Source organism: Oncorhynchus clarkii, chromosome 12 (assembly GCF_045791955.1).
Source record: "Oncorhynchus clarkii lewisi isolate Uvic-CL-2024 chromosome 12, UVic_Ocla_1.0, whole genome shotgun sequence".
Classification (NCBI taxonomy): Eukaryota; Metazoa; Chordata; class Actinopteri; order Salmoniformes; family Salmonidae; genus Oncorhynchus; species Oncorhynchus clarkii.
Window position 1 is genome coordinate 32,269,260 of NC_092158.1, and position 114,179 is coordinate 32,383,438.

A 114,179-nucleotide genomic window follows, 5' to 3' on the forward strand; every position below is an offset into this window, starting at 1 on the left:
GAAAACAGAGGAATGCTTATTTTACATTTAAACAATAGTTAATGTAAGTATCCATCCTGTGATCTCATCTTAATTTAAATACTCAAACATGAGGGTGACCAAACCCAATTATCACTCTCTTTTGTGAAATGGGGCGATATTCAGTTTTGAAAGCAGGCTTGATGATAATTCCAGTTGAAGTTAAGAGTACACAATGCTTTGTTTCTTACAACACAAACATATCATTCTGAATCATGCATAGTGAACAACAGGAACAAATGTTGGCACATTGATGATCAAATGGAAATGTACTCTTGAGGTATTAAACGTACAATTCATTTTCTCCCTTTCCTCTCTTTGCATAGAAAAATACAAACAAATAAACACCATAACACGCACACATACAAAAACACTTCACATAAGACTCCGAAGTGTTATAATTCATCTCTCATCTTCTTGCCCTTAGGTCGCACCAGTCTGCCAAAGAAGAGGATGGAGTTGGTCTTGGTGTCCTTCACCAGGAAGATGAAGGGATGGTCAGCGTAGAACAGCTTGGGGTTCTTCAGCTTGTCTGTGCCGAAGATGCTTATGTCTATGGGGTTCCCATCGGTGTCCCACTCCATGGCAGAGGCATGGAATACATTGGACAGATACAGGTCCTTCTTCCCAGTGATGTTGGACAGGTCCGCCTTGGTCTTATCCACAGCCTCAGTCAGACCCAGCTCCCCAAGGTGTTTCTGAGAGAGAGAGAGAGAGAGAGAGAGAGAGAGAGAGAGAGAGAGAGAGAGAGAGAGAGAGAGAGAGAGAGAGAGATTTATTGTAAAGGAGTTTGAAGCACGAAGGAACTCTCAGCCACCTAAGAGTATCAGTGATGTGTACTGTATCCTAAAATGTTATTCAAACCTGGATCTCATAAACAGTTAACAAAATGATTGTTATTCAAACCTGGATCTCATAAACAGTTAACAAAATTATTGTTATTCAAATCTGGATCTCATAAACAAGTTAACAAAATTATTGTTATTCAAATCTGGATCTCATAAACAAGTTAACAAAATTATTGTTATTCAAATCTGGATCTCATAAACAGTTAACAAAATTATTGTTATTCAAACTTGTATCTCATAAACAGTTAACAAAATGATTGTTATTCAAACGTGTATCTTATAACAGTTAACAAAATTATTAATAAATGTTGTTTTAAACAATGACCTGTGTCATCTCTAGGTATTTCCAGTACCTGGATGTTGTGGCTGACTTCCATGCAGACTTTGGGAAGAGACACAGCAACAGCCATCTCCTTTAGCTTGCCCATCCAGTCTTCCAGCTGCTTGCGGGTCAGCAGCTTCTCCAGCCTCTCCAGGGGCTCCACGTGGTAGGGCATGAAGAACACCAGGCTGGACTTCTTATGGGCCAGGGGCATGCTCAGGATGAACAGCTTATTCACTGTGTCTTCGTGGAAGCCATAGATACCTGCAGGTACAGTCAGTATGGATACAGACTCAAGAGACATTTCTAGGGCATTTCTTTACATCTTCCTTCACTTTGAAATGAGAACACCCCAGTTCAGTTCAAAGGTACTTTATGATATTATAATGAGGGCTGACCTGTGCGGTGCATCATGGGTACACCAACAGTGTGAGTGTGAGACACCAGGAAGCCACGGTTGTCCACCATCTTATGGTGGAACTGTTCATCCCAATGGGCTGTTCAGATATAAAGTAAAATACAATTATACTGTAAATATGTGAATGAGTAAAAAAACTAAGCGAAAGAGAGAAGAGTGCATCTACAAAATTCTGGTCCATTGTAAGAGAGAACTCACGTTTAAAGAACATGGCATTGATGATCATGGCCCCATCGGTCTTCTCCACATCCTTGGTTACCTCGGGCAGCTTGCCATCGGTGGATTTGGCCGCCCAATCGTTGATGGACTTCACAGCGCTCTTCTTGTTCTTGAAGTTTATCTTTGTGTGTTCATATTTGTAGTGCTTCTTGCTGCTCTTGACAAAGGCATCTGCAAAGTTGACCGAGCTGGGGCTGTATAGGCGGTTGCTGATCTTCCAGGTGACGTTACGGGCCTTGGAGTCGCTGACCTCTTCCAGGAGCTCGGCCAGGCCAGCATGCAGCTGCTCGTCCTTCACTTTGTTAGCGCTCAGCACGGTCTTGACCTGGGAGGCAGTGGAGGCCTTGCCCCCGAGTGCCACCAGGCCCAGGGAAGAGGCCACCACCACCGGGGAGATGAGGATGTTCTCCAGGTCCTTTTCCTTGGCTATGTTCTGGTAAAGACTGAAGGCCAGGCTGGCGCTGTTGTCAGCCAGCAGGGTGGCGTGGTTGCTCAAGACCTTGTCTGTTGAGGCGGCGGTGGCAGCGGAGGCTGCAGTGGCCAATAGGGCCATGGCTACCAGGTTAGTCACCCACATGGTGTCAACCATATCAGTAGAGACTTGAGAGGGGACATGGAAAAGGTGTACGTGTTAGATGCATACAGTGGACTTTCTTATGGAGCATCATAGCGATTACAGAGCAACAGAGTCTCAAATCCCATGTGTTAGAGGCAAATTAAATTAAATTTGTCCTGTATTTTGAATGCAGAAAACCTCTTGCGGGACTTCTCTCCTTGCTCTTGCCAGTGATAGCATAAGTTAAGGAGATAATGCACTTCTCAAACACTTCGCTGAGCTTCAAGAGGAATACCACATTCTCTTTTATTCAACCTGGATGATGCAGAATGGACATGCTGTGTGGTATACTAAGCTTTCATTATGCAGTCTGTAATGTAATTATAGACCTGAATTCATTGGTAGAGAATCTGAGAGCAGGGTTGATCGTGCCATTGGAGAGTCTCCAAGTAGAGGCAAGACTCAAGAGCCACGTTGACACTGCAGCTGTAAAACGCCTAGAAGATGAAACAGTGGTCAACATTCTAAGTGGAATAATTCTACAGCAACTAATGAGGGCCATTAGCTACTGAATAAAGAATACAAGTTCTCTTAAGAAGAACAATGGACATTTAAATCAAGCTCTCGCTTCATTTGGGGGACCAAACACTTTTTATTTATCTCTCTCTGTTCTGTGTTGCCCTGCAGGAGGCTTTCGGTAGCAGACAAGTAGCAACATGATCAGGCTAAGCCATGAAGTCTAAACAAAAGGATGCTATGCATCCTCTGAGGCCTGGAATGAGTGACCTTAAGCAGGCGTGAGGCTTCACATTTTTCAGTATTAAACAGAAAGTTTGATCTCTAATGTAACAATGACGCCCTTAGAAGTTTTGTTGGAACTACAAATTATTTCAGTACATTCTAAATTTGCATTACCTATTATTTAGATTCTGCATGCATAATTACAAATCACAGCACACGCTAACGCCTCATGTCCACCAGATGCATCAAACTCTTCATTGTGAATGGAGCAGTCCACAACTGTGTGTGTACTGCATGTTTTCAATATTTTCAACTTGTGCTTTGCTTTACAAATGGAGGTAAACACACTGACTCCAACTAGCTAGGTTTTAGCTAGTTGAAAAGCGAAACACATGTGTGTCAAGTATGGAAAATGTGGGCCAGACATCCGGCAAAACAAAATGCATACGCATCTGGTGGACATCGGGCGTAATTCAATGCCCTTATAAGTCATAACAAAGAATGGCACGTACAAATACCGGCAATGACGGTCTCATCTAATTGGACAGAAACCAGTGTGAGAGAAAGTTTAGAGGAGGATGAATATGCCGGTTTATAGTTCCGTGCATCGTCATTAATATCTGTCTGAACATATGTTTATAAATTGCACAGCTCATTTCTTCTGATAATCGATCTGATACTTTCTCTACACTCTCTACCACCACACAGCATGTGTTCAATTTACCAAGTAAAGTGAGATGCCCCCTGGCAGAGGCAACTGAGACTCAGATCAGAGCACAAGAGTCTGTTGCTGGGTGGGACCGCTACTAATAAAATAGGCTTCCTCAGACATGGCACAATTCAAAGCAGCATTGCCACTGTTAATTGACCATCACTTTATTTGATCATCATAGCATTTTCACTGTCATGTGACCCATTCATTAAGTGTGAACAGTGAAGTTGGGAGGAAGAAGTATGTTTTAGCCTGACAACTTTGTCCTTTCAACGGGCCTGCACATGCTCAATCACATGAAGCTGTATTGTAATACAGAACTAAATTAGCAAAAATAATTTTATAAGCCCCAAAATGGAGGGACTTTCACATTCCTGGTCAGATGTTTTCCTGCAGTTAACACAAGTCCCCCCCCCTTTTTAACTTACCAGGCTCTTTTTGCAGTTTTCCTCTAATTTCTCTCTCAGCTTCCACACGATCCTTCAGCGGGTCTACAAACCATGGGGGAAATATTCTGGAAGTTGGGGAATGTTAATGACGTACAGGGATTTTCAATGCACAGTGAGCTGCACTGGGCACTCCCACAGTATCTGTTGAGCAGCTATGTGAGTGCGACTTTCCCCCTCCAGGTCCTAAAGCCTGTGACACACTGAACGCTCATTCACACTGCAGACAGACATCTGGCAGAGTTTCTATAAAGTTCATAGTTCTGTATTCTCAAATGTTGCTACTGTAATATACTGTACACAGTTTTAGACCATGCATCATAGAGCAACATTATTTTGTATTAATGGCCCTCCTGCCTAAAAAAACGGGGAAAATATGCATACTGTCTTAATTAAACAACAATTTCCACTTCCATTTTGGGATTTTCTAACAACTTCTAGATGTTGCACACCGCTTTGAGCCAGGGGTGAACAACAGACTGCTGGACTGAACACAGTGTGCAACATCTATAAATTGTCAGAAAATAGTGGTGGGAAATTGTGTTTTCTTAAGACAGTACACATATTTTCCTAGTGTTTGTGTGTGCCATTAAATCAAGTTAAGGAGGAAATTGAGGCCTTTGCAGCCTGAATGGATGATGCTTTATGTATGAGCTGGTCCCTGGTGGACACGAGTGTATAGCGGGCTGGGTACATTAATGTCAGACGCAGACGGCAAACAACATCAAATGAATAATAGTGCCATCTGTTTGGGTTACCTACTGCAAACAGAGTTGCAGGGAAGTTTTCTAACTAGGTCATTGAAAATCAAAAATTCCATGAGACCGAAGAATAATAATTGTTAAGGGGTAGAAAGTACTTTGGTATTATAATTGTTATGGTTCGTAAATTTTGCTTGCAAGTTGCGAAGATTTTACAGTTTTTCTTCCTCTTCCTCCCCCTTCTTAGTGCCACGTCTGTGGCTGTGTCTGTCTGATTTGAGCGACTGATAGCGTGGGATGCAGGATGGGGGATGTGTCCATTCAAGCCCCCCTACCTGGTCTGCCTAGCCATGCCAAATTGTTAAATTATCCCCTGGTGTCTAACTGACTCACTGAACAACATGTCATTATGGACATGCATGCAGTGTATCTGATTATTCCATCTATCCAGGCACTCTAAAACATGGAGTGTTTCTGCTGAACAGCAATAAAGTTTAGGAAATCACTCAACATGCCACAGTAGCCCAGTGTTTGGTGCCAAGGGATTTGTGACATCATGTTAGAAATTAGGTCACATTACATTGGCTATGCCTCAGCACTGCTAGAGTGAAAAGGCTATGCATAAGACACATGTTCTGTTGATGTTTAGATAAATGGACAATTTACATAGGGCCAACATTGGTCTGAGTACAAAAGAAGTATCCCCACTCACCCACACCACATCTCCACCCTCAACATGAAAAAGCATAGCACTTGGCTACATGCTTTTGTATTACATAGCTAAATTCCAAACTGGCTCTTTGTCTCAGAAGAATAGGTTGGCCTGATATACTGCCTGAGGGCAGCATTGGTTTAGTTTTGCGTGCATATAGGGCTAGGCAGCTTCAATGAACTCTGCTGCTAAGGCTGCAGCTCAGCTAGCCAAGAGATGGCATTTCGAACATCTATACAGTTCAGATATATTTTCATTAAACTCAAATTTACTGTCACTGATTAACGGCAGATACAGAAGTAGGATCTCAATTTGGTCACCCTGTTGTTGCAGGAAATGTCCTGCACAGCTGGAAATGCACATTTATAGTGTATTCAAGGCTTCTAAAGTTTTGCCCAAACTAAAAAATGAATCAACCCCTACAAAAATGCCCATTAATTATAATCCACACAATAATGATAATTTCCTGTTTCTGCAGGCTTATTTTCCTGTTGTGAGAAACTGGTCAAATTAAGATTCATCCTACATCTGTAGGAGAGACATAATGGTATAACTGATGGAACAGACCCTCTTAAGATATTGTAATGGCTTTAAACATCTTGTGCCTTTTCTGCATATTTCTACAAATGTTTACAGACCAATCCATGAATGGTTTAATTGTGGTAATGGTTTAATTGTGTACAGTATATAAAGGGCTATATAGTGCAGTCTCCAACTAAGATCTTATAGGCAATGCAAAACACAATGTTCTCTGTCATTAATAGATTACTGTATTGCACAGGAGGCTGCTGAGGGGAGAACGGCTCATAATAATGGTCAGAACGAAGCAAATGGAATGGCAAATACATGGAAACCATGTGTTTTATGTATTTGATGCCATTCCACTTATTTTGCTCCAGCTATTACCACGAGCCTGTTCTCCCCAATTAAGGTGCCACCAACCTCCTATGCTGTACTGTATTGTATACATTCACTGAGGACTTAATAGCTCACGTTGGTTAGTGCCTGCACAATACTGCATGTCAAGATGCATGTAACAATAGCAATGATGGCGGCATGGGAATCCCATCAACAAACAGTAGGAAAAAGGGGCAGTGGAACAGAACGTATATCCGTCTCCATGTTGTCCAGCTTCCTGTGATGACCTGCCTTGGTTCCACATCCAGAAATACCATGTAGCAGAGGGATGGAGGTGCTGATCATGGAGAGGGAAAAATAAGCATTCATGTGAAAAACTGCCAAAGCCATCTGGTTTCAGTTACCCTACAGTTCGTTCAGCACTTCAGCTTAACTTTTTACATTTATTTAAGTAATTTATGAGGGGTTTTGGAGAATGTTTTGTATATCATATAAGATAAAATAAAATGAATGACAACTTCCATATCTTAGGCCTATAGCTCATCCATATTTTGAAGCCGAGGAGCATCCTCAAGGTACCTTCTTATTCTTTGGAACTTTTTTCAGCAAACTTTGACTTTTCTCTCAAATACGAGCTCTCTGTAAGAGGAAGCATGGTCACAGTCGGTTTCTTCCTTTAGAAATAGAAATTGGCCTGATATTCTCATGATGTAAGACCTCAGTAATGTTGCCCTGCATGCTGATGCAACCTTCAGCTGTTTAACTCTCACCAACTACTGCCAAACCCACTCAAAGATGTGATTTACTGTATAAACTCTGGTACAGTAGTTTAGTGCCTGTCTGGAAAGAGTAGAAGTGTGCAGAGATATACTGTTACAGTTTATTCTGATCCCATTTATGCAGTGTTCTTCAATCATGTTCCTGAAGACCCACTGCCAGGTGAGCAGACCTTTGACCCAGCCCCATACTAATGAATCTGAGTCAGTTAATCAAGGGGTAAGTTGACATCAGGTGTGTTACTGCTGGGCTAGAGCAAAATCCTGCACACACTGTGGGTCTTTCGACCCATGATTGAAGACCACTGCACTAATGAGTAGAGTTTGTGTAGAAGATTTGTATCATGCAGAATCTTTTGTAATTTTTTGGTCATATTGCTGACATACATATTGACAATACTTTCAGGCGTTGTGCGTAGGAGTAGGGGCTAGTGTACATTTGGAACTGGACAAATGTTTTAGAGAGAGGCCCTCAAGTGAGCAAAGTGAGCTACAGATGGCAATAGCATTCTCTGGTGGATGAAAATCTGCTAATGTGCCATGATCATGACAGAGCAGGGATCAGGGACTTATAGAGAGAGGAGACGATTATGATTCACTACCAGGGACTACCAAATGCTAGGGAATGTTCAGCCATGAGCTCTGTTGCACAATTATTATATATATATATATATATATATATATATATATATATATATATATATATTTATCTCCACTTGATTATAGCATTTAGATATCTGTTTTTTTTTAATCAAATGACAGTCACACAATTTCAACTATTGGTTATAGACTTAGAAATGATCTATATATTTAAAAGTAACAGTAATTAACAGTTACAGTTTATAAACTCCTTATAAACCGCCTTATAAATTATTGCAGTCAATCTCCAGCAGAGTGCTCTCAGAGACAGACACAGATTCACAGAGTCTCTGGTCACCTACTGTACGGTATGCTAAAGTAAATTAACTTCACTTGTCAGTTGCACAAGATTAGAGGGAATTGACGCAATCATCTTCCAAGCCAGGAGTTAATCTGTGGCTGTTAGGCCTGAAATAGATATACTGTTGGAAGTCACTCCCTGTGCCTGGTGTTGGCTCAATGCCTCCGAGCTGTATCAGGGGTTGGTGCTTGATGGCACCTGTAGTAGGCCAGCCATCCTGATTACTGGAGGTACCATACACAAATAGTACAGCCGATTAAGGCATGGACATCAAATCCAGCATTGAAAATCACCAACTACCATGATTTGGAACTGGGCCGGATTAAAAAATCACGGGCCCCAGAGCTTTTCATTTTTTATATACATGTACGGTGCATTCAGAAAGTATTCAGACCCTTTGACTTTTTCCACATTTTGTAACGTCACAGCTTTATTCTAAACTGGATTAAATAGAAAAAATTCCTCAGCAATCTACACAAAATAACCCCATAATGACTAAGTGAAAACACATTTTTATACATTTTTGCAAATGTGTAAAACAAAAAAAACAGAAATACCTCAATTACGTAAGTATTCAGACTCTTTGCTATGAGACTCGAAATTGAGCTCAGGTGCATCCTGTTTCCATTGATCATCCTTCAATTGATTGCACATAATTTGGAAAGGCACACACCTGTCTATATGAGGTCCCAGAGTTGACAGTGCATGTCAGAGCAAAGACCAAGACATGAGGTCGAAGGAATTGTCCGTGGAGGGCTGAGACAGAATTGTGTCAAGGCACCAAGCTCGGGAAGGGTACCAAAAAATATCTGCAGCATTGAAGGTCCCCAAGAACACAGTGGCTTCCACCAATCTAAGGATCGGACCCGTTTTTTTCTATTTCTGCATAAAATGACATACCCAAATTTAACTGCCTGTAGCTCAGGACCTGAAGCAAGGACATGCATATTCTTGATACCATTTGAAAGGAAACACTTTGAATTTTGTGGTAATGTGAAATTAATGTAGGAGAATATAACACAAAATATCTGGTAAAAGATAATAAAACAAAATAACATGCGTTTTCTATTAAAAAAAATTGTTCCATGATATTTGAAATTGAAGAGAAAGGAATTTGTGTAATTGTAGATTCTGACCGCCAGGTGGTAGCAGGGTTGTGCAAAGTTTCAGACTGATCCAGAGAAGTATTACATTCCTACACTTTAGTCTGCCAGGAGTTTGCCCAAATGTGACGAATTGGTCAATTGATATATTTTCAAGTGCATAAGTATAGAGAACACACAAAAATGCTATGGTAATGAAAAATTTAAGTTTACACACATCCAGGAATGTCATACATGATGGATAATTAGCTTCCCTGCAGAAAAAACACTTATCTTCACATGTCTAGGGGTGGGTGTGGGGCCAGAGACAGCAGGGGTTCAAACTGTATAACCCAGTTCCTACATTTGAAAATAAAAATTGATTTATCAAACAAAATTATTCTTAATTTAATCTCTGGGACCCTCAGGATGACAAATCAGAGCAACATTACTGAACGTAAGTACATTATTTACCCTCAGAGGTGAATGTATCAAACAAGTTGACGTGATAAAAGTTTTTTGTTGTTGTGCACTCTCCTCAAACAATAGCGTAGTATCTTTTTACTGTAATAGCAACTGTAAATTGGACACATTAGCGCACTTTAGCAACAACTGTCCCGGTTTATGGACACCGATCCCATAGAGGTTAAATGGAAGAAGTTTGGAACCACCAAGACTCTTCATATAGCTGGCCACCCGGCCAAACTGAACAATCAGGGGAGAAGGGCCTTGGTCAGGGAGGTGACCAAGAACCCGATGGTCACTCTGACAGAGCTCCAGAGTTCCTCTGTGGAGATGGGAGAACCTTCCAGAAGGACCACCATCTCTGCAGCACTCTACTAATCAGGCCTTTATGGTAAAGGGGCCAGACTGAAGCCACTCCTCAGTAAAATGCAGATGACAGTCCGCTTGGAGTTTGCCAAAAGGCACCTAAAAGACTCTCAGACTGTGAGAAACAAGATTCTCTGGTCTGATGAAACCAAGATTGAACTGTTTGGCCTGAATTCCAAGCGTCTCGTCCGGAGGAAACCTGGAACCATCCCGAAGGTGAAGGGTGTGGAGATATTTTTCAGCAGCAGGGACTGGGAGACTAGTCAGGATCGAGGGAAAGATGAACAGAGCAAAGTACAGAGAGATGCTTGATGAAAACCTGCTCCAGAGCGCTCAGGACCTCAGACTGGGGAAAGGGTTCACCTTCCAACAGGACAATGACGCTAAGCACACAGCCAAGTCAACGCAGGAGTGGCTTCGGGACAAGTCTCTTAATGTCATTGAGTGGCCCAGCCAGAGCCTGGACTTGAACCTGATCGAACATCTCTGGAGAGACCTGAAAATAGTTGTGCAGCGACTAAAAATGGGAGAATCGCCCCAAATACAGGTTTGCCAAGCTTGTAGCGTCATACCCAAGAAGACTCGAGCCTGTAATCGCTGCCAAAGGTGCTTCAACAAAGTACTGAGTAGAGGTACTGAATACTTATGTAAATGTGATTTTTCAGTTTTGTATTTTTTAAACATTTGCTAAAATTGTAATAAAAAACTGTTTTTACTTTGTCATTATGGGGTATTGTGTGTAGATTGACGAGGGAAAAATCTATTTAATCAATTTTAGAACAGGGCTGTAAAATAACAACATTTGGAAAAAGTCAAGGGGTCTGAATATAGGCTACTGTAGGCTACTAAATAACATTTCCAATGGTGCACACGGGGGAGGGGGCACACGGGACGGTCGGCGGAGCTGAGGATGGAACCAGAGCCAGTCAGGGTGAAATTGGAGGTGAGCGAAGGAAGCAAAGCAGAGACAGTGAAGGAGTTGATGGGGAGATTGGAGGAGAGAGTAATGAGAGAGTTGCTGTGTTGGTGCATGAGGCACGACATCCGCCCGACGGAGCATGTCCTCGATTTGATTTCACCTGAGTCAGCTCTCCATACTCGTCCTGAGGTGCGTTGTAGCCGTCTGGTGAAGACTGTGCGAGCCCCACACACCAGGCCTCCTGTGCGCCTCCCCAGCCCTGCACGTCTTGTGCCAGCTTGGCGCAACAGATCTCCAGTACGCGTTCTTAGCCCGGTGCGCTTCATTCCAGCTCCCCGCATCTTCTGGGCTAGGGTGAGGATCCAGCCAGGACGGATGGTGCCAGCCCTGCTCTTGGGTCCAGTGCGTCTCCTCGGGCCAGGATATCCCATGCCGGCTCTAGGCACGGTTTCCCCAGTTCGCCAGGAGATCCCAGTGCGGCCTGTTCCAGCTCCCCGCACGTGCCGGGCTAGAGTGGGCATTAAGCCTGGAAGAGTGGTGTCAAGGCTACGCACCAGCTCTCCAGTGCTCGCCCACAGCCCGGTCTATCCTGTGCCTCCTCCACGGACCAGGCCTTCAGTAGGTCTCCCCAGCCTGGTGAGTCCTGTGCCTGTATCCTGTCCGGAGCTGCCAGAGTCGCCCTCCTGTTCGGAGCTGCCAGAGTCGACCCTCCTGTCCGGAGCTGCCAGAGTCGCCCTCCTGTCCGGAGCTGCCAGAGTCGCCCTCCTGTCCGGAGATGCCAGAGTCGCCCTCCTGTCCGGAGCTGCCAGAGTCTCCCTCCTGTCCGGGGCCCGCCGCGAGGGTCCCCGTTCCAGAGGCACCACCTAAGGGGGCCAAGCCAAAGGTCTCCGTCCCGCACCAGAGCCGCCACCGTAAAGAGGGCCCACACTGGACCCTCCCCTTGAGAGTCAGGTTTTGCGGCCCGAGTCCGCACCTTTGGGGGGGGGGGGGGGGGGGGGGGGGGGGGCATAGAGAGGCTTTTATTCTCTATTTTGGTTAGGCCAGGGTGTGACTAGGCATTCTATGTTCTTTTTTCTATGTTTTCTGTATTGTTAGGTTCTTTACAGAACAGTTTGTTTCCTCATTGTTATTTTTTGTTCCAGTTCTGATTTTAATAAAATATCATGAACACGTCTCACGCTGCGCCTTGGTCCAGTCATTCACAGGAAGAGGATCGTTACAAGATAATTATTTATTTCAGCTTTTATTTCCTTCATCACATTCCCAGTGGGTCAGACGTTTACATACACTCAATCAGTATTTGGTAGCATTGCCTTTAAATTGTTTAACTTGGGTCAAACGTTTCGGGTAGCCTACCACAAGTTTCTCACAATATGTTGGGTGAATTTTGGCCCACTCCTCCTGACAGAGCTGGTGTAACTGAGTCAGGTTTGTATGCCTCCTTGCTCGCACATGTTTTTCAGTTCTGCAGACAAATTTTCTATAGGATTGAGGTCAGGGCTTTGTGATGGCCACTCTAATACCTTGACTTTGTTGTCCTTTTTTGCTACAACTTTGGAAGTATGCTTGGGGTCATTGTCCATTTGGAAGACCCATTTGCGACCAAGCTTTAAAACTGATGTCTTCAGATGTTGTTTCAATATATCCACATCATTTTTCTTCCTCACGATGCCATGTATTTTGTGAAGTGCACCAGCCCCTCCTGCAGCAAAGCACCCCCACAACATGATGCTGCCACCCCCGTGCTCCATGGTTGGGATGGTGTTCTTCGGCTTGCAAGCCTCCACCTTTTTCCTCCAAACATAACGATGGTCATTATGGCCAAACAGTTCTAATTTTGTTTCATCAGACCAGAGGACATTTCTCCAAAAATGATGATATTTGTCCCCATGTGCAGTTGCAAACCGTAGTCTGGCTATTTTATGTCGGTTTTGGAGCAGTGGCTTCTTCCTTGCTGAGCGACCTATCAGGTCATGTCGATATAGGACTTGTTTTACTGTGGATATAGATACTTTTGTACCTGTTTCCTCCAGCATCTTCACAAGGTCCTTTGCTGTTGCTATGGGATTGATTTGTACTTTTCGCATCAAAGTACATTCCTCTCTAGGAGATAGAACTCATCTCCTTCCTGAGTGGTATGACGGCTGCGTGGTCCCATTGTGTTTATACTTGCGTATTATTGTTTGTACAGATGAACGTGGTACCTTCAGGCGTTTGAAAATTGTGCCCAAGGATGAACCAGGCTTGTGGAGGTCTACCATTTTTTCTTGGCTGATTTATTTTGATTTTCCCATGATGTCAAGCAAAGAGGCACTGAGTTTGAAGGTAGGTGTAACGCACTGGGCGTAGTGGGTGCGGAGTCAGACGCAGGAGGCAGAAGATACAGAGTAGCGCTTTATTACACACCGGGGAAAATGTACTCACCAAGAAACTGGGTACAATTGCCCAAAACCAGGACCGCAACAGTCCGGAGGGAAAATCCAAAACAACCAGCACTACCACACAAAATAACCAGTGGGGAACTAAACAAGCCCGCACAAAGAGCAGGCGGGCCCACCAGCAGCTTAAATAGCCCAACTAAACCTAAACAAGAAACAGGTGTTACTAATCAGACAAAAACAACAGAAAAGGGAAAAGGGATTGGTGGCAGCTAGTAGGCCGGTGATGATGACCACCGAGCACCACCCAAACAGGAAGAGGGGCCACCTTCGGTAAGAGTCGTGACAGTAGGCCTTGAAATACACCCACAGGTACACCTCCAATTGACTCAATTGATGTCAATTAGCCTATCAGAAGCTTCTAAAGCCATGGCATTTTTCTGGAATTTTCCAAGCTGTTTAAAGGCACAGTTAACTTAGTGTATGTAAACTTCTGATGCACTGGAATTGTGATGGAGTGAATTGTAAGTTAAATAATTTGTCTGTAAACAATTGTTGAAAAAATTACTTGTGCCATGCACGAAGTAGATGTCCTAACCGACTTGCCAAAACTATAGATTGTTAACAAGAAATTGGTGGAGTGGTTGAAAAACGAGTTTTAATGACTCCAACCTAAGTGTATGTAAACTTCTGACTTCAACTGTATATCATACATACACTGAGTGTTCAACGCACCTTCCGAATATTGAGTTGTACATTGTTTGCCCTCAGAACTGCCCCAATTCATCGGGCATGGACTCTAGAAGGTGCTGGAAACGTTTCACATTAATGCTGCTCCATGTTGAGTCCAATTCTTCCCACAGTTGTGTGAAGTGGACTATTCTTGATACACCCGGGAAACTGTTGAGTGTGAAAAGGCACTTCAATCCTTGGTCTTGCCCATTCACCCTCTGAATGGCACACATTCACAACCGATGTCTCAATTGTCTCAAGGTTTAATAATCCTTCTTTAGCCTGTCTCCTCCCCTTCATCTACACTGATTGAAGTGGATTTAACAGGTGACATCAATAAGGGATCCTAGTTTTCACCTGGAATCATCTGCTCAGTTTATTCCATGGAAATAGCATGTTTGTAATGTTTTTTACACTCACTGTTATATTTTTGATGTATTAGTTTAGCATTTTGTTTTATTTTTAGCTGCCTCTTGGGCCTCCCACGGGCCTGGATTAATCTGGCCTTGATTAGGAATATGATCCTTGTAGGGAACCTATGGAAAAAATAATTGAGTTATTTAGTCATTATTGGAATATGTCGTTTACAGTGTGCACTTTTATTTACCTATCCAACGTGTAGACCTGATTCAGTTGATCATACCTCCGATGCTCATTGTGTCACTAGTTTCTAACGCCCTCTACTTCGAACCAGGGCAAATGCAGAGGATACACTGTAGCTCCACCCACACCGTGTCGAATGGATTAAGGTTCTCTCCTGATCTGCGAAGTGTGTCGGCGGGTCACAGTCCTGTGAGTAATTTTCTTGGGATTTAAGGAAAAATAACTTCGGACATTGTCATTTGAAATATAATTCTCGCTGCGTTTAGTTTAATTCATGTGATGTTTTGTCATTAGATGGGTTGCCAATATAACCAGAAACCATACATGTGCGTATTATTTGAAGTTTGAATCTGCAATAACTTCAAAGAGGGGACAAGTATTGGTGTAGCCTAATCCCACAAGAACATAGCTGTGACAGACAGGAACCTGTTTTATACGTTTTGCTTTGGAGAAGATACACCGTCGTGGAGGGAAGGTGGGTGTTGACATTGTGCGCAGGTTAACGGATTACGTTTCATATAATCCGATCGCTGTCACATAGTCTATTGACCTGTGTGAAGTGCCTTGTTTCCCTGCTATCATTTCATGAGACGCAATGAGACCATGATGACCAGAAAGTTGTATTTATTTTGGCTAACTGGGTAGATAAAATATACATCCTGTATAATGTATATAAAACATGTTAATTGGCACAGGTAAAGTAGCTCACAGTGGCTGACCAGACCTGGACAATTTAAATATGATTTTTGTTCTCTATCACATCACCATCATCATACCTTACTGTATTATTTCTCACTGTAGCCTAAAATTCCTGGTCAACCCTTACATTAAGTTGCACTGATACCTAGTTAAATAGAAATTGAATTCACTTGCGTAATTACCAAATAACTACACAGTAACTGTACTAGTGACCAATGCAGAAAGTACTTGGCCACTTGCTTCAATTCTAGTTTAATTAGTTGTTTTATACACTGTGTCTGCAATTACAGTGTAGTACTAGCTGAGTAATTAGACAATACTATATAGTTACAGATTGCAGAAGGGCAACTTTATGCAAACTATTTCCCAACTCATATCTCATATATCTCATATATTGATCTATAACCAGAGTTAAATTCAAGGCCAAATGAAGAAATGGCTCATAGTTACATTTGGGTCCTCTGCCATATATGATTGGTCCAGCAAAGACATCTCTGGGCTGCTATTATCTGTTTGTCTAGCTTGGGACTGTCATAGAGATTATGATTTCTGAGAGAAGATCAACATTTGTGAATGCACACATTTAGCTTTGTGTTTTAATACAATGAATATTGAGGCCTGTTTTGACATTTTGACAGGTTATTATTTGTATTTATTGAACCTTTATTTAACTAGGAAAGTCAGTTAAGAACAAATTCTTATTTACAATGACGGCCTACCCCGGGCCAAACCCTAACCCGGACGACGCTAGGCCAGTTGTGTGCCGCCCTATGGGACTCCCAATCACGGCCGGTTGTGATACAGCCTGAGATGCAGTGCCTTAAACCGCTGCGCCACTCGGGAGCCCGTAGACTGACTGAAATATTTTCACCAGGTGTTGGCCAACCAGGTTGTGATATGGATCTCTTCCTATCTTTGTCCTGTACCAGATCCGTCAATAGTTTTAGAGAGAAGGTTGGGATGGGCTCTAGTAATCACAGCAACAAATCGCACCAGGGAAGTTGTAACATCTCAGTCATAAGCAACTCTAGGATCTCCATTTTAATTAATTGGGTTAATTAAGTTGACTTTTTTTTTTGCCCTTTTTGCTCTCTGGTCGAGAGACTATACTTTTAGAGAAAAGGGTTCCAACAGGGTTCTTTGGTTGTCCCCATATGAGAGGTTCCATGGAGAACCCTTTTGGTTCCAGGTTGAAACATTTTGGGTTCCATGTAAAACCCTCTGTGGAAAAGGTTCTACATGGAGGCCCAAAAGGTTCTACCTGGAACCAATATGGTTCTACCTGGAACAAAAAGGGTTCTACCTGGAACCAAAAATAGTTCTTCAAAGGGTTCTCCTATGGGGACAGCCAAATAACCCTTTAGGTTCTAGATAGCACCGTTTTTTCTAAGAGTGTCGAGCCAGTGCTTTTGTAACAACACTTTCCAGTCTGTATCTTACCCTGCCTTTCCCAACCTACGTCATCATGAGGTTATTATCTGTCAGGTCTGAATCATCATTAATTAAATAATGATTTGGCCTCAATGTGGCAGACTCTGCATGAATGATCAAATGAATGCCAAGAGGTTACACAGCGTTGCTACTAAGGGACATCTCAATCAGCTTTAAGCCACATCCACCCACTACCTGATAATGTCAGGTACATAACACAGTGCCAGCAAAGTCTATTTCTGGCACCAGCAACCTCAGCGATGATTGATTTCACATGTAGTATGAGTCATATCTGAACCTATGGTTTGAATGAGGGCAGTGTTAGTAAATGTTCAATGTCTTCCCACCCCTTTGATGAGTAGCTATGATGAGAACATTGCTCTAATGAAAACCCTATTGTGGGGAGGTGAATACACTGAATGAGAGATCCAGGAATGAATAACTCATGTAATATATTTTTCATGAGGGAATGAATGAATGATGAGGGAGCCTGGAGATAAGTAACACTGACCAATATAAAGAGCTAATTATATATATATCCATGTCAGAGACTCAGTGGATTATTCTATGAATAACCATGAGCTGATGATTCTAATGACAACGGTAACTTTGACATGTGCTCTCATCTGAGAAGCCAATTCTAGAACAATGCTATCGTCTGAGAGGATGGTTCTAGAACAGATTTGGCAAGGAAGTGAGACACAGGGAGAGAAACCTAGAGAAGTCTTCTCAGGTTGTTGTGGGTAGCCTCTCAAATAATCTAAACAGATTCACTCTCCTTGTCTCCTCTCCTTTACCTGCATGCTGGACAGAAGAAAACAAGTCCCTCTGCTGTAAGGATTTTACTTGGCTTGTCATACTTCTCATACTAGTGCAGATGGAGACGAGGAAGCCACTTTAGATGACTAAGATGCAGCCATGTTGGTAGGTAGCATCAAGGAAAGCAGAATAAAAAAGGAGACAAGGAGAGGAAGCCACTTTAGATTATTGAGATGTAGCAGTGTTGGTTGGTAGCTTCAAAGAAAGCAGACTCAAACAGGAGATGAGCAGAGGAAGCAACTTGAGATGATTGAGATGGAGTGTGGTAGATATTTTGACCAGGGAAGCCAGACTCAGAGGAAAGACATAATGACACCCCAACAGGAAGGAAGTCCTGTCTCTTCTGTTCAGTCCCTCTGGCTATGGACAGATAACCACAAACAGCTGAGAGGAGACTGTTGATGAAAGATGTCAGAAGACATTTAGGGGCCAGTCAGTTGGGTGGCTCTTCTGCATGGTTATTACAAGTTGCTAGGGGGACGCGTTAAAACAACGGGTGTTGAAGACACTCCGGTCAGCAAACAGACAACCAGACTGATTTCTCCATCTCTCACAGGTGGAACTAGACAGTGCCGTCTGATAGAGTGTGTTGACAGACATTTGCAGTGGATTATGGAATTGTTGTATCTTTTTCCATGGAAAAATTGAGAAACCAACATTGCACAGAATCCCCACACCTGCGACTGTTTCTCTAGTTTTTAACAATTTATACAATTTAGGACTAATTCCCAAAGGGGACTACACCCTACTCTAATATTTGATTTGCCAGTTGTTTTGTGATACACACCACCCTGTCTCTTGTCTTGTTTCAGGTTGTTTTGCTTTTCTCTGTTTGCCCCTGGGACACTTGTTCCTCAGCTACAGTACGGCGCCAGTTATGAAACTCCCTGCAGCGATCCTTTAAAGGCCTCTGAAGTCTTACTACCTGGGATATTTTCCTGCCCAGGGTAAAAGTTATTCCAAAAAGCTCTGTTATAGATATTTCTCCAGTTAACTGCATTAACCATTGGCATTATTGTATGTTAACCCCCAAGGAGTGCTTGAAGAATTCACCGACGAGTAGGTAAACCACACATTACCCTCCATATTATTGGCGAATGTGCAATCATTGGAAAACAAACTGGATGATCTACGATTAAGACTATCCTACCAACTGGACATTAAAAACTGTAATATCTTATGTTTCACCGAGACGTGGCTAAACGACGAATCGGAATCTCCGTGCATCGGCAGAACAAAGCAGCTACGTCTGGTAAGACGAGGGGCGGGGTTGTGTGTCTATTTGTCAATAACTGCTGGTGCGCGATGTCTATTATTAAAGAAGTCTCAAGGTATTGCTCGCCTGAGAGTTCTCATCTATAGTATTCGTAGCCGTCTATTTACCACCACAAATCGATGCTGGCACTAAGACTGCACTCAACAAGCTGTATAAGGCCATGCGCAAACAAGAAAATTCTCATCCAGAAGCGGCACTCCTAGTGGCTGGGGACTTTAATGGTGGCCTTTTTACCTAATTTCTACCAGCATGTCACATGTTCAACCAGAGGGGAAAAAAATTCTAGACCACCTTTACTCCACACACAGAGACGCATACAAAGCTCTCCATCGTTCTCCATTTGGAAAATCTGACATAATTCTATCCTCCTGATTCCTACTTACAAGCAAAAGCAGGATTTACCAGTGACTCTCTCAATATGGAAATGGTCAGATGACGTGGATGTTACGCTACAGGACTGTTTTGCTAGCACAGACTGGAATACGTTCCGGGATTCACCCAACGGCATTAAGGAGTATACCACCTCAGTCACCGGCTTCATCAATAAGTGCATCGACGACATTGTCCCCACAGTGACCGTATGTACATTTCCCAACCAGAAGCCATGCATTACAGGCAACATCCATACTGAGCTAATGGATAAAGCTGCCGTTTTCAATGAGCAAGACACTAATCCAGACGCTTATAAGAAATCCCGCTATGCCCTCAGAAAAACCATCAAACAGGCAAAATGTCAATATATTACTAAGACTGAATCCTACTACACCAGCTCTGACACTTGTCGGATGTGGCAGAGCTTGAAAAATATTACGAACTACAAAGGGAAACCCAGCCGCGAGCTTCCCAGTGACGCGAGCCTACCAGATGAGCTAAATGCTTTTTATGCTTGCTTCGAGGCAAGCAACACTGAAGCATGCATGAGAACACAAGCTGTTCCAGTCGACTGTGTGATCTCGCTATCCGTAGCCAATGTGAGCAAGACCTTTTAAACAGGTCAACATTCGCAAAGCTGCAGGGCCAGACGGATTACCAGGACGTGTACTCAAAGCATGTGTGGACCAACTGGCAAGTGTCTTCACTGACATTCAACCTCTCCCTGACCGAGTCTGTAATACCTACATGTTTCAAACAGATCACCATAGTCCCTGTGCTAAATAAAACAAAGGTAACCTGCCTAAATTATTACCGCCCGTAGCACTCACGTCGGTAGCCATGAAGTGCTTTGAAAGAATGGTCATGGCTCACATCAACACCATCATGCCGGAAATCCGAGACAAAGGAGGGGTGCGCGCTTAGTACAGGAGGGGTGTGTGCTTAGTCCCCTCCTGTACTCCCTGTTCACCCACGACTGTGTGGCCAAGCACGCCGCTCAACACCATCATTAAGTTTGCTGACGACAAAACAGTGGTAGACCTGATCACAGACAACGATGAGACAGACTATAGGTAGGAGGTCAGAGACATGGCAGTGTGGTGCCAGGACAACAACCTCTCCCTCAATGTGAGCAAGATGTAGGAGCTGATCGTGGACTATAGCAAAAGGAGGGCTGAACATCGATGGGGTTGAAGTGGAGCGGGTTAAGAGTTTCAAGTTCCTTAGTGTCCAGATCACCAACAAACTATCATGGTCCTAAAACATCAAGAGAGTTGTGAAGAGCGCACGACAACACCTTTTCCCCCTCAGGAGACTGAAAATATTTGTCATGGGTCCCCAGATCCTCAACATTTTGAAAGCTGTACCATCGAGAGCATCCTGACATCACCACTTGCATCACCACTTGGTATATGGCAACTGCTTGGCATCTGACCATTAGGCGCTACAGAGGATAGTGCGTACAGCCCAGTACATCACTGGGGCCAAGCATCCTGACATCCAGGATTTACCTCGACTAACCTGACTTGCTACCGGTACCCCCTGTATATTGGCCAAAGCATTTGATACGGTAGACCATTCCATTCTTGTGGGCCGACTAATGAGTATTGGTGTCTCTGAGGGGTCTTTGGCCTGGTTTGCTAACTACTTCTCTCAAAGAGTGCAGTGTTTAAAGTCAGAAAGTCTGCTGTCTCAGCCACTGCCTGCCACCAAGGGAGTACCCCAAGGCTCGATCCTAGGCCCCAAGCTCTTCTCAATTTACATCAACAACATAGCTCAGGCAGTAGAAAGCTCTCTCATCCATTTATTTAGAGATGATACAGTCTTATACTCAGCTGGCCCCTCCCTGGATGTTGTGTTAAATCCTCTACAACAAAGCTTTCTTGGTGTTCAACAAGCTTTCTCCACCCTTAACCTTGTTCTGAACACCTCCAAAACATAGGCCATGTGGTTTGGTAAGAAGATTGTCCCTCTTCCCACAGGTGTTATTACTACCTCTGAGGGTTTAGAGCTTGAGGTAGACACCTCATACAAGTACTTGGGAGTATGGCTAGACAGTGCACTGTCCTTCTCTCAGCACGTATCAAAGCTGCAGGCTAAAGTTAAATCTAGACTTGGTTTCCTCTATTGTAATCGCTCCTCTTTCACCCCAGCTGCCAAACTAACCCTGATTCAGATGACCATCCTACCCATGCTAGATTATGGAGACATAATGTATAGATTGGCAGGTAAGGTGCTCTCGAGCGGCTAGATGTTCTTTACCATTCGGCCATCAGATTTGTCACCAATGCTCCTTATAGGACACATCACTGCACTATACTCCTCTGTAAACTGTGCATCTCTGTATACCCGTCGCAAGACACACTGGTTGATGCTTATGTTTAAAATCCTCTTAGGCCTCACTCCCCCTATCTGAGATATTTACTGCAGCCCTCATCCAACACCCGTTCTGCCAGTCACATTATGTTAAAGCTCCCCAAAGCACACACATCCCTGGGTTGCTCCTCTTTTCAGTTCGCTACAGCTAGTGACTGGAACGAGCTCCAACAAACACTCGAACTGGACAGTTTTATCTCAATCTCTTCATTCAAAGACTCAATCATGGACACTCTTACTGACAGTTGTGGTTGCTTTGTGTGATGTATTGTTGTCTCTACCTTCTTGCCCTTTGTGCTGTTGTCTGTGCCCAATAATGTGTGTACCATGTTTTGTATTGCTACCATGCTGTGTTGTCATGTGTTGCTGCCTTGCTATTTTGTTGTCTTAGGTCTTTCTTTATGTAGTGTTGTCTTCCTTGTTGTGATGTGTGTTTTGTCCGATATTTATATTGTATTTATTTTTTAAATCCCTGGCCCCCGTCCCTGCAGGAGGCCTTTTGGTAGGCTGTCGTTGTAAAAAAGAATTTGTTCTTAACTGACTTGCCTAGTTAAATTAAAGTCAAATAAAATAAATATAGCTTCATTATTGTTATGTCATTTTTCTTGTTACTTTTTGATGTGATTTAGATGTTTAGTAAATATTTTCTTAACTCTATTTCTTGAACAGCATTGTTAGTTCACTGTCAGGTCTGCACCTTTTGTATTCGGCGCATATTACAAATAACATTTGATTTGAACTTATTAAGAGAATATTGAGAGAAATAATTATCGGTCTGACTTTGTCTCTGTTTAAGGCAGTTTGATTTATTGAAAGGTATGAGTGTTTTTTAAACTTCATTCCTTTTGCAGCTAGCTGTTGGCTTCATCTGTCCTCCACTTGTCTGTTTGAAACCTAATCAAAAGAAAAATAAAGACCTTTCCTTTTGTGTTCAACTATTCATTTGAATGGAACAGCCTAACAGGGATAAACATTTAACCTGTCATCAGATTTCTTGTTCTGAAAAGGCAGAGTGTGTCAATAGGGGGATGGGTGACCTGACCTGGGTAAAATATTTCCCTTGTGATGGAGGGCTGGGCGTCCCTGCATAACCCTCTCCTGGGGGCCAGTCCAGGGTGTGGACTCTGGCAGGGTGCCCACGGCTCAGCTCGCCCAGCATGGTGAGCTGCTCTAGGCTAGGTCTCTATGATTTAAAGTTTACAACGTACTGTAGGTGTACAGGGCGAGAGTAAATTTGGAGTAATCAAGGGGACATACAGTGACACATTCAGTACACACAATATCACATAATGACAAAGCAAAAACTGTTTTTTAGAAATGTTTGCAATGTATTAAAAATAAAAACTGAAATGTTACATTTACATAAGTATTCATACCCTTTACTTTGTACTTTGTTGAAGCACCTTTTAGCTGTGATTACAGCCTCATGTCTTCTTGGGTATGACCCTACAAGCTTGGCACACCAGTATTTGGGGAGTTTCCCATTCTTCTCTGCAGATCCTCTCAAGCTCTGTCAGGTTGGATGGGAACGTCAGTTATTTTCAGGTCTCTCCGGAGATGTCACTCAGGAACACTCAGAGACTTGTCCCAAAACCACTCCTGCGTTGTCTTGACTGTGTGCTTAGGGTCGGTGTCCTGTTGGAAGGTGAACCTTAGTCCTGTCTGAGGTCCTGAGTGCACTGGAGCAGGACCTCATCAAGCATTTATCTGTACTGTGCTCCGTTCATCTTTCCCTCAATCCTGACTAGTCTCCCAGTCCCTGCCGCTGAAAAACATCCTACAGCATGATGCTGCCACCACCATGCTTCACCATAGGGAAGGTGCATGGTTTCTTCCAGACGTGACGCTTGGCATTCAGGCCAAACAGTTCAATCCGGATTTCATCAGACCAAAGTATCCTTTAGGTGCCTCTTGGCAAACTCCAAGCAGGTTGTCATGTGCCTTTTACTGACAAATGGCTTCCGTTGTGCCGCTCTACCATAAAGGCCTGATTGGTGGAGTGCTGCAGAGCTGGTTGTCCATCTGAAAGGTTCTCCCATCTCCACAGAAGAGCTATGGAGCTCTGTCAGAGTGACCATCGGTTCTTGGTCCCCTCCCTGACAAAGGCCCTTCTCTTCTGATTGCTCAGTTTGGCCGGGCAGCCAGCTCCAGGAAGAGTCCTGGTGGTTCCAAACTTCTTCCATTTAAGAGTGATGGAGGCCACTGTGTTCTTAGGGATCTGCGATGCTGCAGACATTTTTTGGTACCCTTCCCCAGATCTGTTACTCGACACTATCCAGTGTTGGAGCTCTACGGACAATTCCTTCGACCTCATGGCTTGGTTTTTGCTCTGACTTGTGTTGTCAACTGTGGGACCTTATATAGACAGGCGTGTGCCTTTCCCAATCATGTCCAGTTAATTGAATTTACCACAGGTGGGCTCCAATCAAGTTGTAGAAACATCTCAATTTCGAGTCTCATAGCAAAGGGTCTGAATTAATGATGCACCGATATGACATTTTTGGTCGATACCGATATCTGATATTTTCATTGCCAAATTAAACCAATACCGATAACCAATATTAAACGTTTTTGCAGCCTTTTTTTGCATTCTAGTACAATAAAAATGCTAACACAACACATGGACGCGTGGTCTAAGGCACTGCATCTCAGTGCAAGAGGCGTCACTACAGTCTCTTGTTCGAATCCAGGCTGTATCACATCCAGACGTGATTGGGAGTCCAATAGGGTGGCGCACAATTGGCCCAGCTTCGTCCCGGGTTTTGCCTGGGTAAGCCATCATTGTAAATAAGAATTTGTTCTTAACTGACTTGCCTAGTTAAATAATGGTTACACGCGCGCACACACACACACACACCACTGACCAAAAAGTAATTTTGTTGGCATTTACGTATGTCCCCATTACCAGAAAAACATAATCAAAACCTATTTCTTTCACTTACTTGCTGTGCTGTTTCGTTGTTCATTTGTTCAGTCTTTTCATTCTCAATCAGGATTTCTATGGAACGCCATTTGGGTCTTTGCGTGTCAAAAAATATATAACACTATAACACCATTTTACACCAATTACACAAACACAAGATATATACACTGCTCAAAAAAATAAAGGGAACACTAAAATAACACATCCTAGATCTGAATGAATGAAATATTCTTATTAAATACTTTTTTCTTTACATAGTTGAATGTGCTGACAACAAAATCACACAAAAATTAGCAATAGAAATCAAATGTATCAACCCATGGAGGTCTGGATTTGGAGTCACACTCAAAATTAAAGTGGAAAACCAAACTCCAGGCTGATCCAACTTTGATGTAATGTCCTTAAAACAAGTCAAAATGAGGCTCAGTAGTGTGTGTGGCCTCCACGTGCCTGTATGACCTCCCTACAACGCCTGGGCATGCTCCTGATGAGGTGGCGGATGGTCTCCTGAGGGATCTCCTCCCAGACTTGGACTAAAGCATCCGCCAACTCCTGGACAGTCTGTGGTGCAACGTGGCGTTGGTGGATGGAGCGAGACATGATGTCCCAGATGTGCTCAATTGGATTCAGGTCTGGGGAACAGGCGGGCCAGTCCATAGCATCAATGCCTTCCTCTTGCAGGAACTGCTGACACACTCCAGCCACATGAGGTCTAGCATTGTCTTGCATTAGGAGGAACCCAGGGCCAACCGAACCAGCATATGGTCTCACAAGGGGTCTGAGGATCTCATCTCGGTACCTAATGGCAATCAGGCTACCTCTGGCGAGCACATGGAGGGCTGTGTGGCCCCCCAAAGAAATGCCACCCCACACCATGACTGACCCATGCTGGAGGATGTTGCAGGCAGCAGAACGTTCTCCACGGCGTCTCCAGACCCTGTCACATCTGTCACGTGCTCAGTGTGAACCTGCTTTCATATGTGAAGAGCACAGGGTGCCAGTGGCGAATTTGCCAATCTTGGTATTCTCTGGCAAATGCCAAACGTCCTGCACGGTGTTGGGCTGTAAGCACAACCCCCACCTGTGGACATCGGGCCCTCATACCACCCTCATGGAGTCTGTTTCTGACCGTTTGAGCAGACACATGCACATTTGTGGCCTGCTGGAGGTCATTTTGCAGGGTTCTGGCAGTGCTCCTCCTGCTCCTCCTTGCACAAATGCGGAGGTATCCAACCCTTGGAAGGCTACAAACTTGGAAGAACAGAATTGTCTAGAATGTAATTGTATATTGCAGGGTTAAGATTTCCCTTCACTGGAACTAAGTGGTCTAGGATTAGTGGAAACGCGTTATTTCGAGTGATGAAACACACATCTGGCAGTCTGACAGACAAATCTGGGTTTGGCGGATGTCAGGAGAATATTACCTTCCCAAATGCATAGTGCCAACTGTACAGTTTGGTGGAAGAGGAATAAAGGTCTGGGGCTGTTTTTCATGGTTTGGGCTAGACCACTTAGTTCCAGTGAAGGGAAATCTAAACCCTGCAATATACAATTACATTCTAGACAATTCTGTTCTTCCAAGTTTGTAGCAACAGTTTGAGGAAGGCCCTTTCCTGATTCAGCATTACAATGCCCCTGTGCACAAAGCGAGATCCATAGAGAAATTGTTTGTCGAGATCGGTGTGGAAGAACTTGACTGACCTGCACAGAGCCCTGACCTCAACCCCATCGAAACATTTGGGATGAATTGGAAAGCCAACTGCAAGCCTGGCCTAATCACCCAACATCATTGTCCGACCTCACTAATGCTCTTGTGGCTGAGCGGAATGAGATTTTACGACAAGCAGGTGTCCACATACTTTTGGTAATGTACACTAAACAAAAATATGTGTTGTGTCCCATGTTTCATGAGCTGAAATAAAAGATCCCAGAAATGTGCACAAAAGCTTATTTCTCTAAAATGTTTACATACCTGGTAGTGAGCATTTCTCCTTTACCAAGATAATCCATCCACCTAACAGGTGTGGCATATCACGAAGCTGGTTAAACAGCATGATAATTACACAGGTGCACCTTGTGCTGGGGGCAATAAAAAGCCACACTAAAATGTGTGTTTTTGTCACACAACACAATGCCAAAGATGTCACAAGTTTTGAGGGAGCATCAATTGGCATGCTGACTCCAAAAATGTCCAACAGAGCTACTGGCAGGGAATTGATTGTCCATTTCTCTATCATAAGCCACCTTCAACATCGTCTTAGAGAATTTGGCAGTACGTCCAACTGGCCTCAAAACCGCAAACCATGTGTATGGCATCGTGTGGGCAAGCGGTTTGCTGATGTAAACATTGTGAACAGAGTGCCCCATGGTTGCGGTGGGGTTATGATATGGGCAGGCATAAGCTACGGCCAGAACACAATTGCATTTTATCGAATAGCAATTTGAATGCACAAAAAATGCCGCAATGAGATCCTGAGGCTCATAGTGAGGTGTCTGTACAGATACAGATACCTTATCTGGCACAGTCATGGGAATACAGATGCATATCTGTATTCCCAGTCATGTGAAATCCATAGATTAGGGCCTAATGCATTTATTTCAGTTGACTAATTTCCTCCTATGAACTGTAACTTAGTAAAATCTTTGAAATTGTTGCATGTTGCATTTTATATTTTTGTTCAGTATAGTTAGTATATGTTTATCTCTGTTTTGTTCTGTTTGCTTCCGCTTAAGATATGTTTTTCAACAAACTCGGTGGAATGAATACACCCCAGATCACACGCAAACACAGTTCACTTTCATAGCAGCCACATACAAACAGGATAATAATTTTACTCATTGTGTAATTCCTTCTCACATCTACACGCTTTCCTCCTCTTACCTTGTCCCTTCGCTTGTAGACTTCAGTGTACAACAAACACATCAGCTGTCTGTGACCAGGTGAAAAAAACTTTAGAAGCCAAACCTTCATATCATAACCGCTAACCACTATACACAGCCTACATTGTTGTCTCTATATTAGCTAACTTCATAGTCAACTTAGCCACTAGAACTAGCTCGTTAGTAAACCCGCTACAATCATGCAGTACAGTGTACAGTCAGCAAACAGTTTAGCAGTTACACTTGTGGACCCCAGTGGCAATAATGAATTAAACCAAAAGCTTACCTTGACTTGGAAGGGTTCCAGTGTTGGATAGCCATAGCCAGCTAGCTAACATAGCATCCCTCTCTGCCGTATTTCGAGTAGGCTTAACTAGCTAGCTGCATGCACTAGCTAAGTGAAAGTGAAAAGAAAAATACATGTATCTCTCGCTCTCTTGCTTCTCCTTCATTTTTCAATTAATTAATTTGTTCAAAACTGTTCAACTATTGTCTTTCTCTCTCTTAGTCAACTACTCACAACATTTTATGCACTGCAGTGCTAGCTAGCTGTAGCTTATGCTTTCAGTACTAGATTCATTCTCTGATCCTTTGATTGGGTGGACATCATGTCAATTCATGCTGTAAGAGCTCTGATGGGTTGGACGATGTCCTCCGGACGTTGTCATAATTACTGTATGTTTATGGAAGGGGTGATATCCATGAGCTTCCTAGGTTTTGTATTGAAGCCAATGTACCAAGAGGAGGACGGAAACGAGCTGTCCTCCGGCTAAACCATGGCGCTACCCTACAAAGTGCTGTTAAGGCTACTGTAGACTGTTACAAAACAGTGTGTTTTAATCAATTATTTGGTGACGTGAATATATTTAGTATAGTTTTATATAAAAAGGATTGCTTTTTTAATGTTTCACTATTTTTACTTTTATGAAATTCACTGAGAAGAATGCTCCTCCACATTCTCATCTGTAGAGCCTCCACTGGTTTATATGGTCATTACTCAATAAAGCATCAATCTTATTTCTTGAATAAACCCTATTCCAGGACCAGGCTAGATCTGTGAAAGGCTGATAGGGAGCTCATTCCAGCGTCATGGAAACAGTGGACCTGGCACAATAGCTTTACACAAACACAGCTGAGCTGAGGAAACCAGATAATACAGCTGGAGCTGCCAGCCACTCACGTTTTCAATCTCATTCTCTCTATCTCTCCGTTCTGAGAATCGGTCAGTCTGTTAGGTGATAAAGTACAGGGGGAAATTCACTGCTCTCTTTGTCTGGGAAGATTAACCAGGAAATGGGCTCCTGTCACTGTTCTATGTCTTCATCTGACAGCCATTCACTGAGAGAACACTGACGCTCACCCGAACCGCTGGTGTGATTAAAAAGACCAATAAATATTTCCGTGCTTATCTCGTTTAGGTTGGCATGGTAGCATTGATTTGATAAATCAACAGAGTGGAGGAGATAGTGGAAGTGTAGCTTTGGCAATGATTGATACCGTATGTTCTCGTGTAAAATTGATTTTCAGCTTGAGGTAGGGAAAAACTAAGGGGATGTGGCTGACATGCAAACTGACATATCATTTCCAAATTTGTTTGCATTAAGGTTAGGTTAATATTAGGGTTAAGGTAAGAGTCCGTAGGTAAGGGTCAGCTGTCAATAAAATATCACATTTACATAAGTATTCAGACCCTTTCCTCAGTACTTTGTTGAAGCACCTTTGGCAGCGATTACAGCCTTGAGTCTTCTTGAGTATGACACTACAAGTTTGGCGCACCTGTATTTGGGGAGTTTCTCCCATTCTTCTCTACAGATCCTCTCAAGCTCTGTCAGATTGGATGGGGAGTGTTGCTGCACAGCCATTTTAAGGTCTCTCCAGAGATGTTCGATCAGGTTCAAGTTCGGTCTCTGGCTAGGGCAATCAAGGACATTCAGAGATTTGTCCCGAAGCCTCTCTTGCGTTGTCTTGGTTGTGTGCTTAGGGTTGTTGTCCTGTTGGAAGGTGAACCTTCGCCCCAGTCTGAGGTCCTGAGCACAATGGAGCAGGTTTTCATCAAGGATCTCTGTGAACGGAGCAAAGTACATATTTCCCTCGATCCTGACTAGTCTCCCAGTCCCTGCCACTGAAAACATCCCCACAGCATGATGCTGCCACAACCATAGGGATGGTGCCAAGTTTACTCCAGATATGAAGCTTGGTAGTTAGGCCAAAGAGTGTCTGTTCTGATGAAACCAACTCTTGTTTCTCATGGTCTGAGAGTCTTTAGGTGCCTCTTGGCAAACTCCAAGCGTGCTGTCATGTGCCTTTTACTGAAGAGTGGCTTTCGTCTGGTCACTCTACCATAAAGGCTTGATTGGTGGAGTGCTGCGGAAATGGTTGTCCTCCTGGAAGGTTCTCCCATCTCTACAGAGGAACTCTGGAGCTCTGTCAGAGTGACCATCGGGTTCTTGGTCACCTCCCTGACCAAGGCCGATTGCTCAGTTTGGCCGGGCGGCCAGCTCTAGGAAGAGTCTTGGTGGTTCCAAACATCTTCCATTTAAGAGTGATGGAGGCCGCTCTGTTCTTGGGGACCTTCAATGCTGCAGAAATGTTTTGGTAACCTTCCCCACATCTGTGCCTCGACACAATCCTGTCTCGGAGCTCTACAGACAATTCCTTTGACCTCAATTCCTTTTGCTCTGACTTGTGCTGTCAACTGTGGGACCTTATATGGACAGGCATGTGCCTTTCCCTATCATGTCCAATTAATTGAATTTACCACAAGTGGACTCCAATCAAGTTGTAGTAACATCTCAAGGATGATCAATGGAAACAGGATGCACCTGAGCTCAATTTCGAGTCTCATAGCAAAAGGTCTGATTACTTATGCAAATAATATATAACTTTTGTTTTTTATTATACATTTGTACAGAAAAATCTAAAAACCTATTTTCGCTTTGTCATTATGGGGTATGTATGGATTGATGAGGAAAACATTTGGAAAAAGTCAAGAGGTCTGAATACTTTCAGAGTACACTGTAGATGAGATAATAGACAAAAAGTTGAATCATGTTCTGTTTTACATGTAATTAATACTTTCATTGAATGTTGGAAAGTGCATCACATGTCGTTAGGCCTAGTCTCTCATGACAGCCTCAGCTGATTTGGTTCTGGGTGCTGAGGTTGGGTTTGGCTTGATATGTGTTGAATTGAAAGGACATTAATTTGTCATTTTGTCCATTAAAACATGGTATTGGTCCTCAGTATCAAGTGAGTTGCCAGAGGATGGATGAGGTGTTTCAGTCCTACAGATATATAGTATGATTTCCTTTCCTAGTCACACAACATTAAGAATTTATTGTAATAAGAATTTTTCACAATAATTGAGAAGGCTGCAACTTGAGATTGTTCACTCTTTTATTATGGGACCAGGCTGCTTTATCCAGCTTTTTGTTCATAATTAATGTGAATATGTTTTACCTACTATTTCAGGGCACCTCTCCAGTTTCTCATTGCTTTACTCATTTCAAATGTATATACTGTATTCTATTTGCCCCCAGGTGGTAAGGGTAGGTAACAACACATTCGCCACGCCAATCCTCAACACGGGGGCCCCTCGGGGGTGCGTGCTCAGTCCCCTCCTGTACTCCCTGTTCACTCATGACTGCACGGCCAGGCACGAGTCCAACACCATCATTAAGTTTGCCGATGACACAACAGTGGTAGGCCTGATCACCAACAACGATGAAACAGCCTATAGGGAGGAGGTCAGAGACCTGGCCATGTAGTGCCAGGATGACAACTTCTCCCTCAACGTGATCAAGACAAAGGAGATGATTGTGGACTACAGTAAAAGGGGGACCGAGCATGCCCCCATTCTCATCAACAGGGCTTTAGTGGAGCAGGTTGAGCTTCAAGTTCCTTGGTGTCCACATCACTAACAAACTATCATGGTTCTAATTCACCAAGACAGTAGTGAAGAGAGCACGACAAAGCCTATTCCCCTTCAGGAGACTGAAAAGATTTGGCATGGGTCCTCAGATCCTCAAAAGGTTCTGCAGCTGCACCATCGAAAGCAGTTAGAAAGAGAACTGAAGGTCAATGTTTCACAAAATCGACTCTTGTTTTGCAACTGTAGACAATTGACCCATTGGTTGTGTATAAGTATTATGAAGCCATGAGGAAGGTTCATACTACAGTAGTTGCATTGAGACACTTTCAAAGGTATTGTTTACGTAATACTGCTGTTTAAATGACTGTCAAGATGAAAATGTTGAACGACAGAGTAATAAAATAAATGATAGACAGTGACTCCAGAACAGAGGTGTCAGCAATTTGAGGAAAGGTTTCCTTGTTCTCCAAAAGGGTATGAAAAAGCTATCTTTGCCAAGAGGACATTTTTAAACGCAACCAAGACAACCAGCATTTTAAAAAGCATGAGGCAAATGGGAGCTGAATATACTGGGCCTCTTTCTCGAGCAGGCTATTCTTTTAACAGGCCATTTTGAAATATGCTGATGTGTGCTTGGTTGCCAAGAACTCATTAATCATAGGATGGTTGGAGGCTTCGGATGGAAGAGTTACCATGAGTAAAGATAAAGAAACCAATCCACTGATCCACAATCCGGCTACCCCAGTTACATGACTAAGGCACAGAATATTCATGCATGTTTTTAGGATTTATAGGGTTCCTGTTGTTCATCACAACAATCACCATGGAGTTCAGTTACTGGAAAGACAGTCATCATGTTGAGTAGCTGGAAAATATAATAAACGGTATTCCACACAAACACTCCTTTATCTTCCTTCAAGTTACTTTATTCTCTCCAAATGATCTCTCCAGTTTTTAATTATCTTCAAGATGTTTCGGTCTTCTTCTCCTGCAGGCTTCCTTGTTCAGTGTGGAATGCTAGCGGACCGGTGGCGAGCCGAGGCTGAAGGAGCATGGTGAAGCACCAACCCTTGCAGCAGGTCTATGAGAAGCAGCTGTGTTTGTCCTTCCTCACTGGGATCTATGGCTGCCGCTGGAAACGCTACCAGCGTTCACATGACGACAGCTCCAAGGTGAGAGACAAGACTTCTGCAAATGTCACAAGATGTTCTGTTGTGGACAAATGATAGGTGTATTTGTACATTCTCTTGTCATACAAATCAGTGGAATGTCTGAGAGCTAGATTGTCCTGACCTTTAAATGCACCTGCTGGCAACATGTCTGGACTTGTTACTGAGGACCACTCTAGTCCTCAATCAGTCAAATACATTATTAAAGGGCACACTATTTAAAAATAAGATGGAGAACAAGCTATAGGATGAACAATACTGGCGTTTTGGGCGCAGGTACAGCCAACTAGCGCTAGCTAATGCTACCTACAAAATAATATTGTGATATGTAACTGTATCGATCCCCCCCCCCATCATCACTAATAACCAGTAGATCCACTGAATGACCGTTAGTCATAATATCTATTTACCCACATGGATTGAGGCCCAAACAGAGAATCTGTGCTAATGCTGCTTAACTATGCTTTGAGCTCAAAAGAAAATGCTTTGGATCTCCTCATGTGACATTTACTGAGCAGCAGGAGACCGCAAAACATCAATGGTAATGATGAATTACCAATATAGGGATTGATAGACCTTCATAAGCACAATTAGTATTTTGTGTGTGAGTGTGTGTGTGTGCGTGCATGCATGTGTGTGTGGTGTGTCTGTGTGTACATGATGTAGGAAAAAAGTGGGCTAGACTGTTTATTAGGCTGTCATTAACATTGCTGCAGCATACCTGATTTAGCTCCATGTCCCTAAGTGGAATCAACATGTTTAAACCAGAATGATCTTTGAGAAACTGGTTACTGTTTGACGTTTGAATGTTTATGGATTGGCTGCTTTGCGTCAATCCAATTAACATAATAAGAAAATCCCCATAACAATTTGTCTGTTTCAGCTAGAGATATGGGCTGCGTCTCAATTCACCGCATCCGCCTATGTTGGCGTTCTGCATCTGTGGTGGAAAGTGGCAGAGCTACAGTACTGTTTGACACACCGGTAGTCTTCTCACAAAAATGTTTGTAGCGTGCGAAAGGTTTGGCCTACAAACTAATATAACCACTTGATGGAAAGATGAGACTCCCACAAACACGATGGTGTTCTCCCAGTACCAGGAAGTTTGGAAGTATTTTGTGCTCCAAATAAAGGGGTTAAATACGTGTAAAAGAAATACATATATTTATATGTACTGAACAATAATATAAACACAACATGCCACAATTTCAAAGATTTTACTGAGCTAGTTCATCTAAGGAAATCAGTCAATTGAAATAAATTCATTAGAACCTAATCTATGGATTTCACATGACTCGGAATACAGATATGCATACCTTAAAAAAAGGTAGGGCGTGGATCATAAAACCAGTCAGTATCTGGTGTGACCACCATTTGCCTCATGCAGCGCGACACATCACCCTTCGCATAAAGTTGATAAGGCTGTTGATTGTGGCCTGTGGAATGTTGTCCCACTCCTTTTCAATGGGTGTGCGAAGTTGCTGGATATTAGAAGGAACTGGAATACGCTGTCGTACACATCGATCCAGAGCATCCCAAACATGCTCAATGGGTGACATGTCTGGTGAGTATGCAGGCCATGGAAGAACTTGGATTTTCAGCTTCCAAGAATTGTGTACAGATCCTTGCGACATGGGGCCATGCATTATCCAAAATGAGGTGATGGCAGCGGATTAATGGCATGACAATGGGCCTCAGGATCTCATCATGGTATCTCTCTGCAATCAAATTGCCATTGTTAAAATGCAATTGTGCTCGTTGTCCGTAACTTATGCCTGCTCATACCATAACCCCACAGCCACCATTGGGCTTTCTGTTCACAACGTTGACCTCAGCAAACCGCTAGCCCAAACAACGCCATACACGTGGTCTGCGGTTGTGAGGCCGGTTGGCCAAATTCTCTAAAACAAAGTTGGAAGTGGCTTATGGTAGAGAAATGAACATGCTGGACATTCCTGCAGTCAGCATGCCAGTTGCAGTCAGCATTGTGTTGTGTGCATTTTAGAGTGGCCTTTTATTGTCTGTGTAATGACCATGCTGTTTAATCAGCTTCTTGATATGCCATACCTGTCAGGTGGATTAATTATCTTGGAGAAATGCTTACTAACAGGGATGTAAACAAATGTGTGCACAATTTCTTTTAGAAATAAGCTTCTTTATGCAAATTAGCATTTCTGGGATCTTTTATTTTAGCTCGTCAAACATGGGACCAACACTTTACATGTTGCGTTTATATTTTAGTTCAGTGCATATTCCTGAGCTTTCTTATATTTCCTATACTGTATATAGGACAGACACTTCAAAACCTTATTCCTTATGATTTTTTGGGGGGACTGTATGTTTTGCCATTTAGGCATGTGTTATTCAATGTGTTTATGGGCTATAGAAGACAAGGCCAAATTGTATATTTTATCAAATAATTTTTTAATATGTATATTTTTTTTATACCTACACTGGTCCTACAATTCTAAATAAAATAGCTAAATGGTCCATGGTATGACCATCTTAAATCCATTCCATATGCTAGTTTAGTCTGAAGTCTGTTTATTGAAGAACTGCCTTATTCAGACCATGGGTGGGTGATGGATGATTTTCCAACAAATTTGTTAGTGAGATTATGGCAGTGGTAGAGGCTTGTTTGTAAGCAAAACAAAGTCAGGAGACATACAGTATCACTTGCAGGGGAAAAACAGTGACAAAGGAAACTTGACTGAGATACTGTAACCTGACACGTGTGAGATGGGGCACAACAATATCAGTCAGCCTGCAAGGCAAGAGCCTGCCTGTATATGACCTTTGCTTTAGGCTTCATAGAGAGAAATAAGATACAGTATTATACGCCTTATAATAAGACATTATAGTTCATATATGCTTATAACAGGTAATATAGTGTTATACCTGTCAGCTCTCTGTAAAATGTTACAGAGGGAGGCTGCAAGTAATGTGCATAGGTATAGAGGTCAGTGTGTACTATAACGCTAAACTCCTTTTCAATGGCTAGCAGGACACAGTTCTACCCATCCTGTATTGAAAGCTGATCACACCTCAGGAATATTTGAACAATTTTCCAAAACATACATACATAAAGAAAGACAGACAGACATTATTCAGTTGATTCAAAATAATAGTTTCCAAAATACAGTTATTGTCTTGTTATTAAATGCAACTCAAATTCAATGTTCTGTAAATAGTGGTCTGTATCAGCGAGGAGTAGTCATCCAACTCTGCTGCTCATTGTAAAGTTTTAGCTTTATGGCAGGCATTGGCAGCCATAAGCTTAGTGTAGAAGTCAATGGGGTGTTTTAATGTAATGCTTTGACCCAGACTCCCAGCTGTGTGTGACGCAGACTGGAGTATTACAGCCACTCCTGCTGTACTTGACTTGTCATTAGACTATAAAGACCCAGTAGGTTGTCCATAAATTAGGCCAGTTAGGGAATGTGTAAGCGGGGCATTAATGAAGTGCTGACCAAGAGAAAAAATATGAACATACAGCTGCACGCCTACTTTCCCTCTCTCCATTTACAAAGCAGAATGTAGTCACTCACACACACATGCACACCAAGGTTATTATAATTTTGTGTTTTTATATTAGTATATATTTCTATTAGTTTCAAGATTTTTATTTGAAATTCAGTTTAGTTTCAGTCAGTTTTTAGATCTGATTTACTAGTTTTTAGTTAGTTTAAGTTTTATAAAAACATTTCTATTTAGGTTTTATGTTATTTGGTTTCAGTTTTAGTGTTAGGGACAGAAAGTAGCCTATGTGTGGGAGGCTAGGAGCCATTTATGTTTAGTATAGTTTTGGTGTTTTTTGAGATGTCACTTCTTGCCACTGTGGTGCAGTAATGGCATAAGGTGATGGGTCAGGTCCTGAGTTATAGTCCAAGATAGACACCCGTTGTTTCAAATGTAATTTACTCACGTTCACATACCCCGTTTCATGGTGGTTGCCATCTGCTTTATAGAGCCGATAGCTAGCACTCAGTGTGCACTGGAACAAGCGCGAGCAGCGTCATCACATCATCCAGAAGCATGGCAGACATTGAACAAAAATATAAACGTAACATGCAACAATTTCAATGATTTCACTGGGTTACAGTTCATATAAGGAAATCAGTCAATTTAAATAAATTAATTAGGCCCTAATCTATGAAGATTAGGGCTGAAGAACAGTCATGGGCCCACCCAATTGAGAGCCAGGCCCAGCCAATCAAAAGCCCACAAAACGGCTTTATTACAGACAGAAATACTCAGCTGTTTCATCAGCTGTCCGGGTGACTGGTCTCAGATGATCCTGCAGGTGGCGGCTCCCGCAGGAGGCTGCTTATGGTATAGAAATTAACATTCAATTCTCTGGCAGCAGCTTTTGTGGACATTCTTGCAATCAGCATGCCAATTGCATGCTCCCTCAGAACTTGAGACATCTGTGGCATTGTGTTACAAAACTGCACATTTTAGAGTGGCCTTTTATTGTCCCCAGCACAAGGTGTGTAATGTGTGTAATGCACCTGTGTAATTATCATGCTGTTTAATCAGCTTCTTGATATGCCACACCTGTCAGGTTGGTGGATTATCTTGGCAAATGAGAAATGTTTACTAACAGGGATGTAAACAAATTTGTGCACACAATTTGAGAGAAATGTTTTTTGTGCGTATAGAACAATTCTAGGATAATTTATTTCAGCTCATGAAACATGGGACCAACACCTTGCATATTGCGTTTATTTTTTTGTGAAGTATAAATGTTAATATCTTTGGCTGTGAGTGATGGAAAAAAATATTTACTTGACTAAAGGTGATGACTAAGGCGTCTTATTTGCAATTTTCAGTGTGGACTACTCCATGGCAATTATCTTTTTGGGCTTGAATTCAGCTAAACTGCAATACCGAAAGAAAGAAAAAAGTCCTCTGGGTACAGTGGAAAGTGTGCTTCTAGACCGGAACCCTGTGGCCTTGGTCAGGTCATAGGTTAGGTTAAGTTTAAAGGTACACTCAGTGAGATGTTGTAGCTTAATGAAGTAAACAGTAGTAGTGGGTCAATTTCCACCACAACCAGGAGCATTGTAGTGCGAGGTTAAACTTCTCAGCTGTTTTGGTCCCGTAACTACCCGGTTGTAGCAGCGTGACGCACACCCGTGCACATGTGCAGATACTCTGTGTGACTATGTGAGAGCAAAGTCTTGCATAATGTTCATCTCATTGGGTGTGTTCGAGTAGTAAGGCTAACAACACCAACTGTACGGAAGTCGACGAGTGTAGTTGGGAGAGATGAATCTGTGACAGCTGAACAGCAAGGCTCAGATTAACAGGCATATTGTTTATAAATGTTTAAATAAGTGTGTCTTAATCCCCATATCACACACTTACAAACTGAAAACATAACATGTGTATAATGAATTGGTAAGAGAGTCTCAAATGTCACTTTCATTTGTATCCTCTGTTCTGCTTGTATGTTTAGAATCGCTTTAAAGTTGCAGTCACATCTTTGGTCACGTTCGCGGAGGTCAACCAAAAACACCCTAATGATTAGCCAGACAAATATTGCCTTCCACTAACCAGGAATTGTCTGCATGGTGCAGTTGGTGAGGATGCAGCTAACAAAACACGTTCCCAAAACGTTTGAGAATGTTCCCTAAAGAGTCTCATTAGGTCATTAACTAACGTTTTCATAGGAATGTTTCCATTATGTACAAGGAATATTTCCAAGAGATCATTCCCTTAATGTCAAATAGAACTTACCCAGAACGTGGTTACCAATTTAAGATATTCATGTTCTAGACACGTTTCATGGTAACGTTGCAAGAACATTGTGTCCAGACGGTTGCCGTGTTCTCAGAACATAAGATATGAATGTTCTAGACATGTCTCATGTGTCCAGTTTTCTGAGGGTTAGGAGAATATTCCATCAACGTCCCACCAAACATACACAGAACATGGTTGCCATGTTCTCAGAATCTAAGATGTTAATGTTCTAGACATGTTTCATGTTGCAAGAACATTTCTCTGTATCAGTTGTCAGAACGTCGCCTGATGTTCCCAAAGAAACAATACCCCAAAAATTAATGTTTCGTTAACATAATGCCTTGTTACTTTTGCAGAGCCGATCAAGGCCCTGATTAGTGAACCACTGATCCATTCATAGGTCTTTGTCTTTTGGCAAGGTTAGAGATACTTTCACACCGACACATTGCTTTTAACATGCAGTTTTCAACTTACATATTTTACATAAATAATTTCATTGTGCATGTTCATGTATATAGTAATTATTAATCATGTCTTCACCTGAGATTTAAACTCAAAACCTCTTGGTCCACGATACTCTGATCTTTCCACTACGCTACCATGTCTGTGTCAGATGTCAGTTAATCTGACGAGTCTCATCGTTGATTTGACTTACTTATTTCAGCGATTTTAAAGGCTTTTTGTATAGTTGTCTAATGTTGGTGGGGCATGTTAACCTGTTTTATTGTTACTCCGGAATCACTAAGATTGAATAAAAATAGTTTTTCTTGAGTGTACTTTTATCAGAGCTGAGATTTATATCAAAGTTGCATTCATCTATTCCTTACACCAATCAAGTAGATTCATCTACATAAGTTCCTAGGTAGGAGGAGTTTCTTCTGGACAGGGCCTAACTATAGTGGCCCAATAAGCACATGCCCTTCAGATATCCCTTATTGGGACAGTGGTTAGGGTGTTTGACATTGTTGCTGGTGGCCTCGGATTGAGGCCCAGTAGGGGAGTCACCATACTCTTACATTTTCAGTAATATACAGTTGAAGTCAGAAGTTTACATACACCTTAGCCAAATACATTAAAACTCAGGTTCACAATTCCTGACATTTAATCCTAGGTTCAATTCCCTGTCTTAGGTCAGTTAGGCTCACCACATTATTTTAAGAATGTGAAATGTCAGAATAATAGTAGAGAGAATTAATTATTTCAGCTTTTTTCTTTCATCACATTCCCAGTGGGTCAGAAGTGTACATATACTCAATTAGTATTTGGTAGCATTGCCTTTAAATTGTTTAACTTGGGTCAAAGGTTTCGGGTAGCCTTCCACAAGCTTCCCACAAAAAGTTGGGTGAATTTTGGCCCATTCCTCCTGACAGAGCTTGTGTAACTGAGTCAGGTTTGTAGGCCTCCTTGCTCGCACACACTTTTTCAGTTCTACCAACAAATTTTCTCTGGGATTGAGGTCAGGGCTTTGTGATGGCCACTCCAATACCTTGACTTTGTTGTCCTTAAGCCATTTTGCCACAACTTTGGAAGTATGCTTGGGGTCATTATCCATTTGGAAGACCCATTTGCGACCAAGCTTTAACTTCCTGACTGATGTCTTGAGATGTTGCTTCAATATATCCACATAATTTTTCTGCCTCATGATGCCATGCATTTTGTGAAGTGCACGAGTCCCTCCTGCAGCAAAGCAGGGATGGGGTTCTTCAGCTTGCAAGCCTCCCCCTTTTTCCTCCAAAAATAACGATGGTCATTATGGCCAAACAGTTCTATTTTTGTTTCATCAGACCAGAGGACATTTCTACAAAAAGTATGATCTTTGTCCCCATGTGCAGTTGCAAACCGTAGTCTGGCTTTTTTATGGCGGTTTTGGAGCAGTGGCTTCTTCCTTGCTGAGCGGCCTTTCAGGTTATGTCGATATAGGACTCGTTTTACTGTGGATATAGATATAGTGCCTTGCGAAAGTATTCGGCCCCCTTGAACTTTGCGACCTTTTGCCACATTTCAGGCTTCAAACATAAAGATATAAAACTGTATTTTTTTGTGAAGAATCAACAACAAGTGGGACACAATCATGAAGTGGAACGACATTTATTGGATATTTCAAACTTTTTTAACAAATCAAAAACTGAAAAATTGGGCGTGCAAAATTATTCAGCCCCCTTAAGTTAATACTTTTTAGCGCCACCTTTTGCTGCGATTACAGCTGTGAGTCGCTTGGGGTATGTCTCTATCAGTTTTGCACATCGAGAGACTGAAATTTTTTCCCATTCCTCCTTGCAAAACAGCTCGAGCTCAGTGAGGTTGGATGGAGTGCATTTGTGAACAGCAGTTTTCAGTTCTTTCCACAGATTCTCGATTGGATTCAGGTCTGGACTTTGACTTGGCCATTCTAACACCTGGATATGTTTATTTATGAACCATTCCATTGTAGATTTTGCTTTATGTTTTGGATCATTGTCTTGTTGGAAGACAAATCTCCGTCCCAGTCTCAGGTCTTTTGCAGACTCCATCAGGTTTTCTTCCAGAATGGTCCTGTATTTGGCTCCATCCATCTTCCCATCAATTTTAACCATCTTCCCTGTCCCTGCTGAAGAAAAGCAGGCCCAAACCATGATGCTGCCACCACCATGTTTGACAGTGGGGATGGTGTGTTCAGCTGTGTTGCTTTTACGCCAAACATAACGTTTTGCATTGTTGCCAAAAAGTTCAATTTTGGTTTCATCTGACCAGAGCACCTTCTTCCACATGTTTGGTGTGTCTCCCAGGTGGCTTGTGGCAAACTTTAAACGACACTTTTTATGGATATCTTTAAGAAATGGCTTTCTTCTTGCCACTCTTCCATAAAGGCCAGATTTGTGCAATATACGACTGATTTTTGTCCTATGGACAGAGTCTCCCACCTCAGCTGTAGATCTCTGCAGTTCATCCAGAGTGATCATGGGCCTCTTGGCTGCATCTCTGATCAGTCTTCTCCTTGTATGAGCTGAAAGTTTAGAGGGACGGCCAGGTCTTGGTAGATTTGCAGTGGTCTGATACTCCTTCCATTTCAATATTATCGCTTGCACAGTGCTCCTTGGGATGTTTAAGGCTTGGGAAATATTTTTGTATCCAAATCTGGCTTTAAACTTCTTCACAACAGTATCTCGGACCTGCCTGGTGTGTTCCTTGTTCTTCATGATGCTCTCTGCGCTTTTAACGGACCTCTGAGACTATCACAGTGCAGGTGCATTTTTACGGAGACTTGATTACACACAGGTGGATTGTATTTATCATCATTAGTCATTTAGGTCAACATTGGATCATTCAGAGATCCTCACTGAACTTCTGGAGAGAGTTTGCTGCACTGAAAGTAAAGGGGCTGAATAATTTTGCACGCCCAATTTTTCAGTTTTTGATTTGTTAAAAAAGTTTGAAATATCCAATAAATGTCGTTCCACTTCATGATTGTGTCCCACTTGTTGTTGATTCTTCACAAAAAAATACAGTTTTATATCTTTATGTTTGAAGCCTGAAATGTGGCAAAAGGTCGCAAAGTTCAAGGGGGCCGAATACTTTCGCAAGGCACTGTACTTTTGTACCCGCTTCCTCCAGCATCTTCACAAGGTCCTTTGCTGTTGTTCTGCACTTTTTGCACTAAAGTACGTTCACCTCTAGGAGACAGAACACGTCTCCTTCCTGAGCGGTATGATGGCTGCGTGGTCCCATGGTGTTTATACTTGCGTACTATTGTTTGTACAGATGAACGTGGTATCGTCAGGCGTTTGGAAATTGCTCCCAAGGATGAACCAGACTTGTGGAAGTCTACAATTATTTTTTTTCTGAGGTCTTGGCTGATTTCTTTTGATTTTCCCATGATGTCAAGCAAAGAGGCACTGAGTTGAAGGTATGCCCTGAAATACATCCACAGGTACACCTCCAATTGACTCAAATGATGTCAATTAGCCTATCAGAAGCTTGTAAAGCCATGACATAATTTTCTGGAATTTTCCAAGCTGTTTAAAGGCACAGTTAACTTAGTGTTTTGTAAACTTCTGACCCACTGGAATTGTGATACAGTGAATTACAAGTGCAATAATTAATAATCTGTAAACAATAGTTGTAAAAATTACTTGTGTCATGCACAAAGTAGATGTCCTAACCGACTTGCCAAAACTATAATTTCTTAACAAGAAATGTGTGAAGTGGTTGAAAAACGAGTTTTAATGACCCAAATCTAAGGGTATGTAAACTTCTGACTTCAACTGTGTACGTATATGTATGTACATTTTGTACTGCTCTTGGCATATAATTATTGTTTGGATAACCTTATTTGCTATTTTGTATTGAATAATTATTGTAATGTTTGTTTATGTGTCAAGGGATGGGCTATCAACTGGTAATTTGACACGAAAATACAAATGAATTCATACATTAATTTGTATAGATCTGAAACAACTTGATACCCTACATATACAAAAGTATATGGACACCCCTTCAAATTAGTGGAGTCGGCTATTTCGGGCACACCTGTTGCTGCCAGGTGTATAAAATAGAACACAGCCATGCAATCTCCATAGCAAAAACATTGTCATTAGAATGTCCTTACTGAAGAGCTCAGTGACTTTCAACATGGCACTGTCATAGGATGCCACCTTTCCAACAAGTTAGCTCATCAAATTTCTGCCCTGCTAGAGTTGCCCCGGTGAACGGTAAGTGCTGTTATTGTGAAGTGGAAATGTGTGGGAGTAAAAATGGCTCTGACGCCAAGTGGTATGCCACACAAGCTCACAGAACAGGACCACCGAGAGCTGAAGTGCGTAAAAATCGTCTGTCCTCAGTTGCAACACTCACTACCGAGTTCCAAACTGCCTCTGGAAGCAACGTCATGAAATGGGTTTCCATTTCCGAGCAGCTGCACGCAAGCCTAAGATCACCATGTGCAATACCAAGCGTTGGCTGGAGGGGTGTAAAGCTCGCAGCCATTGGACTCTGGAGCAGTGGAAACTCATTTGCTGGAGTGATGAATCATGCTTCTGTTACGGTTTTCTTCTGTCGATAGAGAGGAGGACCAAAATGCAGCGTGGTTATCTTTATACATCTTTAATGAAGATGATAAATGAACAATATACCAAAAAAAAACAAGAACCGTGAAAGCCAAACCAGCCCTATCTGGTGCAACAAACACAGAGACAGGAACAATCACCCACGAAACACTCAAATAATATGGCTGCCTAAATATGGTACCCAATCAGAGACAACGATAAACACCTGCCTCTGATTGAGAACCACTCTAGGCAACCATGGACTTACCTAGACTACTTCACTAAACCACAATCCCATAACCTACAAAAAAAACCCTGGACAAAACACACCACATAAATACCCATGTCACACCCTGGCCTGACCAAAATAATAAAGAAAACACAAAATACTAAGCATGACAGCTTCACTATCTGGCCGTCTGACCGACGAATCTGAATTTGGCAGATGCCAGCAGAACGCTACCTTCCCCAATAAATACTGCCTACTTTAAAGTTTGGTGGAAGATGAATAATGGTCTGGGGCTGTTTTTCATGGTTCGGGCTAGGACCATTAGTTCCAGTCAAGGGAAATTTTAATGCTACATTATTCAATTACATTTTGGACGATTCTGTGCTTCCAACTTTGTGGTAACAGTTTTGGTAGGCCCTTTCCTGTTTCAGCAAGGTCCATACAGAAATTGTTTGTCGAGATCAGTGTGGAAGAACTTGACTGGCTTGCACAGAGACCTGACATCAATCCAAGTCGAACACCTTTGGGATGAATTGGAACGCGGACTGCGAGCCAGGTCTCATCGCCCAACATCAGTTCCCGACCTCACTAATGATCTTGTGGCTGAATGGAAGCAAGTCCCCGCAGAAATGTTCCAACATCTAGTGGAAAGCCTTCCCTGAAGACTGGAAGCTGTTATAGCAGCAAAGGGTTGACCAACTCCATATTAATGCTCATGATTTTGGAATGAGATGTTCAACGAGCAGGTGTCCATATACTTTTGGCCATGTAGTGTATGTGAATATGGACCGTATGGAAAGTGTGTGTGTATAGACAGTATGGAAAGTATGTTGATGGGTTCAGATTTCTAAACTTTTTAAATGTTGTTAATCATCAGGTATACAAGAGACATGAGTAGTGCCGTAGTCTGGTTTATTCACCAGAAGTGAATTGTTATCTGTAGGAGGAATGTTTATGGTGGGTTCAAGGAAGGTTGGATAGGATCCAGGGGGCTTTGGGAGGTGCTGAGTAGAGGAGAGGCAATCACATGATTGCATTCACTGATAATGGTGGGGAGCTGTGGAGAAGTGAGAAAGGGGGTTGAGATCAGGTCGCCTTAAGGGAGAAGGAACAGTTTGTGGCCCGCATCACTTAATTTCCTGCCTAGTAATAAAGATGTAATGTTAAGAGAGGAGAATCCACCCAATTTGGGGTATATATACTACCACTGGTGGAAATATGTCTTTGTCTTATGCAGCTGTATGACCCAATGGGGGAATCAAATCAAATCAAATTTATTTATATAGCCCTCCCTTACATTAGCTGATATCTCAAAGTGCTGTACAGAAACCCAGCCTAAAACCCCAAACAGCAAGCAATGCAGGTGTAGAAGCACGGTGGCTAGGAAAAACTCCCTAGAAAGGCCAAAACCTAGGAAGAAACCTAGAGAGGAACCAGGCTATGAGGCGTGGCCAGTCCTCTTCTGGCTGTGCCGGGTGGAGATTATAACAGAACATGGCCAAGATGTTCAAATGTTCATAAATGACCAGCATGGTCAAATAATAATAATCACAGTAGTTGTCGAGGGTGCAACAAGTCAGCACCTCAGGAGTAAATGTCAGTTGGCTTTTCATAGCCGATCATTAAGAGTATTTCTACCGCTCCTGCTGTCTCTAGAGAGTTGAAAACAGCAGGTCTGGGACAGGTAGCACATCCGGTGAACAGGTCAGGATTCCATAGCCGCAGGCAGAACAGTTGAAACTGGAGCAGCAGCACAGCCAGTTGGACTGGGGACAGCAAGGAGTCATCATGCCAGGTAGTCCTGAGGCATGGTCCTAGGGCTCAGGTCCTCCGAGAGAGAGAAAGAAAGAAAGAGAGAAAAGGTGAATTAGAGAGAGCACACTTAAATTCACACAGGACACCGGATATAAACTCGGTTTAATAAGCTTTACTAATCGTCCGTGAGTTTTAATAGGTTAATTTAGAACTTAACAAAGTGAATATTAAAGGTTTGTATTACAGTAGTTATATAGATGAGCCATGACTAGAATACTGTATATTAATATAAATTGGGTAAAACATTACGTAAACATTATTGAAATAACCAGTGTTCTCTTAGGTGCAGCTTAGAGTATCAGGTGGTAACGGCTAGTGACATTAATTGAGGTTCAGGGCAGGGTACTGGCCGGAGGTCGGCTAGTGGTGACTGTCTGAAGGCCTGGAGATAGAAGCTATTTATCAGTTTCTCGGTCCCAGCTGTGATGCACCTGTACTGTCTCCGCCTTTTTAGATGGTAGCGGAGTGAACAGGCTGTGGCTCGGGTGGCTGGGGTCCTTGATGATTTTCTTGGCCTTCCTTTGACACCGGGTACTGTAGATGTCCTGTTGGGCAGGCAGCGTGCCACCGACGATGCCTTGGGCTGACCACACCACTCTCTGAGGAGCCCTGCCATTGCAGACGTTGCAATTGCCCCACAGAGGTGCTGAGCTTCCACCCCTGTGAGGCCTCCGTGTTGAGGATCAGCGTGGCAGAGGTGTTGTTGCCTACTTTCACCACTTAGGGTCAGCCCGTCAGGAAGTCCAGGACCCAGTTGCACGGGAGGGGTTCAGATCAAGAGCCCTGAGCTTAGTGATGAGCTTGGAGGGAACTATGGTGTTGAAGGCTGAGCAGTGGTCGATGAGCAGCTTTCTTACATAGGTATTTCTCTTGTCCAGGTGGGATAGGGCAGTGTGCAGTGCAATGGCGATTGCGTCATCCGTGGATCTGTTGGGCTGTATGCAAACTCTAGTGTGTCTCTGGTATACTCAGACTAAATGCAACTCTCTAACAATACTTATTTATATCAGTCTTATTATTAGAGTTCATTCTGATATTGACTTGGCCTTTGAGATCGTACTGCTGTGATTCCCAGTCCTGAGTTGATCCTCCTGTGTTTGTATATCATTGCTTGCTGGTACTTTGTGGTAGGCTGGTATTTCTCAGAAACAGATTAGCTCTTTCCTGCTCTTCCAGCCAATAGAGAACTTTGTAATAAATGACCTAGAAATACTTTCGCTCAACACTAGCACACCATGAAGCAGCCCATGCTGAGCAGGAGTGAGGAGGGAATTCCAGCTGGAGGTCATTTTATGATCCATAGCTCAATCATACGTTGCAAGTTATTATTGAGGCACAAAGCATCAATATTCGCATTGTAGAATTGCACCTTATTTTTTATGTACATATTTCCATGTAGTACCACACACCTGATATTGAAAAATCCATAGGATAACATGTGTGTGTGTGTACTTTATAATACAGTAGCGAGATGTGAACTGTATGTCTGAGAAGGTTTGTCGGTAATGGCAACCAGTCATACTGGTTGTCTGATTAAGCGCATTCATGGTGATTAATCAGTGTTCTTCTCAGTAGATGTAACAGTGTGGTAGATCAGCACTGCCTATTAGGGTTATAATTAGCAGGCTGTGAAGACGTTAGAGAGGGAAGGAGAAGGATGGCCAGACACCGTCTGGGTGCCCATATGCTACTGTGCTCTGGAGGAGGATGTAATGGGATTGGAAGTACGTCAGGATTAGACGTCATCAGCTTGGTGACAATGAATGAGTCACCCACTGTAATGTGTTGTCTGCTAAATGTGTACAAAATATCCTTCTCCTTGGTTCTCTCCTAACACTAGCTAACTTCCTGAATTAACGGCATCGGAAATTAATTTCACCCCAAACCTGCTTTGGAGAGATTCCTCCGACTGTTCTTGAGTGAATGTGAGATTCACCATGTGACTGTGGCTGTAGTCCTACACCTATGCACTTTCAGCTCACTGTAAGTTGACCAATTAAATACTACAACCTGACTTTGTCAGAGCCCCTGCCCCACTGTCACTTTGTATTACCTCTATTACCTTAGTCGCATTAGGTCTAGGGTCTAACTTTACTGCTTACACACACACACACACACATACACATACACATACACACACAGTCAAGTCAAGGCTGTAAAGTATTGTGCAGGACAAGGTAATTGAATGTCTCAAGTAGTGTGGTGGTTACCTCAGAAACCAGAATTCATTAAAACAGCAGCCCTCTACTCTCCCATTCTCCCCTGTGCATTAACTCTAACCTGCAGAAGGTGAGACCTCTCTGATCAGGTTTCTCATCTTTCCTCTGAGTGCAGTGTGAAGTGTTAATGTGGTATTCCACTCTAACCACACATCTACACACCTCTAATAATAGACTGGAGGAGATGTGGAGGAAATGCCGCACTAGTCTGGCCAGCATGAGGTGTAAAACTGATCACTGGTCAACTCCAACTGGCTGTGGTCTGACCTGGGCCACGTTCAGTAGGCAATCGTTGTAGAACTTTGCAGAAAGAGATGTCATGAATAGCGCTGACATGATACCATATTCTTTATAATCCTTGGGAAATTTGCTCTTCCGCAACGTTGTGCCCTGCTGCATGGGCCCTTGACCTGTCTTATCCCCCTCAATCCAGTTCATTACTTTGGGGGAAGTGCCTGGTAATCTGTCCAAACCTTCTCCTATACTTTCACTCTATAAGTCAAACCAGAGGACAGACAAAAGGTGAAGGTTCTGTTAGCAATCAAGGGAAAATGTATTTTTATTTAAGAGGTCAGGTGTTGTAGAATTGTTTTTACTCTTAGGACTTTTTGCCTTTGTGTGATTGTTTAAGCTTAAAGTCGTGTAATGTTATGTTAAAAGTGTTATAGAATATAAATGTGACCGATCGCCTCGATTCGGTCTTATGTAGCAGAATTAGAAATGGTGTTTTTTTACACTGGATAAAAGTAGAGACTAAGAGCTAAAAAATTGTAAAACACACTGCAGTTGGAGAACAATGGGAATGTATTTTTTCTTTTAAAAATGTCCCTTGAATGTTTTGGTATATCTTCTGGAGAATCCAAAAAATGTCCCTTGAATGTTTTGGTATATCTTCTGGAGAATCCAAAAAATGGCCCTTGAATGTTTTGGTATACCTTCTGGAGAATCCAAAAAATGGCCCTTGAATGTTTTGGTATACCTTCTGGAGAATCCAAAAAATGGCCCTTGAATGTTTTGGTATACCTTCTGGAGAATCCATTCAGCATCGTTCACACCCTCTTAACCCTTAGCCCCACCCATCTCTTTAACGATTCACATGTGAGGCCATTTGCTAAACAGAGTGATTCGTTTAGTAAACAACCAAAGATTTCAAGACTAAACGTGGTAAAAGTATTAGCCTACAATATAACAATATCAAAAACAGAAAGTGTCCAGATAAAAATAATATTTTTGAATTATTAGATTATGCTTACCTGACACGCTTGTCTAAATTGATGGGTTATGTGAAATAAATGCTATAACCACTCCCCAGCCACATCGAGTTAAGTGGATGAGTCACTATTCTCTAGACTTGTACACATGTTCATGAAATACAATAGATGGCCGTAATCACCCCCGGGCACCTGGCTATCTTGATGGGTCATGTAATTATCTGGCGAAGTGTTTTGTTTAGACATGTAGTCTTTTGTCTTTTGTTTAAACATGTAGCTAACTAAACAATGAAGCGGCATTATCCCAACTCATACTACTACCAACCATTACAAACATTGTCATAGCTGTAATATAAATCTGCAGGTAGCTAAAGCTAACCAACCCGGTTCAATGTTAGCTACAGTAGCTAACATTAGGCTATAACGAAGAATGGAAATAGTTTTCCAAGGCTAAACCAACTAGGCTCGCCATTTAGCAATTGTATTTGTATTTACGGATGGAATACAAGTTTGTTATTAAGGAACTTGAAAGTTCACTTGTTCCAGAAGGCATTTGTGCCCGCCAAAAAACATTTTGATAAAAAAATGTTTTATGTTCAAATGACTCACCTGTGAAGTAGTGACGTGTGACATATGCCTAATTTCCTGAAACGATTCACAAATGTCTTCTTCTTGTCTGTTGTGTGTTCACCAGTGGGAGTGTGCATGGTTCATCATCTTGTGCAGCACCTTCTCCTTGCTCCTCTTCTGGGCTTACTTCTGGTTGGAGGCCCACAATGACTACAACCAATTCAACTGGTGAGTGGGGCAGTTAATCCTTACCAGAGTGACTGTGAGCTGTTTGTACCATTGTTTCTGTCCTTCAGAAGCACTCTCTCTTTTGAGCAGTTTTAAATTAGTAATTGAATGTGTGCATATTTCAATATCTCCTAGAAGGGCTTGTCTGTTTCATCCTCTTCTTGTCAAGGCACTGGTTCACCTTCCCCACCCGTTGTCTCTCATCCTCAGGTTACTATACAACCGTTCTGGGGAATGGAAGGACGGGACTGTCCCCATTCTGGCAACCACCGCAGTTGGCTTTAGTTACATTACATTTTTAATGGTGAGTGAGTTACCCATGTTTGGTTATATGCTTATACACACAGTAAAGCACATGTTGCTGCAGCAGCTTCAGTATGATCTAACCTGATTGTGGCTCTGTTCGTTTCCAGATTTTAGCACTTTGTCATATTTCACTGGGACAGCAGCTGAACCTCTACTGGATCCACAAGGTAGGCTTCCAAATGAACTCTGACCTACGGAAATAAATACCGTGTTACTATTAGCCCTGCATAGGAATGTGTAGGACAAATCAAACTGTTAGTATGTTTTTTAACTCAGGTTGGTGTGTTGGCTGCCTTGATCACCACTGTCAGTGGCGTGGTCTCCATCGATGACGTCTGGGGGGACGAATGGGACATCATCCTCATATCTCTACAGGTCTACATCTCTATTTGTCTCCGTTTCTCTATTGGTCTTTTTTTAGATGTTTGTGTGTAAACAATGTTATAAAACTCCTGTCTTCCTGTGTTGTAATTCAGTCCACAGGGCCTTTCCTGCACATAGGAGCTCTGGCTGCCGTCACAGTGCTGGGCTGGCTAGTTGCTGAACAAGTGGTCCGTGCAGAGAGAACCAGTAAGTGTTGTGTTGGCTTAGGATTGGCTTTCACTGTAACTCTGACCAATAATACCAATATTGTACATATTACATTACATCATAATTAATATCATTGTAAACCATTATAACCATTAAGATGTTTGATAACAAACAATAACTGCAGCAGCATTCAGAAATTTGTGAGGCCTAATGTCCTCACTCTGTGGTCTTCCTCCTTCCCAGAGTTCCACATGATATTGCTGCTGGTTTACCTGAGTGTTCTGCTGGCCCTCTACATGGCTCCCCTCGCCATCTCCTCACCCTGCATCATGGACAAGAACAGCCTCAAATCTCGACCTGACGTCATTGGACGACGGGGAGCGCCAATGGTAAGGCAATGGCTCTACTCTCTAGCCTCTTCATGTAGATCATTAATTATTAAATAGGTATAAGCAATAATGGTGGCTGGAGTTCACAATCACATTCAATTTCAGAGCTGTTCTGCTTCAGGGTAATGAATGTACTGAATGTCTTGGAGCCCCAATAAAGAGCCCCATTAGCGAACACTATTTACTTGCTGGACAATGAAACAGTTCATTGGATAGGTGAAGTGCACAATCAGGTTCAAACAGGTCTGCTTTGTGACATGCACTGACTGTGCTGCCTTGACCTGGTAATGAGTGCAGGCTATATAGGGCCAGACAAACAGCATGTGTCCAGTCAGTGTATAACCTAGAGTCTATTGACGAACCGGTAATAATCATTTTTTAGTTTAAGCTAAAGATATATTTTTGCATGGGCTGTGTTTCAATCCACCGAAACACCTATGTCACCCTTCCACATCTGCGGTGGAAAGTGGCAGAGCTACAACGCTGTTTGTCAGACAAGGAGACATCCCGAAAACTGGTCTTCTCACAAAAACGTGTTTGGCCTACAAACTAATACAAACCACTCTATACAAAGGGGAGACTCTCACAAACACAATGTTCTCTGTTTTGCTCTATGACCCCTCACAAGTGTCACGGGACTCGTCTAAAGGTAACCCATACAAATGAAAAGAAGTATGGAGGTAGTTTTGTGACGTGTAAAAAAAAATACACAATTATTTCCTGACATATAGATATAGGACAGACACTTCAATACCTTATTTTTTGTGATTTATTTTTGGACTGTCTTTTTTGTGATTTAAGTATGTGTTATTCAATTTGTTTCTATGGGCTATAGTATTTTATTAAAGGCCAAATTCTATATATTATCAAAAATGAGTATATATATTTTTTTGACCTAAAGTGGTCCTAAAATTGTAGATCAAATAGCTAAAGGATCCATTGTATGACCTTCTTAAAACAATTCCATATGTCGCCCCCCTCCCCCAACGGAGTAGCTGTAGGTTCATTGATCGAGAGCACATTTGTTAGGATTGTAGATGTTTGGTTTGTTTTCTACTGTTGGTAGGGAACACAATAAACTGTCCTGTCCCGAAGCAGCTGGGTAAGTAAACATTGTTCCAGACCACTTGCTTTAAACAAATACACACTCACACTGTAGCCCAGACACACACTCTGCCTGTCTACCTGCCTTCAAATCACAAACACACACTCCACAAACACAAAAACACCAACACACACTTTCAGCCCGTCAGGGCTTGCCTCTATTGACTCCTGCTGTGGGTAATATGGTAGCTCTGTGGAAGGAGACAGGAGACCAGTGCCTGAAAGCTGCTTCCCAAAGGACAAGACAGATTCATTATTCTGTCTTTCTATGAGCTTTATTCTACAAACTCAGACAAGGACCTCTTCCCTCAGGAGAAATCAAAGGATCAATATATTCAGAAGTGGATTAGTATGTCTAACATTATACGGCTGTAGTAGGTTTGAGTTGTGGTGTAGATACCTGTCTTTGTCACAGAGAGCGAGGATTAATTTCATTGAAATGATGATGTCAGAGGTGTACTGCTGTAAATGCCTCTCTGTTTAAGTAAACGTGCCTCTCTGACATCCACTTGCTAGAAAGATCAATGGCTTTTTTACAGGTCTCACCAACCGCACCATTTGTACAACATTTAAAAAGCTTATGATAAAAGATAACTCCCGCACATACAATTACCTCTTTTGCTGACCTTTTACCTATTTATTAAAATAGTGAAATAATAATGCCACCCACCACTAGATCAAATGACCACCATCAGATTCTAACAACCTATAATAACCCATTATACCTCTCTAAGGCTGTCCCTCTGTCTGTGTCCTGTGCTGTAGCTGGCTCCAGAGAACACCCTGATGTCCTTCAACAAGGCTCTGCAGCAGGGGGTTAGCTCCTTGGAGGCCGACGTCACCGTCAGGTAACCAACCATACTCGACCAGCCAATAACCTTACCCCACCCCACCCTACCACCTCAATGTTTGGAGCAATGAGTTCTTTACAGTAGACTGGGAACGAATCAATAGCAACAATCTCAGGGTTTAAATGGTTATAGAGCAAATCTAAAGAGCCCCATTCTGTCGCTGCCTTTGATATAGTCAACATGTTTTAAGACCATTTTAATCTCACATCCATTCATTTTCAATGCATTATAGGCCTTTTATTACAGGCTCTTTTTTCCCCTTACATTGCCACAGAAACATATTCTTTATTTATGAAAGCAGTGACATAAGTGTAAATGACATATGTTGCTGGTTCAGTGATGTAAGTCTGTGGTCTCACCTCTCCCCTCCAGTCTGGACGGGGTGCCCTTCCTGATGCGAGACCGCACCTTGAAACGGACCACTGACATCGCCAAGGTCTTTCCAGACAGGCAGGATGAGGACGCCTCTCTCTTCAACTGGACAGAGATTCGCTCTCTAAATGCGGGGCAGTGGTTTTTGGAGGTACCTTTCTCTCTCTTTTCTCTCTCTCTCTCTCTCTCTCTCTCTCTCTCTCTCTGTATCTATACTCTCTTTCTCCTTGTATTGCTTTTTTTCTTTGTCTCTCCCTTCTCTAGTCTACCTCTCCCTCTCCCTACACCAAGACAATTTTAGAATGTATCTTTTTTTGCATCACCTCATAAAATAAATACCCTCTCTGTCTCTCCAGAACGACCCCTTCTGGACTGTTGGGTCTCTGACAGGGAGGGACCGGAACCGGATACGGAACCTGACAGTGTGTAGCCTGGTAGAGATGTTGCGTCTGGCTGCCAGGGCCAACCGGTCAGCCCTGTTGTATCTCCGCAGACCTCCCCCAGAACACCCACACTACAAGACCTGGATCATGGACACCCTGTGGGCCGTCCAGAGGTCTGGGATATCACAGAAGAGAGTGAGATGGGTCTCACTGAATCCTTATTAGTAATATTGGTAGAAAAGTGTGAATCAAAAAGCAGGTCCAGTCTCTTACCCTGTGTCTTGTGCCCTATTGCTCTTTAGGTGACGTGGACCCCGGACACAGACAGGGGCCGTGTCAGGGGGCTGCAGCAGACCTCATTGGAGAAGCTGTCAGTGGAGGAGCTCAGACACAGAGGCATCAGCAGCCTTACCCTGCGCTACTCACAGGCCAGCAACAAGGACATTCAGTAAGACATACCTACTGTTACTCTCAAACACTAACCCTAACCCTTCACATGCTGTGATCTTCCACAATCTTAACCGGACATACCCCAAGAATCTTATCTGGAAGGTCCACAAATGTTATCTAAATCCCTAACCTCACCCTGTATTACTCACAGGCCAGCATTTCCAATAACTATTTGTCTTTGTAGGGACTTCTTGGCAAACAACATGAGTGTGACGGTGTACCCAGTGAATGAGCCGTGGCTTTACTCAGTGCTGTGGTGCAGCGGGGTGTCTTCTGTCTCCTCTGACACCCCTCAGGTCCTCCGCAAGGTGCCTTACCCCATCTGGCTTATGGTAAGCAGCTCTGCCTTTTCTTTATTTTTACTGTTTTCTACGTTGATGAAGGGGGAAAAAATAACATTTTCTACATTGCAAGATAATAGTGAAGACATCAAAACTATGAAATCACATATATGGAATCATGTAGTAACCAAAAAAGTGCTAAAAAAATCCAAATATATTTTATATTTGAGATTCTTCAAAGTAGCCACCCTTCGCCTTGATTCTTTTGGCTATAACATGATTTCATATGTGTTATTTCATAGTTTTGATGTCTTCACTATTATTTTGCAATGTAGACAATGCTGTTACATTACAGTTATATTCTAAAATTGGTTAAATCTTTTTTCCCCCTCATCAATCTACACACTACCCCATAATTACAAAGCGAAAACAGGTTTTTAGACATTTTTGCAAATGTATTAAAAATGTAAAATACAAAAATACCTTATTTACATAACTATTCAGACCCTTTGCTTTGAGACTTGAAATTGTGCTCAGGTGCATCATGTTTCCATTGATCATCCTCAAGATGTTTCTGCAACTTGATTGGAGTCCACCTGTGGTAAATTCAATTGTTTGGACATGATTTGTAAAGGCACACACCTGTCTATATAAGGTCCCACGGTTGACAGTGCATGTCAGAGCAAAAATCAAGCCATGAGGTCGAAGGAATTGTCCGTAGAGCTCCGAGACAGGATTGTGTCGAGGCACAGATCTGGAGAAGTGTACCAAAAAAATCCCCAAGAACACCGTGGCCTCCATCATTCTTAAATGGAAGAAGTTTGGAACCATCAATAAACTTCGTAGAGCTAACTGCCTGACCAAACTGAGCAATCGGGAGAGAAGAGCCTTGGTCAGGGAGGTGACCAAGAACCCGATGGTCACTCTGACAGAGCTCCAGAGTTCCTCTGTGGCGATGGGAGAACCTTCCAGAAGGACAACCATCTCTGCAGCACTCCACCAATCAGACCTTTATGGTAGAGTGCCAGACGGAAGTCACTCCTCAGTAAAAGGCACATGATATCCCACTTGGAGTTTGCCAAGAGGCACCTAACCGACTATCAGGCCAAGATAAACAAGGTTCTCTGGTCTGTTGAAAAAAATATAGAACTCTTTGGCCTGAATCCCAAGCATCATGTCTGGAGGAAACCTGGCACCATCTCTACGGTGAAGCATGGTGGTGGCAGAATCAAGCTGTGGGGATGCTTTTCAGCGGCAGGGACTAGGAGACTAGTCAGAATCGAGGAAAAGATGAACGGAGCAAAGTACAAAGAGATCCTTGATGAAAACCTGCTCTAAGGCGCTCAGGAACTCAGCGCTCCAACAGGACAACGACCCTAAGCACACAGCCAAGACAATGCAGGAGTGGCTTTGGGACAAGTCTCTGAATGTCCTTGAGTGGCCCAGCCAGAGCCTGGATTTGAACCCGTTTAATTGTCTCTGGAGAGACCTGAAAATAGCTGTGCAGCAACGCTCCCCATCCAAACTGACAGAGCTTGAGCGGATCTGCACAGAAGAATTTGCGAAACGCCCCAAATACAGGTGTGCCAAGCATCTAGCATCAAATCAAGTTTGATTTGTCACATGTGCCAAATACAACAGGTGTAGACATTACAGTGAAATGCTTACTTACAAGCCCTTATTAACCAACAATGAAGTTTGAAGAAAATACCACAAAAAAAACTAAGAGATAAGAATAACAAATAATTAAAGAGCAGCAGTAAATAACAATAGCAGAGCTATATATAAGGGGTACCGTTACATGCCAGGGCACATGTGTCGAGGTAATTGAGGTAATATGTACATGTAGGTAGAGTTATTACAGTTTTTTTGGATTGCTTAAGCACGATTTTCAAAACAGGGCCCGTGTTTTCAAAACACTACACACAATTAGCACAACCACACACCCAAGTAGCAAAACACTACAGATCCTTTACAAAATTAAACACTCTTGTATAAACTATACACTTCTTTTTAAAAACCACACTTTGTTACCATATGAAACACACACGTTTCACATTACTATACTCTGTTGACACGAGTTACACTCTGCTGTGATAAACCTAAAACACTTTTAGCACTTCTACTTCCCTATGATTAGAGTAGGCTACTATCAACAAAGTACAAATATAATGTAAATTCACCAAACACTACACAAGACCAATGTTGCAGACTGAAGAAACTCATTTATTTCTCAACACGCCCAAAATGTTGACATTGAGATTCATAATACTGTAACCAAACGTCACTTTACATATTGTAAGTTCAAAAAAATAAATACAGTTTTTTTGGATTGCTTACACACTAAAATGAAAAGTAGTACACTATTAGCAAAACCTTACACTCAAGAAGCAAAACATCAGCCCATATTTGCACAACTATAAGCACATTGTCAACCTCACACTTGTTGCAAAACTCTACACACAGTGATTTGCAAAACACTAAACACACTTAACATACATTACACACAAAAATCTATCATGAAGTCACGTCCTTGCAATACCAAAGCACTGACTGTCAAATTACCACACCGTCCAACCAATTGGTTCAACACAGTCATCAGGTGTGCAAACACTCGTTTGCTTAATTGTAGACACACCAATCAGGTGTATAAGCACTATAAAAAGCAGCAGGTGAGTTCATCGGTCTTCAAGCACAATGGAAAGAGTCAGAGAAAGAGTAAGACGAGGAGGAGGAGGAGGAGGAGGAGGAGGACGACGACGACGAGGAGAACGAGAAGGACGAGGAGAACGAGGAGGACGACGAGGAGAACGAGGAGGACGAGGAGAACGAGGACGAGGAGGAGAACGAGGAGGAGGAGGAAGGGGAGGAAGAGGAAGAGGAAGACAAGAAGGTGCTCAAAGAGGACCGAATCTGACAAATGAGATCCACGCAACACTGGTTGACCACGTTGTCAACCACGGCCTGACGCAGAGGGAAGCTGGACTGCGCGTACAGCCAAATCTAAGCCGATATACAGTGGCAAGTGTGATGAGAACATTTCGACTGAAAATAGGTATTGTAAAAATATCATCATATCAAAAACATCTGCACGGTTTCAGTAACTGCTTACAGTACTGTATTCTATGCACTATCAGCACTTCTGTTACCTTTTCCAGTGAAATTACTGTACTATTGTATACTGTTTTTTTTCTACATAGGATTGAGTGTCAGGGACGACAAGGGGGAAGGCCTCCTATGTTCACAGAACAGCAAGAGAGGGAGATAGTAAACATGGTTTTGGCCAACAATGCTATAACACTCAAGCAGCTCCAAGCTAACATTGTCAATAACCACACCATTTTCAACGATATCCATCAGGTCTCAACATCAACACGCATCCTAAACAAAAAACATATTCAAATGAAGCAAATTTATCGAGTGCCTTTCGAGCGCAATTCCGAAAGGGTGAAACGACTGCGGCATGATTATGCAGAGGTATGTATTCACTTTAGCAGTGTGGTCTTGCATACTGTCTCACAATATTTTACTGTACTGTAATATGTATACTAGATCTACACTGAACGACACAATTTTGCCTGACACTGTTTTTCAGAGAGTTTTACGAATGGATGGAGAGGAGATCCAGCATGAGTTCATTTATGTAGATGAGGCTGGATTCAACCTGACGAGTACACGAAGGAGGGGAAGAAGCATCATTGGCCACAGTCAATGTCCAGGGCAACGTGGGGGTAATATAACACTGTGCAGCCATTACACAGAATGGGGTCCTCCAAAGTCATGCCTATATGGGCCCTTACAACACAGCACTCATACTTACATTCTTGGACCAATTGCACAACATAACAGCAGCAAATGGATCTGGCCAGAGAATTTCATCAACATCGCAGGCAATGTTGTCATTAGCAAGACACCTTGGAAAGAAACGTCTTGAATGAAGAATCCATCCTTGCATTGAAGCTACCGCCATCTGGTCACAGCCCTCCTCCATGGCTTGGATGAGGGGTACCTCAGCCTGGAACGGAGATCATATACCTTCCACCGCCATGCCGAGAAAAAACTATTCTATAGGGTTGAGGAATGGAGAGTATGGTGGAAGATATAGGACTGTGAAATGTGGATGTTGCTGAAACCAGTTCTGAACCAGAGCAGAGCGGTGGAAAGACACATTGTCCCAGACAACAATGTATTGCATATGATCGATTTGATTTGCTGCTGTTATGTTGTGCAATTGGTCCAAGAATGTAAGTATGAGGGCTGTGTTGTAAGGGCCCATATGAGCATGGTGGTGGAGGACCCCATTCTGGGTAATGGCTGCACGTTGCCCTGGGACATTGACTATAGCCCTGTGGCCAATGATGTTTCTTCCCCTCATTCGTGTACTCGTCAGGTTGAACCCAGCGTCATCTACGTAAATGAACTCATGCTGGATCTCCTCTCCATCCATTCGTAAAACAGTGTCAGGCAAAATTGTGTAGTTCAGTGTAGATCTAGTATACATATTACAGTACAGTAAAAGATTGTGAGACAGTATGCAAGATCACACTGCTAAAGTGAATACAAACCACTGCATAATCATGCTGCAGTCGTTTCACCCTTTCGGAATTGCGCTCGAAAGGCACTCGATAAATTTGCTTCATTTGAATATGTTTTTTTTTAGGATGCGTGCCAGTGTTGATGTTGAGACCTGATGATATCGTTGAAAATGACGTGGTTATTGACAATGTTAGCTTGGAGCTGCTTGAGTGTTATAGCATTGTTGGCCAAAACCATGTTTACTATCTCCCTCTCTTGCTGTTCTGTGAACATAGGAGGCCTTCCCCCTTGTCGTCCCTGACCCTCAATCCTATGTAGAAAAAAACAGTATACAATAGTGCAGTAGTTTCACAGGAAAAGGTAACAGAAGTGCTGATAGTGCATAGAATACAGTACTGTAAGCAGTTACTGAAACCGTGCAGATGTTTTTGATATGATGATATTTTTACAATACCTATTTTCCAGTCGAAATGTTCTCATCACACTTGCCACTGTATATCGGCTTAGATTTGGCTGTACTCGCAGTCCAGCCTCCCTCAGCGTCAGGCCGTGGTTGAAAACGTGGTCAACCAGTGTTGCGCGGATCTCATTTGTCAGATTCGGTCCTCTATGAGCACCTTCTTGTCTTCCTCTTCCTCTTCCTCCTCGTTCTCCTCCTCGTCCTCCTCGTTCTCCTCCACCTCCTCGTCGTCGTCGTCGTCGTCGTCCTCCTCCTCCTCCTCCTCCTCCTCGTCTTCCTCCTCCTCCTCCTCCTCCTCCTCCTCGTCTTACTCTTTCTCTGACTCTTTCCATTGTGCTTGAAGACCGATGAACTCACCTGCTGCTTTTTATAGTGCTTATACACCTGAGTGGTGTGTCTACAATTAAGCAAACGAGTGTTTGCACACCTGATGACTGTGTTGAACCAATTGGTTGGACGGTGTGGTAATTTGACAGTCAGTGCTTTGGTATTGCAAGGACGTGACTTCATGATAGATTTTTGTGTGTAATGTATGTTAAGTGTGTTTAGTCTTTTGCAAATCACTGTGTGTATAGTTTTTCAACATGTGTGAGGTTGACAATGTGCTTATAGTTGTGCACATATGGGCTGATGTTTTGATTTTTGAGTGTAAGGTTTTGATAATAGTGTACTACTTTTAATTTTAGTGTGTAAGCAATCCAAAAAAACTGTAAAGTGACTTTGCATAGATAATAACAGAGAGTAGCAGCAGCGTGGAAGAGGGTGGGGGGGCAATGCAAATAGTCTGGGTAGCCATTTGATTAGCTGTTCAGGAGTCTTATGGCTTGGGGGTAGAAGCTGTTAAGAATGAAAAGCATTTTGGAACTAGACTTGGCGCTCCGGTAACGCTTGCCATGCGGTAGCATATTGAACAGTCTATGACTAGGGTGGCTGGAGTCTTTGGCAATTTTTAGGGCCTTCCTCTGACACCGCGTGGTGAAGAGGTCCTGGATGGTAGGAAGTTTGGCCCCAGTGATGTTCTAGGCCGTACGCTCTACCCTCTGTAGGCCGAGCAGTTGCCATACCAGGCGGTGATGCAACCAGTCAGAAAATGCATAACATTTTGAGGTTCTGAGGACCCATTTCAGTCTCCTGAGGGGAAAAGGCATTGTCGTGCCCTTTTCACAACTGTCTTGGTGTGTTTGGACCATGATAGTTTATTGGTGATGTGTACACCAGCTCTCAACCTGCACCACTACAGCCCTGTTGATGAGAATGGGTGCGTTTTCTGTCCTCCTTTTCCTGTAATCCACAATCATGTCCTTTGTCTTGATCATGTTGAGGGAGAGGTTGTTATCCAGGCACCACACTGCAAGGTCTCTGACCTCCTCCCTATAGCCTGTCTCATCGTTTTCGGTGATCAGGCCTACCACTGTTGTGTTGTTGGCAAACTTAATGATGATGATGGAGTTGCTTGACCATCCAGTTATGGTTGAACATGGAGTACAGCAGGGGACTGAGCATCTATGCACTTATTGATGAATCCAGTGACTGATGTGGTGTACTCCTCAATGCCATCGGAAGAATATGAATCCAATAGCATATTCCAGTATGTACTTGCAAAACAGTCTTGTAGCTTAGCATTTAACCAGCAGCATACCACCCTGCATACCACTGCTGGCTTGCTTCTGAAGCTACGCAGGGTTCATCCTGGTCAGTCCCTGGATGGGAGACCAGGTGCTGCTAGAAGTGGTGTTGGAGTGCCAGTAGGAGGCACTCTTTCCTCTGGTCTAAAAAATATTCCAATACCCCAGGCAGCTGTTCTATCTTGTCGATGGACCAAAGACCCAGCCAGCTGTATGTTATTCATAACGTCATTCAGCCACGACTCGGTGAAACATGAGATATTACCGTTTTTTATGTCCCATTGGTAGGATAGTCTTGATCGGAGCACATCCATTTTGTTAATGATGATGGTTGCACATTGGCTAATAGTACTGATGGTAGTACTCACTCGCTATCGGATCCTTACAAAGCACCCTGACCTACGTCCCCGGTGTCTCTGTCTCTTATTCATGCCAATGACGGGGGTTTGGGCCTTGTCGGGTGTCTGAAATAAATCCTTTGCGTTCGACTTGTTAAAGAAAAAATCTTCGTCCAGTACGAGGTGAGTAATCGCTGTCCTGATATCCAGATGCTCTTTTCGTTGATAAGAGAAGGTGGAAGAAACATTATGTACAAAATAATTACAAATAACGTGCAAAAACACACACAATTGGTTAGGAGCCCGTAAAACGGCAGCCATCTCCTCCGGTGCCTTCGTTCAAGGGGAGGGTCATGTGAAAATGTTTTTTAGTTTGGGGAGGGGAGTGCATTTTTTTCATGACACCTTGTGTGGACCAGCCCCTCCCCCCCAGTAAATTTAGATCTGTCCCTTATTAATGAGAGATTTGCCTTATTGGGTAATGGAAACACTTCAACCACTTCATTTTTATTCAATACTGTTGGTTTTTGGTATGACATCATTACATCCAGCTGTTTTTATCAAAACATGATAGTTACATGGAAACACAGCCAAGCAGGCAATTGTTGTATCTATTTTCTATGCAAACTTTCTACATGTAAAAAATAAATCACTGGACAAGTTAATGGAAACATAGGTAGTGAGTGCAGCCTACTGAATCGCATTGGTTAAAGAGAGCCGTTCATTTGGCTCTCTAATTTGCATAGGCTACTGGTAGGCCTAGGCTTTTTGCCGATTGTCTGCAGATTATTTATTAAATATTTATTATTCATTAAATAATTTTATGAAGATGGTGAATCACCACTGCAGGAACAATAGGTATTGGAGAGCCTCATTCTAGTCCAAATATGATCATTCAGGCCCTCACTGAATACAGGCATTAAAACAGAATTGAACCATTTTCAAATATGTATTGACCTTAGTAGGGAATCAACTAAATGTATTGAAAACGTATTCGTTTGCCCAAGTTTATCATAAGACATGAACAGAATGCATCAGTGATTTGAATTTCCTGCAACTTTCTGAAGAAGCAACAATAATTCCACTTTGTGTAGACGTTAGCAATGATGCTAATGAAAACAGTCTTCTGGTAGATGAAAGACTTTCCCAAAAAGCTTGTCAATTAAATGTAAACTACAAAGTAGCCTAGGCTTACCTGGAAGAATTATATCATGATTATATTCATCATGTTTAAAATGATGGTTTAAGCATTGTTGTGGATTTAGAACATCCAATTTTGTGGTTTTTCTAATAAAAAAATAAAAACAGAAACCTGAAAAAACAAAACCTTTAATTTATTTTTCAATATAATTGTGAGCTATTTAATGAATTTTTCTGTTTTAATAAAATACATAATTTGAAGACAAACATTGTGGCAATTAATGTCTTGCAGTAAAACTGTAAATAAGACTAATTTCAAGAGATTATATTACAACAAATTTTTCTAATCTGGGAGGTATACTCAAAAAAGTATGGAATTCAGGCATTAGAATTTACCAGTCGCCACCAAAATAGAGCTCCTTCTGCAAAAAAATGTATGAGAGGCACTGAGACGTACAGTAGGTTTTTGTGGTTATGCTTCCATCTAGTGGTGGAGGATGTTGGTTCTCATTGGCTGTCTTGTTTTTCCAGAGCCCAGATAAATACTGCTTGGTCTGGATCACCTCCGATCTAGTCTCCATCGCCATAGTTATAGGAATATTCATCTTTCAAAAGTAGGTACCCATTGTTTTATTGAGATTCTATTATCAAACTTGATTTCCTTCTCATTTTGCTATGAGCAGTTGTATATTTGCAGCATACTTTACACTGCATTAATTCTATATGTCTGCTTCACTGTAAAAGTTTAACTGTTGTTAGTTGTAGAGGTCTGAGTCTACTTTGATCTCTGTGATGAGGTTTGTGCTACATAGCCCTCTGCTTCTCAACTGACTCTTCTGCTCTTTCCCTTTCACTGCCCTGCCTTTCTGCTCTCTCGCGTTCTCTTTGTTGACTCTCTCTCATCACTGTCTTTCCATTTCTCTCCTTCTCACTATCTCTCATTTGTTCCTTCCTCCTTCCTCTCTCTTTGCCTTGTTTGTCCTTTGTTCTGCCTGATCTGCATGCTACGTTTCTCTGCTGCACTCTGGCGTCTGTCAGCTATCATGTGATCAGGTAACTGAGGTGACTTCACTGGCTCATGTTGCTTCCTTGTTTTCTGTCTTATCGGTCTTCTATCCTTGAGCTTCTCATGTGGCTCTAATGTTCATGAACTCAGTGAACACTATAGGTTTCATTTGTCTTAATGTATTCATCAATTATCAATGTTTTATCAATTCCAACAAGTAGAGGCTGCTGAAGGACAGCTCTTAATAATGGCTGGAATCTAGTCAATGGAAAGGTGTCAAACACGTCAAAAACATGGTTTCCATGTGGTTGATACCACTCCGTTGACTCCATTTCAACCATTATTATGAGCCGCCCACCCCTCAGCAGCCTCCACTGATTCTAACGGTGTGTCTGACGGTGCTGTGCGTCTCTGTGCTGCACCAGGTGGAGGATGAGTGGCATGCAGAACTACAATCCAGAGCAGATCATGCTGAGTGCTGTGGCGCGCAGGCCCAGCCGGGATATCAACATCATGAAGGAGAAGCTCATATTCTCAGGTACCAAAACACAGGAAAAGGGAAAAATGTGTGTTGCCAGCACCATGGTCAAACTAACCCACTTGACCTAATCAAGAATGAAAAAGAGTGAGGGTCAAAGTTTAATTCTTCTTTTCTCTCCTTTTTTAGAGGTAAGTAATGGAGTGACCAGTACAGATGAACATCTATATCCAGAGAATGGCTATGACATTGGGCAGTACAAGTGAGCTGTGTCTCTGTACCTGGAGAATGGCCAGGACAATGGTCCATTCAGATGAACTGTCTCTATACCATGAGAATGGCTATGCCAATATGCAGGAAGGATGAGTTGTCTCTGTACCTGTCTGCGCTGGTTGTGACAGCTACACTTATGACGGCCTAACATGGTGACCGCAACAGGCAGAATCACAATGGCTGCTACTGTAAACATGGATGTTTCTACCAACATGTCGGAAGTTTAAACTTTAAAAAGTTCTGAATGTTCAATATTTTGAAGACCGTTGACCTTCTTGCTGGAGTGACTTTTTTAGAAGTTGTTCTGACGGATCATGGGATGTTTTTCTTCGATAATTTGTTTATATAGCAGAGGAAAAGCGTCCTGCTCTGGACATTGAGTTGAGTTTTTCTGTTATTTTATTTTCCCTCAGAGGATTTTCATGGTTTGGATTTCTGAATACTATGATATAAGACTGAATTCACTAACATGTGTGTCCTCTCCTATCGATGTGTGAATGACATTTTGCATTATGGGAGTGAACTGTTCTTGCATTGTCAAATCAAATCAAATTTTACTGGTCACATACATATGGTTAGCAGATGTTATTGCGAGTGTAGCGAAATACTTATGCTTCTAGATCCGACAGACAGTGCAGCAGTATCTAACAGGTAATACGGTTGAAGTCGGAAGTTTACATACACCTTAGCCAAATACATTTAAACTCAGTTTTTCACAATTCCTGACATTTAATCCTAAGAAAACTTCCCTGTCTTAGGTCAGTTAGGATCACCACTTTATATTAAGAATGTGAAATGTCAGAATAATAGTAGAGAGAATGATTTATTTCAGCTTTTATTTCTTTCATCACAGGCCCAGTGGGTCAAAAGTTGTGGGTAGCCTTCCACAAGCTTCCCACAATAAGTTGGGTGAATTTTGGACCATTCCTCCTGACAGAGCTGGTGTAACTGAGTCAGGTTTGTAGGCCTCCTTGCTCGCACACGCTTTTTCAGTTTTGCCCACAAATGTTCTATGGGATTGAGGTCAGGGCTTTGTGATGGCCACTCCAATACCTTGACTTTGTTGTCCTTAAGCCATTTTGCCACAACTTTGGAAGTATGCTTGGGGTCATTGTCCATTTGGAAGACCCATTTGTGACCAAGCTTTAACTTTCTGACTGATGTCTTGAGATGTTGCTTCGATATATCCACATCATTTTTCTTCCTTATGATGCCATGCATTTTGTGGAGTGCACCAGTCCCTCCTGCAGCAAAGCACCCCCACAACATGATGCTGCCACCCTTGGTCATTATGGCCAAACAGTTCTATTTTTGTTTCATCAGACCAGAGGACATTTCTCCAAAAAGTATGATCTTTGTCCCCATGTGCAGTTACAAACCGTAGTCTGGCATTTTTATGGTGGTTTTGGAGCAGTGGCTTCTTCCTTGCTGAGCGGCCTTTCAGGTTATGTCAATATAGGACTCGTTTTACTGTGGATATAGATACTTTTTTACCTGTTTCCTCCAGCATCTTCACAATGTGTTTTGCTGTTGTTCTGGGATTGATTTGCACTTTTCGCACCAAAGTACGTTCATCTCTAGGAGACAGAACGTGTCTCCTTCCTGAGCGGTATGACGGCTGCGTGGTCCCATGGTGTATATACTTGCATACTATTGTTTGTACAGATGAACGTGGTACCTTCAGGCGTTTGGAAATTGCTCCCAAGGATGAACCAGACTTGTGGAGGTCTGCAATTGTTTTTCTGAGGTCTTGGCTGATTTCTTTTGATTTTCCCCAAATGTCAAGCAAAGAGGCACTGAGTTTGAAGGTATGCCTTAAAAATACATCCACATGTACACCTCCAATTGACTCAAATGATGTCAATTAGCCTATCAGAAGCTTCTAAAGACGTTACATTTTCTGGAATTTTCCAAGCTGTTTAAAGGCACAATCAACTAAGTGTATGTAAACTTCTGACCCACTCGAATTGTGATACTGTAAATTATAAGTGAAATAATCTGTCTGTAAACAATTGTTGGCAAAAAATTACTTGTATCATGCACAAAGTAGATGTCCTAACCGACTTGTCGAAACTATAGATTGTTAACAAGAAATTGGTGGAGTGGTTGAAAAACGAGTTTTAATGACTCCAACCCAAGTGTATGTAAACTTCCGACTTCAACTGTATATGTTGCCATACTTCTGCTGGTTGTTCTTCTCATCGAAACTTCAGCCCAAAATTATTTTGCCCTGTGTGCCATTCTCACCATAAATGATTTAACAGCTGCATTTCAATAATACATTTGTGTAACAATTGCTTTAATGAAGGAGAGCATTCAAGAAACTGACAGTATGCTACTCACTCTCAAAGCACTTTAACAAAATGTTAAATAATACCATAAATCAAAACCATAAGATACAGTACAAAAATCCTTTAAACCCTCATTTAATCAACAAGCTCTCGCAGTCGCACATCAGAATTAGACGTTCATCCATGTTTCTTAAACATGACATTTTGAAGTTATTCCCAAAATCAAACGTCAAAGTGTTTAGTTACTTCTCTGTATAATTCCAAGGTTACATTTTAGGTATTAACTCTGAAGTCTTAAGGTTAGGCATTAACACCAAATGGTTAAGGTAAGGGTTAAGGTTAGGGATAGGCTTAAAGCAAAATATCAAAAACAACTTTCTATTGCTGGATTCTAAAATGCAGCCTTTGGAGCCACAGGCAGATGCTTACGCACATCTGCCATACCTGTCCACAATACCTACTTAAAGATAACAGCACTTACTGTAACCCCTAGAGCCAGTTTCCACGTCCTCTCCCGACCTCCTCAGACATGTATGGACATTGAAAACTGACTTGTATCATGGGTGACCTGCCTGTATTTAATCTCTCCCATTTCCACAGGCACCTCTTGTACTGTACACCCACACACAGTAAAGTTGACATTGCACATTGTGCTAAAAACAAAGCCTTGCCCACTGTGATGATTTCACAGGTCCAATGTCAATGATTTGAAAGGCTTGGGATACATCATCATTAACATTTACAAACCAGCAGCCAATCCAACTCACTAGAACAGGAGATTGTGTACAGTAGCTTCATGCATAACAATTGCAGTGCCAGCCACATAGGCTACAGATACTAAATGCAGTATGAAAGCAAAGAGGAGTGCTCTTGTAATGCAGAAAAGGGCTTTCACATTAGATCATGATCTGGGTGAATTGCATCGATCCACATCGATCATTTTTAGGTTAGGTCTGAGCCATGGGAGGATGATGGTGCAGTGCTTGCAGGTGGATGTCTGTCTCCTTGCTGTTGTCTGAGCAGTCCGAAGGGATGTAACAGCCAGAGTCTCTGGGGCAGTCGTTCAGGTCCGCTTTAACACTCTCAGTCGGGGACTTGGCATCCTGGTTTAACTCTCCCTCCTCACCATCACCTAGAATGGAATGGGTATGGGGGCTTTGAGAACTTGTATTCAAAAGTAATGGCCACAGATATGCTCCCACAATATCAGAGTAGCAGAAATAACGTTTTTCATAGTTTCCTCTTTCCCCCCAGCCCCGAAATATGCCTATTGTAGCTGGATGTTTGATCTTTATGTAGGCTGTGAAAGCTGTGAGACCATGTTACATTTGCTTACCGCAGCGAAAAGTGAAGTTCAAAAGATAAAAAGGTTTGCATAAGCTTGAAAAACATGACAGATAAGCTAGTGCCGCGCCCATACCACAGTGTCTTACCTCTGAAAATGACATTTGACATTTCCTGTTAGTAGCTTGTCTTGTCTTGCACCACTCAATGTAGTTTCCTGACTCTGCCTTTCCTTTCATGTCCTTCTAGTAACTGTCTCTTTACAGCCTATAAGCAGTGTTTTGCGTATTTGCAGTGTATATAGATTACGTATACAGTACCAGTCAAACGTTTGGACACACCTACTCATTCAATTATTTTTATTTTTTTTACTATTTTCTACATTGTAGAATAATAGTGAAGACATCAATACTATGAAATAACACATATGGAATCATGTAGTAACCAACAAAGTTTTAAACAAATACAAATATATTATTTGCCTTGATGACAGATCACCTGGAATGCTTTTCTAACAGTCTTGAAGGAGTTCCCACATATGCTGAGCACTTGTTGGCTGCTTTTCCTTCACACTGCAGTCCAACTCATCCCAAACCATCTCAATTGGGTTGAGGTCGGGTGATTGTGGAGGCCAGGTCTTCTGATGTAGCACTCGATCACTCTCCTTCTTGGTCAAATAGCCCCTACACAGCCTGGAGGTGTGTTGGGCCATTGTCCTGTTTCAAAACAAATGATAGTCCCACTAAGTGCAAATTGGATGGGATGGCGTATCGCTGCAGAAAGCTGTAAAGCTGAATTCTAAATAAATGATTGATTACAGACAGTGTCACCAGCAAAGCAACCCCACACGATCACACATCCTCCTCCATGCTTCACGGTGGGAACCACATATGCATAGGTCATCCGTTCACCTACTCTGCGTCTCACAAAGACATAACAGTTGGAGCCAAAAATCTCTGATTTGGACTCATCAGACCAAAGCACACATTTCCACTGGTTCTAATGTCCATTGCTCGTGTTTCTTGGCCTGAGCAAGTCTCTTCTTATTATTGGTGTCCTTTAGTAGTGGTTTCCTTGCAGCAATTAGACCACGAAGGCCTAATTCATGAAGTCTCCTCTGAACAGTTTATGTTGAGATGTGTCTGTTACTTGAACTCTGAAGCATTTATTTGGGCTGCAATTTCTGAGGCTGTTAACTCTAATGAACTTATCGTCTGCAGCAGAGGTAACTCTGGGATTTCCTTTCCTGTGGCGGTCCTCATGAGAGCCAGTTTCATCATAGTACTTGATAGTTTTGCGATTGCACTTTAAAAGTTCTTGAAATGTTTCGTATTGACTGACCTTCATGTCTTAAAGTAATGATCGACTGTCATCGCTTATTTGAGCTGTTCTTGCCATAATATGGACTTGGTCTTGTACCAAATAGGGCTATCTTTTGTATACGCCCTACCTTGTCACAACACAACTGATTGGCTCAAACACAGGCACATCTGTTAACCAGGCACACCTGTTAATTGAAATGCATTCCAGGTGACTGCCTCATGAAGCTGGTTGAGAGAATACCAAAAGTCTGCAAAGCTGTCATCAAGGCAAGGGGTGATAACTTTGAAGAATCTCAAATATAAAATATATTTTGATTTGTTTCACACTTTTTTGGTTATTCAATTATTCCATATGTGTTATCTCATAGTTTCGATGTCTTCACTATTATTCTACAATGTAGAAAATAGGAAAAATAAAGAATTGTCCTTGAACGAGTAGGTGTGTCCAAATTTTTGACTGGTAATGTTTAGTATAACACATCTTTAGCTTTCCATGGCCAGTACAAGATGGCTGATATCCTGTTATTTACACACACTGTGAGGTGAACACAATTAATGTTACATTCTGAAGTTCACTTCTTGCATTGATATTACTTTGTTAATACAGATAGTCTTTACTGGGTCTTCTATATGAATTCAATTACTTTCTGACTGAACCCCTTTTGATTTGAATGAAACCCTCCATCAATAAATACATCAAATAGGATCTAAGCTACAACATATATTATGAACAAGAAAAAAAATCTAGATCTGGCAATATTAGATCATTGACGTGAAAGCATAATCCTTGCTCCTGCCTAAAGCTATGCGACGCCCACGAACATTAGCCGTATTCAAAAATGTATTAAAAATATATATTAACTCAGCAATCTACACACATTACCCCATAATGACAAAGCGAAAACAGTTGTTTAGACATTTGTGTAAATCTCTTAAAAATAAAAAACAGAAATTATTTACAGAAGTATTCAGACCCTTTGCTATTAGACTCGAAATTGATATTGTTTTTTCTACAGCTTGATTGGAGTCCACCTGTGGTAAATTCAATTGATTGGAAAGGTACACACCTGTTTATATGAGGTCCCACAGTTGACAGTGCATGTCAGAGCAAAAACCAACCCATGAGGTTGAAGGAATTTTCCATAGAGCTCTGAGACAAGATTGTGTCGAGGCACAGATCTGGGGAAGGTTACTAAAAAATGTCTGCAGCATTGAAGGTCCCCAAGAACAGTGTGGCCTCCATCATTCTTAAATGGAAGAAGTTTGGAACCACCAAGACTCTTCCTAGAGCTGGCTGCCTGGCCAAACTGAGCAATCGTGGAAGAGCATTGGTCAGGGAGGTGACCAAGAATCCGATGGTCACTGACAGAGCTCCAGAGTTCCTCTGTGGAGATGGGAGAACCTTCCAGAAGGACAACCATCTCTGCAGCACTCCACCAATCAGGCCTTTATGGTAGATTGACCAGACGAAAGCCACTCGTCAGCAAAAGGCACATGACAGCCCACTTGGAGTTTGCCAAGAAGCACCTTAAAGACTCTCCGACCATGAGAAACAAGATTATCTGGTTACCAATATTGAACTATTTGGCCTGAATGCCAAATGTCACGTTTGGAGGAAACCTGGCACCATCCCGAAGGTGAAGCATGGGTGGCAGCATCATGCTGTGGGGATGTTTTTTAGCGGCAGGGACTGGGAGACTAGTCAGAATCAAGAGAAAGATGAATGGAGCAAAGTACAGAGAGATCCTTGATGAAAACCTGTTCCAGAGTGCTCAGGACCTCAGACTGGGGTGAAGGTGTACCTTCCAACAGGACAACGACCCTAAGCACACAGCCAAGATAACGCAGAAGTGGCTTCGGGACAAGTCTTTGAACGTGCTTGAGTGGCCCAGCCAGAGCCTGGTCTTGAACCCGATCAAACATCTCTGGAGAGACCTGAAAATAGGTGTGCAGCTATGCTCCCCATCCAACATGACAGAGCTTGAGAGGATCTGCAGAGAAGAATTTGAGAAACTCCCCAAATACAGGTGTGCCACTCTTGTAACGTCATACCCAAGAAGAATCGAGGCTGTAATCGTTGCCAAGGGTGCTTCAACAAAGTACTGAGTAAATGGTCTGAATACTTATGTAAATGTAATATTTCAGTTTTTATTTTTTTTACATTTTAACAAATTTCTAAAAACCTGTTTTTGCTTTGTCATTATGGGGTATCGTGTGTAGATTGATAAGGAAAAATAAACAATGCAATCAATTTTATAATAAGGCTGTAAAGTAACAAAATGTGGAAAAAGTCAAAGGGTCTGAATACTCTCCGAATGAACTGCATGTAGCGAACGTCAGAGCAGCGGAGGAATTCAGTTTGAGTCATCAGGCAAGGGGTTTGCAATGGGGTCAACTTTGAGCACTTTTGGCATTCAGGTCCAAAAAGTAACTTTCTTACTACTTCAGGCATGATGTGAAAAACTCACTTTCATAAGTGGAACTGCAAGTTCCCAAGTTCCCAAATTCCCAATCACATGTTAAAATTTAGAAAATGCAAATTAGATTAAGAAAACTTCACATGTGAAAATCTCACTTTCACATTTGGCAGTGAAACAGTGTTACTCTCCTTGCACACTAATACTTAGCCTACCTGAGCATTATAATTTCAAGTGTGTTAAGGGTCATTTCTTATTTCTGAGCCATTCATTCGGACTGTTACTGCAGGCGCATGCCTCTCTTCTTCATATGTTGGTGAGTGACCATTGGAAGATGTCGAATGAAAATAACAGGTAAGATAGCTCTCTGTGTCTCCAAATCTTATCCTGTTTTACGGTTTCTATGCAAGGTTACATTTTCAAAATGTAGAGAGGACATGTTTCATTTTAAATTTATAAGTAAAGTTTTGACGAGTAAAGAAAAGGTGAGATTTTTACCATTTACATGAGTTTAGTAGCTAGCTAACTAACTTTTGTATGCAAGTCAATGAGAAAAAGATGGTGTCTCTGATGACTCCTTATTTATCATGTTTAACATGTAAACATTTGGTTAATCAGTTAACTTTGTAATTTTATTGTGATTAATCACATTGTCTGAAAGCATTCAAAATACACTGAAAACATCCAAAATACATAATCTATACAGCTAAAAACAACAATGCAATCTCAAAACAAGTTAACATTGAGGTTAAAGAAAGTGTGCTCATCAATGAACCTAATTTTGCTAAATGTTACTTTGGACAAACTCAAGACGTTAACATTCTTACAATCCTTTTTTATAAAAAAAAATCTTGCATTTGTGCAAATTCTGAATTTGCGATTAATCTGGATTAATCAGCAAATCCTGCGACAAACTTAATTAAAATGTTTTATCGTTTGACAGCCCTAGTTAAAATTGACATTAAAATGGCAAAAAAGGAACATGTGAAAGTGTAGCAGACATGACTTGTCATGGTTGCTTTTGCTGATGGTCATGTGATGAGGTATCCCCCCTCTGCAACTTCAACATTTGTGTTAACCCTCTTAGTCTAATGGTCAACACGTTGGCTTCACTTGTGAGAGACCTGGGTTCTAATCCTGCCAGTTCTAAAAGTACATGTGAAATGTTGGAAAACCACATGTCTGTGTCATGAAAAATTGTCATGTGGAACAACATGTGAAATGTCACGTGTCCACAAACCCAGTGTTTTTATTAAGGGTATCCTGTTATCATTAGCATCTTTACCTGTGTACCTGATACAGCACATCCGCTGATGGTACGCCCTTCCTTACCTGCTTTGGCGATCTGTATACATATGAGGAATACATGTGCTTTTGTCAGAACTAACACACCTAAGGCCTAGGTGTTGTCTTAAGTGCCTTTTTTTAATTGTATTTTACCTTTATTTAACTAGGCATGTCAGTTAAGAACAAATTCTTATATTTAATGACAGCCTAGGAAGAGTGGGTTAACTGCCTTGTTCAGGGGCAGAACGACAGATTTGTACCTTGTCAGCTCGGGGATTTCGATCTTGCAACCTTTCGGTTACTAGTCCAACACTCTAACCACTAGGCTACGCTGCCACCCTTTGCATTCCACCTGGAAATTTAAGTAGGAGGAAGACTACCCTAACTCACTTTGGGGTTCTTGGAGGCACTCGATGGCTGCCATGAGAAGATGTCTGTGTTCAGGATCAGTCACATTGAGTTCCATCAGATACTTCTCCTTCAGCTCTTTCAGGTCATCTACTGTTTGATAGCCATTCAGGAGCAGTGAAGAGGCATACTCCTACAATACATATAAACAATACCAATCTGTAAGCAAGTCGCCATGTTGGAATGAAAAACGCAACTAAATTGACATTGACATCAGAAACATATTGTTCCCTAAAGATGCAATTTATCTGGGGATTTTTTCCAAAGAATCCAGGGAACCTGTTTTTTTGCAAGGGATTATTTGTAACCACTTTGAGGAGAGAGACAGAGAAGAGAAAGGAGAAATAGAGAGTCAGTCTACCTCCAGATTGAGGAGCTCTAGGAGCTCCTGTAGCGTTTTGGGACGGGGTCTCCTGCTCCTCCTGTGTGTCCTCATCTTCTGAGGCGGTTCAGGAACCTTCTCTACTATGAGGTCCACGTAGATGAACTTAAAGTTTCCCACCTTGTTGTTCAGCATGCCTGTCCATATACCCACAGGAGGCTTGCTGATGATCTCAATCACATCCCCCACCTGAAAGAAGAATTGGTCCTTTTACTTGAGAAATACTGTACATGTAATAGATCAACACAGCCTACTTTGCAAGACATTGGCTCAATCTCAACTGTTTAAAAATCCAGGAAGATGTGTGGAATGACAGGTTTGACATTTGAGAAAGAGGCAGTCTATAACTATTCATCATAATATGTTATATTATTTTACATTCACAGCAATATTTCAGTCAGTCAGGAATCAGGATACAACTGGTTTAGTCAAGTAGGCTAATTACCTTAAGTTTAAGTGATTCCGTGTCGTAGGGACTAGGGACAAAGTCTGTGTGGACCCGGGCTCTGCCACAGAACTGGCCTGTGTAGGGCAGCACCTCATCCAGCCTCAGACTGTCTCTGTTACTGAAGCCATCTGACCCGCTGGTCAACCCACCTGGGGAGCAGCACACAACACAGTTTGATTGGTAGGAGACCGACATCATGATGTTTGGCTTCACATCAGTTTTTACAAAGACAAAGCCAAATGTGTTACACAGAGCATTTTGGGTACTGTACATCATGCAACATAGTGAGTGAGTTTTCTGCTCCTAGATGAGGATTTATGGTCTAATGGTAGCCTACTTGCTGATTTGAACATTTAAATTATGAAAGGTATGGCAGTGAGTGAAACATTGACAGTTTAGACTTTTGACTGTGATTATCTTTGTCAGGCATCCTTGTTGGGTTAATCAAGGTGCAACAACATGCCTTAGTACAGTTGAAGTCGGAGGTTTACATAGACCTTAGCCAAATACATTTAAACGCAGTTTTCACAATTCCTGACATTTAATCCTAGTAAAAATTCCCTGTCTTAGGTCAGCTAGGATCACCACTTTATTTTAAGAATGTGAAATGTCAGAATAATAGTAGAGAAAATAATTAATTTCAGCTTTCATTTCTTTCATCAGAAGTTTACATACACTCAATTAGTATTTGGCAGCATTGCCTTTAAATTGTTCAACTTGGGTCAAAGGTTTCAGGTAGCCTTCCACAAGCTTCCCACAATAAGTTGGGTGAATTTTGGCCCATTGCTCCCGACAGAGCTGGTGTAACTGAGTCAGGTTTGTAGACCTCCTTGCTCGCACACACTTTTTCAGTTCTGCCCACAAATGTTCTATGGGATTGAGGTCAGGGCTTTGTGATGGCCACTCCAATACCTTCACTTTGTTGTCCTTAAGCCATTTTGCCACAACTTTGGAAGTATGTTTGGGGTCATTGTCTATTTAGAAGACCCATTTGCGACCAAGCTTTAACTTCCTGACTGATGTCTTGAGATGTTGTTTCAATATAACCACATAATTTTTCTGCCTCATGATGCCATGTATTTTGTGAAGTGCACCAGCCCCTCCTGCAACAAAGCACCCCCACATGATGCTGCCACACACGTGCTTCACGTTAGGGATGATGTTCTTCGGCTTGCAAGCCTCCCCCTTTTTCCTCCAAACATAATGATGGTCATTATGGCCAAACAGTTCTATTTTTGTTTCATCAGACCAGAGGACATTTCTCCAAAAAGTACGATATTTGTCCCCATGTGCAATTACAAACCATAGTCTGGCTTTTTTTATGGCGGTTTTGGAGCAGTGGCTTCTTTCTTGCTGAGCGGCCTTTCAGGTTATGTCGATATAGGACTCATTTTTACTGTGGATATAGATACTTTTGTATCTGTTTCCTCCAGCATCTTCACAAGGTCCTTTGCTGTTGTTCTGGGATTGATTCTCACTTTTCGCACCAAAGTACGTTCATCTCTAGGAGACCGAACGCGTCTCCTTTCTGAGCGGTATGACGCTGCATGGTCCCATGGTGTTTATACTTGCATACTATTGTTTGTACAGATGAACGTGGTACCTTCAGGCGTTTGGAAATTGCTGCCAAGGATGAACCAGACTTGTGGAGGTCTACTGTTTTTTTCTGAGGTCTTGGCTGATTTCTTTTGCTTTTGCGATGATGTCAAGTAAAGAGGCACTGGGTTTGAAGGTAGGCCTTGAAATACATCCACAGGTACACCTCCAATTGACTCAAATTATGTCAATTAGCCAGAAGCTTGTAAAGCCATGACATAATTTTCTGGAATTTTCCAAGCTGTTTAAAGGCCCAGTCAACTTAGTGTATGTAAATTTCTGATCCCCTGGAATTGTGATGCAGTGAATTGTAAGTGAAATAATCTGTCTGTAAACAATTGTTGGCAAAAATGACTTGTGTCATGCACAAAGTAGATGTCCTAACCGACTTGCCAAAATTATAGTTTTTTTATTAACAAGAAATGTGTGGAGTGGTTGAAAACAAGTTTGAATGACTCCAACCTAAGTGTATGTAAACTTCCGACTTCAACTGTAGATTGGGTTCCATACTTAGATTTTTATCAACCACAATGTGTAGCATGCTTTACTGTAACGCAGAGTAAGCAAAAATTGCATTAGTAGAGAGTGAAAGGGAACTTAATTAGTTCAGTAAGGTCTTGGCTGTGTGCCCAATGAGCTTACTGGAATTGCTGTGTCCACTGTTGAGACCGTAGAGACTTTCAAGGGAGTGACTGGACACTCTGTGTCCTTTTGGAAATGAATGGACACCATTAACAATATCCCCTTCTCCTTCTTCATCTCTCTCTGTCCCGTCAACCTACACAGTAAAATACAACAGACGTTTTATTATTTTCTTTGCCCTCCTTTTCTTATGCTGTCACTCCCCATCTCATCTTATCTCACAGCGTGGTAGTTGAGGAGGAAGAACAGGAAAAAGCAAAACCAATCAGAGGGCTGGGTCAGGCCAGGGCTCTAAGCTATTCCGTGTTTAATTTTTCATGTGCCAAAGCTGCTCAGTATCCCAGGCAGTTTATGTAAGGGCACAGAAGAGCTCCTCTCCTCTCTTCTGCCAAGAGTCCTTAATCCACACAGAGCTGCCTTGCCATTTATTACTGAGACTTGACATGGCCAGGAAGTGTGTGTCATCTACCATAGGCTCTGACTGTACCTCCCTGGTCCTCTCTGTGAGAGAAGATTTGCTTCTTTTTAGCTCCACAAATCGCTTGGTGACCAGGTGATGTGGATATAGATACTTTTGTATCTGTTTCCTCCAGCATCTTCACAAGGTCCTTTGCTGTTGTTCTGGGATTGATTCTCACGTTTCGCACCAAAGTACGTTCATCTCTAGGAGACCGAACGCGTCTCCTTTCTGAGTGGTATGATGTCTGCGTGGTCCCATGGTGTTTATACTTGCTCACTATTGTTTGTACAGATGAACGTGGTACCTTCAGGCGTTTGGAAATTGCTGCCAAGGATGAACCAGACTTGTGGAGGTCTACTGTTTTTTTCTGAGGTCTTGGCTGATTTCTTTTGCTTTTGCGATGATGTCAAGTAAAGAGGCACTGGGTATGAAGGTAGGCCTTGAAATACATCCACAGGTACACCTCCAATTGAGGTGTTTGGTGGCGCTACAAAGTATTAACTACATTTTTCAGTTTTTGATTTGTTAAAAAAGTTTGAAATATCCAATAAATGTCGTTCCACTTCATGATTGTGTCCCACTTGTTGTTGATACTTCACAAAAAAATACAGTTTTATATCTTTATGTTTGAAGCCTGAAATGTGGCAAAAGGTCGCAAAGTTCAAGGGGGCCGAATACTTTCACAATGCACTGTAACTACCACAGCAGAACAACATAACTGTTTCTCTGAATGTGTATATTTCCCAGTTACCAGATTTACATCTCAATATTGTATAAAATTACAGATTGAGTATGGGACTACTTTTGAAAATATTAAATGGGATGTTAGCCTTCTAAATTAGAGTGGTTTTTCATGTACAGTTTTAACTAGTCAGTGACTACACCCCGTGAGCACAGACATTTACATCGGTGTCATGGAACACCCCCTTTTCTACTCCAGAATAAAAGGACTTGTGACAAAATGTACATTTACATAACGCCGGGACAGGGTCCCCATGTTGAGATGGCTACTACTCTAGACCAAAACATGCCAGGTGATGCTGGTGTGTGAAGAGGTTCAAACTACTCTGGTGACCAGAAAACATGGAAGCTGTCGCTACATGTTGAAATGGTTGGCAACTCTACCAAAGAACAAGACCAGAGAACATGGAGATCATTCCCAAGTTGATATGGCTAAGAAATCTACAAACTAAAGAACAATTATTCAGTACTCTGACATATCCATTACAACAAGCTACAACTACGAAAGACTTTGATCTCTGGTGGTCAAACCAGAGACTTTCTGTCAACAATCTATCCAGCAGACGGACCGGCGATCGCAGAGAGGGACAACAAAGGCATACACTCATAAATATGTAAATTCTTATTTATTTTTGAATGAGCGGTTGTTCATGTTCAAAGTATAAGCATTTCCATGAGTGTAGTGTAGTGTATATAGGGGGGTCCACTCTGAGTTTCCCACTCTTGAGCTGGCCCCACCCCTTTTCTTTGTCTACCAAGCCGTCATATCGGCTTAGCGCACTTGGGACTTTTCAGTGTATCATGTCAGTAACCAATGTAAAACTATTGTGTGTGTTTATGTAATTCTGTGATTGATTAGTTAGCAAATAAATAATTAAGCCAATTTGTATATCGCTGATTCATTATTTATTTTAGGGTTCGTGCAGATATCCAAGGGTTTGCGACTTTCAGGAATGAGACTGAAGAGGTAACAATACATTAATAGAAGACTGTAATCGATAAGATAATAAAATATCTGAAGAGTTATATTCGGGAAATTGAAACTATAAACAACATTTTCCCTTGGAGCCCCGACTTCCGAGTTAATTTAAATTACAGGATTAGTTTGATCACTTAAGGAATAATTACACATAGAGAATTGATTTGATAATATAACAGTCTTCACATTTTTGTATTTATTTTTTATCTATGCAAGTCAGTTAAGAACACATTCTTATTTTCAATGACGGCCTAGAAACAGTGGGTTAACTGCCTTGTTCTTTCGGTTACTAGTCCCAACGCACTAACCACTAGGCTACCTGCTGTCCGATGACAGCAAACGCTACAACAAGGTCTTTGGGCTAAAAGCCTGGAAGTAGGCTAACTTGTTTGTAGTGACATGTATTCATGGATGTATTTGTGAAGGGAAGCCAGGCTTACCCAAAAAATGTACCAAGAAAAAAAAATGCATCTTTTGTCTCTCTGTGTTTCATAATTTTCCTTCAATTCGCAAGAGGCTGCATTTATCTCACCGGAGAAAGCATCCCATCGAGCAAAACAGCACCCTTCTGTCTCTTGTCTCTGGAGGTGTGCGTCACTTGAGTGGGTTAAGTCACTGACGTGATCTTCCTGTCTGGGTTAGCAGCCCCCTCGGGTTTGTGCCGAGGGGGCTGGTCTTGGGCACACTCGTTCATCCGCTGCTGCTCGTTCATCTCCAAAGGAATCCGGAAGTCCCCGAAGGCTGTATTTCCAAGAAGAACCGAAGCCACCCTAGTTCCCTCGAGAATCATTGGTGACGGTTGAGTCAGATACACCGGATCCTATGCAACAGAGCAGAGCTAGAGTACCATGACCTCCTGGAGGTCTTCAGCAAGGCACGGGCTAATTCTCTTCCCCTGCATCATCCCTACGATTGAGCCATTGACCTTCTCCCAGGCACCACACCACCACGTGGTCGGCTATGCTCCCTATCCGGCCCAGAGACCAAGACAATGGAGGAGTATATTGAGGACTCTCTGGCTGCTGGAGGCATCTGTCCTTCTGCATCCCCTGCCAGCGCAGGGTTTCTCTTTGTCGAAAAGAAGGAGAAGACCCTTCGTCCGTGTATTGACTACCAGGGCCTTAATGACATAACGATCAAGAATCGTTACCCCCTACCTCTCCTCGGCTTTCAAACCTCTCCAGGGGGCTACCATTTTCTCCAAGCTAGACCTTCGGAATGCCTACCACCTGGTTCGGATACGCGAAGGGCAGGAGTGGAAGACAGCCTTCAACACTGCGAGTGGACATTATAAGTACCTGGTCATGCCGTTTGGACTCACCAACAATCCTGCTGTGTCCAGATGGACCCGGAAAAGGTGAACGCAATAGTGGATTTGCCCCACCCTACATCCAGGGTGCATCTACAACGTTTCCTGGGGTTTGCCAATTTCTACCGGGCATTTCATTCGAGGCTACAGCACACAGGTGGCCCTGCTCTCGGCAATCACCTCTCCCAAGGTACCGTTCACATGATCCCCAGCGGTTGACAGAGCCTTTGTGGATCTGAAGCGTCGGTTCACTATGGTCCCCATCCTCGTCCATCTGGACCCGTCAGTTTGTGGTTGAGGTCGATGCTTCTGACGTTGGCGTGGGGGCTATCCTGTCCCAGCAATCCGTCCAGGACCAAAAGCTCCATGTGCCTTCCTGTCCCATCGTCTCAACTCAGCAGAAAGAAACAACGACGTGGGTAACCAAGAACTCCTGGCAGTCAAGATGGCACTGGAGGAGTGGATACACTGGCTGTAACAACGACAGGAAAAGGAGGACTGAGCACAACGCCATTTCCATCGATGGGGCTGTAGAGGAGCAGGTTGAGAGCTTCAAGTTCCTTGGTGTACATATCTACAAAAACTAAAATGGTCCAAACACACCGAGACAGTCGTGAAGAGGGCACAACAAAGCCTATTCCCCCTCAGGAAACTAAAAAGATTTGACATGGGTCCTGAGATCCTCAAAAGGTTCTACAGCTGCAACATCGAGAGCATCCTGACCGGTTGCGTCACTGCCTGGTACGGCAATTGCGCGGCATCCGACCGGAAGGCACTACAGAGGGTAGTGTGTAGAACCCAGTACATCACTGGGGCTAAGCTGCCTGCCATCCAGGACCTCTATACCAGGCAGTGTCAGAGGAACGCCCTAAAAATTGTCAAAGACCCCAGCCACCGTCATAGACTGTTCTCTCTACTACCGCATGGCAAGCGGTCGCGGAGTGCCAAGTCTAGGACAAAAATTATTCTCAACAGTTTTTACCCCCAGGCCATAAGACTCCTGAACAGGTAATCAAATGGCTACCTGGACTATTTGCATTGTGTGCCTCCCCCAACCCCTCTTTTACGCTACTGCTACTCTCTGTTTATCATATATGCATAGTCACTTTAACTATACATTCATGTACATACTACCTCAATTGGGCCTGCCAACCAGTGCTCCCGCACATTGGCTAACCGGGCTAACTGCATTGTGTCCTGCCACCCACCACCCGCCAACCCCTCTTTTACGCTGCTGCTACTCTCTGTTCATCATATATGCATAGTCACTTTAACCATATCTACATGTACATACTACCTCAATCAGCCTGACTAACCGGTGTCTGTATGTAGCCTCGCTACTTTTATAGCCCCGCTACTGTATATAGCCTCGCTACTGTTATTTTTCACTGTCTTTTTACTTTTGTTTTATTTCTTTACTTACCTATTGTTCACCTAATATATTTTTTTGCACTATTGGTTAGAACCTGTAAGTAAGCATTTTTTCTTTATTTTATTTCACCTTTATTTAACCAGGTAGGCTAGTTGAGAACAATATCTCATTTGCAACTGCGACCTGGCCAAGATAAAGCAAAGCAGTTCGACACATACAACAACACAGAGTTACACATAGAATAAACAAACATACAATCAATAATACAGTAGAAAAATCTATATACAGCATGTGCAAATGAGGTAGGTTAAGAGAGGTAAGGCAATAAATAGGCCTCAGTGGCAAAGTTATTACTGTCACGACTTCCGCCGAAGTCGGCTCCTCTCCTTGTTCAGGCGGCGTTCGACATCACCGGCTTTCTAGCCATCGCCGCTCCATTTTTCATATGTCCATTTGTCTTGTCTTGTTCCGTATACAACCTGGTTTTCATTCCCCAATCAATCTGCATGTATTTAGTCCTCTGTTCCCCATCATGTCTTTGTGTGTAATTGTTCATTGTTAACGGTGTATGTTCACGCACAATACTTTTATAGTTTATGCTCTGTGTTTTTGGGCACTTATGTCATTTTTTGTGCCTGTTGTTGAACGGAATAAAAGTGCGACGGTTTACTCTACTCTGCTCTCCTGCACCTGACTTCACCTTCCTTACACAGCCTTAACAATTACAATATAGCAATTAAACACTGGAATGGTAGGATGTGCAGAAGATGAATGTGCAAGTAGAGATACTGGGGTGAAAAGATAAATAAATAAATAAATAACAGTATGGGGATGAGGTAGATTGGATGGGCTATTTACAGATAAGTTATGTACAGGTGCAGTGATCTGTGAGCTGCTCTGACAGCTGGTGCTTAAAGCTAGTGTGTAAGGTAAGAGTCTCCAGCCGCAGAGATTTTTGCAGTTTGTTACAATCATTGGCAGCAGAGAACTAGAAGGAGAGGCGGCCAAAGGAAGAATTTGCTTTGTGGGTGACCAGTGAGATATACCTGCTGGAGCACGTGCTATGGGTGGGTGCTGCTATGGTGACCAGTGAGCTGGGTTAAGGCGGGGCTTTACCTAGCAGAGACTTGTAGATGACCTGGAGTCAGTGGGTTTGGCGACGCGTATGAAGCGAGGGCCAGCCAACGAGATCATACTAGTCGCAGTGGTGGGTAGTATATGGGGCTTTGGTGACAAAACGGATGGCACTGTGATAGACTGCATACAATTTTCTGAGTAGAGTGTTGGAGGCTATTTTGTAAAGAACATCGCCGAAGTCGAGGATCGGTAGGATGGTCAGTTTCACGAGGGTATGTTTGGCAGCATGAGGGAAGGATGCTTTGTTGCGAAATAGGAAGCCGAGTCTAGATTTCATTTTGGATTGGAGATGTTTAATGTGAGTTTGGAAGGAGAGTTTACAGTCTAACCAGACACCTAGGTATTTGTAGTTGTCCACATATTCTAAGTCAGAACCGTCCAGAGTAGTGATGCTGGACGGGCGGGCATGTGCGGGCAGCGATCGGTTGAAGAGCATGCATTTAGTTTTACTTGCATTTAAGAGCAGTTGGAGGCCACGGAAGGAGAGTTGTATGGCATTGAAGCTCATCTGGAGGTTAGTTAACATAGTGTACAAAGAAGGGCCAGAGGTATACAGAATGGTGTTGTCTGCCTAGAGGTGGATCAAAGAATCACCAGCAACGAGAGCAACATCATTGATGTATACAGAGAAGAGAGTCGGCCCAAGAATTTAACCCTGTGGCACCCCCATAGAGACTGCCAGAGGTCCAGACAACAGGCCCTCCGATTTGACACTCTGAACTCTATCAGAGAAGCAGTTGGTAAACCAGGCGAATCAATCATTTGAGAAACTAAGGCTGTTGAGTCTGCCAATAAGAATGTTGTGATTGACGGAGTGAAAGCCTTAGCCAGGTCGATGAATACGGCTACACAGTAATGTCTCTTATCGATGGTGGTTATGATATCTAGGACCTTGAGCGTGGCTGATGTGCACCCATGAACAGTTCTGAAACAAGATTGCATAGCGGAGAAGGTACTGTGAGATTTGAAATGGTCGGTAATCTGTTTGTTAACTTGGCTTTCAAAGACCTTAGAAAGACAGGGTAGAAAATATATAGGTCTGTAGCAGTTTGGGTCTAGAGTGTCTCCCCCTTTGAAGAGGGGGATGACTGCGGTAGCTTTCCAATCTATGGGAATCTCAGACGATACGAAAGAGAGGCTGAAAAGGCTAGTAATAGGGGTTGCAATAATTTCGGCAGATAATTTAAGAAAGAGAGGGTCCAGATTGTCTAGCCCTGCTGATTTGTAGGGGTCCAGATTTTGCAGCTCTTTCAGAACATTGGCTATCTGGATTTGGGTGAAGGAGAAGGGGGGGAGGTGTGGGCGAGTTACTGTGTGGGAGCGCAGGGCTGTTTACCGCGGTAGGGGTAGCTAAATGGAATTTGTCAATTACTGTGGATTTATCGGTAGAGACAGTGTTTCCTAGCATCAGTGCAGTGGGCAGCTAGGAGGAGATGCTCTTATTCTCCATAGACTTTACAGTGTCCCAGAACTTTTGAGTTTGTACTACAGGATGCAAATTTCTGTTTGAAAAAGCTAGCCTTAGCTTTCCTAAAAGCCTGTGTATATTAGTTCCTAACTTCCCTAAAAAGTTGCATATCACGGGGGCTATTCGATGCTGTAAGGTCTACTACACCTGTTGTATTCGGTGCACGTGACAAATCAACTTTGATTTGATTTGGAGGGAGCAAAACATCCGTTTTTGGTTTGGACCAACCTCAATAATTTGGAATATCTCCGCACAGCCAAGCGCCTTAACTCCAGGCAGACCCAGTGGGCTCTGTTATTCATCAGCTTCAACTTCACAATTTCTTATTGCCCAGGGTCCAATAATGTTAAACCTGACACCCTCTCTTGCCTGTACAGTCTCGCTGCCACCTCCTCTGACTCCGAGACCATCCTCCCTACCTCATGCCTTGCAGCTGCTGTGAGCTGGGGTACTGAGGACCCATGCCAAATATTTTCAGTCTCCTGAGGGGGAATAGGTTTTGTCGTGCCCTCTTCACGACTGTCTTGGTGTAGTAACTTGGGTTAACTCTCCATGGTTCTAAATCAATAGTTATTTAGTAGTCTGAAAATGTTGGAAACATGATCTTGCTTGACCCTGCTGTAGGTCATGTAACTGTTTGTTACATGCAATATACTTTGTGAACTTTATTCTGCTACTGTGTATTCTTAATGTCTCGGACTTAAACCTATATGTCACGGTCACAAGGCATATGAACTAACAGGTTATAGAGCGAACAACACAATTATCACAACGCATAGGTTGTAATATAGCTTTTTTTCTGGCTTGGCTTCCCCAGTGATTTTACCCACACACCGTTACTGCTTGTTCATCTTAATTTACAGTATAATCCTTTCTTTGCCTGTCATCCTCCTCAGGATCCTCCTGAGAAGCCTTGCACTGTATTACAATATAACTATATTGTATTATCACTATATTGTATTATCAAGGTTCCAGTTCTGTTCCTATAGTTTGTGTGGTCTTAGTATTTTCTACATACTAGCCCATACCTCTGCATTTGGGCATCTGCTTTCTTTTTGTTGAACTTACATTTCACTCTTTTTACTTTTATCCGAGGTCTGTGGTACACTGAATGTTGAGGCCTGATCTGTATGACACAATGTGCTCTGCTCACTCACCATTTCCTCTGACAGGGCTTTGGCATAATTCCTGCCCATCCTCTTCATCATCGTCAGTGAGATGGCCTTCATCTTCTTCCCTATACCTCCTGATCTGGTCTGGTCACCACTGTCAACCTGCTCTCCCTCTGCAGACTGCACGCATATTAACACACACATGTTGTTACATAGTTGACATGCTTAAACTACGATACAGAAATATACAAAGGCCAAAGTTAGTGTTTCAAAAATATTGTGTGTTAACATTAAAAAGATGAGTCAGCCCCGCTGACTTGAAACATGTTGTTTTGTTTCAACAAATGTCAAAAACTAATGTTGAAACAATGAAGAAAGTTTAGTGTCACTTATAGGGAATTACTGGTTGAAGTAGCCGACAAAATCAGACAGATGCTTCACGTACCGAAGAATCGCCATTTTCCACTGGCTTCACTGGGGCTGGTTGGTGTCTAAAGGTGTCAAATCGGCCAAAGCTGGTGGAGCGCTGGGTGAGATGGGAGATTAACGGATTAAAATGTGTTTTGGATGGTAACAGCAGAACACATGTTGTCTGGTGGCCGTGTTTATGTAGAACTCCGAGCAGTCATGTCTGTAGGCCTATACCCTGTAAACCATCTAAACTGCTGTTCTTCTGGTCATGTATTTACATAGTACTGTCTGTATTACCATCAGGCTCTATTATGGCATTTTATCCACCGGACTAGGATTTTTCTTAATCTTTTTTGTACTGAATTGTATCTAATGTTGCATTTGATTAGGGTTGGATTTAATGATGTAACTGCAGTTTCAGTTTGGACTCATGAGCATTGAGAACTACTGTATAGTAATGGATGAGTGCTGAGTGGCGCTCAGCTTCACTGCAGCTAATGAGGTTTGTATCAGTTATGGTCAGCCATTTTCCATAAATTATGCTAAATCTAAATTAATACATTGAATATTATAGTATTTTGTTATTATTTTGCTACTTTATTTGTTCAGTGGTGTTTTCCTGTTATATAATATTGTTATTGTTATGCAATTTATTATTCTAGCAGAGTGGTTCCCAAACTGTGGGGCGAGCCTATTAGGGGGGGGAATTGGGTAGTGTATCAGCTGTTTTCTTCTTGTCATGTCAGTCATTGCAGACCTTGGAGATCTATTTGTAACATCAGAAATGTCCAGATCTGTCACGTTCTGACCTTGATTTCCGTTGTATTGTATTTATTTAGTATGGTCAGGGCGTGAGTTGGGTGGGCAGTCTATGTTTGTTTTTCTATGTTTTGGGGCATTTCTATGTTTTCGGCCTAGTATGGTTCTCAATCAGAGGCAGGTGTCATTAGTTGTCTCTGATTGAGAATCATACTTAGGTAGCCTGGGTTGCACTGTTTGTTTGTGGGTGATTGTCTATGTTAGTGGCTTGTGTCAACACAGGTCTCATTTTGTAGCTTCACGGTCGAATTTGGTTTATTGTTTTTGTTACTCTTTTGTATAGTGTTCAGTCTTTCTTTATTAAAGATTTTACCATGGACACTTACCACGCCGCATATTGGTCCTCTGATCCTTCTCGCCTCTCCTCTTCAGACGAAGAGGAGGACGACCGTGACAGAATCACCCACCAACCAAGGACCAAGCGGCGTGGTAGAAAACAGCGACGACAGCAGCAGCAGCAGCAGCAACAACAGCGGCCGGTATCACAGGACTCCTGGACATGGGAGGAGATACTGAACGGAGAGGGACCCTGGGCACAGGCTGGGGAATATCGCCGCCCCAAAGCAGAGCTGGAGGCAGTGAAAGCTGAGCGGCGGCGATATGAGGAGGCAGCACGGCAGTGCGACAGGTACGAGAGACAGCCTCAAAAAATTTTTTTGGGGGGGCACACGAGGGGTGGACACACGAGGGGTGGAGCTAAGCCAGGTAGCAGACCTGCGCTCACTCCTCGTGCTTATTATAAGCAGCGAGATACTGGGCAGGCACCGTGTTATGCGGTTAAGCGCACGGTGTCGCCAGTACGTGTCCATAGCCCAGTGCGCTATAGGACAGCCCCCAGAGAGTGTCATGTGAGTGCGGGCATCGAGCCAGGGCGTCTGGTGCCTGCTCAGCGGGTCTGGTCGCCGGTACGCAGTTTTGGCCCAGGGTATCCTGCGCCGGCTCTGCGTGCTGTGTCTCCGGGGCGCTGGGAGGGTGCAGTGCGTCCTCTGCCCGCGCTCCGCTCGTGCCGGGCGAATGTGGGAATGGAGCCGAAGGGAGAGGTGCGTGTAGTAAGCACTAGATCTCCCGTGCTTACCCACAGCCCGGTTCAACCTGTGCCTGCACTCTGGACGGTCCGGGCTAGAGTGGTTATCCAGCCTGGGGAAGTGGTGCCAAGGTTGCGCACCAGAGCTCCAGTGCTCCCCCACAGCCCGGTCTTTCAGGTGCCTCCTCTTAACCCCAAGCCTCCTGAAGGTCTTCCCAGCCTGGTGGTTCCTGTGGCAGCCCCACGCACCAGGCTGTCTCTCTGTCTCCTCCCTGCAGGTGGTCCTGTCTGTTCGGCGCTGCTGTCGGAGTCTTCCGCCTGTCCGGCGCTGCTGCCGGAGTCTTCCGCCTGTCCGGCGCTGCTGCCGGAGTCTTCCGCCTGTCCGGCGCTGCTGCCGGAGTCTTCCGCCTGTCCGGCGCTGCTGCCGGAGTCTTCCGCCTGTCCGGCGCTGCTGCCGGAGTCTTCCGCCTGTCCGGCGCTGCTGCCGGAGTCTTCCGCCTGTCCGGCGCTGCTGCCGGAGTCTTCCGCCTGTCCGGCGCTGCTGCCGGAGTCTTCCGCCTGTCCGGCGCTGCTGCCGGAGTCTCCCGCCTGTCCGGCGCCTCTGCCGGAGTCTCCCGCCTGTCCGGCGCCTCTGCCGGAGTCTCCCGCCTGTCCGGCGCCTCTGCCGGAGTCTCCCGCCTGTCCGGCGCCTCTGCCGGAGTCTCCCGCCTGTCCGGCGCCTCTGCCGGAGTCTCCCGCCTGTCCGGCGCCTCTGCCGGAGTCTCCCGCCTGTCCGGCGCCTCTGCCGGGGCCTCCCGCCTGTCCGGCGCCTCTGCCGGGGCCTCCCGCCTGCCCGGCGCCGCTTACGGGGCCTCCCGCCTGCCCGGCGCCGCTGCCGGAGCCTCCCGCCTGCCCGGCGCCGCTGCCGGAGCCCCCCGCCTGCCCGGCGCCGCTGCCGGAGCCCCCCGCCTGCCCGGCGCCGCTGCCGGAGCCCCCCGCCTGCCCGGCGCCGCTGCCGGGGCCTCCCGCCTGTCCGGCGCCTCTGCCGGAGTCTCCCGCCTGTCCGGCGCCTCTGCCGGAGTCTCCCGCCTGTCCGGCGCCTCTGCCGGGGCCTCCCGCCTGTCCGGCGCCTCTGCCGGGGCCTCCCGCCTGCCCGGCACCGCTTACGGGGCCTCCCGCCTGCCCGGCGCCGCTGCCGGAGCCCCCCGTCTGCCCGGCGCCGCTGCCGGAGCCCCCCGCCTGCCCGGCGCCGCTGCCGGAGCCCCCCGCCTGCCCGGCGCCGCTGCCGGGGCCTCCCGCCTGCCCGGCGCCGCTTACGGGGCCTCCCGCCTGCCCGGCGCCGCTGCCGGAGCCTCGCGCCTGCCCGGCGCCGCTGCCGGAGCCCCCCGCCTGCCCGGCGCCGCTGCCGGAGCCCCCCGCCTGCCCGGCGCCGCTGCCGGAGCCCCCCGCCTGCCCGGCGCCGCTGCCGGAGCCCCCCGCCTGCCCGGCGCCGCTGCCGGAGCCCCCCGCCTGCCCGGCGCCGCTGCCGGAGCCCCCCGCCTGCCCGGCGCCGCTGCCGGAGCCCCCCGCTGCCCGGCGCCGCTGCCGGAGCCCCCCGCCTGCCCGGCGCCGCTGCCGGAGCCCCCCGGCCCAGAGCCGCTGCCGCCCCTCTGTCCCGAGCAGCTGCCCCTCTGTCCCGAGCAGCTGCCCCTCTGTCCCGAGCAGCTGCCCCTCTGTCCCGAGCATCTGCCCCTCTGTCCCGAGCATCTGCCCCTCTGTCCCGAGCATCTGCCCCTCTGTCCCGAGCAGCTGCCCCTCTGTCCCGAGCTGCCCCTCTGTCCCGAGCAGCCCCTCTGTCCAGTGGGGTCATTGAGAGGGGTGGTCATGGTGAGAAAGCCACGGAGGCGAACAATAAAGCGGACTAAGACAATGATGAAGTGGAGTCCGCGTCCCGCGCCAGAGCCGCCACCGCGGACAGACGCCCACCCAGACCCTCCCCTATAGGTCAAGGTTTTGCGGTCGGAGTCCGCACCTTAGGGGGGGGGGTACTGTCACGTTCTGACCTTGATTTCCGTTGTATTGTATTTATTTAGTATGGTCAGGGCGTGAGTTGGGTGGGCAGTCTATGTTTGTTTTTCTATGTTTTGGGGCATTTCTATGTTTTCGGCCTAGTATGGTTCTAGTATGGCAGGTGTCATTAGTTGTCTCTGATTGAGAATCATACTTAGGTAGCCTGGGTTGCACTGTTTGTTTGTGGGTGATTGTCTATGTTAGTGGCTTGTGTCAGCACAGGTCTCATTTTGTAGCTTCACGGTCAAATTTGGTTTATTGTTTTTGTTACTCTTTTGTATAGTGTTCAGTCTTTCTTTATTAAAGATTTTACCATGGACACTTACCACGCCGCATACTGGTCCTCTGATCCTTCTCGCCTCTCCTCTTCAGACGAAGAGGAGGACGACCGTGACAAGATCAACTATATCATGTCAGGTAATGTTTTTTTTAGCTAGGTTTTTTTACCCACTGATTTTGTTGTCATGTTTGAGTCACTCAGATATCACATAAACACTAATAAGAAATGGCAAAATGTGTAGAATTGCAGGAAATTTGCTTTTAAATGGCAAAGAAAATGACATCTGTCCATTGCAAAATGGATAGAATTGCAGGAAATAAGCTTTAAACCTGTACAATTATCTCTCCGCCAACAAAAAGCTTGTGAACCGTTTGTGCCATGGTCAGTGCTTGTGCTTGTGGCGTGTGGGGAGAACCACTGTTCTAGCACATTCTAGTCCTCCTGATCTCCCTAAAACCTGTCATCTAATTGAAGATAATCTAATTGAAAGATAATCGGCAAAAGCGTCATTAAAATGGAGAGAGTGTGAAAAGCAATGGTCCGTTGTTCACTGGCGGCCCATTAGATAAATTCTGAGGCTCTCGCCCAACATCTGTTACATTAAACCCTGGCTTGTGGCCCAACACTGACCATCTGACCATTACTGAACCGTGAACCTTGGCCGGCTGCAGTCACCGTCACCTACTGGGGAAAGCTAATGATGTCTAATAGAAATAATGGTCAAATAGCAAGAGCAGCAAATGCTAGTATTGCTTTTATAATGAACTCAAATATTTTGAGTGAATCTTCATCTTTAATATCCTGCCCAGTACATCACTGGGGCCAAGCTTCCTGCAATCCAGGACCTATATAATAGGCAGTGTCAGAGGAAAGCCCATAAAATTGTCAGAGACTCCAGTCACCCAAGTCATAGACTGTTTTCTCTGCTACCTCACGGCAAGCGGTTACAGAGCACCAAATCTAAGACCAAAAGGCTCCTTAACAGCTTCTACCCCCCAAGCCATAAGACTGTTGAACAATTAATTCAAATGGCCACCGGACTATTACATTGACCCCCCCCATTTGTTTTGTACACTGCTGCTACTCGCTGTTTACCATCTATGCATAGTCACGTCACCCCTACCTACATGTACAAATTACCTCAACTAACCTGTACCCCCGCACAGTGACTCGGTACCGGTTCCCCATGTATATAGACTCGTTATTGTTATGTTATTGTGTTACTTTTGATTATTTTTTACTTTAGTTTATTTGGTCAATATTTTCTTATTAACTCTCTTGAACTGCACTGTTGGTTAAGGGCTTGTAAGTAAGAATTTCACGGTAAGGTCTACACTTGTTGTATTCGGCGCATGTGACAAATTAAGTTTGATTTGATGTGCATAATACAGCCCAATGTTTGGAAAAATATGCCTTAGAGCATTTCAATTTATTGTAATACACACAGTTTAAAAATGTCAAGCAAAATGCCCAACGAGTTAGACGTATAAAATATTGTTTTTTGTTATTACATTGGATAGTAGCAAATCGAAAAGAAAATTGTACCCCCCAAAAACCTGACATTTAAAAGATCTCACCTACCGGTTTTGTCTTGCTCTTTGGGTCTTTGTTTGAGACGTTTGACGGTTTCCTGTGAAGCATTGTGCTGAATCTGAATTACCGCTGGATACTTCTTATTTTGGATCAAAAACAACTGTGCTGTAGCCTATTCGACCAATCATCATATCAACTGTGCTGTAGCCTATTCGACCAATCATCATATCAACAACCTACTCCCCCGCAACAGTTGTGCAGAGCAGGTACATTTCCTCTAAGTCAGGCAGGATGTGACTATATCTACACAGTCTGTTTATCTGTAATCAAAGGCATGAATGTGTTGTACTTTTAGGTGGAAGGTGTAAAGTTTCGTCAACAAGCTGCATAAACTGAAACATCTTCAGTGCACCAAGAAAGCCTCATTGATCAGACTGCTGGATTGTTGTATGGTAAAATCATTTTATGAAAGTTGAAAGACTATTCAATCAATGTCACAAACTGTTGCCTACATGACACTTTTTGACAACGCACCAAGTTAAATGCAACTCACTGTAACCAGTAAAACTACTGATGAGGAAGTGGCCAAGAGACTGGTGAACACAGGAAGGGGTGAATTCCACGAATCCTGTATATTGCAGTTTCAGCTCTATTACCTCACTGAGTTAAATCATTGTTAAATGAATACAAAATATACACCCGTTCACAATTATTTTTTGCTCCTACAGATAGTGAGTCACGTGGCCGTGGCTTGCTATATAAAGGCATCAAGGCATTCAGTTACTGTTCGATTGAACGTTAGAATGGGCAAAACGAGTAACCTAAGCGGCTTTGCGCGTGGTATGAAACAGATGGCCTCTTTGGCGTTTTACGCACGACAGTGTCTAGGGTTTACCGAGAATGGTGCGACAAACAAGTCCTGTGGGCGAAAACACATTGTTAAGGAGAGAGGTCGAAGGAGAATGGCAGGAATTGTGCAAGCTATTGTCAAGGATTCCTCTGGAACTTTCATTATGCACAATTGGCCCCTATTCCCAGTTATTAGTAATTGTATAAGTGTGCCCTTGGTTTACCGGTGTGCTGTGTGTTTTGGCTTTCGTGCCATTGTGGATTTCCCAGATGATTACGGGTCATGTCCCGTGTGTTAATCATTGTGCGCGTGTGTTATTTATTCAAGGTACTCCTCGCTCTTTTGTTTGGTTTTCTACCCTGTGTTTTGTTTTGTTTGTTTGGTTTTCTACCCTGTGTTTTGTATTGTTTGTTTGGTTTTCTACCCTGTGTTTTGTATTGTTTGTTTGGTCTTCGTCCCCGTGCATTTACACGGCATGCCATAATTTGGGTGAAATAAAAAAACTATTATGCATTCCTGCGACCTTTCTCCCGAATCATTCATACCAATATGACAACAAACAGGCAAATAACGGTGCAGCACTGGTGTGCAGAACGGCAGCTCGGAATGCACAACTCGTTGGTGCTTGCCATGGATGGGCTATTGCAGCAGACGACCACACCGAGTTCCACTCCCATCAGCTAAAAACAAGAAGAAGCGTCTCCAATGGACACGCAATCACCAACACTGGACAATTGAGGAGGGGAAAAACATTGCCTGGTCCAACGAATCCCGGTTCCTGTTCCGTCATGCTGATGGCAGAGTCAGGATTTGGCGTAAGCAGCATGAGTTCATGGACCCATCCTGCCTGGTGTCAATGGTACAGGCTGGTGGTGGTGGTGTAATGGTGTGGGGAATGTTTTCCTGGGACACATTAAGTCCCTTGATACCAATTGAACAATGTTTGAATGCTACACCTTGTAGAATCCATGCCCCAAAGAATTCAGGATGTTCTGGAGGCAAAGGGGGGTCCGACCCGGTAATAGATGGGTGTACCAAATAAACAGGCCTTAAGTTTGCCTTAATAATAATTTTCCCTGTGTAGTGTTCAATTACAGCAATAATTTTGTATAGAAATCATGATGCTTAATAAAAATGGATATCAATTTATTTGTCAGGGTTAAGTGTGCCCTACAAAGCAATCATTTCTTAGGACACACCAGTCCCACATTGTCCCACAGTACCTCTATCATATCTAGGGTTTCAACTTTTAATAAATTCCCTGGTTTTCAAGAAATCCTGGTTGGAAGATTACGGAGTTCCTGCTTATTCCCACCTGATTCTGGGAATCCTCCAACTGGGATTTTGGGAAAACCAAGGAATTTTTTGAAAGTTCCAGGAATTGTGCAACCCTAATTGTAGCTCCTTTAAGTTAGTGTTTCCCAACTCCGGTCCACGATTTCTCACAGCAGTACACATTTTTGTTGTAGCCCTGGACAAAAACACCTGATTCAACTTGTCAAGGGCTTGATGATTAGTTGACAAGTACAATCAGGTGTGCTTGTACTGTTGTATGTACTGTTGAGGGTGCTCGAGGACCGGTTTTGGGACACACCGCTTTAAGTGAACTGTATCTTACCGTGGATTCTGAGATGTCAAGATCTGTGATCACCCATTGGAGCAAGAAATCTGGGGGTATCTGTTTGCTGTCCAGTTCCTGGACCAGATTCTCAAAGTTGTCCCAGGCTGTTGCTCGGGGCAGGGTGAAGTCGGAGCCACAGTTCCAGGACTCGCCTGGGGCCTGGTGGCAGGTGTGGTAGGGGACGTCCCAGGGTGGAGGGACTTCTGTGGGGCCCCAGTGGTGGTTGTGAACCCAAGTGCTCCAAGGTCCTTCCACAGCTTTCCCATTGGTCTCCTTAGTCTGCTGCTTCTATGGTGATGGTTGGGCAGCCTTAGAGATCTTCTTCTCTGTCTTCTTCACCAGCCCGATGCAGGTAATGACAGGACTGTCATTACTGAACACAGAGTCTGCCAAGTGACGTGGACAAGAAGATAAATAATGGGCTTTGTAGGCCTATTCATTCATAGGTTCTGATTATGGCCTTGTGGGACGATACGTCAGTTAATCTTTAAAGAATGATAAAATCATTAGCTTTGTGAACAAGAGTTCACCCTAGAATTTTAGCGGTTTTGAATTCATAAGATCTGTTCTGTAAGAGGCAGGCAGGCAGCTCTGTCTGTGCTTTTTGTGATGAGGTGCATCCATGAGAACTCATTGCTATCAGTCTTTCCATCATCTAGTCCAATCTGGCTTCCCTTCACTCTCACTAGCCTCTGGAACCTCTTCAGCGTTCCCTTAGATTCAGTGATGTCAGCCTCCGCATCACCAGTCTGCAGCAGATTAATATGGGTAGGCTTTCAGTGTCCATAATATCAGTGTGCATTATGTAATGCCTAGTACTATCAAGTTGCCCCCCGTGAATATGATTGGCCACCCCTCGCCTACCATCAACCAATCATGTTAATGCAGAGTTATACGGAGCCCTACGCATTGTTACAATATTTGGGAGGTTGCTCCATACAGTGTCTACGGACAGCTTAAATCAGCTTTAAGACAGAGGGGCGCTATTTGCCTAATTTGGATGCTTTCTCTTGTGCAATAGAAGTCTATTTTCCCTTGGCACACACTTTGGAGGCTGAATGTTTTTACAATTATGGTGTTTTTAAGAGATGTCCCTTTCCATTCAAATGGCGTGTGAACAGTGTACTGTTTGGATGCTGGACTTTGGAGTAGACGATGCTGAAGCATTTAATGCGTTGAACCATCATCATTATATAAAATAAACCCACTTGCATCGATTAAGGTTTAAAATGTTATTGCCCCCCTAAACTGGGTCTGTGACCCACCTTGGCCACCCTATACAACATGTCCTGGACACGCCACTGGAAACACCATCAGTTTCCATGAGCATGAGGCCTCTGGTCACTCCTGCAGCACCACCTTTGTCTGCTTTTTTAACCACAATCTGTTCATTTTTGGACAATGATTCAACTGCATCCCGTTCTGTCTTAGAAAGATTACGTTGTGTTTTGTTGGAGTCAATTTTACCCTTAAACAGATTCTCCACATCAAAATTCACTTTCTTGGTGTGGCTTTCTGGACGATGGAACAAAAATCGGACTTGGGCTTAAAAGGTGTTTTTGAGGGAACAGAAACTGCCTGACCTGAGACACTGGCGTCTGTAGTTGGAGAGATGTTTTGCTTGTACCAGGCCTTCCGATGTAGATTCCTGTAGAAACGAAATAGGTCAATCTTTGTATTAAATTCATTAGTTTAATATGTGGGGGCAAAGGACATTTAAATACCCTGGTTTAAATGAAGATATGGATTTCTCACCCTTCCTGTAGGGTTGTGATAAGTCCATTTGCTGTCATTTAGTGGACATTTTGCTCAATTGCCTTCAGCTATGTTTAGACTGTTGTTGTTCATGTTTTGCTGTGTTCTAGTGTACTATGGAATATATTGCTTTCTTATTCTTGACACTTCTCCCAGGCATATTTAAGGTTAGAACTACCTTTTAGTGTTCTGATACTTCTAGCTTGAAGTTCTATATTTATGATAACATAGCTACAGTATTTCACCTTTTAATGTGTATAGTATTGCTTACTAGGTGTATCCAATCAATTTTGTAACCACTCCCTCTTCCAATTAGGGCTAATTGGAAAAGCTGTTCAAAAGAGGACATTGTATTCCTTTTTTTTTGTACTCCCTGACGAAGGCCATGCAGCCGAAACGCGTCGGTTTAAAAAAAACTTTGTTTGCCATACTAATAAAGGCATTTTAATTAATTATATGAAGAGCGCCTTGGTCCTCCTTTCTTTTTGATGATTACATTTATGTACAGTAAATTCATAATGTTTGTTTTTCTTATCATTAATACTTAGCTCTCAGTATAAGCAAGTGCAAGCAAATGTGCTGCGACGAGGTAGGCCAATGTTTTCTGAACTTTCATAATGGACAGTGTTAGATTCTAGCTTGAAATGTACTGATTCATGTTGCCATACTAGAACTCATTAATTACTTCACATGTATAAGGAATCTATATGTTGGGGTCAATGTCAATGAAGGGTAGATGGGAACTAGGAATATGGAAAGTCACAGAGTAAGACTGAAGAGTTAGAGAGAAAGAGTAAGACTATTCTGTTCCATGTTTCTAAGGAGGGAGGCAAAAGGAAATTGTTAGTCTCTGATCAGGCAGGCCAACTGCGGAACTACTTTAGGGAGGAGTGAGGAATGCATCTCAAGGTCAAATCAACAGATCTGGGAGGAGGGCCAGAGAGGCCCACCACAACGACTTTCCTACTACAGTCCTATCTCACACACACTTCCACAATGGTTTTAGAAACAGTGAGAAGAACCAATTAAATTCATGTCTAGCAAAAGAGATGTATTGGTTTTTTAAATGTGTAAGGAGTTGACCCCGCCAATTAGAAGGTTATAAATACAGTGCCTTGCGAAAGTATTCGGCCCCCTTGAACTTTGCGACCTTTTGCCACATTTCAGGCTTCAAACATAAAGATATAAAACTGTATTTTTTTGTGAAGAATCAACAACAAGTGGGACACAATCATGAAGTGGAACAACATTTATTGGATATTTCAAACTTTTTTAACAAATCAAAAACTGAAAAATTGGGCCTGCAAAATTATTCAGCCCCCTTAAGTTAATACTTTTTAGCGCCACCTTTTGCTGCGATTACAGCTGTAAGTCGCTTGGGGTATGTCTCTATCAGTTTTGCACATCGAGAGACTGAAATTTTTTCCCATTCCTCCTTGCAAAACAGCTCGAGCTCAGTGAGGTTGGATGGAGAGCATTTGTGAACAGCAGTTTTCAGTTTTTTCCACAGATTCTCGATTGGATTCAGGTCTGGACTTTGACTTGGCCATTCTAACACCTGGATATGTTTATTTTTGAACCATTCCATTGCATTGTAGATTTTGCTTTATGTTTTGGATCATTGTCTTGTTGGAAGACAAATCTCCATCCCAGTCTCAGGTCTTTTGCAGACTCCATCAGGTTTTCTTCCAGAATGGTCCTGTATTTGGCTCCATCCATCTTCCCATCAATTTTAACCATCTTCCCTGTCCCTGCTGAAGAAAAGCAGGCCCAAACCATGATGCTGCCACCACCATGTTTGACAGTGGGGATGATGTGTTCAGGGTGATGAGCTGTGTTGCTTTTACACCAAACATAACGTTTTGCATTGTTGCCAAAAAGTTCAATTTTGGTTTCATCTGACCAGAGCACCTTCTTCCACATGTTTGGTGTGTCTCCCAGGTGGCTTGTGGCAAACTTTAAACGACACTTTTTATGGATATCTTTAAGAAATGGCTTTCTTCTTGCCACTCTTCCATAAAGGCCAGATTTGTGCAATATACGACTGATTGTTGTCCTATGGACAGAGTCTCCCACCTCAGCTGTAGATCTCTGCAGTTCATCCAGAGTGATCATGGGCCTCTTGGCTGCATCTCTGATCAGTCTTCTCCTTGTATGAGCTGAAAGTTTAGAGAGACGGCCAGGTCTTGGTAGATTTGCAGTGGTCTGATACTCCTTCCATTTCAATATTATCGCTTGCACAGTGCTCCTTGGGATGTTTAAAGCTTGGGAAATCTTTTTGTATCCAAATCTGGCTTTAAACTTCTTCACAACAGTATCTCGGACCTGCCTGGTGTGTTCCTTGTTCTTCATGATGCTCTCTGCGCTTTTAACGGATCTCTGAGACTATCACAGTGCAGGTGCATTTATACGGAGACTTGATTACACACAGGTGGGTTGTATTTATCATCATTAGTCATTTAGGTCAACATTGGATCATTCAGAGATCCTCACTGAACTTCTGGAGAGAGTTTGCTGCACTGAAAGTAAAGGGGCTGAATAATTTTGCACGCCCAATTTTTCAGTTTTTGATTTGTTAAAAAAGTTTGAAATATCCAATAAATGTCGTTCCACTTCATGATTGTGTCCCACTTGTTGTTGATTCTTCACAAAAAAATACAGTTTTATATCTTTATGTTTGAAGCCTGAAATGTGGCAAAAGGTCGCAAAGTTCAAGGGGGCCGAATACTTTCTCAAGGCACTGTATATGTGCTTGTGTAATCTGCCATGTCTTTGCAGCTGTTTGACCCAGTGGGTGAATAAACTTGGTTTGAGATTTTTCTAGTTGACCATTTGAGTTTTTAAATCTGTTTGTTAAGAACCTAACAACAGCAACATAAATGTATAGATGTTAGTTAAAATAAATTAATCAAGATGTTGAGACCTTAACTTTACTCTTCTTTAAGTCACCACACACACACACACACACACACACGAGAGAGCGAGAAAGTCAGAGAGAGAGAGATGAAGGGGAGGAGACAGGTTAAAGAATCATTTTTAAGCCTTGAGACAATTGAGACATGGATTGTGTATATGTGCCATTCAGAGGGTGAACAAACCTCCAAACTCCAAACGAGCTTCAATGCCATACAACTCTCCTTCCGTGGCCTCCAACTGCTCTTAAATGCAAGTAAAACTAAATGCATGCTCTTCAACCGATCGCCGCCTGCCCCCGCCCGCCCGACTAGCATCACTCTCTGGACGGTTCTGACTTAGAATATGTGGACAACTATAAATACCTAGGTGTCTGGCTAGACTTTAAACTTTCCTTCCAGACTCATATTAAGCATCTCCAATCCAAAATTAAATCTAGAATCAGCTTCCTATTTCGCAACAAAGCATCCTTCACTCATGCTGACAAACATACCCTCGTAAAACTGACTATCCTACCAATCCTTGACTTCGGCGATGTCATTTACAAAATAGCCTCCAAAACTCTGCTCAGCAAATTGGATGCAGTCTATCACAGTGCCATCCGTTTTGTCACCAAAGCCCTATATACTACCCACCACTGCGACCTGTATGCTCTCGTTGGCTGGCCCTCACTACATATTCGTCGCCAAACCCACTGGCTGCAGGTCATCTACAAGTCTTTGCTAGGTAAAGCTCCACCTTATCTCAGCTCACTGGTCACCATAGCAACACCCACCCGTAGCACACGCTCCAGCAGGTATATTTCACTGGTCATCCCCAAAGCCAGCACCTCCTTTGGCCGCCTTTCTTTCCAGTTCTCTGCTGCCAATGACTGGAATTAATTGCAAAAATCACTGAAGTTGGAGACTTATCTCCCTCACTAACTTTAAGCGTTAGCTGTCAGAGCAGCTTACCGATCGCTGCAGCTGTACACAGTCAACCTGTAAATAGCCCATCCAACTACCTACCGCATCCCCATATTTATTTTTGTTTTTCTGATTGTGCCCACCAGTATTTCTACTTGCACGTCCTCATCTGTACATTCTATCAAGGCAGTGTTAATTGCTAAATTGTAATTACTTCACTACTATGGCCTATTTATTGCCTTACCTCCTTACTTCATTTGCACACACTGTATACAGATTTTTCTATTGTGTTATTGACTGTACTTTGTTTATCCCATGTGTAGCTCTGTGTTGTTGTTTTTGTCGCACTGCTTTGCTTTATCTTGGCCAGGTCGCAGTTGTAAATGAGAACTTGTTCTCAGCTGGCCTACCTGGTTATATAAAGGTGAGGGGAAAAGCCTAGCTTTTAGCTAACTAGCAGCTCCGGTCATATTTTGCAATTACCCATGTGATCTCTAACAAAAGACAGGCTCTCCTCCATCTTGTGTAAGAAACACTACACTTGTCCGTTCAATATCGGGGGCAAGACTCTGTAAAGATGACGTACAACGTAATGAAATACTTCACGATGTAAAAGGGGCATAAAACATTAGCGAGCTGAGACGTACTGTACGTAGCCTATAGTCCTATTCGTTCAGCCACACAATTGAATGTATGTTAAAATTCTGGCAAGCATGTACATATTCTCCTCCGTTTGTTGGTTGTTAAGGTCGATGGCTCATCTACAGTGCCTTCAGAATGTATTCATACCCCTTGACTTATTCCACATTGTGTTGTGTTACAGCCTGAATTCAAAATGGATTCCATTGTTGTTTTTTCTCACCATCTACACACAATACCCCATAATGACAAAGTGAAAACAAGTTTTTTGAAATGCTTGCAAATGTATTGAAAATTTAATACAGAAATATCTTGTATTCACACCCCTCTTTCTGGGTAAGTCTCTAAGAGCTTTACATGCTTGGATTGTGTAACATTTGCCCGTTATTCTTTTCAAAATTCTTTAAGCTCAAATTCTTTGTTTATCATTGCTAGACAAACATTTGTAGGTCTTGTCATAGATTTTCAAGCAGATTTAAGTCAAAACTTAAAGAAGACATTCACTGTCTTCTTCGTAAGCAACATCAGTGTAGATTTGGCCTTGTGTTTTAGGTTATTGTCCTATTGAAAGGTGAATTCAGCTCCCAGTGTCTGGTAGAAAGCAGACTGAACCAGATTTTCTGATAGGATTTTGCCTATGCTTAGCTCCATTGCGGGATTTTTTTTATCCTAAAAATCGACATTCCTTAATGATTACAAGTATACCCATAACATGATGCAGCCACCACTATTCTTGAAAATATGGAGAGTGGCACTCAGTAATGTGTTGTGTTGGATTTGCTCCAAACATAACACTTTGTATTCAGGACAAAATGTGAATTGCTTTACCACATTGTTTTGCAGTGTTTCTTTAGTCCCTTGTTGCAAACATAATGTGTGTTTTGGAATATTTGTAGTCTGTACAGGCTTCCTTCATTTCACCCTGTAATTTAGGTAGGTACTGTGGAGTAACTGCATCCTCCGATTTATCCTATCACAGCCATGAAACTCTGTAAGTGTTTTAAAGTCACCATTGGCCTCATGGTGAAATCCCTGAGTGGTTTTCTTCCTCTCCAGCAACTGAGTTAGGAAGGACGCCTGTATCATTGTAGTGACTGCGTGTATTGATACACCATCCAAAGTGCAATTAATAACTTCATCATCCTCAAATAGATATTCAATGTCTGCTTTTTAAAAAACTGATCTACCAATAGGTGTCCTTCTTTGTGAGGCATTGGAAAACCTCCCTAGTCTTTGTGGTTGAATCCATGTGTGAAATTCACTGCTCGACTGAGGGACCTTTCCGATAATTTTATGCGTGCTGTACAGAGATGAGACAGTCATTCAAAAACCATGTCCATGCAACTTATTATGTGACTTGTTATGCACATTTTTACAATTGAACATAATTAGGCTTGCCATAACAAAGACTCGAGACATTTCAGCTTTTCATTTTTAATTTGTAAATATTTCAAAAAACATAATTCCACTTTGACATTATGGGATGTTGTGTGTAGGCCAGGCTGTAACATAACAAAATGTGGAAAAAGTTAAGGGGTGTGAATACTTTCTGATGGGGTGTCTAGCTCTGCCACAGCGTTTGATTTCCCCAGTAATCTGAGTTTAACAGCGTTGTCTAGATGTTATGCACAATTCTTATGTTTTGAGAACATTTCAGACAGTTGTTTTAAATCCTTAAACCCAGACTTGAACCACACCCTCTCTATCGTATCGCAGGCAGGGGAAGCATAATAGTGATTGCTTTGCGACGCTCGCAGTTAGCCACTGCTTCCTTCCAACAACTTAATGTAGAATTTGTGATTTCTGACTTGGTATGTAATGTTTATGTCCAATGAGCACCAAGAAATGTTATCTTTAATTTCTCTTCATACGGCAAGGATTGAAAAGGATTTGCCAGTACATTGTCAATGTGACTAATGATGATGACTGTTTGCTTGCTTGCTAAGATTTTGAAAGTATAATGTTGACATGATCAGTCCAATTAAAGCTAAGGGAGATATAACGTGATTTGACTTCATTTTGATGACCTTGAGCCTTCTTGGATGAGCACTTCTTCTGTAAATCAATGACTCCCATTGTTTGGGCAGAGAGACATGTATCTTGTCAGTATATCAATAATCTTCAGCCTTGCTCTCCCATAAATTCTGCAGTGACACAATGTCCACGAGTGACAGAACCCTGAGCCAATTAACATGATTAACAACGCCTACTCTATGTGCTTTCGCTGGCAGCCCCTCCGCCACAGAAAGCACTGAGCTAGGCTGAAACAGCTGCATTTTGGAGCTGCCTTACTCAAAGGAGACCACGTTTGTATGGTACTTTATTAACTCAAATATTTTTTTACATTGTTTGCTCAACTGATATGTGACATGAATTAATGCCAGAATTACATCCTACTTTTTAAATGTATTTTTTAAACAGGTGGGGTCAAAACAGGTGGGGCACTGCACCACCTGCCCTGAATGGTGCGGCAGGGTAGGGTAGCCTAATGGCAGGGTAGCCTAATGGTTAGAGTGTTGGGCTAGTAACTGAAAGGTTACAAGTTCAAATCCCTGAGCTGACAAGGTACAAATCTGTCGTTCTGCCCCTGAACAAGGCAGTTAACCTGCTGTTCCTAGGCCATCAATGTAAATAAGAATTTGTTCTTAACTGACTTGCCTAGTTAAATAAATAAAATAAAAATGACAGGTTGCCACTGTGTGCAGGTGTAGGGTTACCTACTGAAACTACCACACATGGTCAAGAATCCAAATGAAACTGCCATCTGTCTCAGCCTCAGTTTGTTTTTTACACCCAATAACAGAATATGTTATTCGGGCTAATTCCAAATCAAAGTTTGTCACGTGCGCTGAATACAACCTTACAGTGAAATGCTTACTTACAGGCTCTAACCAATGGTGCCAAAAAAAGGTGTGTGTGTGTGTGTGTGTGTGTGTGTGTGTGTGTGTGTGTGTGTAAAGTAAAGGTGTGTGTGTGTGTAAAGTAAAGAAATAAAACAGTAGAAAGACATTTGAAAAAAAAAGAGTAGCAAGGCTATATACATACACCTGTTAGTCAGGCTTATTGAGGTAGTATGTACATGTAGGTATCGTTAAAGTGACTGTGAAAATATGATGAACAGAGAGTAGCAGAAGCGTAAAAAGAGGGGTTGGCGGGTGGTGGTACACAATGCAGATAGCCTGGTTAGCCAATGTGCGGGAGCACTGGTTGGTCGGGCCAATTTAGGTAGTATGTACATGAATGTATTGTTAAAGTGACTAAGCATATAAGATAAACAGAGAGTAGCAGCAGTGTAATAGAGGGGCTGGGGAGGAACACAATGCAAATAGTCTGGGTAACCATTGGCTACCTGTTTAGGAGTCTTATGGCTTGGGGGTAAAAACTGTTGAGAAGCCTTTTTGTCCTAGACTTGGCACTCCGGTACCGCTTGCCATGCAGTAGTAGAGAGAACAGTCCGACTGGGGTGGCTGGGGTCTTTGACAATTTTTAGGGCCTTCCTCTGACACCGCTTGGTGTAGAGGTCCTGGACGGCAGGCAGCTTTGCCCCAGTGATGTACTGGGCCGTACGCACTACCCTCTGAAGTGCCTTGCGGTCGGAGGCCGAGCAATTGCCGTACCAGGCAGTGATGCAACCGGTCAGGATGCTCTCGATGTTGCGGCTGTAGAACCTTTTGAGGATCTCAGAACCCATGCCAAATCTTTTTAGTTTCCTAAGGGGGAATAGGCTTTGTCGTGCCCTCTTCACGACTGTCTTGGTGTGTTTGGACCAATCTAGTTTGTGGTTGATGTGGACACCAAGGAATTTGAAGCTCTCAACCTGCTCCACTATAGCCCCGTCGATGAGAATGGGGACGTGCTCGGAGCTCCTTTTTCTGTAGTCCACAATCATCTCCTTAGTCTTGGTTACATTGAGGGATAGGTTGTTATTCTGGCACCACCCGACCAGGTCTCTGACCTCCTCCCTATAGGCTGTCACGTTGTTGTTGGTGATCAGGCCTATCACTGTTTTGTCGTCAGCAAACTTAATGATGGTGTTGGAGTCGTGCCTGGCAATGCAGTCGTGGGTGAACAGGGAGTACAGGAGGGGACTGAGCACGCACCCCTGGGGAGCTCCAGTGTTGAGGATCAGCGTTACAGATGTGTTGCTACCTACCCTCCCCCACCTAGGGGCAGCCTGTCAGGAAGTCAGGGATCCAGTTGCAGGGGGAGGTGTTTAGTCCCAGGATCCTTAGCTTGGTGATGAGCTTTGAGGGTACTATGGTGTTGAACGCTGAGCTGTAGTCAATGAACAGCATTCTCACATAGGTGTTCCTTTTGTCCAGGTGGGAAAGGGCCGTGTGTAGTGCAATAGAGATTGCGTCATCTGTGGATCTGTTTGGGCGGTATGCAAATTGGAGTGGGTCTAGGGTTTCTGGGATAATGGTGTTGATGTGAGCCATTACCAGCCTTTCAAAGCTATTCATGGCTACGGACGTGAGTGCTACGGGTCTGTAGTCATTTAGGCAGGTTGCCTTTGTGTTCTTGGGCACATTGACTGTGGTGGTCTGCTTGAAGCATGTTGGTATTACAGACTCAATCAGGGACATGTTGAAAATGTCAGTGAAGACACCTGCCAGTTGGTCAGCACATGCCCGGAGCACACGTCCTGGTAATCCGTCTGGCCCTGCAGCCTTGTGTATGTTGACCTGTTTAAAGTTCTTACTCACGTTGGCTACTGAGAGCGTGATCACACAGTCGTCCGGAACAGCTGATGCTCTCATGCATGCCTACGTGTTGCTTGCCTCGAAGCGAGCATAGAAGTGATTTAGCTCGTCTGGTAGGCTCGTGTCACTGGGCAGCTCCTGGCTGTGCTTCCCTTTGTAGTCTGTAATAGTTTGCAAGCCCTGCCACATCCGACGAGCGTCGGAGCCGGTGTAGTATGATTCAATCTTGGCCATGTATTGACGCTTTGCCTGTTTGATTCGTCGCAGGGCATAGAGGTATTTCTTGTAAGCTTCCGGGTTAGAGTCCCACACCTTGAAAGCGGCAGCTCTACCCTTTAGCTCAGTGTGAATGTTGCCTGTAATCCATGACTTCTGGTTGAGGTATGCATGTACAGTCACTGTATGGATGATGTCCTTGATACACTTATTGATAAAGCCAGTGACTGATGTGGTGTACTCCTCAATACCATCGGAAGAATCCCAGAACATATTCCAGTCTGTGATAGCAAAAGTCCTGTAGTTTAGCATCTGCTTCATCTGACCAGTTTTATAGACCAAGTCACTGGTGCTTCCTGCTTTAATTGTTGCTTGTAAGCAGGAATCAGGAGGATAGAATTATGGTCAAATTTGCCAAATCGAGGGAGAGATTTGTACGCGCCTCTGTGTGTGGAGTAAAGGTGATCTAGATTTTTTTTCCCCCTCTGGTTGCACATTTAACATGCTGATAGAAATGAGGTAAATCTGATTTAAGTTTCCCTGCATTAAAGTCTCCGGCCACTAAGAGTGCCACCTCTTGGTGAGCTGTTTCCTGTTTGCTTATTTCCTTATACAGCTGACTGAGTGCGGTCTTAGTGCCAGCAACTGTCTGTGGTGGTAAATAAACAGCCACGAAAAAAAATATTGTCATCTCTTGGCAAATAGTGTGGTCTGCAGTTTATCATGAGATACTCTACTTCAAGCGAGCACAATCTTGAGTCTTCCTTAGATTTCATGCACCAGCTGTGGTTTACAAATATACCGTCTTACCGGAGGGTGGTGTTCTATCTATCCGGTGCATCATACAGTGGGGCAAAAAAGTATTTAGTCAGCCACCAATTCCCGAAAATCACATTGTAGGATTTTTAATGATTTTTACTTTTTAACACGTAATGTGTTACACAAGTAGGTCTGCTGAAATCATTTCAGAATACCCTGATGAACCTAGAGGTTCATATAGGCTAACACAGAAAGGTTGGTCTTCAGGCACCCATCCAGTGACCTGAATCTTTAGCAGCAGACTGCCTAGGGTTTGGGTTACAATAGTTAGTTAGTGTATTGATAGTTTGTTGAACATCTGGTTGAACTCACCGTGGGTATACATGGATCTGAGCCTCTCCACTTGGCACTGTCCCTCAAAGATGGGCTACTGTGTCTACTACTGGTTTCATGGATGACTGGGTGTTTGTTGAAGGCAGGCTCATACAGGCTCTCTGTCGAGCCTTCCTAGACCAGAGGAAAGAGAGCAACATGATCAGGGACTGGAAGGATACAATACTGTAAACACACTGAATGCTGGGGTTTATTGATCATTCCATAGGGTATTATTGATTTATTCCAAGGTCAAAATTCAAGATTTGCCAAGTTTCATGACTCGTTACTGTGTTATATTGGTTGTCAAAAGTATGCGGTAATGCTAGAAAAGTCCACTGTCTGGTAACAAGTTCTAGATGTGTTATTTGGTTATGTGCTGGACTCTTTCAATTAGGGGTGATGCGGCTCGCCAGGTCAGGCCAGGAGACTGAAATCTGTTCTCAAGTACTCATTAAATAAAGGAACAGAACGATGCACCCTAGTTTCCTGTTCAAAGCTATGCCCATTGGAAATTCCGCAGTAACAGATTGATGCTGAGACTTGATGCTGAGACAATGATTACACAGTTAAACAAACCATACAACTCTATGCACAAAGACTACCGTTAACCATTTAACAGAACATTTTTACAAAAACACATTTACTTGAACAGTGCCGAAGCAAAGTTTGGTAACCGAATGACAGCACAAAACTGTAATTCTGTTACCAAACTTTGCATCTGATCAGCTCTAAAAATGGAATTGTCCACATGTGACCACATAGATCCTTTCTGATGTGGAGGGGCACACATTACAGTATGACCCCATTAGAAAGAGATCTGAAGGGGTTTACAAGCCATCCAACCACAGTCCTTCTTGACCCATGAGTGAGTTTAAGTGCTGCTCCTTGACCATGTGATATCTGTTGTGGGTCAAGGATTGCTGAGGTCAGATCGGATAGATGAGTCAACATGGCTGCGTTTACAAAGGCAGATACATTTTTCCACTAATGGTCTTTTGACCAATCACATCAGATCTTTTTACATCAGATATTTTTTTGAGCTGCTCTGATTGGTCAAAATACCAATTAAGGCCTTTGCAGACTCGGATTATGTCGGATTCAGATGTATGATTATTAAATGTCACGCTGTGCAATGTTACCAAATTAAAATCTCGATATCAACCTGGCCAGATTGTACGATTTCCTTCAGTTCTCTGCGATTGGCTTGCGAAGCTACATTAGCCAACGTAGGCTATGTCAACTGCAGCGGTGTATTTGTGCCAGCACCTGCAGCGCAAGCCTCACTCTGTTAATGCGTAAGTGACACGAGTTGTGAAAAACTTAAAGTATGCATCTTAGAAATAGTTTTCACATATAAACTTGTCCGAACTCAAAATCAAATAGGCTTCCACAAAATAAAATGGTAATTGTGGTAGAACATTTACTTTGATTAGCAATTTTGTGCATTTATCAAAATCCCATCAGGTAGCCTGATATTAGATGTGTCATATGAACAAGATGGGAAATCGTTCTTCTTGCACAGCATGTAAATGTTTAAATCTAACAATGATGTAAATCTGACTATTCAAAATAGTCGTATTATTGTGTGCATACTCAGTGCTGGCCGTGTTCCTATTGGTCAGTCATCGGGATTGGCTCGTAACACTAGCCGTAATGCACGGACACTGCCAGAACTTTGTCTGAGCCTACAACCGCACATGGCGGTACTTAATCCGCAGACCTAGACCCTGTCACACTGAATGATCCAAGATGTCCTACAATCATTTACGACCTAAGAATTTGCCCATGATTTGGACACTTGTCTGGAATGGCAAAATCGTAGTATAAGACGTCTAAAATCATACAGACTGCAAAGGCCTTAAGTGGAAAAAATATCAGAATTGGGCTTCCTGTATACACACAGTCCATGAGTTCTGTGCTCAGTCAAGTCTGTGTTGAGTGATTGGAATGGCATGATCTTTCCAGTATTACCATTTTCTTCTGCATATTTGGGGTTGGTTAGTATCAGAAACCCCTAAAGTCTGTTACAAATGCCCATATAAAACCCAGTTTCTCAGTTACCAAATAGCAAAGCGGTTAAGAGCGTTGGGACAGTAACAGAAAGGTCGCTGGTTGAATCCCCAAGCAAGGTGGAAAGATCTGCCATTCTGCCATTGAGAAAGGCAGTTAACCCCCAACCACTACTGCTCCCTGGGTGCTGATGATGTGTATGTTGATTAAGGCAGACCCCCTCACCTCTGATTGACACATTTCAGTTGAATGCATCCAGTTGTGCAACTGACTAAGTATCCCCTTTCCCCTCCTTAAATCCGACCTTGGGTTACAGTCAAACCTGATGTAAAAGTCATGCCCTGAAGTGTGTAGTGTATGTGACAACTAATGAAGTAGCTGTATTGACACTATACACAGTGAGCATAGGGGATTAAATGTTGACGCTTGTCCGATTACTTTGGCCTAATTCATGAATAGGACACGTTCCTCTCTACATAACCTTGTGATCTGTTGTATGGAGCTCCAAGTCAATTTAATTCACCCAGTAAACCCAAACAGGCAAAAAAAAACATCAGATTTTTCTCCTTTTAAGGTATTTTACAAATGTACAAGTTATGCTTTTTTCATTTTTTTGCTAATCGATTTTGTGGGGTCGTCCGGGATATGAATAGGGTAAATTGACTGTCTAATTGTGTAATTAAAATTAATATTTTAGCTTTGCTGAGTTCAAAAGCATGGTAGTGTCTTGTGTGCCTCTTTGCCTATATCTACGGTGCATTCGGAAAAAATTCAGACTAATTTACTTTTTCCACATTTTGTTACGTTACATCCTTATACTATACATCCTTATACATCCTTACACAATACCCCATAATTGTGTGTAGATTTACAGGGTGGCAGGGTAGCCTAGTGGTTAGAGTGTTGGACTAGTAACCAAAAGGATGTAAGATTGAATCCCCAAGTTGACAAAAAGCTGTCTTTCTGCTCCTGAACAAGGCAGTTAACCCACTGTTCCTAGGCTGTCATTGAAAACTAAGATGTTGTTCTTAAGAATATACCCGCAAAAAAGTAAGATAAGAATAAATTATTAAAGAGCAGCAGTAAATAACAATAATGGGGCTATGTACAAGGGGTACCGGTGTCAAGGTAATTTAGGTAATATGTGCGTGTAGGTAGTTATTAAAGTGACAATGCATAGATAATAACAGAGAGCAGCAGCAGCATTCCAGAGGAGGGGGCAATGCAAATATTCTGGGTAGCCATTTGATTAGCTGTTCAGGAGTCTTATGGCTTGGGGTAGAAGCTATTTAGGAGCCTCTTGGACCTAGATTTGGCGCTCCGGTACTGCTTGCCATGCAGCAGCAGAGAGAACAGTCTATGACTTGGGTGGCTGGGGTCTTTGACAATTTCAGGCCTTCCTCTGACACCGCCTGGTATAGAGGTCCTGGATGGCAGGAAGCTTGGCCCCGGTGATGTACTGGGCCGTAAGCACTGCCCTCTGTAGTGCCTTGCGGTCAGGGGGCCCGAGCAGTTGGTATGATACTATATATCCTCTTATTCGTATGATATTGCATGGCTCCTATTCCATTCATAATGTAACATAACGTAACATATTATACTAAATGTAGTGTCACAGATTTACGTAGAGGAATTATACGAATTGCCTTAGACCACGTTGGCGTTACAGACCAGTATGACCAACCTAATTTGTGATGTGGAGGAGGGCCGTTAATGAGTTACGAAATAGTTATTGTACAACCCTCAATTACACTATTTAATCTGTACAACCCTGTGGGATCTTCATGCCCTGTTGACCTCAGTGAGAATATTTACAATGTAAGTCACAGGCCTGTACAGGCTATATACAGTATAAGAATCATTTTTCTAACTTAATTAGGCTTTTTGGCATATTTACTAACTAACAATGGTATGGCAGAAGCACACTTTTGAGAACAGCCATAATGATGACACTACGCTGTCATCTTAATATTGCATAACATGAATGCACCACATATACACTATGGCTATATTTAATTAAACTTTAATAATGTGTTTGGGACATGTTCATGAAATGCTTATAGATGTGTAATAAATGTGTTATGGACATATTGCCAAAGTAGGGCTCCCAAGTAGCGCAGCGGTCTAAGGCACTTGCAGCTCAGTGCAAGAGGCTTCACAACAACTCCCTGGTTCGAATCCAGGCTGTATCACATCCGGCCGTGAATGGGAGTCCCATAGGGCGGCGCACAATTGGCCCAGCGTCATCCGGGATAGGCTGTCATTGTAAATAGGAATTTGTTGTTAACTGACTTGCTTAGTTAAATAAAGGTTACATTTAAAAATGTACCTATTTTCTATCCACAAATACTATTCAAGAAACTTCATTGGCTCAGCCTCTGTCCTGAAGTAGTATTTGTTTCAGAGGGGATTCGCAGGACCATTGACCAGAGCAGCAGAAACTCAGAAAAACAACCATATTGTCTATATCTTTATTACACAAATCCCATCTATCTCTAAATACAATTGTTTAAAATACAGTGATATTATTTTTCCATTCCAAGGACTCATATCTGTTTCAATCACCAGGCTATATTGCTCATTTGCTCTAAGCAGAGGTCCCAGAGAGGGTTGGCCTCAGAAAAATAACATTAGTATTATTATAGATGTGAGGCTCAGTGTAACTGTAGAACTACTACTCTAACTGTAGTTCTGCTCCATCACTCACTACTTCAGCATATTTCTCATATGGTGGGCACATGTGTGTTGAATTTCTGGTCTGCATCCCTCCTATTCTCTCATCCAGATCTGCCTCAAGTCATTGACCATGTTTACATGCACACCAATATCCCGTTATTATTCGGGGTACTCAAGTATCATTTATTTAGTTGATGTGTATAAACATCATATTCCGTTTGCAATAATCCGAATGAGCTCTAGTCTGGTGTTGAGGAACCCAAATAAGAAGCCTCGGATATGCTGATCTAAGACTGGTACTGTGGCATGTAAACATCTTATCCCATTTTCTGTTGTTTTTTGCGTTCTGCACAGACTCAGTTTCGCATTGTATGCCTATCACCGTTGAAGTTCAGATGGAAACAGTAAAAGTTGGAATAGGAACTTAAGTCTGGGCACAGACTGTAGGCCTCACATGTAGCCAACTGATGATCAATGGGCCCCACCGCGGTCGGTAATTTGACCATCCCTACTACAAGTTCAGATAGCTGGCTGCTAGAGTAACTTACTAATACGTTTTTTTTTGCTGACATGGGCTAATTGTGTGACTGCTGATGCAATACCAAATGTTGAAATTGCACCTTGTGTATTCTATTATTGGAACTGTCAACAGTAAGTTGAGAACTCATGCAGCCCTCTGGCCGCCAGTTGCCCATTCCTGTTCTTGTCACTCCCTGATCTGTTTCACCTGTCCTTGTGCTGGTCCCCCCCTCCCCAGGTGTTGCTCATCTTCCCAATTATCCCCTGTGTATATATATATACCTGTGTTTTCTGTCTGTCGGTTGCCAGTTCGTCTTTTTTGTTCAAGCCTACCAGCATTTTGTCTCAGCTCGTTTTCCCTCATCTCTCTTTTTCTAATCCTCCTGGTTTTTGTCCCTTGCCTGTCCTGACCCTGTACCCACCCGCCTGACCACTGTCTGTTTCTGACCCTGAGCCTGCCTGCCGTCCTGTACCTTTGCTAAACCTGTGGATTTCCAAACTCTGCCTGACCTGACCCTGAGCCTGCCTGCCGTCTTGTACCTTGGCCTCTGCTCTGGATTATCAACCCCTGCCTGCCTTGACCTGTTGTTTGCCTGCCCCTGTGGTTACAATAAACATTGTTACTGCACACAGTCTGCACTTGGGTCTTACCTTGATTCCTGATAATTCTAACTCTTTCAGACATGACTTAATTCTGTTGCAGAGACCCTATCATAGCCAGATAAAAACCAGTGTCAACATCTGGATGAAAGACAAAGGAGGAATAATAATACAGCATCCAGATTATTCCTAATTTGTCCAGGGATGGTGGAAAGATCTTTTGACAGGGTGCGTCTAGTTATTTTTCTGTGTATAATTTTCAACATTAAGTAGACTATTTGTTAATAAACTTGTTAATAATTCGACACATGCAGCGTCTCTTCTATCGTTCCTTGATGCTCTAGAATACTAAATAAAGCCTTGCTCATCAAAATAATGTAATAAATCAATAGAATTGATGCATCGTGAACAATCTATAATTTTGGGGGGCTACACCACACGCATTCTCATTTTCTCAAGATGAAAGAAATAAAGAAATCCACTCCTGTTCCCAAGACATAATTAACATTTGGTCTGTAATTTTACTGCAAAATACACAGTTGATAAAACCTTAGGAACACCTTCCTGATATTGAGTTGCACCCCCTTTTGCCCTCAGAACAGCCTCAATTCATCTGGGAATGGACTACAAGGTGCCGAAAGCATTCCACAGGGATGCTGGCCCATGTTTCCCACGGTTGTGTCAAGTTGATTGGATGTCCTTTGGGTGGTGGACCATTCTTGATACACACGGGAAACTGTTGAGCGTGAAGACCCCAGCAGCGTTGAAGTTCTTGACACAATCAAACTTGTGTGCCTAGCACCTACTACCATACCCTGTTCAAAGGCACTTAAATCTTACCCATTCACCCTGCAAACATTTACCTCCCCCCATGGCAAAATGTGTCGAATTGCAGGAAATTGGCAGTAAAACTGCAATTTTTTTCTCTCCACACCATGGCAAAATTAGTAGAATTGCATGAAATGAGTTATAAAACTGCAAAATCATCTCTCCGCCCCATAGTAAAATTATGTAGAATTGCAACAAACGTGCATTAAAAACAACCACACCATTTTCTTTGCACGCCATGGCAAAATTGGCAGAATTGCAAGAAATTAACTTTAAAACATCGTTTTTTCTCTTCGCTGTCACAAGAGGCGCCGCTAGGATTGCGTATCCCTGATTTAGAACAACACGTCTTGCTTTTGTCAGCACTGATACCACATTATGTGTGTGATATGTCGCTTCAGACCTGAAGACTTGTCGTAGCTCCCAGAGCTGATGCCTAGGCTTTAGCTCAATGGGCTAACGTCACGTGTCATGTAGCAAGTTATGAAGTTGTTATAAACACCTTATGTCACCTTTTCTCCAGTTATGTATGAGGCATGCATTTGTCAGGGTTCAGAGGGATAGGCGTATCGCTTGGCTTGCATGTAAATTCATTAGAGCTTTGTGTGTGTGTGTGTGTGTGTGTGTGTGTGTGACTCCAGCTGAGCATTGCATGTCTATCTGTGTGTTCTGGCCTTCACGCTCGGCTCCTACTGGGGGGAGGGGGGGGGGGGGGGGGGTTTAGATTAGTCTGCTGGAGCAAGACTCAAACTTCTTTGTCATCACTCTCACTCCAACACGCATAGCAGCAGCCTTGTTCTCTGCATGGCAATATACTGTACGATATCCTGTCTATCACATAACATAGTATAACGTTAATGGTTTAAAAATAGTTTTGAATAGAATAGGTGCAATTTGTTTTCCATGTCATGTACATCGTAAATGTAGAAACTTTTATTTACTCAGCAAAGCCCAGTTGAGACCAGGGTCTCATTTTCAATTGTGCCCTTAGATCATAAAGAAATTAAAATAAATATATATAACAAGATACAATAACAAGTAATTTACATTAGAACATCACTAACATCACAGCCATCATAAACAAGTTATTAAATCAATCAATCAAAACAATTGCACACCTCGTTGAACTTATCATCATCGGTGTTTAAAAATTCTCTTGTGGCACCAGGGAAACCAAATGTAATGAATTTTGAAAGGGATTCCAAAATGTAGTGTTAAAACTAAAAACGGATTTACCTAATTCCGTGGAGACCCGAGGTATCTGAAGAGTTAACCAACCCTGTGAAATGGTTTGGTAGCTCATTCTTTTATACGTTAGCAACAAAGTTAGGTAAGTTGGGAGCTTGTGTAGTAGGGCTTTGTAAACAAAAAGGGAGTAATGAATTGATCTACGGGACTTCCAGCCAACCTTTTGATACAGGATGCAGTGGTGAGTATTAAAACTGCCACCAGTGATAAAACGAATGGCACTATGGTAGACAGCATCCAAAGGTTTAAGAGTAGTGGCTGCTGCAATCGGGTATATTGTGTCACCATAATCAAGAACTGTCAGGAAAGTCGACTGTACAATCTACTTCCTGCAATTAAAGGAGAGGCAAGATCTGTTTAAAAAAAATAAGCCCACTTTAAATCTTAGCTTTTTAACTAGCTTATCCGTATGTTTTTAAACCATAAGTCTTTGTCAATCCAGATGCCCAGATATTTGTAGGCGGGAACCTGATCAATGGGATAAATATATAATAAATACACCCATCCATTGTTCAGATAACAGTTACTGCAAAATCCAAGTTATAAACCCAATATTGGCTATGTTTTCTGGCTATGTGACTACTGAGTGGCCTAGAATACAGTTCAGGATTGCAGTTAATATT

At 43.0% G+C, this 114,179-nt stretch overlaps 3 protein-coding genes across 7 annotated transcripts in view; 1 reads left to right on the forward strand and 2 right to left on the reverse strand.

Moving 5' to 3' along the window:
* The window catches only part of LOC139423077 (serpin H1-like), a 7,703-nt gene extending 3,276 nt beyond the window's left edge, over positions 1-4,427 (reverse strand). For 2 of the 3 annotated variants that reach the window (XM_071174704.1, XM_071174703.1), the window contains exons 1-5: positions 4,263-4,427; positions 1,805-2,425; positions 1,587-1,685; positions 1,220-1,452; positions 1-716 (exon numbers count right to left, since the gene is read on the reverse strand). The exon at positions 1-716 is cut by the window's left edge. In XM_071174704.1, coding sequence (XP_071030805.1) covers positions 414-716; positions 1,220-1,452; positions 1,587-1,685; positions 1,805-2,414 — 1,245 coding nt within the window. In that variant the 5' untranslated portion in view covers positions 2,415-2,425; positions 4,263-4,427 and the 3' untranslated portion in view covers positions 1-413. Of the gene's footprint in view, positions 717-1,219; positions 1,453-1,586; positions 1,686-1,804; positions 2,426-2,770; positions 2,879-4,262 lie in introns of those variants that run through there. The other variant, XM_071174702.1, reaches the window with a different exon arrangement.
* A 10,508-nt stretch (positions 4,428-14,935) lies between these two features.
* On the forward strand, positions 14,936-66,469 carry LOC139423078 (glycerophosphodiester phosphodiesterase domain-containing protein 5-like). Of its 3 annotated transcripts, none has more exons than XM_071174707.1 (16): positions 14,936-15,001; positions 32,454-32,631; positions 49,563-49,666; positions 49,877-49,970; positions 50,080-50,139; positions 50,249-50,347; positions 50,449-50,542; positions 50,747-50,892; positions 52,762-52,844; positions 53,220-53,370; positions 53,576-53,797; positions 53,905-54,050; positions 54,237-54,384; positions 62,964-63,046; positions 63,864-63,976; positions 64,106-66,469. In XM_071174707.1, exons 2-16 carry the CDS (start codon positions 32,512-32,514, stop codon positions 64,180-64,182), a joined length of 1,740 nt encoding a protein of 579 aa, XP_071030808.1. In that variant the 5' UTR covers positions 14,936-15,001; positions 32,454-32,511; the 3' UTR covers positions 64,183-66,469. The 3 variants fall into 3 exon arrangements, with proteins under 3 accessions (XP_071030808.1, XP_071030806.1, XP_071030809.1); XM_071174705.1 differs by having other exon boundaries at positions 14,956-15,287; XM_071174708.1 differs by lacking the exon at positions 14,936-15,001 and adding an exon at positions 32,239-32,343.
* Positions 66,468-91,149, reverse strand: LOC139423079 (SAM domain-containing protein SAMSN-1-like). Its single transcript, XM_071174709.1, has 8 exons — positions 90,988-91,149; positions 85,290-85,370; positions 84,890-85,024; positions 76,267-76,402; positions 74,026-74,177; positions 73,560-73,769; positions 73,181-73,331; positions 66,468-67,612 (listed from the first exon to the last, which is right to left on the reverse strand). Exons 1-8 carry the CDS (start codon positions 91,045-91,047, stop codon positions 67,428-67,430), a joined length of 1,110 nt encoding a protein of 369 aa, XP_071030810.1. The 5' UTR covers positions 91,048-91,149; the 3' UTR covers positions 66,468-67,427.
* Between the last annotated feature and the right edge of the window lie 23,030 nt (positions 91,150-114,179).

What these genes read in the sequence shown, in the direction of transcription:
- LOC139423079 (XM_071174709.1), bottom strand. Translation starts at nt 91,047, where the DNA reads ATGCTTCACAGGAAACCGTCAAACGTCTCAAACAAAGACCCAAAGAGC. An exon ending in CAAAGAGCAAGACAAAACCG is followed by an intron (nt 85,371 to 90,987) that starts GTAGGTGAGATC and finishes CATCTCACCCAG; the next exon opens with CGCTCCACCAGCTTTGGCCG. An exon ending in TGGAAAATGGCGATTCTTCG is followed by an intron (nt 85,025 to 85,289) that starts GTACGTGAAGCA and finishes ATATGCGTGCAG; the next exon opens with TCTGCAGAGGGAGAGCAGGT.
- LOC139423078 (XM_071174707.1), top strand. Translation starts at nt 32,512, where the DNA reads ATGGTGAAGCACCAACCCTTGCAGCAGGTCTATGAGAAGCAGCTGTGT. An exon ending in GACGACGGGGAGCGCCAATG is followed by an intron (nt 50,893 to 52,761) that starts GTAAGGCAATGG and finishes CCTGTGCTGTAG; the next exon opens with CTGGCTCCAGAGAACACCCT. An exon ending in GAGGCCGACGTCACCGTCAG is followed by an intron (nt 52,845 to 53,219) that starts GTAACCAACCAT and finishes TCTCCCCTCCAG; the next exon opens with TCTGGACGGGGTGCCCTTCC.